The sequence below is a fragment of the Podarcis raffonei genome, chromosome 2 (genome assembly GCF_027172205.1).
Source record: "Podarcis raffonei isolate rPodRaf1 chromosome 2, rPodRaf1.pri, whole genome shotgun sequence".
In the NCBI taxonomy this organism is placed as follows: Eukaryota; Metazoa; Chordata; class Lepidosauria; order Squamata; family Lacertidae; genus Podarcis; species Podarcis raffonei.
In genome coordinates, this window is record NC_070603.1 from 7,735,171 (window position 1) to 7,878,856 (window position 143,686).

Below are 143,686 nucleotides of genomic sequence, written 5' to 3' on the forward strand. Positions count from 1 at the left end.
AATTGACTTCCCTCCACTCCCCCCCCCCCGCCCGGTTCCATTATTTTATACTTGTTCATGCACGTCCATATGATCTTATATTCTTAATAATCCAATTTTAAAACCTTATTCCTATTGTTACTAATGACATCCAGAAGTTCAACTAATGTAGAAACCTATACACAAAGCTTACATAATATCCATTCAACATTTCTCCTTTAAAAAAAAATCAATGTCCTTTTTCTTTCTTGGATTTCAAATTATTTAATATGTCCTGCATAGTTCAGTATTTTGTTTTGCCAATCTTCTTCTTCTTCTTCTTCTTCTTTGCTGGTGACTTTTTTTGTTCTGGAGAGATGGTCTGGTTTTGGCCTGGCATCCATTCTCAAATACAGGAGCCAAGTCTTTTGCTCTATAAGGCCGTCAAATCCTGTACCTCTCAATATCAAAACTTCAATTTTTTTAAACAACAGTCATTTTCCACATTCTCTTCAGGTCTTTATATGTCTTTTCCCAGGCCTTTTTAATAATTTTGCATTGCCACCACATATAATAACCTCTAATCGTTTTTGCCCTCCCTTCCTGTTTCTTCTCTAACACAGCCAGAGCCTCCCAAATCATTTCACACGAGGTAACCTTTTTATCTGTCAAAGCCCCCCAAATCATTTCACACGAGGTAACCTTTTTATCTGTCAAAGCCCCCCAAATCATTTCACATAAGATACCATTTTTGTCTTGAATCACTCTTTCTTTAATTCCATCCAAGGATCGTGCCTTAAATGTCTACAGCTCCCGTCGAGCATTAGACACAGTTGCAGTGTGGATTCACCGAAGGACCTAGTAAAATTAGCAAAGTTCCTTCGACAACAGGTGCCTGAAGTCTGTCGCACCTGCAATCCAAAACACACTTCTTCTTCAAAGAAACTAAAATGGGTCACCCATCAGTGCTACCCCGATCTGATGTTGATAAATAAGGAGGCAGGCATGAGTAGAGCTTGGTAGACACCCTCAGGGACCAGCTTCCCTTCTCTCTATGTGTGAGAAGTGCCAGCTTGAATAGTCTGGTCAGCTTGAATAGTCTGAGATTTGTCTATTTTTTACTACACAAGTACCTACACACAAGCACACACATCAGAGTGAGGGCCTGTTTAGTCATATGACTCTAAAAGGCCTCTCAAAACATTATATTGCCAATCAGAAGGTTGGCAGTTCGAATCCCCACGACAGAGTGAGCTCCCGTTGCTCAGTCCCTGCTCCTGCCAACCTAGCAGTTCGTCAAAGTGCAAGTAGATAAATAGGTACTGCTCTGGCAGGAAGGTAAACGGCGTTTCCGTGCAGTGCTCTGGTTCGCCAGAAGCGGCTTAGTCATGCTGGCCACATGACCCGGAAGCTGTCTGTGGACAAACACCGGCTCCCTCGGCCAGTAAAGCGAGATGAGCACCGCAACCCCAGAGTCGCCCGTGACTGGACTTAACGGTCAGGGGTCCCTTTACCTTTACTGCTTATTTTAAAGGGGTTGCAATTGTAGGTTTCAAATCCTTAGTTCCACGTGCTCCATTTCTGCCTTAAACACATCATCATCATCACCATCATCATCATAATATTTTATTTATATCCCGCCCTCCCCAGCCGAAGCCGGGCTCAGAGCGGCTAACAACAATAAAAGTAACACAGCATTCTAAAATCAATTCATTCTAAAATTAATTCAGAAACAAATTAATGGCAACCATTGGGCTAGAGTTCTATGAGGATTACCAAAGGAGGGGGTCAGACTGTGCCTTGGCCACACCTCGAGAGGTGGGATATAAATGTTTTAGTCAGTAAACAAAAGGGATATCTTTACTTAAAACTCATGATGTGAAAACCAAAATTAAGATCAAGCCAAGCCACATGACGCAGCAGAACCCAGCCCAGAGGGAGGAAATGGGTGGAGAATCTCTCACAAACACTGATCCTCTTCAAAGATTGTGGTCTGGAAGATTTGCAATGACAGCTGGGTCACCAGTCTAGACGGGGAACCAGTCACAAAGACATAGAAGGAACTGGATGGTGATGGTGGAAAATGTTCTCTTTGCTTGTCTTCTCCTGCTCTGGAAGGTAGGACTCAAACCAATGGCTTCAAGCTACACGAAAGGACATTCCGACTCAACACTTGGAAAAACTTTCTGACAGCAAGAGCTGTTTGGCAGAGGAACAGACACCCACGAGAGGTGGTGGATTCTCCTTCCTTGGGTTTTTTTTATTAGTTTTTATTTCCAAAACCGAAAAAAGAAAAATTACAAACATCAAATTCAACATCCATATTCATTTTCTAACTTAAACCTATTACATAATTAACTACCGTAAATTAAAATATACCTAATTACTCTAAATTTCTCTTTGCTGTATACAAATACAACACAGTTAGAAATTTTATATTAAAGCTTTTATATTATAAATAATATTTCAAATTCCCCTATACCCCCCCCGTTCCCCTTCACCCATGTGTGATCTTATTTTATTTTATTTTTACTTCTTCCGTCTTGTTGTGTTGTTATAATTTAATCATTGTTCAGCTGATTCTTTTATTATTTCTTTGTTACCCCTGCACGTTTTACACTTTATCTATTAATATTCCAGTTCCAGAACCATATTTTTTTCATATACTGTATTCCTTCACTCCCTCCCACTCTTTAATTATTCTCTGATTTGAATGGCCTCTAATAGTTGCCGTCATTTTTGCCATTTCCACAAACTCACAGAGATTACTTTGCCATTCTAATAATGATGGTATTTTCTCCCCCTTGGGGGCTTTTAAGCAGAGGTTGGATGGACATCTGTCATGGATGCTTTAGCTGAGATTCCTGCATTGCAAGGGGTTGGACTAGATGACCCTTGGATCCCTTCCAGCTCTAAGATCCTATGATCCTATTACTCTATGCTTGCAGAAGGCGCTCTATATTCTCACACTTTCCCTTCACTCCAGGAACAGCTTCTTCTTGTCTACAAACATCCACACCAGCAGGTCCGGTACTTAAGAGGTCTCTAATGCCATTCACAGGGACGCAGGTGGCGCTGTGGGTTAAACCACAGAGCCTAGGACTTGCTGATCAGAAGGTCAGTGGTTCGAATCCCCGCGACAGGGTGAGCTCCCGTTGCTCTGTCCCTGCTCCTGCCAACCTAGCAGTTTGAAAGCACGTCAAAGTGCAAGTAGATAAATAGGTACCGCTCCAGCGAGAAGGTAAACGGCATTTCCGTGCACTGCTCTGGTTCGCCAGAAGTGGCTTAGTCATGCTGGCCACATGACCTGGAAGCTGTACGCCGGCTCCTTTGATAAATAAAGCGAGATGAGCGCCACAACCCAAGTCGGTCACGACTGGACCTAATGGTCAGGGGTCCTTTACCTTTAATGCAATTCACATTTGCACAGAAGGGGAATATGCCATTTCAGGGCCGGGCCCATATGACTGTTATATGCAAAGCTGGTTTCCCCCAACGCTTACGATTCCATATCTGATTCACAGTCAGTCAGCCTCTGCAGAGCTTTTTACAGCAACCCAACGAATTATTCTTAGACACTGAGAAGCAATAATAAGTGGCTAGGCAACTATTTCTGTTTGGCTGCCTCGGGGCTGGTGATCATCCATTCACCCTTTTCCAGAGTCAGTTTGAGCTGCCTAAGGATAGGTACCAGGATACAGAGTTGGCGTTTGTTCTGTCATTTCCTGGTCTCACCATTTAGTGGTTCAACACAGTGCCTCAAACCTTTGTGTCTGCAGCTATGCAAATCTGCACAGACACTTCTTGAAAACTCAAAACGGTTTTTTTAAAAATGGTTTTGATCTGACGTTTTTAGCAGTGTACAGTTCTGAAAAGGTTGTGGTGAAGTCTAACTGGCTGCAAGCATGCTTCTCTTTTATCTCCACTGTCTCCTTTCTCGGTTTTGGTTCCTCTCCCATCTCAGTGCATCACGTGGAGTGCTCACAATTTGAATCATGTGTCTGGCTAAGCTGTGTTAGATCATTGCAGGAACCACAAACCCTCTTGTTGGAGTTTTGAAACAAAACAGCTTTTGGGGGGGGGGGAGACTGTAAGCTTTCATGGATTAGGGCCCATTTCATCAGGTGTGTTATCTATCATTTGACCACGAGGACTATCTAGTCCAGCCCCCTGAAATGCAGGAATCTTTTGCCCTACGCAGGGTTCAAACCCACGACTGTGAGTCTCATGCTCTACGAGATCCCAACTAAAGAAGAATGGCAACTTAAAGAAGATGGAATATGCACAGCTTGCAGACCTAACATACAGAATTAGAGAACAAGAACAACATACATTTAAAGAAGACTGGAAAATGTTTATTGAATATATGGGGGGGTTGTGTACACATGAAAACGTAGGCAGCATTAAGATAAATTCAACAGTGCAAACAAGTTTTGTAGGACGTAATAATGGAACACTGAATGGTTTCCTTTATGTAAAATATGCACGGATTTATGATATGCAAAATGGACCATGGAAAGAGAAGAAGGGAAGTCACTGACATTTTTTTTAAAAAATCATTTTTATTGATTTTCCAATAAAAGCAGCCAATCAACATATCCACATCATAATCCAATTAAAAACAAGAAATTAAAATTAAAAAAGACCAAATTGTAATCCAAATTGTATTTATTAATTTTTCGGGGTTCCCCATGGTCTGGACCTCTGAAGCGTATCTCCAAATCTTCGTCGTTGACATTTTAGGGTTGTTTAAATGAATATTCTAAAGTGTAAAACAAAAAATTATATATAGACACAGTGTTTTTTTCTTAGGGGGACACAGGGGTAAGCACACCCCTAAACATTTTGTGAATCTAAGTTTGGCCTCATTGAGGGGCAATATTTCAATATGAGGAGGAAAGTGAGAGTGCCCCTAAATATTTTTTTATATATAAAGAGTCCCATGCTCTACCGATGATGGAGCCTGCTTAACCCTGGAGGGCCGCCTCCAGTTCACTCAGCAATGAAGCGGGACCCGAAGTGTGCCCAATGCCTGCTGCTTCCTGCCTTGCCAGGGGTTGGACTAGATGACCCCTGCGGCTCCCTCCCAACTTGGCGCTTCCGGGCGCTAGGACCCAACGTGCGAGGCGCCTGGCTGGGGCGCGCCGGCCCTAGGACCCAGCGGCGCCGCTCCGAGATACACCTGTGCCTGCCTGGGGCGGCGGAGTTTCCCGCTGGCTCGCCCGGGGTCGGCGGCAGGTGAGAAGTCCGGCGGGCGGGACCCGCCTCCTCCGGGCTCCACCTGCGCCAGAGCGGAGGCTGCCCAGCAGTCGCGGCCAGAGAGCGCGCCGAGGTGGTCCCGGGCGAGGTGAGTGCAGCCTCTCCGCCTTTGTGCTTCGGACTCCGCGAATCGGGGCGCGGACCCACTTCTTCTGGGACTGGGGAGCCGCTGGGCTGGGCTCCTTCCTTGGCCGGGGGGCAGGCGCGCGTCCCTCCCCATCCTTGGTGGCTTTCCCCTTTGAGGAGGAAGCGCATTTGGGGACAGAGTCCTGTGGGGTGGATGCTGAAGGTGTGGGGGGCTTCCCCCTGGAGTTGGGGTGAATTCGTGGCTGCGCGGGGATGCTTTCACCTGTGGTACCCCCCCCCAAAAAAAGTGTCCTTTGCTTCAACTGGTGATACAAATATACATGAGAAGGCTTTAATATTTTTCCTCTTTTTGAAAATCTCGTTTTAACTCCTGGCGATCCAAATAGAGAGGAGGGGGCTGTGTTAGTCCCGCTAAACTATTGCCTAAGGAAAGAGGTCGGGGGAGGGTGTGGTTGGGTTGCGTTGGAGGCGAGTTGAGAGATGGGACCAGGCTACTTCAGATATCCTCTTTCTGCGGCTGCTGCTTCCTCCTGTCTGTCTTCTCCCTCCCATCCCTCCCTCAAACTATCCTGAACAAATGGAAAGCGGGTTTTGCCACTGGGAGTAAATCACCTTACTACCCATTCACTTGTCAGTTCCTTCCAGCCCTTTCCACTGAAGGTCATGTGGGGTCGAATATTGCGCGCGGACTGACTTGAAGGAGGGGTGGCTTCTTATTGTGACACAGTCATCGCACTCGGGTCTCTGGTTCACAGGTCCGACAGGTTTTGAACCAATACCGAAACCTGCAAAACTTGCTTGATCGGGGCAGAGAGCGGGGATTGCTTCTGCGGGTGTGGGTGTGAGTGTGCTCCACAGGAAGCGGCACTTTTCTCAAATCTCCTTCGACTCTGCCTAAAAGCAGACTCTGGTTTGCGTCTCTGTGATTTTGAAATGCTGCGCCTATCCTGCATTAACATCATTCACAAGTGGACCCAAATAACCCCCTGTGAGGTTCAAGTGCTCATTTGGCATTGCAAATTTAGGCATGACAGCTTCTTGGAGTGTGTGGGCTTTGGGAAGGCTTGCAAGGTGCCCTTTATGTTGCAGTGATGATCCCCATTCCATTGCATGCAACTTTATAGACCAGGAGTAGCCAAAGCCGTTCATTTCCACTGTTGTTGTTGTTTAGTCGTGTCTGACTCTTTGTGACCCCATGGACCAGAGCATGCCAGGCACTCCTGTCTTCCACTGCCTCCCGCAGTTTGGTCAAGCTCATGCTGGTAGCCTCCAGAACACTGTCCAAACATCTCATCCTCTGCCGTCCCCTTCTCCTTGTGCCCTCCATCTTTCTCAACGTCAGGGTCTTTCCCAGGGAGTCTTCTCTTCTCATGAGGTGGCCAAAGTATTGGAGCCTCAGCTTCAGGATCTGGCCTTCCAGTGAGCACTCAGGGCTGATTTCCTTCAGAATGGAGAGGTTTGATCTTCTTGCAGTCCATGGGACTCTCAAGAGTCTCCTCTAGCACCAGAATTCAAAAGCATCAATTCTTTGGCGATCAGCCTTCTTTATGGTTGTTGGACTCCAACTCCCATCATCCTTGGCTATTGGCCCTGCTGGCTGATGCAGCTGATTGGAATTGGAGATGCAGCAATGCTCTAAACTCCACCTGCACTTGTTGTTGTTGTAGTTGTTGTAACTCCTATTACTAAAGAGAGAACGGGAAAAAGCAAATCTCAGAATGGACCTTCTCCAGAGGTGGTGGACTCTCCTTCCTTGGAGGTTTTCAAGCAGAGGTTTTTAAGAACATCTGTTTTGGATGCTTTAGTTGAGACTTCTGCATGAATCATAGAATCATAGAGTTGGAAGAGACCACAAGGGCCATCGAGTCCAACCCCCTGCCAAGCAGGAAATACCATCAGAGCACTCCTGACATATGGTTGTCAAGCCTCTGCTTAAAGACCTCCAAAGAAGGAGACTCCACCACACTCCTTGGCAGCAAATTCCACTGTCGAACAGCTCTTACTGTCAGGAAGTTCTTCCTAATGTTTAGGTGGATCCTAATGTTCTTGTAGTTTGGATCCATTGCTCCGTGTCCGCTTCTCTGGAGCAGCAGAAAACAACCTTTCTCCCTCCTCTATGTGACATCCTTTTATATATTTGAACATGGCTATCATATCACCCCTTAACCTCCTCTTCTCCAGGCTAAACATGCCCAGCTCCCTTAGTCGTTCCTCATAAGGCATCGTTTCCAGGCCTTTGACCATTTTGGTTGCCCTCCTCTGGACACATTCCAGTTTGTCAGTGTCCTTCTTGAACTGTGGTGCCCAGAACTGGACACAGTACTCCAGGTGAGGTCTGACCAGAGCAGAATACAGTGGCACTATTACTTCCCTTGATCTAGATGCTATACTCCTATTGATGCAGCCCAGAATTGCATTGGCTTTTTTAGCTGCCGCGTCACACTGTTGGCTCATGTCAAGTTTGCATGGCAGGAAGTTCGACTGGTTTACTCTTGTGGTCCCTTCCAATTCTGTGGTTCTAACTGTAGTGAAAAGAGTATGTTCAACAATGTATGTAGTAAGGGAGGTTGTATTATCCAGTACTGCAAGTGGGGCGTGAGAGATGTTTGTTGGAGACTGCCTAGTCCTTGGGTAGGCAAACTGGGGCTGGATCCAGCCCAATCGCCTTCTAAATCTGGCCCATGGATGGTCCGGGAATCAGTGTGTTTTTACATGCATAGAATGTGTCCTTTTATTTAAAATGCATCTCTGGGTTATTTATGGGGCCTGCCTGGTGTTTTTACATGAGTAGAATGTGTGCTTTTATTAAAATGCATCTCTGGGTTATTTGTGGGGCATAGGAATTTGTTCATATATTTTTTTCAAAATATGGTCCAGCCCCCCACAAGGTCTCAGGGACAGTGGACTGGCCCCATGCTGAAAAAGTTTGCTGACCCCTGAGAGTGGGTTGATAATGTAGGCAACAGTTTAATCAGGGACATCAGTGTCCACAGCTTAGACTTTCAGTACAGTTTAGTTGCTTTGGACAATTTAGCACAAATGTCTAGGGAAGTTATTATATCCATCTGAAAGATTGGATTGGCAGACACCACAATCCCACAACCACCAAACAACAAAAATAAAACTACAATTAGGGAATGATTAGTTGCTGCAGTCATGCCACTGATGTTTCTCTTTTGAGATGCGACTTGCCCAGTCCACCCAAACCCCTGTCACAAGTTGGGACCATTTGCAATCCCACTTCCCCCCCACCCTGTGAAAACTATGCCCATGTCAAGAGAATGATTCAACATGTGCTCAGATCGTGGGTCATTTTTTGCCTGCAACACAGGGCAGCACTCACAAGATGGCAAAAGTGACAGTGATTACACTCATCTTCTGATGAGGAAAAAAATCTCGGTTGTCCAATCTTTCTGCAGACAACTTGATGTGCAAATTTGGCGCCTATGCATGTATGAACTACAACTCCCATCAGCTTCAGTCACTATGGACCAAAGTCAAAACAAAATTTTTTTTTCCTTCCAGTAGCACCTTAAAGACCAACTAAGTTAGTTCTTGGTATGAGCTTTCGTGTGCATGCACACTTCTTCAGGTATCTGAAGAAGTGTGCATGCACACGAAAGCTCATACCAAGAACTAACTTAGTTGGTCTTTAAGGTGCTACTAAAGGTATCTGAAGAAGTGTGCATGCACATGAAAGCTCATACCAAGAACTAACTTAGTTGGTCTTTAAGGTGCTACTAAAGGTATCTGAAGAAGTGTGCATGCACATGAAAGCTCATACCAAGAACTAACTTAGTTGGTCTTTAAGGTGCTACTAAAGGTATCTGAAGAAGTGTGCATGCACACGAAAGCTCATACCAAGAACTAACTTAGTTGGTCTTTAAGGTGCTACTAAAGGTATCTGAAGAAGTGTGCATGCACATGAAAGCTCATACCAAGAACTAACTTAGTTGGTCTTTAAGGTGCTACTAAAGGTATCTGAAGAAGTGTGCATGCACACGAAAGCTCATACCAAGAACTAACTTAGTTGGTCTTTAAGGTGCTACTGGAAGGAAAAAAAATTTTTGTTTTGACTATGGCAGACCAACACGGCTACCTTTCTGTATATGGACCAAAGATTAAAGATGATGGGAGTTGTAGTCCCATGACCTGTGGAGGGCCACAGCCTATACTTGACTTTCTTTTTTTAAAAAAGTGCAAACAAAAATTGCTTAGGGGGACAATGGCACCACAATATGTCTTCAGTAAGCAGTGCATTGCAAAGCTGCATTCATTTTCATTTCCTCCCCCTTCCTCCTCCTCCTCAACTTTGCCTAAAGGTAGGTGAGTTGCTGCCACTCAACTGAGCATTAGATGTTTTCCCTTCCAGCCAGCCTCATCTCAAGCTTTTTTTCTGGAAACGCTGAGTATCACTACCTCCATCGCTCTGTAAGAACCAATGGGCTTCCATCGTTCCATCAGATTTATTTACGTGTATGCAGATGTTGGTGGCGCTGTGGGTTAAACCACAGAGCCTAGGACTTGCCGATCAGAAGGTCGGCGGTTCGAATCCTCGCTACGTGGCTGAGCTCCCGTTGCTCTGTCCCTGCTCCTGCCAACCTAGCAGTTCGAAAGCACGTCAAAGTGCAAGTAGATAAATAGGTACCTCTCTGGCAGGAAGGTAAATGGTGTTTCCGTGCGCTGCTCTGGTTCGCCAGAAGCGGCTTAGTCATGCCTGCCGCATGACCCAGAAGCTGTATGCTGGCTCCCTCGGCCAATAAAGCGAGATGAGCGCCGCAACCCCAGAGTCGGCCACGACTGGACCTAATGTTCAGGGGTCCCTTTACCTTTATGCAGATGTTACAGGTGGATGGGGCGGGAAGAGAAGTCTGTGGGTAATAGGATGTGCAGCTACTGCAAATGAAAAGCAGTTGATCAAAACTCATTGTTACACTGTTGTCTGGAGGTCAACATAAGGTTGTGGGGCAAGACTTCAGGGCAGTCCTCCAGAGCCCCACTCTGGGTAAGAGGGCTCCAAATGTTGGAGGATTATCACAATTTGAAGTAATGCACATTGCCATCTAAGGTGCTCACCCAGCCACGCATCAACACCGTTCATTCCAGAGTCTAGAATAGCAAAACTGAATAGCAAAACTGTATGTGTTACAGGGGCTTGGGGGGGGAGTCAAACTTACATTTCCAGAAATGCTGCAATTCCTCAATGAGCAGATGAAACTCCAGACTTCTACACTGTACTTGGGGGAAAGATCCATTGAGTTCAATGGGACTTGCTTCTGAGTAAATGTACATAGGATCAGGCTCCACACTGATTTTTTTTAATGCAGCAGTGATCTTGTCGAAGGCCAGTGGACACCTTTTATACAGGTGGTGAAGTTGTTGTGAGAGTAAACCATTTTTTAAAAAAAGGATTACCTCGTGCTCTTTTCCCTCAGATGGAGAGAAAGTGGGGGATTTAGAGTACAATCCTGTGCCCATCTGCTCTGTGGTAAATGCTGTCCGATGGAGTTTATTCTCAGGAAAGTGCCTATAAAGATTGCATCTTTAAAGTCTAGTTCAAATGAAGGGTTAACCTCTGTGCCAGCTAGACAGCCCTGCATGGAAAGGTTAGCAGCTGCTTGAAAGATAACAGCCTTTCTTGCCACAGAGTTAACTGATGCAAGACTAAACTTGCTAGATCGCTTACCTTTTCTTTAAAAAAATATATTGGCTGATAGTGAGCAGTAACTCAAGGGGACAGCAGTGTGAACACCAAGGAACATTTGAAAGCACCATCACCTGCGGGCTTTGATCAAAACCTTGGTTTTCATCTTAAATATAAATATGTATGATTTCAAGTGGGGACTATTAGGGGGGGGTCAGAATCCCCGCGACGAGGTGAGCTCCTGTTGTTCAGTCCCAGCTCCTGTCCACCTAGCAGTTTGAAAGCATATCAAAGTGCAAGTAGATAAATAGGTACCACTCCGGCGGGAAGGCAAACGGTGTTTCCGTGCGCTGCTCTGGTTTGCCAGAAGCGGCTTAGTCATGCTGGCCACATGACCCGGAAGCTGTACACCAGCTCCCTCGGCCAATAAAGCGAGATGAGTGCTGCAACCCCAGAATCATCCGCGACTGGACCCTAATGGTCAGGGGTCCCTTTACCTTTACCTTTACTCTTTTTAAAAACAAAGTAAAGGGGTTGAGGAGGATTAACAGTGCAGATACACAGAAGACGCTTTCCAGGTGCCCCTTTTATTGCACATTCCTGAAGATTTGTGCTCATGACGGTGCCAGGGCAGTTTCACCCAGTCCCACCCATGTGCAATATTATTTGCACCTGCAAAAGTTTTGAGGGCAATCCTGCTACCTCATTTCCAATCAGTGGATGTCTGGTAACTTCCTGCTCCAGCTCCGTAAACTTTTTATACCACAAGCGTTCCAGGGTGATGGTGGAAGTGCCCTGCTTTTGTGGCACTGGTGCCTCTCCAGAAAACAATAATGCACCAGCTCTGGGGAAGCATTTCAGAACAACTTATAAAGCAGAATAAAGCTCCATTAATGTACATACCAAGAACATGTTGCAGAGAATGGCAGACAAGGAGATTTCTTTATCCTCTTCCCTTGTCATAGTAACTCTGAGGGCTGAACTGAGTTGTGGGTGGTAGTATTACCGTATATTGCTGCTCCAGATGCTCTGTTTATTGAGCACTCATCCTGATTTGCTTTCGGAAAGCTTACACAGAGTTTATATCTGAACTTTATTGAGCATTCACTTTCATTCATTTGCTGGGCAATTATATGACAACGATCATTAATTTTGATTTACTTTGCATTGTGTTTACACATTGTACCCTGACTGTTCGCTCCACACTTTTAAAAATGCATTTTCCCATTGCTTTCCTAATCCCAACCACAAAAAGTCTGTTTCTTCCCCACCCCCCAAGTGGATTAGTTGCCCTATGGTGACAGTGTGCTTTAATTCACTTCAATTGTGCAAACCTAAATTTCCCAGAATGCGCTTGAATTCCTCCCACAAAATACTGACAGTCTGGATGGAGGCGGAACCTGCCCCTCACCTCATCCTCTCCCACTGGAGTAAACTGGATGAATTGCGTCTTCTAGCATTCCATCAGAATGGCTTCTTTGTCTGAGACATGGGCTGTTAATGTGCTCTGTCATATTTTGCAAGGCCTATTTCACAAGTAGCAAACCTAAGCCTACAATTATATCATCTGTTAATGATGGAGTGCTTTGAAGTGAAAGTAGCTTGCAGCCAAGTGTTTTGGCCCCAGGAACAATTTTCTCCTGGCATCCTGAATGCGTTTCAAAGAGGAGCGCCTGATTACTTTATAGATTTCAGATTCCTGAGAGGCATGATTCTTGTGAGCCAGTGTGATGTAACTGGCAGTGGTTATCCAGATTTCCTACGGTCAAGGAAACTTGTTTATGTCAATTTGACCGCTGTATTGCTGCGTTTTGTAGAAGATTCTGGGATGTGCTCTGTTCACAAGAGTGCTAGGCATTCTGACCAGTGGCAGAGGAACCCTCTCTGGCACCCGGGGCGGGGTAGCTCATATGTGGGGGAGGCCATATGGACTGCGCATGTGTGGCAACCATACAGGATGCCGTACATGCGCACTCTGTATGGTCTGCCGCTGTGCGTGGCGACCATATGGGCTGCCGTTCGCGCGGCGTCCATATGGACAGCACATGTGTGGCATCCCATATGGATTGCGCGTGCCCTCGGCCGCTCTACAGCTAGGGGAAGGCAAGGGCCATCTTGCTACCCCCCCCCCCCCAGAGTGGCACCCAGGGCGGCCCGCCCCTTCCGCTCCCCAATTTGTACACCCCTGATCCTGACTATGTCTCACTGTCAACCCAAATGCAATGAGAGTGCCTTAGAATGTATCGGGCATGTCACTGCAGCTGGCAATGCTTGTCTACAGTTATGGATCTTTATGAGTCACAGGGTTCCTATGAATGCAGTCCTATAACAATTTGTATAGGAGTAGAGACATACCCTGCAAGTCTCCCAGAAAAAAAAGGACACCCTGTTTTTTATCATGAGAGAATGGCGGCCATTTTTGTTGCTCTGATATCGCGTGAATTCACAGCACGATTCCCTCCCCCCAAAAAAAGATCTTGCACAGTGCCCAGCAACGCGAAATCATGTGAGATCATGGCAACCAAAATGGCTGCTGTGCTCTGGCGATAAAAACAGGAGGTGTCACCCCAGATTTTGACTTTAAAGTGTTGGCAGGTCTGTGGAGAGTTTGTGCATGTTTACTCAGAAGTAAGACCCAGTATGTTCAATGGGAATAGTTCCAGGTAAGCGTGCATATTTAGGATTGCAGGTAGAGGCAAAAGTGGGAGGAAAAAACCCTAGAACACTTGTGGTATGAAAAATTACTGGATTTTACCAGGAAGCTAGAGGCCATGCACCTATGGCATATATCTGCCGCAAAACATTTGTAGGAGCAAGTAGTAGTGAAAGTAGGAACACGTATAACTGCCCTGATAGTATCATGAGCACAAATCATGATGAATGCTTAATAGAAAGGGCAACTGGAGGAGACTGTGCTTTTTTCCCATCCTTTTCTCTTTCTGCCACGAGCCACAGTTTGCAGCATGCGTTCTCTTCCCAGAACCCAGTTTCCCCCAAAGAGTTGGCACATCTAGAGGGAAAGGCATCTGTAGTGCTTGCAGCCAAAGGATTACAAGTGCGCCTTGATTTCTCAAAACGATACTCTGGGTGTGCTGTACTTGGAGACTTTATCTTAAAGCTGATATCTGCTGTGCCATTGCAGAAGCATAGTGGCAGCCTCAGGTCTTGGCTGGCTACGCAGCAGGTGGATTTCTTGGTTTTTACACTGAGTTAAAATCCAGAATGCAATTGGACAGTGTTGGCTTCTGAAATTCTCAGATTTCATCTTTTTTTTTAAAAAAAAAAAGATGTTTATTAAAGTTTTCAATTTTTTATGCAAACAAAAAAACAAACAAAAAAGTTAAAAAAAACATATAGTTCATAATACATACTTTTCAATAACATATTTCTCTGACCTCCTCATACCTCCCCTTCTTGTATTCCAATTCAAATTATTTGTTCAGCAAATCCTTAACTTAAAGCATTACAGCTTATAATATCACCTTGTTTTCTATCCAATCCTTTTTTTTCATATTCCTTTATATCATTACAGCTAGAAACCACTCAATTTCAATCCAGCATCATTCAACATTCCTTAATTTTACAATATTTCTGTAAGTAGTCCTTAAATTTTTTCCAATCTTCTTCTGCCGACTCTTCTCCCTGGTCACGGATTCTGCCAGTCATTTCTGCCAATCCCATACAGTCAATCAGTTTCATCTGCCATTCTTCCAGAGTGGGTAAATCTTGCGTCTTCCAATACTTTGCGATGAGTATTCTTGCTGCTGTTGTGGCATACATAAAAAATGTTCTATCCTTCTTTGACACCAATTGGCCGACCATGCCCAGGAGAAAGGCCTCTGGTTTCTTCAAGAAGGTATATTTAAATACCTTTTTCAACTCATTGTATATCATTTCCCAGAAAGCCTTAATCCTAGGGCACGTCCACCAAAGGTGAAAGAATGTACCTTCATTTTCTTTACATTTCCAACATTTGTTATCGGGCAAATGATAGATTTTTGCAAGCTTGACTGGGGTCATGTACCACCTGTATATCATTTTCATAATATTCTCTCTTAAGGCATTACATGCCGTAAATTTAATCCCGGTGGTCCACAACTGTTCCCAGTCAGCAAACATAATATTATGTCCAACGTCTTGTGCCCATTTAATCATTACAGATTTAACCGTCTCATCCTGAGTATTCCATTTCAGCAGCAAGTTATACATTTTTGACAAAGTCTTAGTTTTGGGTTCTAACAATTCTGTTTCCAATTTAGATTTTTCCACCTGGAAACCAACTTTCTTATCCGAATTGTAAACCTCCATTATCTGATAATAATGAAGCCAATCTCACACTTTATCTTTTAATTTCTCAAAACTCTGCAATTTCAGTCTGTCCCCTTCTTGCTCCAAAATTTCCCAATATTTTGGCCATTTGGCCTCCATGTTAAGTTTTCTCTGAGCCTTAGCCTCCATTGGTGACAACCACCTTGGAGTTTTATTTTCCAATAGATCCTTATATCTAATCCAAACATTAAACAGTGCTCTCCTGACAATATGGTTTTTGAAAGCTTTGTGTGCTTTAACCTTGTCGTACCACAAATATGCATGCCACCCAAATACATTGTTAAAACCTTCAAGATCCAAAATGTCTGTATTCTCAAGAAGCAGCCAGTCTTTCAACCAGCAGAATGCTGCTGATTCATAATAAAGTTTGAAGTCGGGCAGGGCAAATCCACCTCTTTCCTTTACATCAGTTAATATCTTAAATTTTATTCTAGGCTTCTTGCCCTGCCAGACAAATTTAGAAATGTCTTTCTGCCACTTCTTGAAACAGTCCATTTTGTCCAAAATTTGCAATGTTTGAAACAAAAACAACATTCTAGGCAATACATTCATCTTTATAGCTGCAATTCGACCCAGCAAGGAAAGCTTCAAGTTTGACCAAATTTCTAAATCTTTTTTCACTTCAGCCCAACATTTTTCATAATTATCTTTAAACAAATTCCCATTTTTAGTTGTCATATTAATCCCCAGGTATTTCACTTTCTTAACCACAGTCAGTCCTGTTTCATTCTGAAACTTCTCCCTTTCAATTGGTGTTAAATTTTTCTCAAGAACCTTGGTTTTTAGCTTGTTCAATTTAAACCCTGCCACCTGACCAAATTCTTGAATTAATTCTAAAACTCTTTTAGTACTAGATTCTGGCTCCTGTAGTGTCAAAACTAGATCATCTGCAAATGCTCTCAATTTATACTGTTTAGCGCCGACCTGTATACCTTTAACCATCCGGTCCCTTCTAATCATATTCAGCAAAACCTTCAGGACCGATATAAAGAGCAAGGGGGAAATTGGGCATCCCTGTCGTGTCCCTTTTTCTATCTTGAATTGTTCTGTAACCACATTATTTACAATTAATTTGGCCTTTTGTTCTGAATATATTGCACCTATACCATTCTCAAAACCATGGCCTACCCCCATACCCTGTAGGTTCTTTTTCATAAAACTCCAAGAAATATTGTCAAAGGCTTTCTCCGCATCCACAAATATCAAAACTGCTTTAGTATTTATGTTCACTTCTAGCTTTTCCAAGATGTCAATTATATTCCTCAAGTTGTCAGAAAGATGTCTTCCCGGAAGAAAGCCCGCTTGGTCCTTATGAATCTCCTCAATCAGTACTTTTTTCAGTCTCTTAGCCAAAATATCAGCAAAGATTTTGTAATCCACATTTAATAAGGATATGGGACGGTAGTTCCTAAGTTGAGTCTTTTCAGTCTCTGTTTTTGGTATTAGTGTAATATAAGCTTCTTTCCACGATTCTGGTGCCCTTTTCCCTTCCAAAATTTCCTCAGATTTCATCTTTTAGGCAAATAAGCCCTTTTGCCTTCACGCTCGAAAGGAACTTGACAGATGCGGCTACAATTGTGCCTCTCTTCACTCCATGTACACACATGGATGCCACTCCCCAGGGCCTTTATTATTATTTTTACTCCCAGTGTTTTCTTGGTGACAGAAAGATGCTCTTGAATACCAGAGAAGGCTCAATGGAGCAGTTAATAAGGGTGTAAGTAGAGGCACAGGTGATCGGTGATCAGGAGCTCCTCCCTGGTTTTTTGTGCCTGATTAGGAGCGAGTTATTAAGCCACCCTCCCCACAGCCATTTCCCAATATAAATCTCACACCCTTACTGGCAGACATCCCCAAACTCAGCCCACAAGCTGTTTTGGGACTACAACTCCGATCATCCTTAGCTGACAGGAACAGTGGTCCAGGACAATGGGAATTGTAGTCCCAAAACAGCTGGAGGGCCGAGTTTGGGGGTGCCTGCCCCATGGCAAGAAGGCTGATGGAAGCCAGCTGAGGAACCTTCAGTGCTTATTCCAGAGCATGTTGATGGCATTCCAGCTTTGGAAAAGGCTTCCAATTTTGCTCATTGTATGGAAATTTCGTGGACTTTCCTTCCTATCAATTGCTCATTCAGGAGATGCCAGCGGCTATGATTGCAAGATTAGGGCGGGAATAGAGGCAGCTTCTAGGCAGGATTCTAGGTACAGTGGTACCTCGGGTTACAGATGCTTCAGGTTATAGACTCCCTTACCCAGAAATAGTACCTCGGGTTAAGAACTTTGCTTCAGGATGAGAACAGAAATCGTGCGGCGGCAGCACAGCAGCAGTGGGAGGCCCCATTAGCTAAAGTGGTACCTCTGGTTAAGAACAGTTTCAGGTTAAGAACGGACTTCCAGAACGAATTAAGTTCTTAACCCCAGGTAAGAACCACACCACACCACACCAGCCAGTGTGGTGTAGTGGTTAAGAGCAGTAATCTCATAATCTGGGGAACCGGGTTCGCGTCTCCACTCCTCCACATGCAGCTGCTGGGTGACCTTGGGCCAGTCACACTTCTTTGAAGTCTCTCAGCCCCACTCACCTCACAGAGTATTTGTTGTGGGGGAGGGAGGGAAAGGAGAATGTTAGCCGCTTTGAGACTCCTTCGGGTAGTGATAAAGCGGGATATCAAATCCAAACTCTCTTAGGTAAGGGGACGACAGAGGACGAGATGGTTGGACAGTGTTCTTGAAGCTACCAGCATGAGTTTGACCAAACTGCGGGAGGCAGTGGAAGACAGGAGTGCCTGGCGTGCTCTGGTCCATGGGTCACGAAGAGTCGGACACGACTAAACAACTAAACAACAACAACTGTATTGTAATCCAGGCCATAATCCAGATTCCTATGGTTATCTCAGGTGTTGGGGAGCTGGACTCAACTCCTATCAGTCTCAGCAAGCATCGCCAGGGATGGTGCAAGTTTTAGTTCAGCAACATCTGCAGGGCCACAGGTTCCCCACACCTGGGTTATCTCCACGTTGCTGGTGGGATATCTGAAGCCTGGTGCTCTCCCTTCATGCAAGTTTGCTTTGGTGATGGTGTTCTTTTCCATACAACGTGTTTGGCATCAAAATGCCAGTCAGACCCCCGCCTTGACTCGCTGGATTAGTCCTTCCAGGGACAATCCGATAAATATATATATATTTCACAAAACCTGTTACAGTGGTACTTCAGGTTAAGTACTTAATTCGTTCCGGAGGTCCGTACTTAACCTGAAACTGTTCTTAACCTGAAGCACCACTTTAGCTAATGGGGCCTCCTGCTGCCGCTGTGCCGCCAGAGCACGATTTCTGTTCTCATCCTGAAGCAAAGTGCTTAACCTGAAGCACTATTTCTGGGTTAGCGGAGTCTGTAACCTGAAGCGTATGTAACCTGAAGCGTATGTAACCTGAGGTACCACTGGACTGATTTCCTGTCTGCAAATTAAGCCCCCTCCTGGAAGCACCTTGAGAGAGAAGCAACTTGCCTGAGATCAGATTGTGGCTGAGTGACATTTGAACTCCCTGCTTCAGTTAAAAGCAAGCAGTTTAGTGGGTTTAATCTGTTGTGTGGCTTGGTCCCAACTTGTTTAAGCAACTGCTGCTTCCACCATCTACTTCAGCTGGTAGTATATTATGAATGGTCACATGGTAGTGTTGCCTCCTCAAGTCTGTAAATCACTTTCTGTTTCCTAGAGCCTTTTGGCACCTGCAGAAGTGGCTGGTACTGAATGTGAGGGAAGTGGCTGCTCTTGCACAGTTTTCTGTTTCTCAGGTAGCGGCTGCCATGATTTATAGGCTCCAGTGGCAAATGATCTGTTTGCTGTAGCAACCAGTACTGTTTTACAAGTACTACGCCTGGCTTCCTTTATAATATTTATTTATTTGTCACTTTAGTCATAAAAATGACTCAAAGAGACTTACAAAGACAGTACAGTGGTACCTCAGGTTACATACGCTTCAGGTTACAGACTCCGCTAACCCAGAAATAGTGCTTCAGGTTAAGAATTTTGCTTCAGGATGAGAACAGAAATCGTGCTCTGGCAGTGTGGCAGCAGCAGGAGGCCCCATTAGCTAAAGTGGTGCTTCAGGTTAAGAACAGTTTCAGGTTAAGTACGGACCTCCGGAACGAATTAAGTACTTAACCTGAGGTACCACAGTAAAGGGAAAGGGACCTCTGACCATTAGGTTGAGTCGCGGACGACTCTGGGGTTGCGGCGCTCATCTCGCTTTACTGGCCGAGGGAGCCGGCGTACAGGTCGTGTGGCCAGCATGACTACGCCGCTTCTGGTGAACCAGAGCAGCACATGGAAACACCGTTTACCTTCCCGCCAGAGCAGTACCTATTTATCTACTTGCACTTTGACATGCTTTCAAACTGCTAGGTGGGCAGGAGCAGGGACCAAGCAACGGGAGCTCACCCCGTCGCAGGGGATTCGAACCACTGACCTTCTGATCGGTAAGCCCTAGGCTCTGTGGTTTAACCCACAGAGCCACCCGCGTCCCACAAACACAGTAGAAATACTAAAAACCAATATAGCAGAAGTATTGAAATACTGTTTCAAATATTTCAAAATGTATTGCTTGTTGATACACACACAGAGAGAGAGGGAGGGAAGGAGGGAGGGAGGGAGAAAGAGATGCACAAATTGCCAAGACCAGAAACAGAGCATCAGAATCGATGCATACAAAGTTTGCTGTCATAACTGGCTAGTTATAAACATCCCCTCTCAAAATCTGTACACCATACATTAACATGCATTGTCTTCAGCCTATTTGACAAATTGGGCAGTCTTTTATGATGTGTAATAATCCATGACGCGGGTGGCGCTTTGGGTAAAAGCCTCAGCGCCTAGGGCTTGCCGATCGAAAGGTCAGCGGTTCGAATCCCCGCGGCGGGGTGCGCTCCCGTTGCTCGGTCCCAGCGCCTGCCAACCTAGCAGTTCGAAAGCACCCCCGGGTGCAAGTAGATAAATAGGGACCGCTTACTGGCGGGAAGGTAAACGGTGTTTCCGTGTGCTGTGCTGGCTCGCCAGATGCAGCTTTGTCACGCTGGCCACGTGACCCGGAAGTGTCTCCGGACAGCGCTGGCCCCCGGCCTCTTGAGTGAGATGGGCGCACAACCCTAGAGTCTGTCAAGACTGGCCCGTACGGGCAGGGGTACCTTTACCTTTACATTTTTAATAATCCATGCCAGCCAATAAAAATGAAGTTAGGTTTAAAGGAGAGTTATTACTGATTCCCATCATTAGGAGCTCAAGAAACTGAGCTTCAGGGCTTATTTTATTGGATAAGAAGTGTGTGTGTACACACAGTTGATTTTCAGCTGTGACGCTGCCCCTGGCTTGCCCCTGAATGGAGAGACTGGGAGGAGGAGGAGGAGGAGGAGTGGGGTGTAAGAACCTCTAGTTTTTGCATGGCTGGAATGTAGCCAACTGCACAATGGTAAGAGTCATAGACGTTGCTGGGCACATTTCTGCCTCTGGCCCTGCCCATCATCAGCATGCAGCACCCAGAACATTGCCTGCCAGGGAATATAGCCATTGGGCTGAAAACTATTCTCCGCCCCTGGTTACAAATGCAACACCCCTCTAAACAGGTGCAGCCCTTAATGCTATCGGTGCGTATATGTGAGCCAAGGTGTTTTCCTTTTTCTCTTTGTTCACCTTTGTATGAAATAAAAGTAAACACACATGGAAAACCTGGTGTGGTTCCTTTCTGCTTATCCTCATATGACTTGCTTCCTCTGCTCCACTGCGGCCAGCTTAGCCAGCCTTTGCTTGAAATGATGATTCAAGGCAATACTTTATTCTTTCTTCTCTAAAGTGTAATCCTTGGATGGTCTGATAATTGGAAATATGACCTATTACTGGAAATATGACCTGATAACTGGAAATATAGCTATTTTTGGAACCTGAACGCCCGACGAGGATTCCACGGCTTCCGATTGGCTGCAGGAACAAAGGCGTAAATAAAAAGAGACGAGCAGCTTAAAAGCTGAAACAACTTTGAAACCACTGAGCAGATGCCTCGTAGCAGCACAGCCCTGACTTGGCTTCCTCCTGATTTCTCTGATCACCTCCTTATCTCAAAGGAGCTGTGTGGTTTTCTGCTACAAGTTTGCGTGTTTGCACTTGTCCGATTTCCATGCTAGGAGCCATGGCAGCAGGAAGACAGTCTCCAGACCAAACCAACTTAAAAGGCGGCACTTCCTTTTGTGAGGCTTTGGGGCTATTGTATTACAACCGCCTGCCCTGGCCGCAGTGCCGCTCCTGCCAATTCATGTGGTCCAGGAGCAAGTGGAATGGAAAAATACACCTTTGCTTGCTTCAGTGAGCCTGCCCAAGGTTGAAGATCAGCATTAGAAGTCCTCTTCTTTTGTCTGCTGGTAAGACCTGTTAGATTGCTGGATGCCAAAGGCAGGGTCTTTTTTGATGTGGCCCCACATCTTTGGAATTTCATCCCTGGAGAAATATGCATGGCTCTGTCATTAGTGTGTGTGTGTGTGTGTGTGTGTGTGTGTGTGTGTGTATACTCCAAAGACTTTAAAAAAAACAAAAAACCTTCAAACCATGTTTGTGTTGATTTGTGTTTGGGGAGCTTTCCAAACTTTTCATGTTGGTGACACACTTTTTGGATGGCCATCATTTCGCGGCACAGTAAATCAGTTTTTCTAGCAAACCAGAGGTTAAACTAACCCCTTTCCATCCCCGGGAAGAGAGCAGGGAGCTTTCACACGGCACACCTACACACTGCAGCCGACACACTATTTTATTTTATTTTTTGTGAGGGCGATGTGAGGGCGATCTGGCTGCGACATCTGTCACCCCATTGATCGCCAGGGTTGATTCGGCTGATCTGGCTGGCTAGGCGTGTGTCCCCTTCCTCCCTCACCGCTCCATGTGCGTCCCTCCCGAAGCTGCGCGCTCGGTGGAAGAGGACGACCATCCCAGATAGAAGGAGTGTACCGTTCTTCGGTCAAGGGTATACGATAGCTGCGCTCCCCTGCTAGAACCTCCATGCAGCCGACACACTAACCTGTCACAACACACAGTTTGGAAAGCTCTGTTTTAACTGTTGCAGTTTGTGAATTGAGGGATGTGATGTTTTTTATTATTTGTGTGTTGAAATATTTGCAAGGGCAGTGTGACCTGAGAGTTGGGTTGAAATGTTTTTCAATACAAAGATGTGTAATTGGCAGGTATGGAATGTTGCTCTGTATGAATCAGCCTGCTGTCTATTCACCATAGCACTGCCACATATGAAGAAAGCCATGTGGAATAGAGGAGGGGGAGAATTTCAATTCAGTTTGCATTTAAAGGCAAACTTACCAAATTAGAACTCTCCAAAGAAAAAGAAGAAAACCCGCACATGGCTAGCCTTCAAAATTCACACTTTTCTGAATTCTGCAGTGTGGCTCTTCAGCCAAGTAAGGTGTAAGAAAGGTAAAGGTACCCCTGCCCGTACGGGCCAGTCTTGCCAGACTCTAGGGTTGTGCGCCCATCTCACTCTATAGGCCGGGGGGCCAGCGCTGTCCGCAGACACTTCCGGGTCACGTGGCCAGCGTGACAAAGCTGCATCTGGCGAGCCAGCGCAGCACACGGAACGCCGTTTACCTTCCCGCTAGTAAGCGGTCCCTATTTATCTACTTGCACCCGGGGGTGCTTTCGAACTGCTAGGTTGGCAGGTGCTGGGACCGAGCAACGGGAGCGCACCCCGCCGCGGGGATTCGAACCGCCGACCTTTCGATCGGCAAGTCCTAGGCGCTGAGGCTTTAACCCACAGCGCTACCCGCGTCCCTTAAGTAAGGGGTACACAAATGCAAATAATGAGATAAAGTTTGCATAAATGTGCATTTGTTAGTGAAATGAACATGCAAAGTACGGTACACTCTATTAGGGGAAATCGCATTGTAAAAATGTGTATACTTGTATATTTGATCACATAGATCCTCTGACAGGGGACATTAGGTGGTTCCCCACACCCCAGAGGTTCAGTTAGCCTTCCCTACAGATGAAACCTTTATTATGGCAGGCCCTGATCTGTGGAATCCCTTGCCAGTCTTTGTTGAAATGTCTCTTTAAAAATGCACTTTTTAAATAGGCTTTTACAGCATGATTACTCTTCTCTTTAACCAACCAGTAATCTATTGATGTTTTATTGATGTTTCTAATCATGTATTACAGATATTGATTGATTGATTCTGATTGATTCTGATTGATTGATGGTATCTGAAGAAGTGTGCGTGCACATGGAAGCTTATACCCAGAACAAACTTAGTTGCTCTCTAAGGTGCTACTGGACAATTTTTTTATTTTATTTTTTATTATACTTGTGTTGGTCATCACCTTGGTGTATGGAATTGAGGGTTGTAAATAAGTAAATATGAGGCAAAACTGCATGCAAACATAGGAGCGCTAAAATGCTGGTGAATTTTCATGGGGACTTTTAAAAAAATTAAAGAAAATGCAAACTGGTGTGGAGAATGGAACTGAAGATGGGGAAAAGGAGAAACAGGGAGAAACCAAAATGGACAGATGTGTTCATCCCTCGTCTTGAAAGCTCCTAAAAATCAGACTGTCCTAACCTGGGCTGCTCTGTGTATCAAACTGCTTCTCAGACTGAGTCTCGTTATTGTGCCTGCAACTTCTCTCAACAAGAGAGCAGGCTCAAAGGCGGTGTGCCATGTCAAAAGGTTCCTGCAGACAAGGGGTTGCTTGGTAAAACAAATTAGGTTGGCCCCAGCGAGAGAACTGAGCTCCGCACACATTGTACAGGCAGAAAGCCAGGGGCAGGAAAACGGACGGTGCCTTTGCTCCTTAACCTTGAACAGCTTTGATAAGGGTGGCCAGACTTCTTGGGGCACAATATAGCCATTCATCTGCACAAGCCCCACCAAACTGAATGGGAACATCGTTCTTTCTGGTGGGTTTTTGCCTTTGTCCTTGCAATTCTGTGTGCATGGGAATTTGCAGGAACGTTTTCCAGCCTTCACACATGTGGATGAACAGCACAGAAAAACCCTTGTCATGCCAAGAGGTTTTTCTGTTCCCCTCTCCCATTAGGGCAGGCACCCCCCAACTCAGCCCTCCAGATGTTTTGGGACTACAACTCCCATCGTCACTAGCTAACAGGACCAGTGGCCAGGGATGATGGGAGTTGTAGTCCCAAAACATCTGGAGGGCCGAGTTTGGGGGTGCCTGCATTAGGGTCATTTGCCCACCAGGCCTATGGGGGAATTCCATTCTCCTCCTCAGCTGTGCCCTGAAGGTGTACCAAAAGATTAAATATGTGCTGGAACCTGCCTTGGGCTAACCAGGTCCACAAAGACCACAGTCCTGGGTCATCTTTAACATGCATTCTGCATGTGCCCACATCCCTTTCTGCACAGAAGCAGGACCTGAGTCTGTTGTTTGCTGAACGGAAACAGAGATTGTCCTTCATCCTTGAAAGTCCTAGAAAGAAAGAAAGAAAGAAAGAAAGAAAGAAAGAAAGAAAGAAATCACTTGAGTCCCAGACACACCTTGAGACTGCGGGGGTTAAGTAACCAGTCATCTTGTGGCTGAGTGCTCTTTTACCTTCATCAAACAGGAAATATTTCGCTCTCTCTTTCCTATGCAGGACAATGGAGAGGGCCCAGGCAGGCCCAAGATATTTCGCTGCCTGAAGGCGAACGGCAAATGTCATCCCTTCCCAAGTTGAGAAACACAGTATCCAAGGCTGGCCAAGTTATTTTGGCCTCTCAGACACAGGGGGAAATACCCCTCAATATAATAGTAAATTAATTGCTATAATAGTAAATTTAGACTGTAGGGTTTGTTGTGACGTGGGGTTTGTGATTTCAGCTCTCTTGACATAATATGCTGGAGACAGTTCTGTAGTAACACTTCTTTATTAAAGCAAACAAGACTGAGAACTGAGGAGGGGAGAGCTACATTTATAGGGACAGGGAACTAGCTAGAAAGGATACATTTTGGAGGGAACAATATCAGGCAATCACAGTCCTGCCTTTTGGAGGAAACCAATAAGACAGAGGATCCAAATACAGCAGCTTAAATGAACCAATAGTAGCTGTACCCTCTGGAACCAAAAGGCAGTTACTTTACCCTAATGCAAATACAGACAATAATAATACAGATATAAAATCCTTTGGCTCAATACACAACAGGGTTTACTGTGCTTTCACAACATCCAGAACTCAGCTGCCTTGCCCCACCTGAGGGGTTGCCAACCTTTTTAGGACCCCTGGACCCATTTGCAAATCAGAGAAAGTGTCTCAACTGATTCTCTCTGCTACAAAAGGATTTGACCTCAGGAGATCTAAAAAAAAGAAAATTATTTGTGGTGGGACGCCTTCATAAGTGGGGAAATTAGTTTGTGGTGCTGCTTTTTAAATTATAGGAAAGTGGTCCAGGCAGCCGGTCAACCAGGGGGTTGTCTTCTGTAAAACAGGACACGTCACTTTACCAAAGTATGCAAAATGCTGTAATTTTTGCACAACTGTGCAAATATGTTTGTAGGGAGGGAAAGACTTCCTGGCCACAATGCAGAAGCAGTGTTTGCTTTTTGTCAGTGGTGTTCCTGATTCTGCTGAAAATAAAAGTAAACTTGAAGGGTGAACACGGCGGTGATCGCTGCCTCCCAGAGTCTTAGCCAATAGTTTCAAGTACAGTGGTACCTCAGGTTACATATGCTTCAGGGTACATATGCTTCAGGTTACAGACTCTGCTAACCCAGAAATAGTGCTTCAGGTTAAGAACTTTGCTTCAGGATGAGAACAGAAATCGTGCTCCAGCGGCGCGGCAACAGCAGGAGTCCCCATTAGCTAAAGTGTCCTTCATCCTTGAAAGTCCTTGGAAGGTTAAGAACAGTTTCAGGTTAAGTACGGACCTCCAGAACGAATTAAGTACTTAACCAGAGGTACCACTGTACTGGTGGTATTTGAAGGGTGAAGACAGAGCCCTTTGTCACCCAAGTAAATTTTCTTAATTTAGAAGAACACATGCTTGCCTGAACTATCATGCCTTTGTAATAATTTCCCAGGCTTCTGGATTTAAGAACGCTCTGGCGACATGCGTCAGTATCAGATGTTACATTTATATATTGCACACAGATGCAGATATGCTGGTACAATGCTGTTTAATTCAAAGGGTTTAGGAAGCGCTGGGCAAGGAAATGGCACGAATCAATTCCAGGCTGTAAAATCTGCCTCCTCTTGCCGCTTTGCCTTCAGGATGAAATCAATGACTCGAGTCTGAAAAGTGTAAGTGATGTAATTCTGTTTCAATTGGGAAGGGAAAAGTCGGCAGCCCTCTGCCCAGCAGGGGATTTTATTTTTAAAATGCAGCTTACAAACCCGTGCGAGGATCATTCTTTACAGTGTATTTCCTAACCCCCACCCCCACCACACCCCCAATCCAAGAAGAGAAAAGGACATCCTGTTTGCAGTAGGTGTGGTAGGTAATTCCAGCTTAACCCAATGTTAATGCTTGGATAAAGAGAGATTTGGTGTTGCTTAGATAAAGAGAGCTGTGTGCCAAGGGAAAAGGAAGACGGATTCCGGGTCCTCTCCCCTCTTCCCCATTTTTGTACCTTGCTGCAACATGCAGACTCTGGGAAGTAGTCCTCCATTGTGCTCATTCAACAGCAAACAATGTTATCTGGTCTGGGAAGTAAGGTAAAGGTACCCCTACCCGTACGGGCCAGTCTTGACAGACTCTGGGGTTGTGCGCCCATCTCACTTAAGAGGCCAGGGGCCAGCGCTGTCCGGAGACACTTCCGGGTCACGTGGCCAGCGTGACAAGCTGCATCTGGTGAGCCAGCACAGCACACGGAAACGCCGTTTACCTTCCCGCTAGTAAGCGGTCCCTATTTATCTACTTGCACCTGGGGGTGCTTTCGAACTGCTATGTTGGCAGGCGCTGGGACCGAGCGACGGAAGCGCACCCTGTCGCGGGGATTCAAACCGCCGACCTTTCGATCGGCAAGCCCTAGGCGCTGAGGCTTTTACCCACAGCGCCACCCGCGTCCGGTCTGGGAAGTATTTCCCTATAATTCTTCTGGGCTTCTCTTAACACTCCATCCTCCATAACAACAAGGGGATCGGTGCTGGAGGGGAATGTTCCAGTTCTCATATTGCATACCCTCCAACATGGCACAGAGCAGGGTTGCCATACGTCCAGGAAAACCCAGACATGTCCTCTTTTTGGGGGGGGGTAACATAATCATCCGGGTGGATTTTTACACTTTAAAGAAAATGTCCGGGTTTTGGGGGGCTCAGGCTGCTTTGCATGCCAGCCTGAGTTGAGGAAAGGGGCATGGTAGCAGTGGCCCTGCAGGCTCTGGCTGGCAGCAGCTCGGGCTGTCCTCTTTTTTGCTCTTCAAGATATGGCAACCCTAGCATAGGAGGCAACTCCCAGGGGCTCGCCCGGTAAAATATTTGCGGGGGCTGGGCCTCCCCAAAGTTGGTGGGCATTGCCATTCTAATGGTGCGCATGCACTGTGTGGTGTGATTGATTATGTGGGGCTGGGCTTACCTGGCCTCCCCCAATATTTTATTCAAGTTGGCACCCCTGGCGCAGAGGATAATTGGTACTAGCTTCTTCATTTCTGATCCTTTGCATCCTTTCTTCTAATTTAACTCTGTACAGATAATCAGGAACCAAACAAATCAAAAGTTTACACAAGAGTGGGAATGTATTTAAAAAAAACATTGTTCCCATCTAAAATCTTTAGTATGCCTGGATTAATTTTTGCAAAGTACTTGATGGATAATTAAGGTATTGAATATAGTATAGATGATGGTTAAGGCAATAAAGGACGCAGGAAAAAGGAAAAAGAGAGAAAGGAAAAAGGAAAGGGAGAACCGCAATGAGGTAGACGGAAGTTCCTGAAGACATATGGTATTGAAACTTTTCCAGTGACTATGGGTTTATTCATGATCTCTTTTTTTGACGTATTTTGTGTATCTTGTGTTGTATGGAAGATGAATGGAATACTTGTAATTAATTAAAAAAAAACCTCTGTACACATCTGAGTGAGAAACTTTCTCCTTTTTTCTTTCTTTCTAAATTCCTGAAAAAGGAGATTCTCAAAATCCAAGTATTTCCTAGGGAATCATGCAAATTTGTTTCAAAGGTCTCACCTCTGTGTGCCAGTCCTGGATTTTACCAGTCTGTGTGGTTGGCTCTCTTGCTTGAGGGTTTCACCTCTTTGATTCCAGAAAGGATTCATAGTTCTAGCAGAACAATCAGGGGTTAGAAACTCCCTTTTCTTAGAACTGTGCCTTTCTTTAAAAAAATTTAAAAAAAAATAAAAATTCACCACCCACCCATCTGGCACTGCTATGGTTTGCTGAATGTTTAAAGAATATCATGAGACTTCCTTATTTACTGTAGCTTTGTGAGTTTGTTCTTCTTGTCTATAATCTGCACGTTGGTGGGTAGGGGCTAATTTTAAGAGTCAGCAAAGACCTAGTTCTGAACTTGCAGGGCTCAGTGCTAGAACAGGTTGCAACTCCCATCACCCCTGACGTTTGGCTATGCTGGAGGGCACCTATCTGTCCTGGGCTTAAGCAGTGAAGCTGGTGCCTCTGAGCATGTTGAGAGGGCACTGAGAATGCTTGGGTTGTTGGCAAACTTGAGTCCCGCCACCTCTCTTGAAAATCTAAGTGGTTGATCCTGGGCTAAAGGGCTGCATTACTTCCCCAGCGACTCGCACTTCCATGGGTAGGAGCATTTTTTGGGGAAACTGCACATTCCCCATCTGGCTTCAGTATGAATGGCCTTCAAACCCAAGGCCAGTTTCTGAGAGTGACAAGGGCCCCAGTATCCCCAGAGGGCCCACCGGAGTGGCATAGCATGGGGGGCACAGAGGCAGTTGCCTGGGGCACACAATTTCAACACCCGGCGCTGCCTCAATAGAGCTGTGTGCTTCCATCATGCTTCCTGTGAACCAGGAAATGACCTCTCCAGACAACAGAATGCCTCTTCTTTTCTTACCTCTGTGGCTGCAATCTCCTGAGCAATGTGGACATAATTAGCCAGTTGAATGTGCATACGTATCCCATCCGTTTCCTTCCCACCCTGCCTTCCACGCAGCCCCGGGCACTGGAAACCCATGCTACGCCACTGGCCCAACATCTACATATCTGCCACTATCACTGAGAATTCTCACTGCATGTCCTGTCTCATTGCCTTGCCCAGTGGGGTACTCCCTCCCCAAATCTTAGATCCAACAGCAATGCTTGTTGAAACTAAATACAGTCATACCTCGGGTTGAAGTAGCTTCAGGTTAAGCATTTTTGGGTTGCGCTCCGCGGCGACCCGGAAGTAACGGAATGCGTTACTTCCGGGTTTCGCTGCTCGCGCATGCGCAGTTGCTCAAAATGACGTCACCCGCATGCGCGGAAGTGGCGAATCATGACCCACGCATGCACAGACGCGGGTTGCGTTCACTTCAGGATGCGAACGGGGCTCCGGAACGGATCCCGTTCACAGCCAGAGGTACCACTGTAATGTGCTTTGTACAGAGGTCGCCCGCTAGTCTGTAGGGCCTGTTGGCTGGTGGCGGCTTTTCCCAGCCCTCCAACCCAAGGTCTTTTCCATGACAGGTTCAGGGGTCAAACCTGGAGCTGTGCAGGGCATGTACCCCATCACTGAGGTGCAGACTTGGAAGTGGGCATGTGTAAATTTTTTAAATTTTCCAATTTTTTATACAAACAAAGAAAAACAAACAAAGAGATTTAAAAAATAACACATATAGTTCATAAAGCATACTTTTCAATAACAAATTTCTCTGACCTCCTCATACCTCCCCTTCTTGTATTCCATTTAAAAATTATTTATTCAGCAAATCCTTAACTTAAAGCATTACAGCTTATAATATCCCCTTATTTTCAAAACCCTTTTTTCCCCCATCCATGTTCCTTTATATCATTACAGCTAGAAACCACTCAATTTCAATCCAACACCATTCAACTTTCCTTAATTTTACAATATTTCTGTAAATAATCCTTAAATTTTTTCCAATCTTCTTCTGCCGACTCTTCTCCCTGGTCACGGATTCTGCTCGTCATTTCTGCCAGTCCCATACAGTCAATCAATTTCATCTGCCATTCTTCCAGAGTGGGTAGATCTTGCGTCTTCCAATACTTTGCAATGAGTATTCTTGCTGCTGTTGTAGCATACATGAAAAAAGTTCTGTCCTTCTTTGGCACCACTTGGCCGGCCATGCCCAAGAGAAAGGCCTCTGGTTGGAAGTGGGCATGTGTAAGCTGGTTAAGGTCCCAGGTGCCATATGCCCTGTTTTAAGTGGCTCTGAGATTTAGAAAGAAATAATGGGATATCATTCAAGCTCTACTGGCTTGGTGCAAAGTAAGTGCAGGCCTGGTGTCACCATGTGATAGTTATTTCTTAGTAAACCTTGGTTACTGGTAACTATGATGTTGATCCTCTCCGGCTCTGGTGGGCATCCTAGGTGGTGGAACATGAAAGGCTGAACTCCTATAAATTAAACACCAGCATTTCCAGCAGGCTGCTCCATCAGCCCTTCATCATCTGCATGTAAACAAAAAACAGTGAATTCTGAGCTTGGAGGGAAGCATGTTCTGGGTTGCCTCTCCTCTGCCTCTTTTCACCCAGATCTATCCTCCTCCTGCAGCCTGATCCTGTGTTCGTGTTTACGCAGGAGGAGGCCTACTAGATGGAACAGGACTTTGCCCCCAATAAAGTGTGTGCAGGACTGCAGTCTCAGGAAATGAAAGTCGGAAGAGGAAACCCCAGGAGCGGTGAAGTCTGTCAGATACAGTGCTGGAATGCTGAAAAGTCACAACTATAGAAACACATTGTTGCTATACAGCTACGTAGAAATCCCAGATTCTTTCAGGGACATTTAAAAGTCACATGCACAAACATAGTGTTTCCATGGCTTTGCGACAAATAAGCACATTGGTATATCAGTCTGCAGGTTAACTGTCTGAAGACATCACTAATAGGGCTGTAGCTCTCTGTCTCCCCCTTCAATTACTCCTCAATTTAAGCAAGGGTGCCTTAGTTTACTAAACCAGACATTGTGGCTTAGAGTTGCTTGCGAATGTGGGCACTGCTTATGAACACAGTACAGTGGTACCTCGGGTTAAGTACTTAATTCGTTCTGGAGGTCCGTTCTTAACCTGAAACTGTACTTAACCTGAAGCACCACTTTAGCTAATGGGGTCTCCCACTGCCGCTCTGCCGCCGGAGCCCGATTTCTGTTCTCATCCTGAAGCAAAGTTCTTAACCTGAAGCACTATTTCTGGGTTAGCGGAGTCTGTAACCTGAAGCATATATAACCTGAAGCGTATGTAACCTGAGGTACCACTGTACAGACGTACCTCAGAAGTCGAACGGAATCTGTTTCGGAAGTCTGTTCCACTTCTGAAAAGTTTGGAAACCAAGGGATGGCTTCCGATTGGTTCCCGATTGCACAGGCATGCCGGAAACAATAGCAGAAGCCACACCGGACGTTCAGCTTCCAAAAAAAGTTTGAAAACCAGAACACTCACTCCCAGTTTTCGATTGTCCGGGAGCCAAAACGTTTGACTCCCAAGGCATTCGGGAGCACAGGTATGACTGTATACAGTAATCAAAAAAGTTTCTATTAGAGGAAAATGGAAAGGGATGCTATCAAAAATTATTGTAAATTTGTCGGTGATCAATAAATGCAAAAGCTATGATGTTTAGGTAGCTTTCCACAGGAGTTCCAAACTAGAGCTAAACTCCCATAAATGTCCCTGGGTTGCAAGCAATATCAACATATTCTACTACTCTGGGGCAACACTAGGGTTCACCTGCAATAGAGTGTGCTTGTGTGTACGGATAGAGCACAGTTACACAGGGGCTGGTGATACTGTTCCTGAACGCTAGTACTTTCATCTGCTTAAGTACCAGGCACAGGAATGGTTTGTCGTGCATGTACATCCCTGACTTTGGCCCAAAGCTCTGAATGATCTTTCCAGCTTCTTGGGACTCAGCTACATTAATAAAAAAAAGGGCGCCTTGCATTATAAACATGCAACACTAGATGGCTCTGAAGAGCAAACAAAAAATTATTTATGATTTTACATAGCATTTCCCCCCCTTTGTTCTAACCATTTAATTTATGACTTATTTATAGCGGTTTTTTCCTGTGTGTAGATCCGCCCCTGATCTGCAGCCTCCTCTCCACTGCTGCGGGTTATGTCTTTGTCAATGCATGTCTTCTGCTAGTATTAGGAGTTTGTGGGTCTGGCTCATCTTGACCCCAGGAGCCTGCCGGGCAGATAGTGGCCTTCTGCCCTCCAGCCTTTCCCCTTCCCTTTTTCTTTTATTTGATTTACTATTTTGAACTGCGTGGGTCAGTGGCTGTGCATGGCGCAGTGAAGAGGCTAATGCCAGGGAACAATGTGGTGCAAAATATATAATGAAGCTTCTCATGGGTTGCCAACATGGTGCCTGCGGGCACACATACGCCCCCCAGGACCTTCCCTGGTGCCCAGAACGTCCCATCCCCCTTCTCCTTCCTCTGCTGAAAGAAGCCTTACTTAACCATTAGTAGACTTTTTTTTAGCCTGATTCCATGACGGGGGTGATTACCAAGGGTGGGTAGTGGGAAGTTGCAGTGTACATCTGGTGCCCACAATAGTTTTCTGGTTTGCACATGTGCCCACCACTCCAACACATGTGGTGCCCCCTGCAATATCTCCTCTTCTTTTTCTCCCCTTCGCTTAGGTGGGGTCTGGGGTTGGGACACAAAGCCATTGCCCCAAGGTTGATGGGCATCCTTGTGTGTTTCTCAGGTTTGCAAGAAGATGGTGAGGCTCCACAGGTCAGCCAGAGCCTTGGAGAGCTTGTGCCTTTGACGGAGGAGAGACCGCTCTCTGCGCCATGGCCCACCTGACGCGGCTGCTCCGGCGGCACTACGGCCCACTGAAGCTGGCTTTGGTGGCTGTCGTCTTTGTCATCTTCCTCTTCATCATGCAGAGAGATGTGAGCAGCGGGGAACAAAGGGAGGAGCCCTGGCTGAAGAACATTGTGGACAGGAAGGATCAGATGATCGACATCATGATGGGGGCGGTCAACAATATCCGGGACTCCATGCCCAAGCTGCAGATCCGGGCTCCGGTTCAGCAGGAGGCCCTTGAGCAAGACAGCAAGTCCTGCCTGCCCGGCTACTACACGCCCGCAGAACTGAAGCCCTTCATGGAGCGCCCTCCGCAGGACCCCAACAGCCCGGGGGCCGATGGCAAAGCTTTCAAGAAGGACCAGTGGACGCAAGAAGAGACGAACGAGAAAGAGCGGGGCTACGAAAAGCACTGCTTCAACACCTACGCCAGTGACCGGATTTCCCTCCAGAGGGCTCTAGGACCAGACACAAGGCCTCCTGAGTAAGAACGTCATCTTTGTCCACTCAGTATAGAACAGGCATAGGCAAACTCTGGCCCTCCAGAGGTTTTGAGACTACAATTCCCATCATCCCTGGCCACTGGTCCTGTTAGCTAGGGATGGTGGAAATTGTAGTTCCAAAACATTTGGAGGGCCAGAGTTTGCCTATGCCTGATATAGAATAATAATAATAATAATAAATTATTATTATTTATACCCCACCCATCTGGCTGGGTTTCCCCAGTCACTCTGGGTGGCTCCCAACAGAATATTAAAAACACGATAAAACATCAAATATTAAAATTTCCCTAAACAGGGCTGCCTTCAGATGTCTTCTAAAAGTCAGATAGTTGTTTATTTCCATGACATCTGATGAGAGGGTGTTCCACAGGGTGGGCACCACTACCAAGAAGGCCCTCGGCCTGGTTCCCTGTAACTTGGCTTCTTGCAGTGAGGGAACTGCCAGAAGGTCCTCGGCGCTGGACCTCAGTGTCCAGGCTGAACGATGGGGGTGGAGACGCTCCTTCAAGTATATGGGACCGAGGCCGTTTAGAGATTTAAAGGTCAGCACCAACACTTTGAATTGTGCTCAGAAAAGTACTGGGAGCCAATGTAGGCCTTTCAAAACCAGTGTTATATGGTCTCGGCGGCCGCTCCCATTCACCAGTCTAGCTGCCACATTCTGGATTAGTTGTAGTTTCCGGGTCACCTTCAAAGGTAGCCCCACATAGAGCGCATTGCAGTAGTTCAAGCGGGAGATAACTAGAGCATGCACCACTCTGGTGAGACAGTCTGCAGGCAGATATGGTTGGGTGGATACCGGCAACCCTTAACTAAGTGGGTAACTGAGCATTATGGACATACAGTCTCATGGAGAGCCAGCCGTATTCAGTGGGAGTGGGGAGCCTTTGTCAGCCGAGGGCCACTTTCTCTTCTATGCAACCTTCCGAGGGCCACATGCCAAGGAAGAGCAAAAGTGGGAGGAGCAATATTTTACCTGTGTGCAATAGGCTAGTTCCTACACAAACTCTCTACTCTCCATCCAGGCAAGCAAGAGGAATTATTAGTGTTCGCAATCCGGTCAGGCAAAAACACTTGAGGCTGCAAAGCAAGACCAGTGCAGGGTGTAGCCTGGGGAGAGTTAAAAGTCCAGCAGACTTTGCATCTCTGGAAGTTGCTTGGGCTGAACACTGTTGCTTTGAAGTTGTCTGGAATTTCCCGAGATTATTGGGGACTCAAATATTAGTCCCCTGTGTCCAAATTTATCCTCTGGCCTCTTGCACGCCATCCAACTTGGCATAGTCTTGATACATGTCATCTAACAGAAGTTGTCTTATCCTCGTATATGTGCACCCTGGTGCAGAATTTACCCTGGCAGAAGTAGAAGAGAGTTAAATTGGTCTTGGGGCAATTGTGAGTAGTGTTAGGAAATCATTTCAATATTTGATATAACATTTGTTACAAGACTTCATTCCTGAGTTGGCATGCAGCGGCATCTAGCATGTGATTGTGATGGCATAACTGATAAACAGTGGTACATTTTTTTAAAAAAAATTAAGGAATTTATAGGCCATCTTTTAGGGCAAGGACTCTAACAAGGCCAATAAAATGCAGTAGGAAGAATCGAAATGGCAAACGCCATAAACACGTAACATCAAGATATCTTTAAAAATAATAAAATATATAGCCACTAGGATGACCATGGCAGCAAAGATGACATTTGTTGTTTAGTCGTTTAGTCGTGTCCGGCTCTTCGTGACCCCATGGACCAGAGCACGCCAGGCATTCCTGTCTTCTACTGCCTCCCGCAGTTTGGTCAAACTCATGCTGGTAGCTTCTAGACCACCGCCCAACCATCTCGTCCTCTGTCGTCCCCTTCTCCTTGTGCCCTCCATCTTTCCCAACATCAGGGTCTTTTCCAGGGAGTCTTCTCTTCTCATGAGGTAGCCAAAGTCTTGGAGCCTCAGCTTCAGGATCTGTCCTTCCAGTGAGCACTCAGGGCTGATTTCCTTCAGAATGGATAGGTTTGATCTTCTTGCAGTCCATGGGACTCTCAAGAGTCTCCTCCAGCACATAATTCAAAAGCATCAATTCTTCGGTGATCAGCCTTCTTTATGGTCCAGCTCTCACTTCCATAAGCCGAAAGATGACATTAGACCAGTTTAATACCATTAAAACCAGCTGGACGTGTAGCTTGCTTACTTCAGGGAGCACTTTCCATATTGTCTTCTTTGCCAAAGAATTCTTACATGCACCTTATGCAACCTTTGCAAATTTGCCGGGTATGCATACCATGTTGTTTTGCTTCATCTCCACCCACCGTGAGCGAATAATGTGTTCTGTAAAACACCCAATGTTGCCCTTTATCTATATGTTGCAGAGAAGGATCCATTGTGATAGGGAGAGTATATTCCAGGAAGATTGTCTCCTGTTGATGATCTTTCCATTGAGAAACTCCAAGGATCCAGGGTTCCTTAGCACAGCCTTTGACAGCCAGGTGTCCTCTGCCTTTCGTGGACTACAACTCCCATCATCCTTGACCATTGGCCATGCTGGCTGGGGCTGATGTGTGCATCAGGTTGGCAAAGATTGCCTTGAAGATTGTTCATTGGCATATTTTGAAGACAGTGGGAAGAATTCAACATCAAGCTATTATGATAATTTATGCTTGCCTAACAGGATGATCTCACTTCTGCTCTCCCTGTGTGCTGTTCTGGGGTTCCTCCTGACACCCCCCTCAAGCCTATTGGGGAGGGAGGAGAGCGCAGAAAACCCCATTGCACTAGATGGAGTCCTTGCGCTGGTTCCCACTAGCACAACCATTTTGTGGAATTTGGATCAATATGTAATTAATTAGTATAAAAGTATCAGTACAGTAGAATGGCTAGAACATTGAACTAGGACCAGTGGTAAAGGTAAAGGGACCCCTGACCATTAGGTCCAGTCGTGACCGACTCTGGGGTTACGGCACTCATCTCGCTTTATTGGCCGAGGGAGCTGGCATACAGCTTCCGGGTCATGTGGCCAGCATGACTAAGCCGCTTCTGGTGAACCAGAGCAGCATACGGAAATGCCATTTACCTTCCCGCTGGAGCGGTACCTATTTATCTACTTGCACTTTGACGTGCTTTCGAACTGCTAGGTAGGCAGGAGCAGGGACCGGGCAACAGGAGCTCACCCCGTCGCAGGGATTCGAACCGCTGACCTTCTGATCGGCAAGTCCTAGGCTCTGTGGTTTAACCCACAGAGCCACCCGCGTCCCACCCGGACCAGTGGTAGATGTGGGTTTAAACCCCCACTCAGCCATAAAGTTCGCTGGGTGACCTTGAGCCAGTCACACACTTTCTTAGCGTGGAAGGGGCTATAACTAAGAACATTGCTTCCAGCTCCTTGGAATACAAGTTCTTTGCATTATTATTATTATTATTATTATTATTATTAGGGTTTCGTATTTGAAGCATATAAAAACAACTAAGAGATTCCAACATGTCTGAAGCTTTCCAATTGTGAGGATATTATTTTTTAACATCTCATTGAAATTGTGAATGTGGAGTTCAAAATTCTCATTTAGAAGTTGTTTGGTTAGTGTTTGGGTTTCGTTTGTTTGTGCTGAGTTTTAAGTATTTTGCAAACGTTCATTTTGGCTCTAATTAAAAGACCATTCAAAATTTGTGAACTGTTGACCACCTGGCAATACTGGTTGAACTGTTCTGATGAAAATAACTCTGTAGCTACTACTTTGGACCATTTGAGGTCTGTGATGGGGGGGTTGCTATCAAGAAGGTCTCCCCATATCCAGCTGCCTGCACAGATTCCTGGGCGCTGTCTACTGAAGAAGTGGCTATCGGCAGGCAGCTAGGGACAGGAGGTGCATTTCCTTCTGCCAAAATCCCCTCTGCTAAGAGCTGAAATCTTGCTGGTTCTCATCCGTGGTGAAGAGAAAGGCCTGAGGTGCGTTTCTCCCTTTTTCATTATCCACGGCTACCCATTCTTCCCCTGCTTTCCCCTACCTTCTACGCCCCACTAGCGTCCCATTTATCAAGCAGCAAGCGTTTACAATTGCAACCCTCTCTTCTCCCCCCCCCCACCAGCCCAAGTTCAAAAACTTTTTCATTCCCTCCGTTGCCCGCCCTTGGTTTTGTTCCGTTCCTTCCCACTTCTAACAGTTTCGGCGCCCCTTTCCATTTCTCCTTCTTCACTTTGCTTGCCAAGTGGAACAGACACAGCTTACAGTACAGCAGGGGGGCAAAGAAGGAGTCAAACGTGACCCCTTCTTCCCCCGCCTCCCCTGTGGTCTGAGGCTACTGCTGCTTCTCATAGAGGGGGAGATAAGTCAGTCAAGGCCTTGCAGTGGGTGGGAAGAAGTGAGCCAACAAAGGCGACCCGAATAATGGCTCCAAAAAAAAAAACCTAGGCTGAAGGGGGAGCGATTGCAGACAGTCTCTCTCCTCTCCTTACCTCCCGCCCTCCCAGCGACCGATTATTTCTGCCTAGCAGGTGTAGATGTCACAATGGAAGAATGCCCTGTTCTATGCAGGGAGTTGCAAGAATGTTATTCAGTCAACCAAAGAGGCATAAACCAATTTAAATTAAAGTGCAAAGCCCTCCCAGAACCAAAACCATAAATCGGGAGAGCCGGGGAAATTGGCTCAGATGGAGGGAGCTCATGAATGAAACTTTTATTGTTGAGCACTTGGGGGGGCAGGGGGAGAGGCAGAAGAAAAACCTGATCTACCATGTGGAACGTATTCCCCCTTTTGATGTGGACCAGAAGTATGCGGCGTGTAAGGGACTCGTCTGCCTTCCTGCTGGAAAATTCAGAGAGAAGGGTATGGGCATTGAAATCAAAAGAGACTGATGGGAAGGGGAGCAAGTTGTAGAAATTATTTAAAGCCTTGGACTCTCTTTTTTTCCTCCCCTTGTGTTTTCACCAAGAAATGCTTCGTGATGCATGTCCTGGAAATGTTACATATAGAATCAGAGAATTGTAGAATTGAGAGGTACTCCAAAGGTCATCTCGTCCAACCCACTGCAATGCAGGAATATCAACTAAACCATCCATGATTTATGGCCTTCCAACCTCTGCTTAAAAACCTCCAAGGAAGGAGAGTACTCAACCTCCCTTGGGAGACTGTTCTACTGTCTCTCTTCAAATATCTCAAGGGCTGTCATATGGAAGCGGAGACAAGCTTTTCTCCTCCTGCTCCGGAGGCTAGGACCCTAACCAAGGGCTTCAAGTTACAAGGAAGAAGATTCCGACAAAACATCAGGAAAAACTTTCTGACAGTAAGAGTTGATAGACATAGGGACGCGGGTGGCGCTGTGGGTTAAACCACAGGGCCTAGGACTTGCCGATCACAAGGTCGGCAGTTCGAATCCCCGTGACGGGGTGAGCTCCTGTTGTCCAGTCCCTGCTCCTGCCAACCTAGCAGTTTGAAAGCACGTCAAAGTGCAAGTAGATAAATAGGTACCGCTCTGGCGGGAAGGTAAACGGCGTTTCTGTGCACTGCTCTGGTTCGCCAGAAGCCGCTTAGTCATGCTGGCCACATGACCCAGAAGCTGTACACCGGTTCCCTTGGCCAATAAAGCAAGATGAGCACCGCAACCCCAGAGTCGGTCACGACTAGACCTAATGGTCAGGGGTCCCCTTTACCTTTACCTTTACCTAGAATGGTCTCCCTCAGGAGGTTATGGGCTCTCCTTCCTTGGAGGTTTTTATGATTCTGTGATCAAAAGTTCTACCTGCTTAAAACTCCCATAAATAGTTATGGTCTCAGCAGGGTTGGCCCAAGACATTTTGCTGCCTGAGGCAAAAGACAAGATGTGTCTCCCCAACACCATCATCTCATGTGCAGAAGCTGAGAAGACTGCCAATTGAATCCTTCTTCAAGACTGGCAGTGAGGTAGCAGCATTCACACATACAGTGGTACCTCTGGTTACGTATTTAATTCATTCCGGAGGTCCGTTCTTAACCTGAAACTGTTCTTAACCTGAAGCACCACTTTAGCTAACGGGGCCTCCCGCTGCTGCCATGCCGCCACCGCGCGATTTCTGTTCTCATCCTGAAGCAAAGTTCTTAACCCAAGGTATTATTTCTGGGTTAGCGGAGTCTGGAACCTGAAGCGTATGTAACCTGAAGCGTATGTAACCCGAGGTACCACTGTATAAGCAGAGCTCAGGGTGATCCCTCTAGCATTTGGGGGGGTTGATACTCAGTGGCAGTACACATTACTCTGGTCTATTCTGTGGGGGGGAATAGCCAAATGGTTGGTTGCTGATGCCCCCCTCCCAATATCTGCTACCCGAGGCCATTGCTTCACTCTGCCTCATGGTAGAGCCGGCCCTGGTTTTTAGCAGCATATAGACCAATCTCTATCTGGTTTAAAGAGAAGCTTTTATGATTCACTACAGGAATGGGGAAGATGTAGCTCTTTGGGTGATTCCCAAACAGTCATTCTTGACTGTTGGACCTACTGGCTGAGGCTGATGGGAGTTGTAGTCCAACTGGAGGGCCACATGTTGCCCCATCTCTGCTCTAGTAACTAGAGGGGGGACAGAGCAACCCTTCCTTCATCTCATGCACACCACGGATTTGATGTTCCTTTTGTAGGTGCATCGACCAAAAGTTCAAACGCTGCCCGCCCCTCCCGACCACCTCCGTTGTCATCGTCTTCCATAACGAGGCCTGGTCAACCTTGCTTCGCACTGTGTTCAGCGTCCTGTACTCCTCCCCAGCTATATTGCTAAAGGAAATCATTCTTGTGGACGATGCCAGTACGGATGGTAAGTACAGTCTCTTGGGAGCTGGAGGCAGGTGGGCTTCACCCTGAAAGGCAGAACAAACCTCTTGCTTTTGCATAAGGGCTCTAGGGATGAGGGAGACATTTGACTTGATTTGAAGGTGAACCTACCTAAGCCACACTTTCTGGAACAATATGCAAACTGAAACACAGCCCTCCTCCAAAATTCACACTTCCCTGGATTTTGCAATGCAGTCATTCCACCAAGTAACACCCACAAAAATGCATTATATTAGGGCAAAGTATGCATATATAGGGACGTGGGTGGTGCTGTGGGTTAAACCACTGAGTCCAGGACTTGCCGATCAGAAGGTCAGCGGTTCAAATCCCCGCGACGGGGTGAGCTCTCGTTGCTCGGTCCCTGCTCCTGCCAACCTAGCAGTTCGAAAGCATGTCAAAGTGCAAGTAGATAAATAGGTACCGCTCCGGCGGGAAGGTAAACGGCGTTTCCATGCGCTGCTCTGGTTCGCCAGAAGCTGCTTAGTCATGCTGGCCACATGACTGTACGCTGTACGCTGGCTCCCTCGGCAAATAAAGCGAGATGAGCTCCGCAACCCCAGAGTCAGCCATGACTGGACCTAATGGTCAGGGGTCCCCTTTACCTTTACCTATGCACATATAAATGTATATATTAATGAAAGTAACATGCAAATGTGCAGTATGGGGAAATTGCTTTGCAAAAAAGTATGAGGAGAAATTCCAAATAAAATGCTGACAATTTTTCATGAGGACTTTTTGGGTTTTAAAAAAATCGCTGTGGAAATGTGGAGAGCTGAATATTTACCCAATTGTTCTTTATTTTGAAATATTTATCCATTGTGATTATTGGTGCTGTTTCTGCAGCTGCTTTCATTCTTCTTTAAGGAAAACCCCTGCCAGTTTTGTGCCAGCAGAGGTGAGATTCAGAGCTCAACCTAACTAGTAGTCCTGAAAGAGAACTTGCCAGAGAGGAAATATACAAGTAAATCTGGTAGTGGTCAGATCCTGGTGTAGTTGGGTTTCCCTGGGAAGTGAATAACTTTTAGGTTCTGCCTTTTGTAGCTTTCCTTTCCTAGTGCGTTGCTGTTAGAATGCACCCTTCAACTTGATTCACGTTGTGGCAGGTTGTTGATGGTTTTGCTTTTGTTCTGTTTATAATGGGGGAGTGTTTTAATCCTGCTACAGTCGTACCTTGGATCTCAAACACCTTGGTTACCGAACAAATCGGCTCCTGAACGATCGAAACCCGGAAGTGAGTGTTCCAGTTTTTGAACAATTTTCGGAAACCGAACATCTGGCGTGGCTTCCAGGGCTTCCAGTTGGCTGCTGGAGTTTCCTGCAGCCAATCAGAAGCTGTGCTTTGGTTTCCGAATGTTTTGGAAGTCGAATGGACTTCCGGAATAGATTCCGTTCGAATTCCAAAGTACGACTGTATTTGACCATTTCTGCCATTTGACTGGAGACACATTTCCCCATGATCTGTAGATGTGACAGGCCATATTTAGCTCCCTTCTGGGAATAAATTGCTCACTTGGGCAAGTTTAGTAAACACAAGCTGCCATTTAGTAATCTAAATTGGTTGTGCCCGAGGTTAGGATAATGACACAGTTCAACATCAGGACTTCCCAGGGGTGGAGCAGGGAGATGAAGAGTATCTGCTGTGCTGAATCTCAGCTACTCAGGTTCTCAGAAGGCTGCTGAACTCATCAAGGAGGGTTTGTGAGTTATTTTTAACATATCAGCTAGTCTAATGTAGATAGTTATTTAATCCCTGATTTGCTTGCACAAAGCTTACGCGGGGGTTAGATTCTTTCCAAACTTTATTGAACATTTGTTCTGATTTGTTTGCAGAGCATTCATACGTCAAGGAATATTTGTTTTCTGTTCACACTGATTTGCTTGTGGGATGTTTGATATGTTTTACCACTCATCTCTTCATCTCACACTTCTCCGTGCATTCCCCGTTACTTTCCTAACTGCAAAAGTCCCCATTTGTACTGGATTTCATAGAATCATAGAATCATAGAGTTGGAATAGACCACAAGGGCCATCGAGTCCAACCCCCTGCCAAGCAGGAAACACCATCAGAGCACTCCTGACATATGGTTTTGTTGCGCTGGGGTAATGACAGAGCCCTTTAATCCACTTTAGCTGCTCAAATCTAAAGTACTAGTTTATGCTTGAGTCCCTCCTGCAAAATAATGACAGACTGAAGGCAGCAAATCTTTAATCTCTGTCCATCTCTTATGCTTGGAATTCTACTCCCCTAATACCTGCTTAGCTCTTCCTTCCTTCCTTCCTTCCTTCCTTCCTTCCTTCCTTCTTTTAGAAAATGCCATCACTTCTGTTTGGGCCTTTGAGCAGGTATACAGTGCATTCACCATCTCCAAAGCAAATGTTCTGCTGGGAGTGTTGCTTAATTTCCATCTGAGCATGGCTTCTGGGAAGGTTAAGAATGCATGCAAGTATTGGCCAGCATGGTATTCCTGGGCACAGAAATGATAGGTGTTTGGCCCTAAATCTCTGTAGTCAGTGGGAAGAACTGGGGAGAAAAACTAAATGCCTGTTCAGCATGTCATACTGTTGTTGGTGCAAGACTTCTGTTGCCTTCTGAATCTTGTGCTGCACTAAATTAGGTGACCCAGAGTATCAGAACTGTATGCTTAACACTTGCACACATCAAATAGTTTCCACTTCCTTGTGGGTTTTGTTCTGTTGTGTTTTGGGTTTTTCCTGGTTCTTCCATCCAAAACATTTGGATGCTACATCTAGTCCAGGGGTAACCAAAATTGTCCCCTCCAGATATTGTGGACTACAACTTCCGTCTTCCCTGACCGTTGATTATGCTGGCTGAGGCTGATGGAAGTTGTTTATTGAGTATCACCAAGTGCTTGGTGCACTTCCAGACTGTTGCTATTTTCAGGTGAGACTCAACCACATAACTGGCCAATTCAGGTTGCGCAACTATAATTGACTGGTAGGTCTTGCACAACAAACCCGTTCCTCAAAAGATCAGCCTTTCTGTGCTCAGAAAAGTGATGGGGAAATGCAGTAGGAAACAGGTTGGGACACTTAATTTGATTTAATGTCATCTAGCCTCCCTGCAAACAAAGCAGAATGAATGTTCAATAAATAGGTCATCTGGAAGCACCTTTAGCTGTTGTTTGGAGGGAGGGGAGGAGTGTGTGTGTGTGTGTGTGTGTGAGAGAGAGAGAGAGAGAGAGAGAAAGAGAGAGAGAGAGAGAGAGAGAGAGTTACTGCAACAGGCTAGCACAGCTACGTTTTATATGGCGGTTGCCTCCATTTCACAGCCGTTGTTTTTCTTGGTACTGCGCTGCCTGTTCCTGCGGATGCTGTTTCAAGCGGTCTCTTCCGTGCAGCTGCTTTTCAAGTTTGTCTCAAAACCCGATGCGGCAGAAGAGCAAAAGCAGGCCGTGTCTCACCACAGTGACTTGAACCGCTTCCTGCCATGCGCCACACCTGGTAGTGAGCTAAGTGCCCAGAGAAGGACTAGGCCTGGATTCTAAGGGATGCCTTCTAAACAACCCTCTCAAAGTTTACACCGGGGATAGTTACAAACACAAAAATACTGCAAATACGTTGAAAACAAGACTTAAAACCCTCCCCTAACACTCCATACATCCCTGTACAAAGGGCCTGCAAGACAGAGCTGTTCCACCTGGCCTTTGGTTTGGACTCAGTCTGACCCTTATGTTTCCCTCCCCTTATGGTCTTGATTTATCAGCTATTTTAAAATGAGGCTGCATTTTAAATTGCATTTTAACCTGCATTTTAAATTGGGGTTTCCCCCCTCTCTTTTTCCCCTATTATGTTTTTACTGTGATTTTATTGGTGTTAGCCACTCTGAGCCCGGCTTTGGCCAGGGAGGGCAGGGTATAAATATAATTTATTTATTTTAGAGCCAGTGTGGTGTAGTGGTTAAGAGCGGTGGACTCGTAATCTGGTGAACCGGGTTCACTTCCCCGCTCCTCCACATGCAGCTGCTGGGTGACCTTGGGCTAGTCACACTTCTCTGAAGTCTCTCAGCCTCACTCACCTCACAGAGTGTTTGTTGTGGGGGAGGAAGGGAAAGGAGGTTGTGAGCCGCTTTGAGACTCCTTAGGGTAGTGATAAAGCGGGATATCAAATCCAAACTCCTGTTAGAATTGACATCCATTGCTCCAGATGCTTTTGCCCTTGGTGCCCTGCGCCCAGAAGGAAATGTGCCCCCCCAAACTGCTGAAGTTTCTCCACTCCTGCCCTCCCCATTCCTCTCACCATCCTCTTCCTCTCTTCTCCTTGCCCTGCTTATTGCAGTCCGAATCCATGACCACTTATTAGTTTTTAATATGTTGTGAAGGGGGGAAAGAGGATATGTTCAGCAGCTTTTTTACAAAAAGGTTTTAAAATTGTGCTCGGAACGAATCTCACCTTTTGCATCATTCCTTTTCCACGCAGTTGCCAGGCGTTTGAGCGCTGTGCCCCTCTAACACTTGATACCTTCTGTTCCAGACTACTTGAAAGACGAGTTGGACAGCTATGTGAAGCAACTGCAGATAGTGAAGGTCGTCCGGCAGCTGGAAAGGAAGGGCTTGATCACTGCCCGGTTGCTGGGGGCCAGCGTTGCCACAGGAGACGTGCTCACCTTCCTAGATGCTCACTGTAAGTCGAAACTCTCTCCGCTGGCGAGCTCAGTCCTCGATTTGGGGCTTCTAGAGGCAAAATATTGCCAAGGCTGGCAACTCTGTCTTGCTTCGCAAAGCCAGCACACAGACAGTGCTGTGCACATGGTTTGATTGCTGTACCGTTGAGGCTAGTTTGCAAACTACTGCTAAGGGCAGCATCCGATTGTGAGCTGCATGTGTGATTGAGCTGAGGCAGATCAAACATCACAGATATGAGTCTGGCCATTGCCTCGGGTGCTGCGCTTCTCAACCTGAGCTGCTACACAAGGTCAGTTGTCGGTGATCAACTGCAGAAGAACAACGTGGTTTCTTTGTACGTGTGCATCAATGTGGTTGGCAGCTGAAAGTGTGGGCAGACTCGGCTCAGCAGGACTGTGCGTTAGGAGATGATGTGAGGCTCAAAGGGCTCGCTCACACATACATGGCATCAACTGGCTGATCCAAAGGTAGAGAAATCAAGAGACTTACATGCATGTGTGAATGTACTCTTTTATTGGGCGTGAGAGTGAGGAATCCTGATTTGGTAATGTTCTGCTCATGGAAGGCACAATAGGATACAGCCCCGTGCTGTGCGTTATGAAAATGGCATGCATGTTTGGGTTCTCTCTTTCTCATCATCATCAATCTTTATTACGGTCCAGAAACCCAACAAATTATTACAAAGCAATACACAGTTCATACAGCCTACCTCCAGGTTAAACAAGCATTTTGTTTAGAATATAGGGATCATTTGTTCTTGCAACCACCAATAAAAACTTTGCCACTGCTAATGTTCTAGCATTTGCCCGGTCTTCCAGTAGGAACCTGACATAGTGAGCCTCTGATTTTCCCAGGAAAGGTACCAGAAAGGGTAGTATCAGTTCAGCCCTGGCTTGCTCATATTTTGCACAATGCAGCAAAATATGTTTTATGGAATCAATGTCTTGAGCACACGAGCAAAGTCTGTCCTGGTAGGGAACTCCTCTCAACCTGCCATCCAACACTGCAGAAGGATTGACTTCCAAGATGGCGCCGTTAGTGGTAGCATTGACTTGAGCTCCGCATCAGCTGATGCGGTTTTTATTATTTTTATCAGTCTTTTATTAGCTTTTATCAGCCGCAGTATTTTATCTCTATCATTTGGCAGCTATTATATTCACAAAAGCTTGAGTTAAGGGCTTGAGTTAAAAGTCTTAGAGAAAGTCTTAGAAAGTCTCTTTCTTTCTATTCGCACAAAGTGTGCCTTTCTTTGGGACGCAATTTATTTGTGCATGCCCTGGCTATTGCATCAATAGCAGAATAGTGTATTTTTGAAGGAGGCTAAAAAGTAAAAGCCAAAAGGAAGGAGATTTATCCTCCCCACAGTGCATAGCAACAGAGCTATGGTGGAACAAATGGGGGCACCCAGTGTGGGGCATGTCATAGTTCCAGACCCTTTCTGGCTGGGCTGAATTTTGTTGAAGAAACTCAAGGAAGCCTCCACGCAGATACAGCAGGATGGCCTCATGGTGTTATGGTCTCACAATGGACTACAACTCCCATCATCCCTAGCCATTGTCTGTGTTGGCTGGGGCTGATGGGAGTTGGAGTTGAACAACCTCCAGAGGGTCACATGTTTCACCCAAACATGTATTTGGGGACCCATTTCTTTTTCTTTCTTTCTTTTACTATAGATTTAATGGTGATAATGCTCCTGTTGAGACCCACCTTGGATCAGGCTGTAACTCACCAGTGGGTCCCAACCCGCTAGTAGAAAACTAGTGCTTTAGTGTATTGCATTGCGATGTTTTCTCGATGTTACCACCGGAGGCCAGTGTGCATTTTCACAGTGGCTCTGCACAATATTTTTGGACCCTGAAATGATAATTCCAGAATGTAAATCAGTTCCAGGCTATAACATTACAAGTATGAAGAGTCAGGGAGAGGCCTGATATAAACAGTTGTTTGGAGTTTTCCAGTTCTGGGCATCTATAATAGTGTAGTAGACTGCTAGGCAGCAGACATTTTAATAAAAATTGCTTCTGCATGATAAGGTGATCAGGAGCTGCCATTTTCTCCTTGGGGGACAAGGAGAAGGAGGACGAGAGAAGTGGCTGTTACAATGTCAAGAAGATGAGGTTCACGGAAAGGAATTGCGAAAGGATTTGCAAGGCTGAAATGACCCGGGAAAACCAAAGCTTGCGTAGAGACAACATCAGATGATGCCATCCATTTCTTCTTCTCTCTTCTTAGGTGAATGTTTCCATGGCTGGTTGGAGCCACTCTTATCGCGCATTGCTGAGGAACCCACCGCTGTGGTCAGTCCAGATATCACCACCATTGACTTGAACACTTTTGAGTTTTCCAAGCCAATTCAGTATGGGAAGCAGCACAGCCGGGGCAACTTTGACTGGAGCCTGACTTTTGGATGGGAGTCCATCCCTCAGCATGAGAAGCAGAGAAGGAAAGATGAGACTTATCCCATCAAGTAGGTCCATGATGAAAGCTCCTTTTTGATAGACCTTTTGATGCCACTCACTGTTAAGTAAACCTCTGCGGATCACAGTGTAATCTGCACCAAAACCTACACACTAACCGCATAGACCTGATAAAATTTAGTAATGTTTGTTTGGCTTCATTTGTTGGATCAATTAAAAGGTGTTTTTTTTTAAATTTTTCCAAATGCCTCAATCAGACAGGAATGCAACTGATGTTGTGGTGGTTTAAGGCACTCACAAAAACTGCAGATGGGAGGTGTCATCTTAGAAGAGTCATAAAGTGGAAAGGGAGAGGAAAGCCTCTCCTAAAACGGTACCTTTGCGCTGTTTGTGATGATGGGTAGAATAACGTAGCAGCATCCTTCTTGCTTCATTTTAGTTGTGTGAGAGCTAGCAACAGAGTTTTCCAGGCACCTGCTGTTTGGTGCTGTAATCCCACCAACTCTCTCTCTCTCTCTCTCTCTCTCTCTCTCTCTCTCTCTCTGTTTTTCTTTCTTTCTCTTTCCACTGTTGGCTGTGCTGTAGGAGATAGGGAGAGTATGGCCTGAGAAGTACACCAGTTGTAGTGGGTTGGTTGGACCTATTCTCCCACAAAACCCCAACTACAAAATAACAGCTAAATGATACAACACTGTAGCACTGTGAGGTTTGAGGTAATAACCGAATGTCAGAATTCAAAACTTCAAAGGTGTGTTTTTTCTTTCCTTCGGAACTAGTTTTATTCGCAGGCATTTTATTTTTCAAACAATGGTTTGATGGTGATTTGGAAAAGCCACTTTTTTCCAGTTGGTTTTTCAATAAGCCAGCTACCGTGGGATAAAAAAGTTTAGGGCAATCGGCGGTGGAATTGAGCCAAAAGAAAACCAGCAATCACAGGCAGAATCAGGAGCTTCTTAGTCCTTCTTGTCCCTCCATGTATTCCAACCTATAAGTGACCTTGCAAACAAAATAGCAAAGGAATTCTGGTATGCAGAAGTGGAGTGGCTTTGAGAACAATTCGGAACATGATAAATGGGTGTGTAAGTGAAAGGCTGGCTGAAGGAAATGTGGGGAAAACCTCTTGCACAGATATGCAGGTTTATACCCAGTAATTCTTCTAGTGGCTGAGGCAACCTTTGGTGTAAATGACCCCTGAGATCTGGGTCAGCCGTGTTTGCACATCACTCTTAATTTTTCCAAGCACCTTATGATGAAACCTTTGTCTGGCTTGGATGCCTGCAGTTTAGTGTGGGAACAGATGCCACTGAAAAGCAATGTGTTTGAGGATATAAAGATGAAATCATTTCTTTCTGTGCAGTGCATAGTTGTCAACCGTCCCTTATTTGGCGGGAAAGTCCCTTATCCTCGCTCCGTGTCCCGCTGCTGTCCCTTATTGATGATGTCCCTTAAATTTCCCGGGTTTCAAAGGAAACAGCTCCTCTCCCTCCCTCCCTGCTGGCCAGGGAGGAGGGAGGCTCCAACTGTGTTGCTTGGCTGTGTTGCTCACCCAATAAGGAGTCTAAGAACAACTGGGGGGTGGAGCTTGCATGCCTTGTGCCGATCAAATCAGCCGCGTTGCTTGGGGACTCGCCTTTGCTCAGCGCTTCCCAGCGGAGAGGTGACGGTGGTTTTCCTTGCTGCATCCCCTTTGCTGGGTTGCTGCGCTGTGGGAACCACTGCTTGAGGCTTCATTTGGCTGCTGGTTGACTAAAATCCCTTATTTTGGCTGCTGATCCCTTATTTTCGAGGCTGCTAGTCCCTTATTTTCAAATCTGTAAGTTGACAGCTATGGAGCAGTGGGCCCATTCATACACACAAGTCATCCTTTGATACTGCAGTCATCTAGAGATGGATTTGCATGTGGGTGCCAGGCTTGAGATGCTGGGATGAGGAACCATGGACTTCATCTCCCATCATCCCTGACTATTGGCCAAGCCAGCTGGAGCTGCTGGGAGCTGAAGTCCAACAATATAACTTTATGTTGTAGATCCCCACTTAGCGTACCACCACCCCCGCTAGAAAAATATAAATTAATGTGATCTACCTCCTGGCGCTTCCTTGGGATATAAGGATTATAAACCACTTGGTATACTCGGAAGTTCTTTATGAGACACAATGCCAGGACTCCCCCTCCCCTTCCCCCCTTTTGGCGGCACAAAAGCCAGGATAATGAAGGCCGTGACATGAAAGAGCCAAGGTTTATTCCTTTCTCTTTTCAAAGCCTGCCAGCCTCTTGTCTGTTTTGGCAGTGGGCAGCTGCAGAGTCATTAAGGTAACCAGTATCCCAACCTCTTAAAGCTCGAAATGACCTTGAATTCATCAAGTGGAAGACATTTAATACCGGCCCTCCGGCCCTCGCCATTGCACCAGCGAGACAAAACCCCTGTTCCTTTTGGCCTCAAGTACAGCTCCTCTTTGTGCAGAGGTCAGACGGGAGGCTGTTCTGCCCCCAATGAAAGGGGCTCAGGGACTCCTTTTTGTTGCTGCTGCATATTCTGAGAGGGAGAGAGGCTGGCAGCTTGGCTTGTCAGCAGCTCTTAATCTGCGCTGCTCGCCTTGGTAAGAACAGAGCTGTGTTTCAGGAGGGGGGGGGGACCTTGTTGAAGCAAGTTTTCGACTCCGGTCTCCATTTCTCTCTTTTTTAAAAAGAAAGAAAGAAATGCCTCTTGCGAAAGGAGCAGGGCAGACTGAAAAGCTTCGTCCCCAAGTGCTCTCAAATTTGGCTTGGCAATATGCATTTATCGTAATGATACCTGAGGCTGAATGAAGGGCTTGTCTGCCTCCCAAAGGCTCTGCCTTAAAGTTCCTAGTGACTGAGCGCCATCCTAAGCACTGGGGCTGTTCCTGCTGCTTCTGATGTGATCAGCCAAGGCCTGCCTCACATTCTCTTCCTTAGCTCTCCCTCTCCTTCAACACATCTGGGCTTGGTTGCTGCTGGTTTTCTCAAGACTAAAAGGGTAAAGGGACCCCTGAACATAAGGTCCAGTCGTGACCGACTCTGGGGTTGCGGCGCCCATCTCGCTTTATTGGCCGAGGGAGCCGGCGTACAGCTTCCAGGTCATGACGCCAGCAGGACCAAGCCGCTTCTGGCAAACAAGAGCAGCGCACAGAAGCGCCGTTTCCCTTCCCGCCGGAGCGGTACCTATTTATCTACTTGCACTTTGACGTGCTTTCGAACTGCTAGGTTGGTAGGAGCTGGGACCGAGCAACGGGAGTTCACCCCGTTGCGGGGATTTGAACCGCCGACCTTCTGATCGGCAAGTCCTAGGATCTGTGGTTTAACCCACATCGCCACCCGCGTCCATTTCTCAAGAGTAGACTTATTGAAATGAAGGGACCTAAGCCAGCTATGCCCATTAATTGCAGTGAGTCTGCTCTGAGCATGGCTGAAATTGGATACAACGCCATGTCTTGGGCGCTATGCACTTTTGGAAGCAAAATAAGCGTATGAAAGTTTATGCTCTTCATAGTTTCAGTTTGAATGAAAAGTTTGGAATTTCTAGGGTGGGTGGGTATGGGTGCGCATATGTGCGGCATACCAGTCAGCTTCTACTGTTTAAAACCTTTAAATCCTCAAATCTTATTTTTTCAATTATTTGCATTTTCAAAAATGGGAACAGAGAGCATATTTAACCCCCTCCCCTCCCCCCTTCCCCTGTCCCACTTACAACTTTGTACCAAATACAGTAAATAAAGCTCATACCAATAACTAACTTAGTTGGTCTCTAAGCTTCTACTGGAAGGATTATTTTTTTTAATTTGTTTCAGCATATATACATATTTCAGCATATATACATATACCATATGATTTCTCTTCCACACTTTTCCTGGTTCCTTTGCTTTTCCACTACTCTGCGTAATCCACAACTTTTTAATCACCCAATTTGTTCTCTATTAAATACCCTATCTATTTCAACTCGGCTAGATTTACTCGAGACCTACTAAGCTATGTATTTGTTTATACTGATTCCTACAATATTCAATCAACTTGTCCACTCCTCACATCTATTTGACAGCAGGACTCCAAGTAAAATAGCATATGACAAAATAGCATACAACAAAAATATATTGGTTTTTAAAAGTTTGGAAGGTAGTGGTGACTGGAAAAGTTGCACGAAAAGTGCAGGGTTTTTTAAATGATTCTTCAAGGACCATGTTGGAAAATAACCCTACACACTTTGCATGCTCTCCAGCCATGATTTTGTACCCAGTAATTCCTGAAGAACATTTTGGGCATCTAGATGGATTGCACTTCCTTGAGATTTACAGCAGCAGCTGTGATGGAAGCAATAGATGGGCAATGGTGTCAACTGTCCCTTCTTCTAGGCCCTTGATGTTCTCTTAGTCCTATTGACCCTTGTTCTCGCATTCTTCTTGTTCTGTTTTATTTAATACATGTTTATTCTTCCTGTTGCATAGCTTAGAACCTGGTTTTAATACTTGCGAAATACAGTTCCAAGGATCAGATCAGCGGTCTGTAAGAGCATCAGTTGTGGGAGTAGTTAGATTTTGGGACGGCAGACTACTGGGACCTTGATATAAGCAATCATAAGCAAATGCACCTCTCAAACACATACAAAATCCATATGCATAAATTTCTTTTTAAAAAACCTAATTCAACAGAACAGCAAAAAGAAGCATCAACAGATCACTCCTCAGAAAGCTAGCCTAAATGAATGCCCCTTGCAGAATTGCCTGAATCGTCTCTCAGAGCCTCAGGGATATTGCAAGAAAAGCCTTGGCTCCTCGCCACAGATCTGATCTCCTGTAATGATGGTATTCTGGGGTGGGCAGAACCTGCTTGCCTGAAATTGATGCATGCAGCTCCCAGATGGTGTAAGGAACAAGTCTATATACCCTAAAGATCAAACTAGGAATTTCAGAGAGGATCTTGAGCACTGATTGATGCTGCAGTTTCCCTTTCGCTAAGTATCTCTCTTGCTGGAATTTGAATAACATCCTCACAATTCTCCCTTTTTGCAGGACTCCCACATTTGCCGGCGGACTCTTTGCCATTTCCAAGTCCTATTTTGAGCACATCGGCTCTTACGATGATCAGATGGAAATCTGGGGTGGGGAAAACGTGGAGATGTCCTTTCGGGTAAGAATGACAGGTACAATATCCTAATTGTAGTACAGCTATGGCTGGCCCGGCATATTTTCCAACTATACCAAATTTGCAGCACAGGGATGCATTCATTCATCAATCAATCAATCAATCAACCAACCAATCAATCAATCAATCACCAGCTCTCCAACAAGGCAATCCCAGGGAGAGGATGAGAAACAACATTCCATCGTTTGCTTTGTAATGTGTTGCCATTAAGGTTGGGTTGTCTTGCTGCTTTAAAGGGGGAAAAAATCAAAACTAAAGGATTGTGACGTGAGCAAGCCTAGCCTCCCCTGGGCTCACTCCCCTCCCCTGGAGTGTCTTTTTTCAGGTTTCAATTAACCATAATTTAACATTGCGCCCAAACCCTAAACCTGTGGTTGATGATACCTGTGTTTTGTTGAAACAAGCCAGCTTCATAAACCACAGTTTCAAAGTTGGCTTGTTTCAAATAAACCATAGTTAAGATTAATCATTGTTTGTCAGATTTGGATGGCACAGGGAAGGTGTAGTTAACCAAAACTGGAAGCAAAATCTTCCAGACTCTTCCTCCATGGAGAAAAAGGGGTGGGGAAGAGAGGGTCGTTCCTGTTGCGATAAAACATGCATCCTGCATAAATAGCAGTTCTAACCATGTATATACCTTCAATTTCTATTGATAAAGGATATGTTCGAGCAGCACTGTGGTTCTGAATTTGCTCACAGCAAGTGTGACAACTACACATTATTGAAAGAGTTATGCTACCTTAGAATTACTAGGGAAATGTAAGAAAATCTGGGATAAATTTACAGATTAGATATGGGTATATAAAGTAAAGGAAATAACTGAAATACTTTTAAAGGAGGAGAAGTGTGTTTTCTTTCATTATTGCAATGAAAAGCTTTAGTGGATCACGTGTGTGCTCTTTATGGTGGTTTTACGAGCATAAATGTTAATTTTCAAAAGGGCCCTGTCTGAAAAGCAGCTTTTGAAGGCTAAAAGCTGTTTGGAGTGCCACCCTGTGGCTGCAAGGAAAATCAGGAGTGGGTATAGAAGTTTCTTAGAGAGCCAGGGATCTCCTGTCCAGGACTGCCAATGCACACCCATAGAAATGCCTGGTCGTGCCTTCAGTGGTATACTCAGGTCTATAATGTGCCCAAAGCCAACTAGCAGAAGGGAGCAAGTAGCTGCAACATGTTCTGTTGCAGCGACATTAAGCATGGTTGCAGCTGCTTATATCAACCTAGTGATGTTCACCCACCCCTGGTTGCTAGCTAGACAAATCTCAAAGTGGCAAAGTCCAGATTACCTCTAAGTAGGTCCCAAGGTAGGGCCTAGTTTCATCCGTACCAGAGTGGAATGTGTGCTTTGGGGTATAAGGAATCCTTGGGTTGGTGAAGAGGCCCTTTAGCTCCTCACTGGGGTCACCAGCTCTGGGTGTGGGGCCTAGGCTCCTTTGAAGGGGCCGATGGGGAAGAGGATGATCTCGAGATTTCTGCTCCTCAGACTCTGGTGCTGTTGGAGCTCTCTGAATCTTGCTGACAGGACCTTTCTGTACCTGAATCGCAGCATTCATGGTCGTGACGCAAGGGAAGATGATATGTGAAACGCATAATTTGTGTTTCAATTTGCTAATTTGTTTTTTGTATAATTTTTATTTTTTCTATTTTGCATTTTAGAATATTCATTTGAACAACCTTAAAATATCAATGACTTCCCTTCTTCTCCTTCCATTGTTCAATTTGCATGCCATAGATCCCTGCATATTTTACATAAACTAAACCATTCAGTATCCCATTATTACATCCATCAAAACTTATTTGCACTGTTGAATATATCTTAATGCTGCCAGCATTTTCAAATGTACACAACTTTCACTCATATATTCAGTAAACATTTCCCAATCTTCTTTAAATGTATATTCTTCTTGTGCTCTTATTCTGTAACTTAAGTCTGCCAGCTGCGTGTATTCCATCAGTTTAAGTTGCCATTCTTCTTTAGTTGGGACCTCACTCGTTTTCCAATTTAGGGCCAACAAAACACGGGCAGAAGTAGTGGCACACATAAATAGCCTTTTTGAGGGAATGTTCAGGGGTGCAGGAGAGGATATATTGTGAGATTATATCCTGATCCAACTTGTGCTAACAAGTTCCCAAAATATCAGCAGAGTTTATAGACATTTCCCTTTAAGTTCGCAACGGTAACGTGTGCACAGGTTCGCTAGAACCTCTATAATAATTACTCTGGTAATTTCCCCTTTGTTCCCTCTTAAAATACAAGACACAACACAGTCTTTATAAAAGTATAAAAGAGTTTACTCACGTTCTGTTCACAATATGATCCCAGAAGGCACACAGGCTTAAAAAGGTAAAATACATTTAGAATCTATCTTGTAGCAAGATGGTCCTTATCTCCTCTCTTGGCTGGGAGCCAAGAGAGCATCCTTAGATGTTTCCTCATGGAAGGAAGATGGCAGAGAGAGAGGGTGGCTGCCTGCCCTGTGCTTTTGTCATTACCTGCACAGGTGAGGCCACACCCACCTCTGGTCACATGCGGAGGAAGTCCGTCCCCAGGAAGTTTACCTGCTTGCTGGACAGACATCCCTCCCCATGTTCTAACATGTACACTCTAGGAATGTTGTCATTGACTGCTCCTGTGTTCACATCCCACATACCCCTTCTCAGGCAATACAACATATACAAAACATAAACAACTTTATTCAACCACCCAGAGTCCCAGCTTGACACGTAGATTCTGGAAACTCTCTCTTGGTAGGGGTTTCGTCAGGATGTCAGCAGTCATCTCTTGGGTGCTGCAGTAGGATAGCTCCACAAGTCCATCCTGGATCATCTGGCGTATGTAGTGGTATTTAACCCCAATGTGTTTTGTTCTGGCCAGGAACTTCTCACTCTGCGTCAGCTTCAGGCAACTTTGATTGTCCTCCAGCAAGCTGACAGGCCCTTTCCTCACCAACCCAAAGTCCTTTATGAGTTGATCAAGCCAGGCAATCTCTCTGCAGGCTTCTGTTGCTGCAACGTATTCTGATTCTGTGGAAGATAATGCTACACAGCTCTGTTTATAACTGCCCCATGAAATAGGTCCATCACCAAACATGAAAACATGACCACTTGTTGATTTATAATCAGCATTATCCCCAGCCCAATCCGCATCAGTATACCCAACCAACTTAGGGTCTCTGACGGCTGGTAACCTTAATTTACAATTCATGGTACCCTTCAAATATCGCACCACCCTCTTTACACCTGCCCAATCATGCTCAGTGGGAGAATTCACTTTTCTGCTAAGAATCCCCACGGCATTAGCTAAGTCAGGTCTACATGTGGTAACTAAATACAAAAGTTTACCAATCGCCGACCTGTAGTCATTGTTGTCTGGCAACTGCTTCGAATCCTGCTGATTCTTCAGGAAGTCAGTAGCCATCGGTGTAGCAACTTGATGTGCGTCTTGCATCTGCATGTGCTCAATCAGCTCATGGATCTTCTGTCTTTGGCTGAGAAGAAATGATCCGTCCTCTTCTCTTTCCACCTGGATTCCGAGGTAGTACTGGACATCTCCTAGCTCCTTGACCTCCACCTCTTTGCTAAGGTGTTTTACTATCTGTGTATAGTCTTTCTCACTTGCTGTGGCAATAATCAGGTCATCAACAAATGCTAGGATATATGAGAATTGTCCATTATTTGACTTACTGTACAAGCACTTGTCAGCGTCGCCTTGCTTGTACCCAAGTTGCGTCAGCATTTTATGCAACTTCTGGTTCCAGGCTCTGGCAGCCTGTTTAAGTCCATAAAGTCCTTTCTGGAGTTTGCACACTAAATGTGCCTCATGTGGTTTTACAAAACCTTTGGGCTGTTTCATGTAAATTTCTTCAGAAATCTGCCCATGTAGAAAAGCGGTAGCAATGTCTATGTGTTTCACCCTCATTTTCTTGGAGGCCGCAATGCTTAAAAGCATTCTTACGCTGCTGTACCTCACCGTTGGTGCAAAAACTTCATCATAATCTTCACCAAAACGCTGTGAAAATCCCTGTGCTACAAGTCTAGCTTTGTAGCGCTGCACTTCTCCTTCTGACCCCTTCTTAACCTTGAAAACCCATTTACTGCCAATAGCCTTCTTACCGGGAGGCAGCTCAGTGAGTGTCCAGGTCTTGTTCTGATGCAGTGCATCCATCTCCTCCTGCGCGGCCTTCCTCCAGAGACTGGCTTCAGCAGCTGGCATCTCCTGTATTTCTTCCCAAGTGGAAGGTTCCTGCGGAAACACCGACCCTGCAAAGTAGGACAGTCGTAACGGTGGGACACCTTTGTTGGTTCTGGATGAGATCCTGACCTCTGGTTGTGTGACCGCATCAGCTTCCTCATCCTCCTCCAACGCAGGCATGTCCCCATCTGAGTCCTCATCTTCGTCTCTGGTGCCGCCAGGGTTCTGGTCCTCTGCGTCTTCTGGTGTGTTGCCTGTAGGGGGCGCTGTAACACTCGAAGGCAGATTATTACTTTGTGGGGTCTCAAAAGGGAAATATATGAACTCTTGAGTCCTTTCTGACTCATCTGAAGAATCCACAACAGTGTTCTTAGTGTCTACTTTTCCATATTCATCAAAATAAACCGCATGGTATGCATTTGTCTTACCAGTTTGTAAGTCCATAATTCTGTATCCTTTGCCTCCAGAGGCGTATCCCACCAGGATACCTGCTTTTGCCCTGGAGTCAAGCTTGTGTCTGTGTTCCTTGGGCACGTGGAAGTAACACGGACTTCCAAACACACGTATGTGCGACAGATTGGGAGCTTTCCCATGCCAAAGTTCAAATGGTGTGCGCTCTGCACCATTAGTTGGCAGTCTATTCTGCAAATAGACCGACGTGTATACTCCTTCGGCCCACAGCTTCTGTGGCAAACATGCATCCTTTAGCATGCACCTTGTCATGTCCATAATGGATCTAAACTTTCTCTCAGCTATGGCATTCTGCTGTGGTGTGTAAGGAATTGTGGTTACGTGTGCAATTCCTTCCTTGGCGAGGAGAGCCTGCATTTCATTTGAGCAGTACTCACCTCCATTGTCGCTCATTAACACAGCTGGAGCTCTTTGGAATTTGTTCTTGACCATGGCAATGTATTCCTGGAGCTTGTCCACTGTCTCACTCTTCTCTTTGAGGAAATATACAACACAAAATCTTGAAAAGTCATCCAGAAATATTAAAATATATCTATTCTTTCCCAGTGAGGGAACATTCATGGGTCCACATATGTCAGTGTGCACTATGTCAAGCACTTTGTTGCTTCTTTGTTCTGCACAACGTGGAAATGAAGGTTTTACAGCCTTCTCAGTAATACAGCTTATGCACTTTGTTGGAGCTTTGTTGCTCTGCTTTACCTGCAAACCTCTTACAAGATCTCTTTTCTGTAGATCCAGAATGACGCTGGTGTCTCTGTGTCCAAGCCTTCTGTGCCATAGGTCCAGATCTGCTTCATCCTTCTGGCTGGAATGTGCCACTTTTGCAGACTGGTTCTCTGAAAGATCAAGCTCATATACACCATTGATTAGCTTTGCTTGAGCAAACACTTTGCCATTTCTAGTCACTTTACATTCTCCATTTCCAAATGTGATCTGGAAACCTTTCTTGTCCAAAGTGGACACGCTGATTAAATTGCAGCTCAGCTCTGGAACATACAAAACTCTAGAGATTGTGTTCTCAATGCATTCATTGTTTATAATGCATTTCAGACTCATGGAACCTGCACCTTTTGCTTTAACAATGTTGCCATCTGCAATCTCAATTTCAGATCCTTCTTCATCCTCTATCTCATTAAAATAGTCCCTTTTATGACAAAAATGGGAGGATGCACCTGAATCCATAATCCATTTATTACGTTTATTTACACGATTCTGGACAGCTAAATTCCTTTCTTGCAGTAGCCATGTGCATTCACATTTCCCCTTCTTTTCCCCTTTTGGCTGAAAGGGGTGGGGTTTCTTTGCTTTAGGAGCCCTGCAGTTCTTTGCAATGTGTCCTTCTTTGTTACAATTGAAACAAATCACTTTCTTAGGCATCTCTTTGGACTTTGTAAATTGCCTAGATGCATAACTACTGTCCTTGCTTCTAGCATTTCTCACTGGAGATTCAGCTCTATCTCTGCATTCTTCTTTTAAATAACCAATCAAGTCTTTAAAAGTCAGACCTTGTCTATGTTCCATCAAACTTACAAATGCGCTAAAGCGTGGTCCAAGTGATGATAACAAAAATGCTATCTTTGTATCTTCATCAAAAGCTTTGGGAGTCAGATCAATTCTTTGAATAATCTCAGTAAACTTGTTGATGTGCTCTGTGAATTCCTCTTTTGAATTCATCCTCAATCTGGTTAATTTACACACCAAGTTTCTGAAGCAGTTTATGCTAGATTCTCCATACACTCGCTCAATATCTCTTAAGATTTGAGATGCATCATCTGTACTATTTATTAATGATAGCTGCTCATCACGAAGTCCACTCAAAATTATGTGTCTAGCTTCGCTGTTCATGCGTTTCCAAGCACTTATCTTGGCTAAATCCTCCTCAGACGATCCCGTAGGCTGAGGCTCTAAAGCTTCCAAAATGTGCTTATAATCTAAACATGCTATCAAGCGCTGCTTCCAGTGTATGAAATTGTATTCATTCAGCACAGGCATTCCTAGCTTTGCATCACTATCAAAAGCTGCTCTAGCCATCTTAAAATCCAAAAAATTGAAAATTCTTCAAAATTTCAAAATTTCTCAAAATTTTAAAATCAAAATCTCAAAAATCTAAAATACAAAACAGTTCTTCACTGCCTTGGGTCACTGTGAACTCTGAGGGAAGGGGGGGGGTGCTTAATCCCCACTGCACAATGGAACAAAGGACCATGTGCTTACCAGGAAGTTAACTCAGAAAAATACTACTCAACTTAAAATCACAATCCAATGCAATCCTTCAAAAATACGCAGAAATGTGCAATACTGGGGCCCAATAACCCTTTGAGGGAATGTTCAGGGGTGCAGGAGAGGATATATTGTGAGATTATATCCTGATCCAACTTGTGCTAACAAGTTCCCAAAATATCAGCAGAGTTTATAGACATTTCCCTTTAAGTTCGCAACGGTAACGTGTGCACAGGTTCGCTAGAACCTCTATAATAATTACTCTGGTAATTTCCCCTTTGTTCCCTCTTAAAATACAAGACACAACACAGTCTTTATAAAAGTATAAAAGAGTTTACTCACGTTCTGTTCACAATATGATCCCAGAAGGCACACAGGCTTAAAAAGGTAAAATACATTTAGAATCTATCTTGTAGCAAGATGGTCCTTATCTCCTCTCTTGGCTGGGAGCCAAGAGAGCATCCTTAGATGTTTCCTCATGGAAGGAAGATGGCAGAGAGAGAGGGTGGCTGCCTGCCCTGTGCTTTTGTCATTACCTGCACAGGTGAGGCCACACCCACCTCTGGTCACATGCGGAGGAAGTCCGTCCCCAGGAAGTTTACCTGCTTGCTGGACAGACATCCCTCCCCATGTTCTAACATGTACACTCTAGGAATGTTGTCATTGACTGCTCCTGTGTTCACATCCCACACTTTTTTGACACCTGGGAATTTCCATCTGAATTATCCCCAACAAAAAGGATTTCTGTGTTGTTGTTTTTAAACACTTTTTCAATTCATTACAAATTATTTCCCAATACTCTTTTACCCTTTTACAAGTCCACCACATATGACAGAACAAATGATAGCTCGCTTTTTAAAGTTGTGATGAGGAACCTGTGGACCTCCAGATATTTAACTCTGATTCCCATCACTCCTGACCATTTGGGACTCACACAAAAGTTGGTGGACTCCCCTTCTTTAGAGGACTTTGAGCAGAGGTTGGATAGCCATCTGTCATGTTGAGATTCCTTCAATGCATGGGGTTGGAGTAGATGACCCCGGGGTCCCTTCCAACTCCACAATTCAATGATTTGATGACTAGCGGGAGTTGACCAGTGTCCGGAAGGCTACTGGTTCCCCATTACTGTGCTGGGATACTGCCAGGGAGATAAAGTCCATCTGAGCCCCCAAGCTCGGTGCCGGACGATCCATCGACCTCCCGTAGTCACGCAGTACCAGCAATTTAGCGACACTAAGCCTCAGGCTTAGTGCACACTCTAACAGCAGAATTCACACAGCAAAAGTTGCACAGCATGAGAGCAGAACAGCATATTTACAGGGTTTATTCAGCGTAGGTCAAAACATGAGAAGACATGACCGACTGCTCCGACTGCTCAGGCAAAACAGCAGAAAACGAAAGGAACAGACAACATAAACATCCTGTGAGACAGGAAACGCGCAGGCTGTTATACAAACATCCTGCTCCCTTTTAAGGTGGAACGGAAATATCCTAACATCCTCCCCCTTTCCGTGTAACCTGTAGTACCTGTGGTTCAACCCAATTGCAACCATTGTACATAAACCTTAAGTTGTTCTCTGTTAACAACCTTAGACAATAGATCAGCAGGAATTTCATTTCCTGGCATGTAGGACACCTGAATGAGTCCTTTCTGAATACACTCTCTTGCACGATGTAGCTTAATCTGCAAGTACTTGGTCCTTTGCTTGCAACTCTCCGAGTTCAGCAAAGCCAAACAAGATCTATTGTCTTGATACACTTGTATAGGACATTTCACAGAAACCCCAATGTCCTTAAACAGTTGCACCAACCATTCACAATCCATGAGTGAAAATGACAGAGCATTGAGTTCTGCTTCACAGGAACTTAGGCTGTCGTCTGCTTTTTGCACAACCAGTCAAACAGACAGTGGTTGTACATGTAGCATACTCCAGAAGTGCTTGTACCATCCGTGGTGTCACTTCCAAAACTTGCATCTGCAAAGATTTCAAGACCTCCAGTCTTCTGACTGGTGAACCTCAGCCTGTAGTGCAAAGTCCCTTTCAAATACCGGGCTATGCGCTTCAGAGCTTTCCAATCCTGAACAGTAGGATTGTTAGCATGTCTGCTAAGCAGGTTAGTGCTTACAGCAATGTCAGGTCTTGAACATCTAGCAATGAAATTCAACTTGCCTAGAATGCATCAGTATAGCGTTGTGTCAGAAAACGCTTCAGCAGTACTGTCTACCTGGTAACCTGTCACCATCGGTGTGTCTGCTGGGTTTGCATCAACCAAATTCAACCTGGTTAATACATCAGCAATTTTCTGTGTTTGGTGTACCAGAAAATTACCTGCTTGGTCCCTCTCCACCTGCAGAGAAAGATAGTTGGATACCTCACCAAGATCCTTCATGTCAAAGTGCTCCTTCAGCTGAGCTAGGGTGCTTTGGTAAAAAGCCTGATTCTTCCAAAACATCAGAAGATCATCAACAAAACATAAACAATACAGTTTGTTTTGCCCCTCCTCCTTGACAAACACACACGGATCAGCTTTGCCCTGGTGAAAACCTAGAGAAAGCAACGTTTCAGTGAGTTTTGTGTTCCAACACCTGGCACTGTGCTTGAGACCATATAAGGATTTCCGCAGTTTACAGACCATTCCCTTCTGTATCTGCATCCCGTCAGGTGGAAGCATGTACAGCTCCTCCCCCAAAATCCCGTACAAAAAAGCTGTATTTATGTCATGATGGGAAACATGCAGTTTCTCCTCCGCAGCGATCTTGAGCATCAGCCGAATGCTCTCATATTTGACCGTGGGTGAGTAGGTCTCGTGGTAATCCTGCCCTGGTACCTGTGAAAAACCTCTGGCAACCAATCTGGCTTTGTGTCTGACAACCTTGCCATTCTGGTCTGTCTTGGCCTTGAAGACCCATTTGCTGCCAACCAGTCTCATCCCTGGGACTACCGGTACCAGCTCCCAAGTTTGGTTCCTGTTCAAGGAATCAACTTCAGCCTTCATGGCATTAAGCCAAGGCTCAGCATCTTTAGAGGTTAACTCCTGGACCTCTTTGAAGCTTGAAGGTTCCCACACCTTCTCTGAGCTACTAAGAACAGCAGTTGCCGTCTTAGCAAACTCATCAGCAAATCTCTTCGGAGGTTTGCCTTTGGTCGCCCTTTCAGACCTGCGAACCAGACGCAAGTCTTCTGGACTCATCTCCTCCTTCTTAGGAGAAAAGTGACCAATGGTGAACAGTGGTTCTTCCAGTTCATTGTCAGACTCATCAGATGGTCTGACTGAGGCCTTTGCGCTCTTGTAGTCTGCTGTGTCATCACTGTCACTGACAGCAGCAGCAGCGCCGCCCACTGAACTGGAATCCGAACTCTGATCATCATCATCATCATCCTCAGTTTCCTCAGCTTTCTCAGCATGATCTGCTTTCTTCACATCACCTTCATCCTCCTCTGGGTAACTCTGGAAAATTCCCACATTTTCCCCCCACTTAGGATTGTACTCAACACTCCTTGTGAACTTTATGGATTTTGAGTTAGTCATCCATACCCTGTATGCACCTTTTTCGTACCCCATGAACAAACCATGTGCCCCACGCTTCCCAAGCTTGTTGCTTTGTGGGGTGTGTACCCACATGTCAGAACCAAAGATTCTCATGTGCTTGACATTAGGTTTCTTACCAAACATTTTCTCATAGCGAGTGCAGCCAATAGGTGATGACAGTCTCCTGTTAAAAGAATAAACAAAATTTGCCAAAGCCTCCCCCCAAAACTTCTCAGGGAGATTGGCATCATGCAACAAGGTTTTTATTCCTTGCAGCAACGTTTGATTTGCTCTCTCCGCAAGCCCATTCATCCATGGCGATCTAGGCGTTGACAAGTCATGCTGGATTCCCTTCTCAGTCAGGAAAGCTTCAAACTGCTGAGAAGTGAACTCCCCGCCCCGATCAGTAAACAGACAGCCAATACGTTTACCATGAGCATTCTCCAACCAAGCACAGAATGCCTTGAACCTAGGAAATGCTTGCGATTTCTGCTCGAGCATAAACACATGAATGTACCTGGAAAAAGAATCAATTAGAACCATGAAGTACCTTGCTCCTCCCAAAGAGGGCGCTAGAGGCCCAACCAGGTCTGCATGCACTAGCTGGTAGGGTTTGGAAGCCTGCCTGCTAGACTCCTTGCCTTTTGGAGCAACCTTCACCTTGTTCTCTGCACAAGATACACATTTCATGTGAAATTTACAGGGTTTGATGTCCAAACCTTCAACCAACCCAGGCATCTTGGCTAGCGCTTGCCAAGATAAGTGACAAAATCTTCTATGTGCATCATGAATACATCCTGCATGAAGAACCTTGTTAGTTTGTGCAACACAACAAGTATCAGCATTAGATATAACAGCATTGTCATCATAAGTTAGACAGAACAAACCATCCATCAACTTTGCATGCAAAATGTCCTCTTTGCCTTTTCTGATGACACAGACAGTCCTCTTGAAGGAAACCTCAAAACCACGCCCATTTAGCTGTAGGACACTAAGCAAATTGTCCGCAGCTCCTGGAACAAAAAGTACATCTCTGATGGTAGTATGCAGACTTGCAAGTTTCACAGTCCCAACTCCTGCAGCTTGCAAAGTCCTTCCATCAGCCAGGTGGATCTCTCCATCTTGAGGTGTGAAGGAGATGAACAGATGGCGGTCTTTGGTGAGATGGCGCGTGCACCCTGAATCCACTATAAACCTGGCCTTTCCCTTCGAAGCAGATTTGCTGGCAAACAAAACCTTGTTTTCCACCAGCGTGGGCTTTTGCAGCTTGCCCCCCTGCTCCTGGCCATCAGACGTGCCTTTAGCCTTTGGTGAAGCTGTGCCAGCGAACAAAGCCTTGTTTTCCACTGGCGTGGGCTTTTGCAACTTGCCCCCCCCCCGCTCCTGGCCATCTGCAGGCCTTATTCTTTGTTTACATCTGGCCTTCCGGCCTCTGCATAGGCTCTGACCTTGGTTCTCACGAGAAACAGAGCTCTCAGCTGCTGACTCCTTGGCTCCCCCTGGAGGCTGGAATGCTGCCTGGGATGACGTGGCAGTCTGCTCCCCCTGCAGCTTGCAATCGGTGCCCTCAGCATCCCTGCATTCACTAGCATTCTGGGAAACAGCCAGGACCTCCGATGCATCCAAACCCTGGGCTGGGGTGATTGGCAGGTGGGCCTTCTTCAAAGCATCCCACATGTCACGTGCCATGAGATTTCCAGCAAGCGTCTTTATTTCCTCCAGAGAGACGGATAAGACTATTATATCAACGGCCCTCGAATGCTGGGCCTCCCATTTCTCTGTCCAAGGAACTGGAGTGGCTTCAAACACAGTATGCCAGACTCCAAACTGACGCAGCAAACTCTCACACCATTTTGCCCAGGTCTGATAATTGTGCCGATTTAACTTTGGGCACTCAGTGGCCTCCGAAGCTTGGAAAACATCCATTCCAGCTTTTTGCTTTAGCCGTGAGCCTTTATGCCTTCAAAAATGGCTTATCTCGGCAGCTCATAAATCACAATGCCTCTGGCTCGGCTCCCAGGCCAAATAGTCTTTGCCGGACATCAAAGACGTATTCCGCGGCAAACAGAAAAGCCTCTGCTTTCGCTTTTCTAACATACCTTTCAGCAGTCTGTCGCTGTCTTACTCTCCTGCAAGTGCCGTGAATCTGGGCCCGAAACCTGTTGTTGGGATACTGCCAGGGAGATAAAGTCCATCTGAGCCCCCAAGCTCGGTGCCGGACGATCCATCGACCTCCCGTAGTCACGCAGTACCAGCAATTTAGCGACACTAAGCCTCAGGCTTAGTGCACACTCTAACAGCAGAATTCACACAGCAAAAGTTGCACAGCATGAGAGCAGAACAGCATATTTACAGGGTTTATTCAGCGTAGGTCAGAACATGAGAAGACATGACCGTCTGCTCCGACTGCTCAGGCAAAACAGCAGAAAACGAAAGGAACAGACAACATAAACATCCTGTGAGACAGGAAACGCGCAGGCTGTTATACAAACATCCTGCTCCCTTTTAAGGTGGAACGGAAATATCCTAACATACTGCTCTAAACAACAGCAGCTTTGGTGCCTGGACTTTCAAGCATGGTACAGAGCGAGAGAGGCAGTGTCAAACATTTTCTCCATGCCACCGTTCCAAAGCTGCTATTTCAGTGTAGACAATACTAAAGTAGATGGACCAGTGCCATATAAGGCAGCTTCCTAATGATTGTGATGCTGATTCTCTGCCTTAAAGAAGAGAGAGGCATAAAAGATAGCCACACATTTCACACCTTGGCCCAGGCAGGCTCAAATTAAGGGTTTCTGTTGGGATGGGGGGGCATATCTTTTCTGCAGGTTTGGCAGTGTGGGGGCCAGCTGGAGATCATCCCCTGCTCCGTGGTTGGCCATGTGTTCCGTTCCAAGAGTCCCCACACCTTCCCCAAAGGAACTCAAGTCATCTCCAGGAACCAGGTGCGTCTGGCGGAAGTCTGGATGGACGACTACAAGGAGATCTTCTACAGAAGGAACCAGCAGGCCTCCCAGATGGCTAGAGAGGTATGTAAGCCAACTTCCCCTAAAGGTTGCTCTGAAGGATCAGGAGTGCCCGCCCCTTGTTTTCAAGCATGTATTTAGAGCAGCCTTCCTCGGTTTTTGGACTGCAAGTTCCATCAGCCCCAGCTAGCAGAGTCTATGATCAGGGTTGATGGGAGCTGGAGTCCAAACATCTTGAGGACAACAGTTTGGGGAGGTCTGATTCAGAGTTGTGCATAGCGTCTTCTCATTTCTGTATGTAGAGCTGATTCAGCTGTAGGGAGCCTCACCAAGGCAGGAAAAAGCACTGTACAGTGGACTCTCGGGTTGCGAACGTGATCCATGCAGGAAGCACGTTCGCAACCCACAGCGCCACATCTGCACACGCGCGAGTTGCGATTCAGCACTTCTGCACATGCGCAAAGCGCGATTTAGCGCATGTGCAAGCACTGAAACCCAGAAGTAGCCTGTTCCAGTACTTTCGGGTGCATGGTGCGCAACCCGAAATTGTGCAACCTAAAGCGTCTGTAACCCAAGGTATGTCTGTATGGGCATTTCATAGAAGCATAGAATTGTAGAGGTGGAAGGGACCCCAAGAGCCATCTAGTCCAACCCCCTGCAATACAGAAACCTCGGCTAAAGCATCCATGACAGATGGCCATCCAACCTTTGCTTAAAAAACCTCCAAGGAAGGAGAGTCCAACCTCTCAAGGAAGACCGTTCCACTGTTTCAGCGGTTGGGTGATGGAGAGTTGCCCCTCTCTCACCTCTGGAGTGCCCAGCCATAGGTTGGGGAGCAGGGAGAGATCTGCTGGGGCCTTGCCAGGTCGTGGCAGTTGGAGGCAACTTACCCTCAAGAACCTCCAGAAGTCTAGAAAGGAGAGTAGCGTGGAGCCCTTCTAAGCCTTTGCAGACTAAGCCCAGGGTTGAGGCCTGCCTTGGATTTAAGCTCACATCCTGGGCTGTCTTACCCATAGGTGCTAGGGGTGCGGGGCACCCAGGCGCTGGGCTCTTGGGCACCAGGCCGAGAGTCCAGGGGCTGAGAGTTGAGTCCAGGGAAGAGCCTGCCCATCGGTCAGAGCTCCGCGGTGGGCTCTTCTCCTGCGGCCAGCTCTGCGCTGCGAGTTCGGAGGAGACCGAACCAGCAAGACGCTGAAGCGGCCAGCCAGCTCCGTCCTCCTGCATGCCTGGGACTGGGCAACTGGGGGGGCGCTGGGCGGATCTTTCCACCCCAGCACCACATATGCTTAAGACAGCCCTTCTCGCATCTTAAGCCATGGGTAGGCAAGCTAAGGTCCAGGGGCCGGATGCGGCCCAATCGCCTTCTAAATCCGTCCCACGTACAGTCCAGGAATCAGCGTGTTTTTACATGAGTAGAATGTGTGCTTTTATGTATTTAAAATGCATCTCTGGGTTATTTGTGGGACATAGGAATTCGTTCATTTCCCCCAAAAAAATATAGTCCGGCCCCCCACAAGGTCCGAAGGACAGTGGACCGGCCCCCTGCTGAAAAAGTTTGCTGACTGCTGTCTTAAGCAAATAAAAAAATAAAGTAAGGAATTGTTTGTTTTCATAATTCATTTAGAGATTTGGTGGGTTCTATACAGGAAGGAGGGTGGGCAGTGATAGTGTCTCCTTTTTATGAACTGATACTTTAAAAACAAACAAACCATGCTGTGCCTTTTCAGAAAACATATGGAGACCTCGCTGAGAGGCTTGAGCTGAAGGAGCGGTTACATTGCAAGAACTTCACCTGGTACCTACAAACCATTTATCCCGAGATCTTCATCCCAGACCTTACACCGGCGTTTTACGGAGCTGTAAGTATGGGTTTGGGGTGTTCATTGCATGAGAGAGTTCTTTCTGGGTCACAGCAAAGGAGCATCTAGCCTTGCCTTCTACATCCAACCGCGTTCCGCCAGATGCCTCAGGAAGAAACACCCCAAATTTTCCACTTGGCCCTTTCTTGGTTCATAATATATTCTGCAGTGAGGACTGGCTCAGAATGCCAATATCTGGTCCAGATTCGGATTGAGAATATATGTAGGGGGAAGTGGGGCAGATTGATACAGAAAAATTCAATCTCATATTTTATGTAACAAAAATGAGTCAAATAATTTTTTTTTTTTGCTTGATGCATGGCATAACTAATCAATGTTATAATAGCAATCAAAAGAACCATTAAAATTAGAAGATAATGAGAATATAATGACTTCAGTAAAAAAAAATGGGTTTGTATCATTCTGCCCCACCGATGGGGCACTTTGATACAAAGCATAAATTGTATGAGAATAGTAATTATTTGCAAAAATTTAATGAAAAAACATTTTTTATTGTGAGAGATCATAATCAGCCTTACAATTTGCTACTTAAAATTTAAATTACGTAGAAGAAGAAGAAGAAGAAGAAGAGTTTGGATTTGATATCCCGCTTTATCACTACCTGAAGGAGTCTCAAAGCGGCTAACATTCTCCTTTCCCTTCCTCCCCCACAACAAACACTCTGTGAGGTGAGTGGGGCTGAGAGACTTCAAAGAAATGTGACTAGCCCAAGGTCACCCAGCAGCTGCATGTGGAGGAGCGGAGACGCGAACCCGGTTCACCAGATTACGAATCTACCGCTCTTAACCACTACACCACACTGGCTCTCGTATCAAAACTAACAGTGTTTCACACACATCATAGACTTTATGGCAGGTTTTCTTAACAAAACATCAAAACTTATATTAATCTCTTCTCAAACAGCTATCCATTAAAAAAAAAAACTTTGGAAAAACTTTAAAAGTATAAGAACTCACATTAGGTAGTCCAAAAAATAGTAATTTAAACAAAATGCTTATAAAAAAATATGATAATTACTTAACGTTTAGCTTCTATTGCACTTTATCTACGTAAGTCAATAGAAAAAGTATAAAGAGATGATGTTTGACAAACATACAAAATCCTGTTCTTTTCCTGAGATATGACACTTGATAATCGGTCAAATTATATTTAGAAATGACTTTGGCCACGTAGTAAACAACCGTTTTTTTCTTTTAAAATTTAATGAGTTTAGAGATTTCATGCAAACTTGTATATTGGGGCACTATTGTACACTAGTGGGGCACTTTTATATGTATCAATGTCTTGGTGTATCAAAGTGCCCCAATGGACATTTTTTTATAAAAAAAACACCAAACCTAACAATTATTAATAAAACCATTGAACTTATTTAAAAATCACGTGTAATCCTGACTACTGAGTGCAATAACTTACCTTTGGGTATTTTAAAATCGTAACTAAACGACATAAAACAGCGTTGGAACACTTTTACATTTCACGTAATTTTTTAGTTGGCCGTGCTAAAAACATACCTACTCTTGTCAAACGCCAACGGCTAACTGGCGGGCGGCACAGTCCCAACTGTTGTACTCACACATGTATAGACACATTTTAGTGATGTCGCAATACAAATAACATTTCTCGATATTGAAATATTGTTGGTGCATCAATGTGCCCCGCTTCCCCCTATGTTCCAAATCCAGGTGGTAGGCCTGTAAAACCTACATGTATAAACATTTAAAATTGCTTGTGTATTTCCAATCTTCCATCCCACTCCAATGTGACTAAGAGTGAAACTCCGGGAATAGGTTTGATTCTCCACCAAGTGAAAATGATGCATGTCGACTCATATCTTTTGTCCCGTGCTTTCCAAGCACAACACCATGCTTTAAAGCTGAAGCACAACAAAGGGCACTTCAGGTTTCCCCCAGATTGCCATTTGCTCCGATTCAGCAGGTTTTGGGGGGAAGTGCCAAGGCAGGAGGGGGGACCAATTGGACACAGAGCTTTAAAGAAGGGACCTATGCAGTAGAAAAGGATCTGGATGAGTCTTTTATTACCTGCCCTTTGGCTTTGCTACATAAAGCAAACCCTTCATTAACCAGCCTTCAAAAGCTTTAATTTTTGCTTTGTCAGTCTGTACTTCTCAGCATAAGGGACGCAGGTGGCACTGTGGGTTAAACCACAGAGCCTAGGACTTGCCGATCAGAAGCTCGGCGGTTCGAATCCCCACGACGGGGTGAGCTCCCGTGGCCCGGTCCCTGCTCCTGCTCACCTAGCAGTTCGAAAGCACGTCAAAGTGCAAGTAGATAAATAGGTACCGCTCTGGCGGGAAGGTAAACGGCGTTTCCGTGCGCTGCTCTCGTTCGCCAGAAGCGGCTTAGTCATGCTGGCCACATGACCCGGAAGGTATATGCTGGCTTCCTCAGCCAATAAAGCAAGATGAGCGCCGCAACCCTAGGGTTGTCCGCGACTGGACCTAATGGTCAGGGGTCCTTTACCTTTACTTTACCATGGCAGGAGGGGGGACCACTTGGACACAGCTTTAAAGCAGAGACCTATGCAGCAGGAAAGGGAAATCTGGATGCGTCTTTTATTCACTGCCCTTTGGTTTTGCTACATTAACCCTGCATTAACCAGCCTTCAAAAGCTTTAATTTTTGCTTTGTCAATCTGTACTTCTCAGCTTATGAACTCAACTCCTTCCTTCCTTCCCTCTAGCAGCGGAGCATATGCCCGCCCTGCCTAGGGTGGGCGCGCTCCCAAGGGGTGCGTGGTGCGGAGGGTGCACTGCAGCTGGGGACAGAGCGAGCCACCCGTGGCGAACATTCGCCGCGCCACCTGCCCGTAACTCCCAAGCCTCCCCCAAGCTGTCAAAATGAAGGGGGAAGGGGGAAACGGCGCCGGCAAAGCGGCGCAGCTCCCCCTCCTGCCTCAATGGCTCGGGGTAAGCTTGGGAGTAACGGGGAGGTGGCGTGCCAAATGCCACCCCCCTCAGTGAGGGCACCCGGGGCGGTCCACCCCCACCACCTCCCTTCCTAAGCCCCTGCTTTTCTCCCTCCCTCCCTCCATCATTTCTACTAAGGAACCAGTCTAATGGCCTTCACTGTCTTCAGAACTTAGAATATTCTGATTTGAAACCTAGTGGGAAGGTTTTTGAAAAAGGGTGTATATATTGCAAAGGAGTGGTGCAGTTTTTGTTTCTTGAGCAGGAACTAGGTATGCTAGTAGCTAGAAATGGAAGATAAGTTAGATATAGTTGCTTTGAGAGAGGTGGGAGGTTAGTTGGGCTGAAGGGGGGGAATTCGGGACTGCACACTGCATACAGAAAGCACCTAGGTACTGCTTCTGGCTGTAGATGGACCCCTGACAGTGTTGGGTTGTTTTCAGATTAGAAATGAGGGCGCCAAACGCTGCCTGGATGTTGGAGAGAACAACCATGGAGGGAAGCCGCTCATCATGTACCCCTGCCATGGGATGGGAGGCAATCAGGTATGGAATTCGTGAGAAAAGTCCGGTCTTAGGGTGGAATCCAGTAAAACACTCCCATTTGTGCAATGAAACTTCCACTCCTTCTCCTCTCTTCTCATGCCCTTTCCCAACCCTTCTGGGGAACTGGAAAAAACCTCAGAACAGGTTTAGTAGAACACAGGGAAAGATGGAGATGGAGGGGATGTTCCACTGCGTAGCCAAAAGTCCTTGTGCGAATGGAACTGCTTCATTGGACAGCACCCCATGTCTCTTCTCATGTCTGAGATTTCAGGCGCTGCAGTCTGGAAGTTTTGTGCTGCCCTAATTTCAGGCAAACAGGTGCTTCTGTAGAGATTATTCTGCACTGTCTGAACTACTTGCAACTTTCCTAGTATAAGAGCATACCCACATTTTCCCCCTAGGTTTCCATTTTAAAACAGGGAAAAAAGAACACTGCATTAATCAAAATACACCTTCTACAGTCATACCTTGGCTCTTGAATGCTTAGTAGCTGAACAAATCGGCTCCTGAACGTTGCAAACCCAGAAGCAGGTGTGCTGGTTTGCGAATGTTTTTCGGAAGCCAAATTTCCAACGCGGCTCCCATGGCTTTTGATTGAGTTCAGGAAGTTCCTGCAGTCAATTGGAGCCCGGCCTTGGTTTTCGAATGGTTCCGGGTGTCGAACGGATTAAGCTCGACAACCAAGGTACAACTGTATAGACTTGTTCCCCAAAACAGTTGAGAAGAGTTTTACAAATCTGGAAAGGGATTGCCTGCCCCTTTGTTTTGGATCCATGTTTTCTGGAAGTGTAAAAATAAACCGCTCTACCCCAGAACAAAGCAAATGCCTGACTCCTCTCAATTGCTTTCTGATGAGGAAGGCCTCTTAGCAACTCCCCGGTGGCTGTTCTTTTGTGTGTCGTTCTCAGTACTTTGAATACACATCCCAGCGAGACCTGCGGCACAACATCGGCAAGCAGCTCTGCCTCCGTTCCAAGATGGGACCCGTGGAACTGGGAGACTGTCACTATACAGGGAAGCACTCCCGGGTGCCGGAAAATGAAGAATGGGAACTGACTAATGTGAGTGCTTTAAGTTATAAATATACTGTAGGTAGATTTCAGAGTGGCGTGCTTTTCTCTTGCTCTCGGAACCCCAGTTTTTGCCCCCCATCAGTCGTCCACTGCTTACCAGACAGACCTTCCTTGCTGCTATGGCTACAGCCTGGCCTGGCCTGGCCAAAGTACATAATGGGCAGTTCTATTCTGCCATTTTTTCTGGAGAGCAAGGAGTTCCTTCTGAGAGCAGCCAGTGAGTGTGGGCTTGGGGTGTGCTGTAATGAGAAGTTGCAGCAGCCACCACAAAGGAGAATCTGACGATCCCTCTTGGCATTGTGGGAGCCATTCGCCCCCACTACTTTGAAGGGGAAGCAGGGAAGAGAGAGAACTCCATTTTCACAATGCTATTTGTTTGCTGGGTTGTTCCATATTTCTCTAGCACAGGCATAGGCAAACTTGGCCCTCCAGATGTTTTGGGGACTACAATTCCCATCATCCCTGACCACTGGTCCTGTTAGCTAGGGATGATGGGAGTCCCAAAACATCTGGAGGGCCGAGTTTGCCTATGCCTGCTCTAGCACCTGGTTTGGTGATGGTCTCAAAAAAAAAGTCATTCTAAAAATTCATGGAGGGGCAAGTCTCTCAATGACTAACTAGTATTTATTTATTCCATTTATATCCTGTCCTTCCTCCCCAGAGAGCCCACGAGAGCCAAATGAGCTTAGCTAAATAAGCACGGATGCTTAATAACCTGTCTGAAAATGGTTGATGCCAAAGACAGGGTTTTAATCTCTCTTTAAACAATAGGGCTGTGATGAAAAACACTGGAATTAAAATATTTCTGGCTTTTGTTTCTTGGAGGGGGCTAGTGAGTCTACAGGACCCCAACAGGGTAATTTTGTTTGTGGGGTGGCCATATTCACAGTATTTTGGCAGCGGCGAGTTATGCTGACCACGGTGCTAAGGATTAGGAGAAACTTTTCAAAAAATAAAAAATAAACTTCCAGAATTGGGGAAAATGTCAAATGAGCCACAATTCTTCCCCACCAACATGCTTCTGGGATATTCTGCTCTTCAGGAGTGTGCAGGAAGCTGTAGCCACTCTCTGACCACCCAGAAGAACTCCTGCCTTGTCCCCTGGCTGCTGCTATCCATGGTAGCAGCAATAAGAGTTAACATTTTCCTTGTTAATGCTCATTTGCAACAAACAACAACAACAAAACCTGACTTGAGTGGCGGATATTTTCCCCAACTTCAGTCAGGAGGGGATGCTTTTGCTATGGTAAGTGCACCCCCCCCTTATTTCAGAAACACTGCAAATATTTTCCCTCCACCACACCCAAAACCAATTAACTTTGTCCCCAGCAAATACCAGGCAAATTTCAAGAGGGGCTGCTCCAAAGAATTGCATATTCCTAGAGTGCTGGACTTCCTTGGAAGCCTTGTGAGCTATAGGTAAAAAGGTAAAGGGACCCCTAACTGTTAAGTCCAGTCATGGACGACTCTGGGGTTGCGGCGCTCATCTCGCTTTATTGGCCAAGGGAGCCAGCATACAGCTTCCGGGTCATGTGGCCAGCATGACTAAGCCGCTTCTGGCGAACCAGAGCAGCGCACGGAAACGCCGTTTACCTTCCCGCTGGAGTGGTACCTATTTATCTACTTGCACTTTGATGTGCTTTCGAACTGCTAGGTTGGCAGGAGCAGGGACCGAGCAACGAGAGCTCACCCCGTCGCGGGGATTCGAACTGCCGACCTTCTGATCGGCAAGCCCTAGGCTCTGTGGTTTAACCCACCTTGAGCTATAGGTACAGAGGTATAATATCCATATATCACACTCTGTGAGGATACAGGGAAAATCTATCAGCTTTGTGTTCTCCTTTTCTAATTGCTCATAGGAATCTATCCTACTTCTCTTAGGGATAGAATACTGGGCTTGGATGGACTTTGGAGTGATCTAAGGCAATGCTCTTCAATTTCTTCTTTTTTTAGGATCACCTCCTTAAAAATGTGGCATCTAACAAATGTCTGTCTGCAAGGGGAGAGCATCCTTCCATGGCTTCCTGCAACTCTGCAGATCCCCATCAGCTTTGGTACTTCAGCTAAGCGATCCTGGCCAAGACCACATAGCCTGTTGCCAAGGTCCTCTGGTGAAAGTTTCTGTTCTCTTAACTCCACTACCAAGAAGACAGAGGACAAGTTCAGAGAAAGAAGGGAACCCAGTCAAATATGCTGCGCAATCACACTTGACTTACAAAACACTTTTGTGCCTTTGTGGGATGGGATGGTCAAAGAGGACACAGCAAACCTTGGTGTATCTTTAGTTCTTTTTAATTAAGTAAAATTCCAAGCTGGTGAGTTTGCCCTTTAGAGTACCATAAGTATTGTTAATCAAAGCTCCATATTGTGAGACGGACAACAACGGTGGTTTTATTTTGCAGTAGATTTAAGGGGGGGGGGGCGTTGATTTTTTTCCCTCTTAACTTTTGTATGCTGTGAGCAGCGTAGGAAGTAGCAACCTGCGGAGGTGCAGAGCCTGTCCTAAGAAATAGTTTACCTGTGGGATAGTTTAGAAAATAACTGATGCCAAAGATAAGAATGACTTTAAACTCTGTTACATAGGAAAAGCGTCTTCTGGCCACACAGAGACTGTGGAAGGAGCAACTGCATTGCAAAGACTTGGGGGGACCTTTCTAATAGTTTCTCAGCTGTGTTGTTGTTGTTTCCAAAGATCTTGCACACAGATGCTGATGGGCAGTGCAGAAACTCTTGTCCCCCCAAGTTTCAGTAGGTTAGGACTGCATTTTACAATAGTGGAACACTGGAGTGTGGTATTGTTTTGTGGCTGAAATCTTCACCTCTTTGCACAGCCTGTTGCCAGTGCCTTACCTCGTCAGGCCTCTCACCATCGTTCTGCAAATAAGTCCCTTTCTCTCTTTTTTAAAAGCATCCTCAAGGCAGCTTTATCCCTTTACCAAAGAAAAAGGGACTTTGGAGGGGAGATGTACTCCCTGGACCTCAAACAAAGGAAGGGTAGCATTTTTGCTAGGCCCTTCCTTACGACTCCCAATGTCAGGGACCTGGTGTGCCTTTCTGATCGCTGCAATCCAGACCTACAGAGGCCTTTGACATGAACTTGACCCCCCACACACACCTGTTTGTGTGTAGTCTGCATGGTTTAACAACTTCCTGCACTAGGAGAAAGTACTACTTGCCTTTCCATCTGGATCCTCTCATGACCTTGATTGTACACTGTGATGCCTTAGAGCAAGGAAAGCTGCTAATGTGCCTATATTTTTTAAGACCAGCTGGAGAAGCTGCTTGCTTTGAGGAACAGATGCTGCTGAAGCCTGCAGAATCGCCTTTGTGGATGGGATTGTAGAGACTACTCAACAGGGAATGAGTGTGTGCGTGCCTGTCTTTACAAAAACACCTGCTGAAGTAAATTAGTACATGATATACTGCTAGTTTCAGTTGCCTGATGGAGCAAATCTCTGTTTTCCTCATTTGTTTTGTATGCTGTTAAGACAAATAGCTTATTTGTTTTGGGGATGTCACTGGAGGTGAGGATTTTAATTTTTTTCCCAAATGCAAGCCCAAGATGCTGTTCAGCCACAAAGCTTCGTCGTGACTTCACAATGAGCCTCTTCTTACCCACAGCTTGATTAGCTATTGCACTGTCCATTGAATGCAAAGTGTAGAGGTGAATTTGAAGGAAAATGTACCTCCAGAACATCCTAAGAATTGGGTGTTTTTGAGCACACTACACTTTAAAAGCCGTTTGTTTATGGGGTTTTTTGAAGAAAGACCAAAGGTGCTGACTGTTTCCCTAGAATTTGAATGCAGAAGGTGACATTGGTTTTCCCATTGTGTTCATTTCCAGGAAGGCTTTAGCTGAAAGGCAAAGACCTGCCTTGGGTAAATTTCCAACTGGAAATAATAAAACTTAAAATTCTATTTTACAAGAGAACCTTGTCTGACTTTGCTTACTTTCAAATTGCTCTTGAACAGTGTGTGTGTGTGTGAGAGAGAGAGAGAGAGAGAGAGTGAGTGTTAAATAGCAGGCTAATGTTGGAAGCTGCTTTTGAAAAAAATAGTAGCTTCAAGTCTTCCCTTTGATCAGTCTTCATGTTTTAAGTATATTCTGTATAAATATGTTGGACTCCTAAATTTATATATATATATATATATATATATATATAGGCTGGGTATATCAGACCCCATGGAAGTAGAGTGTTGCTCCCTTACTGCCACACAATGAACTTTTTAATTGCTTCTGAGTATTTCGTATCTTGAGTCAAACATTGGAGGATATTTATACATAAGCCATTGGGGTCTGTGGAGAGATTCCAAATTGGCAACCATTTTCCTGCCCTTTTATCTCCAGAACCATTAATTTTCATGCGGTTGTCAGTGACCACAACATTTATCAGCAAAAGGGCACAGAACAATATATGTGTGGGACGTATCTCCGTACATCCAAATAGGAACAGCAGCAATGAAGCTGCAGAGTAAGTGTTGTTCTGGAAATACTGCCCAGTCACATAATTTTGCACCTCTAAACAACAGAGTTCACATAATGTCTGGGATCCATAAAGCTGGTTTAGGCACACCCAAGAGTTTGGGCAGGCCCTGGGGATTTCAAATTTATTTTTTTATTTATTGGAACAGCAAGCTGAAATGGTTCTGAAATGTCTGCTTTCTGAAAGATCCTTCGTTTCCAAAACCAATTAGCCATATGGTGTGTCTTTCTGAACTGCCCATGAGGGATTGGTAGCAAGTAGGATCAGATTAGTGATGTATGGAAGTGAGAGCTGGACCATAAAGAATCGCCGAAGAATTGATGCTTTTGAATTATGGTGCTGGAGGAGACTCTTGAGAGTCCCATGGACTGCAAGAAGATCAAACCTCTCCATTCTGAAGGAAATCAGCCCTGACTGCTCACTGGAAGGACATACAGTGGTACCTCGGGTTAAGTACTTAATTTGTTCCGGAGGTCCGTTCTTAACCTGAAACTGTTCTTAACCTGAAGCACCACTTTAGCTAATGGGGCCTCCTTCTGCCGCCGCGCCGCCGGACCACGATTTCTGTTCTTATCCTGAAGCAAAGTTCCTAACCTGAAGCACTATTTCTGGGTTAGCGGAGTCTGTAACCTGAAGCGTATGTAACCTGAAGCGTATGTAACCCGAGGTACCACTGTATCCTGAAGCTGAGGCTCCAATACTTTGGCCACCTCATGAGAAGAGAAGACTCCCTGGAAAAGACCCTGATGTTGGGAAAGATGGAGGGCACAAGGAGAAGGGGACAACAGAGGACGAGATGTTTGGACAGTGTTCTCGAAGCTATGAGCATGAGTTTGACCAAACTGCAAGAGGCAGTGGAAGACAGGAGTGCCTGGCATGCTCTGGGGTCACAAAGAGTCGGACACGACTAAACGACTAAACAACAACAAGGACCAGTTTGCATAGGTCTAGGTAGACATATTGCTCAGACAACAGCCCCATGCAGAACATGAGAAGAACCTTCTAGATCAGGCCAGGGGCACATTCAGCCCAGCATCCTGTTTTCACAGTGGCCAAGCAGATGCCTAAGCAAAATCTATCTGCAGTTTCCAGCTGGCATTCAGAGGCATTACTGCCTCGACTAGTAGCCATTGATAGCTCTCTCCATGAATTTTTCATCTGGGGGGACCTCAGATTGGGGAATGACTGCAGTGGGCACTAGCAGATGATGCATGAGGAAAGAGACATGGGACAGTCATGAGCAGTCCACAACATCTCAATAAAGTCGTACCTTGGAAGTCAAATGGAATCCAGAAATCCATTCGACTTCCAAAACATTCGGAAACCAAAGCACAGCTTCTGATTGGCTGCAGGAGCTTCCTGCAATTGGAAGCCCCGTCAGACGTTTGGCTTCCAAAAATAGTTCGCAAACCGGAACAACCACTTCCAGGTTTGCGGCGTTCGGGAGCCAAAATGTTCAAGAACTAAGCTGTTCAAAAACCAAGGTACGACTGTACTAGTTTTTAGTGTTGTCTTTGCTCCAATCTGATACGTGTTTTGGACAGTAGTTTGTCTGTTTGTCCATTTGGACACCTCTCAAGCTATCGTGACCAATTCTTTTCATGATGGTTCCTGAGATAAAGGAGCAGGTTTTTGTCTATGTTTACATACAATTGGGTGCCATTTTGAATCAGGATGGCAGACTGAGCCTTTCAAAACTGCACTGATTTCTCTTTTTTTTAATATATAAAATTTTTATTAGTTTTTCAACATATATTATAAGACATTACAAACAACAATACACAAACAAACAAACATATAAACATGTATAATTTCATAGATTTTTTTCCTTATACCCAATTTCAACGACTTCTCCATGCCTCCCTTTTCTGCATCCCTGTTTTAAACTTTTTCAGCAACCCCTGATCTAAATTACTTGTAATTCCCTTTCTTCAACCTTTTTTTTCACTTATCCAATCATTTATCGCTGCAAATCTGCTATGCTTTACCCATGACATTTTAACACTCACTGATTTTACAACAATTTTTAAGATAAAATTTAAATTTCTTCCAGTCTTCTTCCACCGTCTCTTTCCCTTGGTCACGGATTCTGCCCGTCATCTCCACCAGTCCCATATAGTCAATCACCTTCGTCTGCCACTCTTCCAGCGTGGGTAGTTCTTGTGTCTTCCAATACTTTGCTAAAAGAACTCTTGCTGCTGTTGTAGCATACATAAAAAACGTCCTATCTTTCTTTAACACCAATTGGCCTACCATGCCCAGTAGAAAAGCCTCTGGTTTCTTATGAAAGGTACACTTAAGCACCTTCTTAATTTCATTATAGATCATTTCCCAGAAGGCCTTAATCCTTGGGCACGTCCACCAAAGGTGATAGAAAGTACCTTCAGATTCATTACACTTCCAACATTTATTATTGGGCAAATGGTAGATTTTTGCAAGCTTGACTGGGGTCATGTACCACCTATAAATCATTTTCATAATATTCTCTCTTAGGGCATTACATGCCGTAAACTTCATTCCGGTGGTCCATAACTGTTCCCAGTCAGCAAACATAATGTCATGTCCGATATCCTGTGCCCATTTAATCATAGCTGATTTAACCGTTTCATCCTGTGTATTCCATTTCAACAGCAAGTTGTACATTCTTGACAGATTCTTAGTATTGGGTTCTAACAATTCTGTTTCTAACTTTGACTTTTCCACCTGGAAGCCAATTTTCCTGTCCTGTTTAAATACTTCATTTATCTGGTAATAATGAAGCCAGTCCCTTACTTTAAACTTCAATTTCTCATAGCTCTGTAATTTCACATTTCCACCTTCTTGTTCTATAATTTCCCAATATTTTGGCCATTTAGATTCCATATTAAGTTTTTTCACTTCCTTAGCCTCCATTGGTGACAACCACCTAGGGGTTTTATTTTCCAACAGATCTTTATACCGAATCCAAACATTATATAGTGCTTTCCTAACAATATGGTTTTTAAAACCTTTGTGAATTTTTACCTTGTCATACCATATATATGCATGCCAACCAAACCTATTATTGAACCCTTCCAAATCCAAAATGTCTGTGTTCTCAAGAAGTAGCCAGTCTTTTAGCCAGCAGAAAGCCGCTGCTTCATAGTACAATTTTAAGTCCGGCAGGGCAAACCCCCCTCTTTCTTTTAAAACTGCACTGATTTCTCCCTCCCCTCCGATTCCCAAGCTACACCAGCTACGAGGCTGCTAGTGGCTTTGTAAAAATATGTACAGAGGGTTATGAAGTCCAAGAGAACCTGGGGGGAAAAACCTGTGCACATCTCTTGCAGACAACAGCAAAAAATTGCTTTTCTTTACTTAGCTTCTGGTTACATGTGTATGGCTTTTGATCATGTTAGGAATTATGGTTACTCACCTCTGTTCCCTCTGAAGCAGCATGAAGTATAGTTAAAAATAAATGGGTCGTTCCTCTTTTCTGCACTGTCTTGGAAGAAAGCTCTGTTGTCCCTTCTTTTCTCATTTCTCCACCTGATGTCATGCCCCTTGGCAGCTGTGACATTGGCACTGCTTCATCTCTCTCAAAGTGCAAGGGCAGATCTACACACAGGGGGGCAGGAAACATTATAATAAGCCAGAAATTAAATTGTTATATCAAAAAAAAAGCGCTATGTAAAATAGCAAATAAATTTTTTTTTGCTCTCCAGCGCCATCTGGTGTTGCATGTTTACAACACATTCAAGGCGCTGTTTTTTTTACTAATGTAGCTGAGTCCCAAGTCTCAACAGGCTATGTGCAGCTTGGTGCTTTAACTCCATCTGGTCAGATCCTGCCCATCACTGGCAGGGGAAGGACCCAGAGTGACAGGTGCTGCTACTATAGCTCCTACAACGTACTAGGGCCTGGTTTCAAGACTGCGCCTCTGGCCAATCTTAGCTCAAACTTTAGAATGTGCTCACTAGTCCCTCTGAAGCCCCAGCTAAGGTGGCCGCCATTGTACAATAAATCCAAAGTCACAACAATTTGCTATGAATTAAGGAGGGCTGAAACTGGTGGATTCTAACCTACCCAAAAGCTTGCCTGAAGAAAGCAACAAGAGGAAGGACTTGTAAGGCTTCAGGCAAGAGATGTGAGGACTTCTAGAGCCCAACTGCCTCCTTCCCAAAGCTTCTGCCCCCACCCAGGAGCCCCTGTCCAGTGGCTGGGAGAAACTGGGGGGCTTCAGGATCAAGGCGGAAGCTTGCTGTTTCATTTTGCTTTGTCACGAAGTCCATCTGCACTACAAACTTTGCTAAGTTTAACTGCCATGGCTTACCACCCCTCCACCACCCCAGTAACTGTTACGATTTGTCTTTTTTATTTAAAAAAATATATATTCAGTTTTACAATATACATTAGAATTTAAACAATAATCATAAACATATAGGATTCCCTCCCCTACTCCATGGTTTCCATTGTCAAACGTTTCTACTGCATTTTATAATTGCTCCATTTTTCTTAAAAATCCTTTTTTACCTTAGTTTTTCATACATTACAAGTGTTGCTATAATCCTGCCAAAGTTTTTGGTTGTTTTCAGTGTTCTCTTAGATAACTTATAAATTTTCTTCATTCCTTGTTGGTGTTGGTGTTAAAGTTTCTACCTTCTTAGTTTCTGATTTTCCCGGTCATTTTCACCATTTTAGCTTGGTCCATCATCATTATCATGATTTGTCTTTTTTAAAAATAAAAAAGGGTGCCCAGCATTCTTCACAAAATGCAGATATTCTAGTGGCAATCTATCAACTTATATGAGGAGGAGGAGGTAAAGATCTTGAGCCCCTGAATACAACTCACAGGTCAAGGTGTGGACTACCATAAAACACAACTTTCATCTGCAGAGATGTTCAACTTGTTTGCTGCTGTACAACCTCAAGCCTTTGTCTGCTCCCACAGCTACAGTTCCTTTTACCCCAACCCTGGGTGTTGGTGGGTTCTTGGTTTTTGGCGGCTTCTTCTTCTTCTTCTTCTTCTTCTTCTTCTTCTTTAATAGTGTTTGACTTCATAAGAATTTTTTTTTCCTGTAAGTTCTTCTTTCAGGTAACTTCCTCAAACCAAACTAAATTTGTACCGGAGGTTAATGCCATCTCCCAGCAAGTTCCGATGGTGGAAAACTGCAACCTCACAGAAAAATAAGACTGTATATTGGACTAGTTTGTTCCTCCTTTATTTTGTAGAACAGTGGTACCTCGGGTTAAGAACTTAATTCGTTCCGGAGGTCCATTCTTAACCTGAAACTGTTCTTAACCTGAAGCACCACTTTAGCTAATGGGGCCTCCTGCTGCCGCTGCGCCGCCGGAGCACGATTTCTGTTCTCATCCTGAAGCAAAGTTCTTAACCCGAGGTACTATTTCTGGGTTAGCGGAGTCTGTAACCTGAAGCGTCTGTAACCTGAGGTACCACTGTAGTTGATTCTATACAGCAGTTGATTGTACATAGACTCTAAAATCAAAATATCAGTAATATAGGGAAATTGCAAAATGACCATATCTGAACAAGTCATCAACAGCTTTCTGTTTTTGGGGTGGTACCTAGAGCTGTCTATGCATGAGTGGAACAGACTTCTGCTTGCACAGTGGGACTTCACCTTCCTTTCCTTTCCCTGCAGCACCCCCATACCAGCAAAATCTTTTCCAAAGAGTTAGGAGGGACCCTCCTCTAGAGTACATTGGGGGGGCAAGGCAGGGGGGAGGGGGAAAAGGTGAAGTCCCATTGCATGAGCAGAAGTCTGCTTGTGAAATGTTGGGTTCTACCCAATATGGTTTGTCTTGCAATTCCCCCTCCCTACATACTGGAAGTTTCTGAGCAACCTTATTATCAGTAATCTCTTTTATTACAATACACATAAAGCAAAAAGCACACAAAATATGCAAAGCTATTTCCCAACCCAAATTCATAAAGGCATCAAAATTATATTGATGCATATGTGTGTATTATATGCATTAATATAATTTTGATGCCTTTATGCATTTTGACTGATTATTAAAAATACTATAAAATTCCAAGAACAATTTTTGTGGGGGTTTTTAACATCTTTATTCCATTCCTCCTTCAAAGGCCTCCCCTAATTTATCCTCACCTGTGAGAAAGGTTTAGGCCATGGGTAGGCAAACTAAGGCCCAGGGACCGGATCCAGCCCAATCGCCTTCTCAATCCGGCCCGTGAACGGTCCGGGAATCAGCATGTTGTTACATGAGTAGAATGTGTCCTTTTATTTAAAATGCATCTGTGGGTTATTTGTGGGGCATAGCAATTTGTTCATTTTTTTCTTCAAAATATAGTCCGGCCCCCCACATGGTCTGAGGGACAGTGGACTGGCCCCCTGCTGAAAATGTTTGCTGACCCCTGGTTTAGGCTGTGAGGTTGTGACTGACCCCAGGTTACACAAAAAGCTTCCTGGCTGAGTGGGAATTTGAACACGAGTCTCACCATTCCTCATAGCTGTCAACTTACATATTTGAAAATAAGGGACCAACAGCCTCGAAAATAAGGAATCAGCAGCCAAAATAAGGGATTTTCAGAGCACAGGGAGGTTCAACTTCTGAGCCCCTTGGAGCCAAAGGCAGGAAGCCCAGCCAGCAGCCAAACGAAGCCTCAAGCAGTGGTTCCCACAGCGCAGCAACCCAGCAAAGGGGATGCAGCAAGGAAAACCACCATCACCTCTCCGCTGGGAAGTGCTGAGCAAAGGCGAGTCCCCAAGCAACGCAGCCGATTTGATCGGCACAAGGCATGCAAGCTCCACCCCCCAGTCGTTCTTAGACTCCTTATTGGGTGAGCAACGCAGCCAAGCAACACAGTTGGAGCCTCCCTCCTCCCTGGCCGGCAGGGAGGGAGGGAGAGGAGCTGCTTCCTTTGAAACCCGGGAAATTTAAGGGACATCATCAGTGAAGGCAGTGAAGGTCCTATGTGAGTGCCTGGAGGCAGTTGGAGGATGGATGGCGGCTAATGGATTGAAGTTGAATCCTGACAAGACAGAAGTACTGTTTTTGGGGGACAGGGGTCGGGCGGGTGTGGAGGACTCCCTGGTCCTGAATAGGGTAACTGTGCCCCTGAAGGACCAGGTGCGCAGCCTGGGAGTCATTTTGGATTCACAGCTGTCCATGGAGGCGCAGGTCAATTCTGTATCCAGGGCAGCTGTCTACCAACTCCACCTGGTACGCAGGCTGAGATCCTACCTGCCCGCAGACTGTCTCGCCAGAGTGGTGCATGCTCTAGTTATCTCCCGCTTGGACTACTGCAATGCGCTCTACGTGGGGCTACCTTTGAAGGTGACTCGGAAACTACAACTAATCCAGAATGCGGCAGCTAGACTGGTGACTGGGGGCGGCCGCCGAGACCACATAACACCGGTCTTGAAAGACCTACATTGGCTCCCATTACGTTTCCGAGCAGAATTCAAAGTGTTGGTGTTGACCTTTAAAGCCCTAAACGGCCTTGGCCCAGTATACCTGAAGGAGTGTCTCCACCCCCATCGTTCTGCCCGGACGCTGAGGTCCAGCGCCGAGGGCCTTCTGGCGGTTCCCTCATTGCGAGAAGCAAAGCTACAGGGAACCAGGCAGAGGGCCTTCTCGGTAGTGGTGCCCGCCCTGTGGAACGCCCTCCCATCAGATGTCAAAGCGATAAATAACTACCTGACATTCAGAAGACATCTTAAGGCAGCCCTGTTCAGGGAAGTTTTTAATCTGTGATATTTTACTGTATTTTTGGTTTCTATGGAAGCCGCCCAGAGTGGCTGGGGAAACCCAGCCAGATGGGCGGGGTACAAATAATAAATTATTATTATTATTATTATTATTATTATTATTATTATTAGGGACAGCAGCAGGACACGGCGCTAGGATTAGGGACTTTCCCGCCAAATAAGGGACGGTTGACAGCTATGCCATTCTTAATCCAACGCATTATAACCACTAATTTAAAGGTAAAGGTACCCCTGCCCGTACGGGCCAGTCTTGCCAGACTCTAGGGTTATGCGCCCATCTCACTCAAGAGGCCAGGGGCCAGTGCTGTCCGAAGACACTTCCGGGTCACGTGGCCAGTGTGACATCGCTGCTCTGGCGAGCCAGAGCCGCACACGGAAACGCCGTTTACCTTCCCGCTTGTAAGCGGTCCCTATTTATCTACTTGCACCCGGGGGTGCTTTCGAACTGCTAGGTTGGCAGGCGCTGGGACCGAACGACGGGAGCGCACCCTGCCGCGGGGATTCGAACCGCCGACTTTTCGATCGGCAAGTCCTAGGCGCTGAGGCTTTTACCCACAGCGCCACCCGTGTCCCTAACCACTAATTTACCCTGCCTCTATTGTTCAAATATTCAGCAAATCAACCATCTAAGTCAAACCACTATTTCCATTACTTTTGGTGGACAATTCCCCAAACCCTCAACATTCCGATTCTCTTCTCCCTACATTTTAGAAATGAGTTTATTAAAATAACTACATGGCCAGTGTCCTCCCAAAATTGAGCAATTGAGATTCTATTGGCTATTAACTCTGCTGCTTTGTGCCAAGAACCTCCAAAATTCTACCACCAGAAAGGTGAAATAATTCCTGTTTCTGCTGCTCCTAATATTTGACTCCAAACATCCAGGTTGAACGTAAACAAGCACACAAGCAATATCTGATTTCTGTCGACATCAGCACAGTTGCTACTAAAAACTTTCATTTTTAAGAGAGCTTTTCCCCTGAAGGGTGAGTTGCCCATTTTCTACTGTACACTACATGGAATTTAGGTTCCTTCTGATAATCTATTTATTGAGCATTCATCCGGATTTGCATGCACAAATCTTATACAGGCATTAGGTTATAGATGCTCTTTACTAAACTTTTGTTCTGACCTGCTACATGAAAAGGAGCTGTTATGTACTGAGTTGAATAGGATCCAAAATGTAGCAGTCTGATTGGTCCTAGAACAATGCAGCAGTATGATTGGTCTGCAGGAGCCACCCAATCCAGCTCCAGATGGAAGTGAATCCACAACCTGATTGGCCTACAGGAGAATTCCGGAATTAGCCAATCACGTGCAGCCCATTGTGTAAATAATGTATATAAAGCAGATACTTTGAGGGGACTTTCATTCCTCCTCACCACTATGAGCTGAATAATGAGCATGAAATCCACTCTCGACTCTGAGTATATTTCAGGAGCCTTCATCCTATATTCCCCCAGATCTGCTTGCTTGGTGTTTTATACATCTTCCCATTAATCGTTTGTTCATTCCACACTTTCCAGTGTTCTGAGCCCACTAATCCACTTTAATTGTGCAAACTTAAATTTCCCAGGATGTGCTTCCACAGAATGCTGACAATCTAGAGGCACCCTTGATATAATTTGATGTTGTTTAGAACATTATTATTTTTAGATAGTCGTGTATACATTCTTTCTACTATGATATTAAAAAATTATTGTGTGAGAGAGATCTATCCCATACCACTTGAAACATTTTTGGAAATAAATAAATAAAGCAAACAAGCACTGAGAGACATTTCTGGACACAAAGCCTTATCTAGAATTTGCCCTTTTTGGCCTAATCTAGCAAGTCATTTTTCTTCCACCTTATTTTCCAGCATTTGTACCTAGGTCTTCACTGCAAGGCCACAAGGCAGATTGCAACATATCGCACAATAATAAAACGTGTTTCAATCAGCACTTCATCCATTTCAAAATACTTCACATATCTGAGAGTCAAACAGCCATTAGAACACTCGCTTTGCAGAAGAAGAGGATGTGAGTGTACCTCACAGTCTCAGAATTGCAAAATAACTTTGAAACAGATGAAATGCCGATTTTAACAAGTTGCTGCTGTTCTGTGCTGCTGTGAAGAAAGCCTCGCTTACCCAGCATTCAGCTGGGGAGACACACACGCCCCAAAACTGATGGTTAAACGGATGCCAAGCCTGGTGACAGCTGACACCCCTTTCTTAAACTTCCTTCCACGGAAGTTAAAAAAAAGAAGAAGAAAGAATTAAACCACAACTGGGTGCTGAAAAAAGAATCTGCACAACTAGACGCAGCCATGGCAGAGGGCAAGACTGGAGGCGCTGGGTTGTTTGCGAAGCGGGTCCAAAAGCAATTCAGCCGAGCCCAAGAGAAGGTACCGTGACAGAGAGGTTTCTTTTACTTTAGTAATGCTTTGGGAGGGGCGCATAGATGGCCTGCTCTTTCACTTCTCCAAAAATGTATCTCAGAAAGCAGAGATTAGACAAAATTGGGAGGAAGGGGAGGGGGGTTCCTTGCCTCTTGTCCAGATTGTTTCAGTCCAGTTTTGAATGTCATACATCAGGGTGGGGTACCTGTGTGGCCATTCAGATGTTGCCAGACTCCAGCTCCCATCATTCCAGATCACTGGCCAAACTGGCTGTGAGTTTGTTTCAGACATTGTTGGGCTCCCTACAATGTTCTCCTCCCCTGCCTTATATGTTAGTCTGTGTTGCAATAAGGTACGCAAAACTGTTTTAATGTAAATTAGGTGTCTTCACACACACATATACAGTATTACCTCAGGTTACATACGCTTCAGGTTACAAACACTTCAGGTTACAGACTCCGCTAACCCAGAAATAGTGCTTCACCTTAAGAACTTTGCTTCTGGATGAGAACAGAAATCACGCGGCGGCAGCGGGAGGCCCCATTAGCTAAAGTGGTGCTTCAGGTTAAGAACAGTTTCAGGTTAAGTACGGACCTCCGGAACGAATTAAGTACTTAACCTGAGGTACCACTGTACTTTAACTCAGGGGTCAGCAAGGTTTACCTCACCTGAGCCTGTTCACTCCAGTGGAGTTCCCTCTGTGGGCCGGATCACACGCGTCTGCGATTTCCTGCGTCTGTGCAGACACAATTTCCAGCGCCGTGGAAGCGAGTCCCCATGCTGCGCTGCGCCAGTTTAGCGCAGCACGCAGGGACTCGCCGAGCAGGCGGCTCGGTTCAGGGGTGGCTCGGGGGCCGGTTAAACAACCCCATGGGCCACTGTTGTCTTAGGTTGCCAACCCCTGCTTTAACCAGTCTTTTGTCCCCTCTGTCGAAAGGATATAAACAGTGCTTTTTTATTTAAAAAAAAAAATAGTGTTTTGGGATACTCTCATTTCCCTACTCATATTGAAATACTGCCCCTCAATGAGGCCAAACTTTGATTCACAAAATGTTTAGGGGTATGCGTACCCCCTGCATACCCCCAGAAAAAAAGCACTGGATATAAATATCTGATAAAGATGGGTTTTTCCTCCAGTCATTCATTGTACAAATAACTGTATGAAATGGTGAGCCCAATGTAATGGTTTGTCATTTTGCTTGAACCACCATTCCTATGTTATATAGTCGCCGTTACAAACATTAGACTCTTTCGTATAGTTATAGCTGAGCAGCTGTTGCCTCAATTCTGTGAGAAGGGACAGAATTCTGTCGTGTGTTGGCTTGCCATAAGTCAGGATAATTCCTAACATGTCCTGGTTTTCGGATGTAAAAATGGTGTCGTGGGGAAATTTTGCTGAATGTCCCAGATGCATGGCAACACGATGGAGAAAGCAGGGGAAACAGCTGCATTTTGCATTTCCTAAATAAATAAGCAGCTCAACTATTTTGGGGGATTTTACTTTCTGAAACATGGCAACCCTAGTTGTGTGCCCAAGAACTTTAGGTATGAGGCAGGTCAAGTGTTTGCTCATTGGCACAAACATTGGACAGGGAGAAATCTTAGGGGAGGGGTGTTGAGTCGCTTACAGAAAGTCATATTTTCAAAGAAAGAACCTTTGTGTTAAGCGTGGCTCTCTTCCTTTTCAAAGGCCTCAAAACATGTAACACATAGTGTTGGGGATCCCCTCCTATACACCCCTGGTTCGATTTTATCTGACACCTGCCAGCCATGCCAAATTTCATCAAGCACAGTAAAGTGTTCTACTCAGAAGGACATTTCTTACGTAGGACATTTTCTACATAGCTCTCTCCTTTGTCTGCTTCCTCACCTAACTTGCCTTCTGCCGGTGGTGTCTAGGAGACGGTGGCTGAGTAGTCAGAACAGCCATTATTTGGTTTAAATGACCTGGTCATGTCATTACTAAGGTTTAACCTGAATGCAAGAGACATGAGATTACACGAAAGATTAAATTTAGATCCTCAATCTCTAATACCAAGCTGAACCTAAAAACCCATCCCCCAAGTGTGGATCCTTATTAGGGATGGGGTAGAAAAATCGGTGTGGTTGAATTTTAATGTGAGTGTACCTAATTCTCACTTTCCAGAACAATTTGCAGACTGAAACACAGCTGCTCTTCAAAGTTTGCAGTTCTCCAGCTTTTGTGATGCAGTTCTCCAACCAAATAATGCATATTACCAAAATGTGTGCCTATAGAATGCATTATATTAGGGGACGTTGCTTTCAAAAAATGTGTCTATCATGCTAAAATGCACATATGGGGGGATTTCACTAACTGCACAAACTAATGCAGAAATGCAGAGAATTCAATGTAAGACTGGAACAAGAAAAACGGAGAGGAACCAAAATACACAGATTTTCCCACCCCGGATCATAATATAGGCAAGGCGGCACCATCTCTGCACAGGAGAGAGGCGGCAGCAGTCTCAGGTTTGCAGAAGTACAAATGTTCTGGAAAAACCCTCTAGGGGAGGGGCGAACCCTCAAAACAGCCCAATGAAAACTGAGTATGTTCAGTAAGCACAGAATGCTAGTTGACTGTAGAGAAGGAGCAATCAGAAACTGGCTGGGTTTGGAAGGGAGTTATCTGGGAAAGGGACGTGGCTGGCGAAATTCAGGTCAGGAGCACTCTCTGCACTGCAGCATTTTGTTGCAGGTCTCCCTTGCAGGATGCACTAAGGGTGAACTGGTGTAATATGGAACAGGGTTCACAATTATCAAATAAATCAATCTTTATTACGATCCAGAGACCCAACAAATTGTTATAAAGCAATGCACAATTCAGACAGCCTACCTCCAGGTTAAACAAGCATTTTGTTCAAAAGATAGGGATCATTGGTTCTTTCAACCACCGATAAAAACTTTGCCACTGCTAATCTTCTAGCGTTTGTCCAGTCTTCCAATAGGAACCTGACATAGTGAGCCTCTGATTTTCCCGGGAAAGGTACCAGCAAGGATAATATCAGTTCAGCCCTGGCTTGCTCATATTTTGCACAGTGCAGCAAAATATGTTTTATGGAATCGATGTCTTGAGCACACGAGCAAAGTCTGTCCTGGTAGGGAACTCCTCTCCACCTGCCATCCAACACTGCAGAAGGAAAGACGTTTAGTCTGGCTTTGGTGAAAAGCCTTCGATAGTTTGGTACTGTCAGGTTTTTAATGTAAGATGTTAACTTAAAGACATGCCCATATTGAACTCCTACTGCCAGCAGACTACAGACTGCGTGTGATCGAGATCGCAAGTCTCTGTGTGCATTATCCCATAATCGTTGCTTTAACGTCTTTAGGGCGCCTTCATAACCCAGGTAATAAAGTTGGGGGGGGTGACAGAACAATAGAGGTGGCTTTTCTAGCCATGGTTTTCTGCCATTTGCTGACGAACTCCTCATTGGTCAGGTGTTGGTACAAACCCTTCCCTAGATCAAGCACTGAAATCCTGAGCCAATGTTTCAGGGCAGCCCACCACGCTTTAGTTGAAATTGGGCATTCACCAGCTTCTAACAGAAGTATGGAGCTGGGGACACAGTTGGGTATTCACAATTAATTCTCAGGCTGTGTTCCAGACTTGGAAATTTAAGTGACAGGCATGCACATCGTAGCTGGCTTAGCTGCACCTTGCCCTCACTCTGGGAGGCTTCACACTGACTGACTGCCTTTTAAATATTATTTTTAGAAGTGCAGCATTGAACATTCGTGTTTTTCTCCATGTATTAGTCATGTGCCAGACCAGTGGAGTTCCCTAGAGCCCTGTCCTCTTGTCTGTTTACTTACTGCCACTTAATGGATCCAAGAGGAAATGCTGTGCTAGGGTTCAACCAGGAATACAACCGGGGTGATGGCCTCCCAAAATCTGCCTTCTGAGTTGTAGAGTGGTTAGCTGGGTTTGCCCTTAAATCTAGCCTTGCCTCCCCGTCGTTCACATCGTTGCACTATTTTTAAAAGGAAGGTTCCTTTCAAAAACGAACAAGATGATTTGGCCATTTGGCATTTGATCATAATGCCCTGCCATCCTGCGAGAAGACAAGTTATGGCTAAATTATGGGGGAACTGGTCTTTCCCTCTCCCCGGGGTCACGAGGGGAGCTAAGAACAAAATTACAGTCAGAAGAGATCTTAGAGGTCATTCAGCCCAGGCCCCTGCTCAGTACAGAATATGCAATGCATTATGCAACTACTATGCCACATCCCTGACAGATGGCCACCCAACCTTAGCAAAATCATCTCCAGCAAAGAGGGGAGGACCCGCCACTTCCAGTGGCAATCTGTTCCACTGTCAAATGGCTCATATCATTAGGAAGTTTCTCCTAAAGTTTCTCTCCCTTGTACCTACGGGACCACCTCTCCCGGTATGCCCCACGGAGAGCCTCAAGGTCCATAAATAGCAACACCCTAGAGGTCCCAGGCCCTAAGGAAGTTAGATTAGCTTCAACCAGAGCCAGGGCCTTTTCAACACTGGCCCCGGCCTGGTGGAACACTCTGCCTCATGAGACCAGGGCCCTGCATGATCTGATTTCTTTCCGCAGGGCCTGTAAGACAGAGTTGATTCCCTCCCCCTCTTTCTTTTTTCTTTTTCCTTTCTCCTCCTGTGATGAGGCTGCATTTTAATATTTTAATGTTTCTATATTTTAATGTTGTATTTTAATCTTGTTTTTAAGTTGTATTCATTCAACTTGTTTTTATTATTGCTTGTTAGCCGCCCGGAGCCCAGCCTCGGCTGGGGAGGGCGGGGTATAAATTAAAATTATTATTAGTAGTAGTAGTAGTATTATTAGTTAAAGCCTCAACAAAGCTACTGTAGAATCCTTTGCAGGAAGCCACAAAGAGTCATGCACCCAAATGGCATAGCCTGCAAGTGCAACAAAGTTTGCTACTTGGACTGGGAAACAAATAACCGTGGATCTCATAACCGTTGGCAGACATTTCATTGGCTGCCTGAGGGATTTGTTGCTTTCTCAGCCAGTGTGATTCTAGCATTGTTCTACACCTACAGAGTTGTGGGAAACAGCAGATAAGCTACTTGTTTTGTTCTCATCCACAAAACCAGGTGACAGTTCTGTTAGCGTGCTAAAAAGTATTGCCTGCCCTACAGAGCATTTGCAGATTAGGTTTGTCGGGTTGCTGTCATTGCAGAGACCCACGCTGTCATTGCAATTTCCGCTAAAGCATATGCAGCAGCTTCTCTGAATTCTATCCCTGGTACTTCTGAGCATGCCTTACTTCTGATACTATGAGACATACCTGGAACTCCGCTTGGGACGGCTGGTGGGAAAGAGGCAGGCCAAAGTATGGCGGAGCCAACTTGGCCGGCAGACTGTGGGTGCCCTGCATGCGCCCTCCATGCCACACCATCATGACGTCACTTCACGTCATGATGTCATAACGGTACAGCAAGGTGTTTGTATGTTCCCACGCTGCCGTGCCACCAAGGCCTGCACCTCTGCCACAGGGCTTCTGTTGGGGCCTGCTGTGGCCACAAACACAACAGGAAATCTCATGCCTTGTGAGCATGCAGAAACACATGTTCAGCCACTGCTGGAAACAGAATTCTATACCTGTTGTGTTGTTGTTTAGTCGTTTAGTCGTGCCCGACTCTTCGTGACCCCCTGGACCAGAGCACACCAGGCACTCCTGTCTTCCACTGCCTCCCGCAGTTTGGTCAAACTCATGCTGGTAGCTTCGAGAACCCTGTCCAACCATCTCGCCCTTGTCGTCCCCTTCTCATTGGGCCCTCCATCTTTCCCAACATACCTAATGGGACCTTTTTCAGCTCCAGAAAGGCAGTTCATGTGTTCTTTTGTGGCTAACCTGCTATATCGCCAAGTCCAAAGAGAACCATAGTGAACTGACCTAGACCCTGTGGTCATTATCTGAGACCCTTCCTCACGTACCCTCTCCACCAGAGGTCCAGAATGTGGCAACATGAGAACGGGCCATTTCAGTGGTGGCTCCTCATTAATGGAATGTTTTCCCCAGGGAAGCTTGCCTAGTGCCATTGTAACATATCTTCAGGAGCCAGGCAAAAACATTCCTTTTTAACCAGGCATTTGGCTTCTAATTATGGCCTTTTAGAGTGGGTGGGGAGTTTTAATGCCCCCCCCCCGTTTTTAGTAAGTCGTTTTGAGTTGCCATGCCAAAAAAAAGGCTAATAATAACAATAATAATAAATACACTTTATGTGGGTGGGGCTAAACCGGTTGGTTTCCTTTAACCCTCCCAGTAACCAGTCTGTTGGTCCTGATAAATGCTGAAGGAAATCCTCATAGGAAGATGTGTACATGTGTGTGTTTTTGTTTGGTTTCTGTGTAATCATAAGTGAAAATACCAGATGGAAGCAGGGAGGGGAAGGAAACCGCAAAAAGGGGGATGTTTCTGAAGGCAGGGAGTGTCACACTCTAGCTCTGGGTGCCTGGAGAGGCTGTTGTTGACATGGTGGAAGACAGCACGTTCCTTCTTTGATATAGTAACTTTAACTGATGACAGTGTCAGGCCCACCCCACCCCCAGCAACATTCACTCCTGCAAAAAGGAAGTGCTAGCTAAGCCAACAAGTTCGTTGTGGGGTTGTTATGGCTTGCACAATTATTTTAAGTTGGGAGATTCGTAGGAACATCATCTCAGTACTGTCAGGGGAGCGGAACTGGGTGTGTGAAAATTAGCTTCCTTTCCTCACACGCGTACACTTCACAAGTCCCCAGTTAGGTGCAGGAATGGGGACAGTCTCCTTGTTCCCTGGTCTCCAAACCCAGCTTGTCTCTGGAAATGCACAGCTCTACAATCTATTGTATTACACCAACTGCAGACCCAAGAGCAGAAGAGAAGCCTGATGTACCAAGCCAGTTTGGCATCCTGTTCTCACTGTGACTGACCAGATGCCTTTGAGAAACCCACAAGCACAACCCGAGCACTGCCCATACCTCTGGTTTACAGCAACTGGTCTTCAGAAGCACACTGCCTCTGACTGTAACAGTAGCATGATTCTGGCTAATAACCACTGACAGCCTTCTGAAAAGCCACACACTCTCCCAGGCGATCTCTCTCAGAGGTTTCCTGTAGGCACAGGAGACACAATTGAACCCTGCAGGACCCCATAGACCAGGGGTCAGCAAATTTTTTCAGCAGGGGGCCGGTCTACTGTCCCTCAGACCTTGTGGAGGGCCGGACTATATTTTGAAAAAAATATATAAATGAATTCCTATGCCCCACAAATAACCCAGAGGTGCAATTTAAATAAAAGGACATGTTCCACTCATGTAAAAACACCAGGCAGGCCCCACAAATAACCCAGAGACGCATTTTAAATAAAAGGACACATTCTACTCATGTAAAAACATGCTGATTCCTGGACCGTCTGTGGGCCGGATTTAGAAGGCGATTGGGCTGGATCTGGCCCCCGGGCCTTAGGTTGCCTACCCATGCCATAGACCATGGGTCGGCAAATTAAGGCTCACAGACCGGATCCGGCCCAATTGCCATCTCAGTCTGGCCCATGGACGGTCCGGGAATCGCCGCGTGGATCTCCAGCGCGTGGATCGCCAGCGTGCACATTCTCTCTCTCCCCCTCACACGGTGGCGGCGGCGCCTCCTCCCTCCCTCCTCCTGGCTTCTTCCCGCCCTGCCTAGAGGAGGAAGGGGGCTGGGCTTTGTTGGTGCCAGCCCCTCTCTGGAGCCCTTTCGCACGCCGCTCATCGTCCCTCGTTCATTTTTTTCTTCAAAATATAGTCCATCCCCCCACAAGGTCTGAGGGACAGTGGACCGGCCCCCTGCTGAAAAAGTTTGAGGACCCCTGCCATAGACCAAAGGGATGAGCACAAGCGCCATCTTCCGAGGCCTCACTGCAACTTGAAAACTTGAGCCATTGCAAAACAACCCCCATCATAGCAAGGACGCCCAGAAGGATACTACACTAGTGGCCAAAATTGTGGAAACCTTTTGGAAAAAGTGTATTTCTGAGGTTTGATGGCTCATAACACCTGATTGGCTCTCTAGACACTCATGCTCATTGGTTACATTCAAATGAAGGCAAGCTCGGCATATCAACCTAAGCAAGTTGCGCTTCCTTTTTCTGGTTATTTGGCTATAACTTTTGATAGAATACAGATAATTGAACAAACTTTGTTGCATTACATTCTTCATTAAATTATATTTCATAGATAGATATATTTTTTCGTATTACTCCAAATAAAGGTGGTGTTCTGAGCTATCAAACCTCAGAAATACACTTTTTCCAAAAGGTTTCCACAATTTTGGCCACTAGTGTATGATTGAGGGTAATAAAAGTTGCTGACAAGGTGAAGGCCTGTTTCCAGGCAGCAGCTTCGCCAAAGAACATTTGTCCTGCAGTGCTTTAAAAAGGTGCTTGATAAGGTCCCTCAAGAAAGGGGTATGCAGGAAAACGGGTTGCCGATGGGCACATTTGCAAAATAGTTATGGGCACCCCATCCCCATGATGCGGTGGGGACGCGGGTGGCGCTGTGGGTTAAACCACGGAGCCTAGGACTTGCCAATCAGAAGGTCGGCGGTTTGAATCCCCGCGACGGGGTGAGCTCCCGTTGCTCGGTCCCTGCTCCTGTCAACCTAGCAGTTCAAAAGCACGTCAAAGTGCAAGTAGATAAATAGGTACCGCTCCAGCGGTAAGGTAAACGGCATTTTCGTGCGCTGCTCTGGTTCGCCAGAAGCAGCTTAATCATGCTGGCCACATTACCCGGAAGATGTGCACCGGTTCCCTCGGCCAATAAAGCGAGATGAGCGCTGCAACCCCAGAATTGGCCACAACTGGACCTAATGGTCAGGGGTCCCTTTACCTTTACATGGGCACCACACACATGACCTGCTATTCTATTGGTTACGGTAGTGTTTTTTCAGATTTAATTTCAGCAGTGGGAGGGACTGACCCTCCAGGTGTTGGGGACATCCTCTGTGGATACAGGTGAGCTCCACCTGAAGCAGGAAGAACATGCATAAAGCAGCCTCAGGTTACTGATCCTTCTAATTCAGTAGTACTGACAACCAACAAGCAACAGCTCTGCAAGGTTTCAAGACGGGGGCGGGGCTCTTCCTCTACCTGAAACTGCTAGTGTTTGAATCTGGGATCGTCTGTGTGGAAAGTCACCAACATGTCACCAACATGGATGGTCCCAGCAGTTGATGGCCTACCATTTGGAACAAGCAAATATTAGCACTAACCCTTGCTGAAAATAAAGTGGTACCTCGGGTTACATACGCTTCAAGTTACAGACTCCGCAAACCCAGAAATATTACCTCAGGTTAAGAACTTTGCTTCAGGATGAGAACAGAAATCATGCAGCGGCGGCGCAGCAGCAGCAGGAGACCCCATTAGCTAAAGTGGTGCTTCAGGTTAAGAACAGTTTCAGGTTAAGAACGGACCTCCGGAACGAATTAAGTACTTAACCCGAGGTACCACTGTAGTTTCTTTTCATTTTACCCAGACAGAAGCCTTACTGAGCAACACTCCTTGATATAACCCACAGGCTATTTATTTTATTAAGCATATTTTAAAATATTGCTGTTTATTTTGCTTCCATTTGATTCCATAACCATTGGGAGAGATGACTGACTGAAGATCACCACTGTGGGAAACAGAACGTCCATGGAGCATTTATTTAAAAATCAGTCTTGCGCCTTAACTGCTCAAGTAAAGTTACATGCTTTGCTATGTAATGTTATACAATCTTTCTTTATTTCCCTGTCGCTGTAGGTTTTGCAGAAACTGGGGAAAACGGTGGAAACAAAAGATGAGCAGTTTGAACAGGGCGCATACAATTTCCAACAGCAACAGGTTGTATTGCACATGAGAGAATGAGCTGTTCCCTGCTTTCTGGAAACTTTGGGGGTAGTGGGGAATGTAATATTTTTAGGATTGTTCCATATTCTCCTAGCATCTCTAGTGTAGCTGAATCTGGAGTTGATCTGACCCATGTTTTATAGGCCCTCTGGTTAGGCAAACCATGAAAGATTCTGGCAAGCCTCAGTCTACAGACTTGTTTGGCCCTAAATTTGCTCTAATAAAGCATACTCTGCTTAGGCCACTTCTCCGCATTCCCGCGGGTTTTGGGTGGAAACAGAGAATAAGGAAAAAGAATGGATTACAGTGGTACCTTAGTTCTCAAACGCCTTGGTTCTCAAACAACTTGGAACCCAAACACTGCAAACCCGGAAGTGTTCCAGTTTGTGAACTTTTTCAGAAGCCGAACGTGCTCCGTTTTGAGTGTTATGCTTCCGATTTGAATGTTACGCTGAGGTCTGTCTGTTTTTGCTATTTATTTTGCATTTTTGTTTTTGTGGCTCTTTTTTGTTTTGTTTTTGTGACTGTGTGGAACCCAGTTCAGCTACTGACTGATTGATTGTGTGACTGCAGTACATTGTTTATTGCTTTCATTTTATGCATCAGTGGTCTCGTTAGATAGTAAAATTCATGTTAAATGGCTGTTTTAGGGGGTGTTTTTAAAAGTCTGGAACGGATTAATCCATTTTGCATTACTTTAATGGGAAAGTGTGCCTTGGTTTCGGAATGCTTTGGTTTTGGAACGGACTTCCAGAACGGATTAAGTTTGAGAACCAAGGTACTACTGTACTGAAATATACAGGGCACAGTCTCCTGAAGATTGGTGTCTATAGATGGAGCATGAAGCTAGTTATGAAGTTCTGGGTTTCTTAAAAGATACTGAAGAAGGGGAAATAAGCATTATATTGAGAAAGAACCATTGTGAGGAGACACACACGTACACACAGTCAATCTTGCCCCAACAGTAGGTGTGATGTTTATGAAGACCCTAAAGGTGATGGAGCACCTTGGTAATTTTGGACAGTGGACTTACTAGTGTTACAGGATTCCACTGTTTAGATGGCAATATGTGTTACTACTGGTGCACTTGGGTGGTTTTTAGTCTCTGGGCGTAACACTGTTATGGCGGTGGTGGTCGGCTGTCATTCGATGGTGTTCCTTCGCTTACTTAAAAATGTGATAAAGTAACCCTGCTGCCTTTGGAGACCCTTCTATCCATTTTGCTGAATGGGGGCTCTGGACTCAGGCCCTGAAGTCCTGCCTTTATGGTACCACTCCCATAAATCCACAGGCTTCTACCTTTAGTTACAGTATTTTTTGCTCTATAAGACTCACTTTTTCCCTCCTAAAAAGTAAGGGGAAATGTGTGTGCGTCTTATGGAGCGAATGCAGGCTGCGCAGCTATCCCAGAAGCCAGAACAGCAAGAGGGATTCCTGCTTTCACTGTGCAGCGATCCCCCTTGCTGTTCTGGCTTCTGAGATTCAGAATATTTTTTTTCTTGTTTTCCTCCTCCAAAAACTAGGTGCGTCTTGTGGTCTGGTGCGTCTTATAGACCAAAAAATATGGGTTGTTTTTTTTCTCCCCCTCCTTGTGTTTTGTTGTTGTTTAACCATTTAGTCATGTCCGACTCTTCAATGAACTAATAGGAGCATCGTGCAGAAATGTACAGATAACACATCTGACGCAATGACTTCTTGCCTTTTCACTTTATTCTTTTGCCCCCAGGCTGAAGGTCACAAACTCTACAAGGACCTTAAGGTTTTCCTCAGTGCCGTGCAAGGTACAGAAAGCCAAGTCTTAATACCTGTAACGTTTTCAGCCCTCGGCAGTCACCCCTTAAGGCAGTTTCTTCACAGTGCAACTGCATCACAGGATGTTGCCTCTCTGATGAAAGGCCATCAGCTTTGCCAACTTGAGAGAGCGAGATTGTCTGACAAGATATTTTTTTTCAAGCAGATGCTCCACTTACTGTTGGCTCCTCTCCAAACCTATCCATTTTTCCAAAACTGGAAAATTATCCCACCCTTTCATCAAGTGGCTCCTGGCAACATCTCTTGGCCCTTCATCCTTGCACAACAGCCCTGAGAAGTAGATTAGACTGGGAGGTTATGACTGGTAATGCCTAAAACCCTGAAGAGATGTGAGTCAGTGTCTACAGCAGTGGTTTCCAGCCAGTGTACTGTGGCACCCTGGGGTGCCTTGAATGATGGCCAGGGATGCCGCTGGCAACACTGGCCTCTGTCTCTTTTCCCTTCCCTCTCTTCTCTGATGCCCTCTCAGGTCTCTGCCTCCCAAAGGCTTTCACGGCTGTTTGTTGCAGCAGCCCTGGCTACAAGCTCCCCAGGCGAATTGTGCCTCTGGGGCTGACCAGAGGGTTCTGGTTGCCAGGAGCTGAGGCGGCCCTGGAGTAAGCAAGCAAGCGGGCAAAGGAGCCCAACCGGCCAGTCCACCAGCCCTTGCTGTTGGGAATGGACAGACAACTCCCAGGTGCCTGTGGGGCGGTGTGAGGAGTCACCTCTCTTTGGGGCATGGGGGGTGCAGCTCAGAGACCAGGGGCAGCAGCAGCGGCTGCCCAGAGGACTCCCAAAGAGAGGGGAGAGGAGAGGAGGCTGAGGGAACACTCCACAAGGGAGGGTGTTCAAAAAAGGGTGAGAGGCCGCCACCTCTGCAGGCAAGGGGGGACCTAACTGGGCTCCTGAGCCCCCCAGGGGTGCCACAGAAAGAATGTAGAAAGGAGCCGTAAACTCAAAAAGGTTGAAACCTCTACAGTATTAAACTAGATAGATCAATGCTCTGACTCATGATAAGACAACTTCCTATGTCCATTCTACTGCAGCTCTAGTAATTTCCTGCAGCTCTAGTAATTTCCAATTTCAACATAGCAAAATGGGGGTTTGGGGGGGGTGCGCCGAGCCCTGGCGATCACCCCCGAGGCTCTATTGCCTGGACGACACAGAGCTCGCCATCATTAACCTCCGCAGCGAACCGGAAGTCCCTGGTCATCTGCTGATAGAGTTCCTCTCCCACAATTTATGCACATCTTTGCCAGATCATTTTTATTAAAGCTGTGAGTAACGAGACACCTATGAGGCTGAGAAACACCATCGTGCCTTTGTGAAGCCCTTGTCATTCCCTCTCTTTATCACAGCTAGTGGATATTATTTTCACTGTACAAAGCTGTCCAGAAGGAGAGAGGGGGTAGGTGGGTCCAGTAACCTGATTTTAAAACAACCACATGGGGACCTGGAAGAACTGAGCACACAAACGATGTGTGCCGTTGAAGAGCTGTCATGCTTGAAGACTGAATATTTTAAGTAATTCCCGTCAACAGTGGGGATGTTGACTTGGCCAGGGATTGATAATGACGACTGACAGGTAGTCATCAATCTTGCTGTTTGCCCTTTGCAGTGATGCACGAAAGCTCTAAGAAAGTGTCTGAAACTCTGCAGGAAATTTACAGCGAGGAGTGGGATGGGTATGAAAAATTGCAAGCCATCGTGCAGGTGAGTGCGGCACATTTGTTAGTCCCAGTTGTCGGGGACATATTTTACTTCATAATAAAAGTGAGCATTCCTACAACATTACATAAGTGTTGGAATTAATGTCACAACCTTCCTGTAAGATAGAACAGTATTATCATAGAATTGCAGAGTTGGAAGGGACAAGGGTCATCTAGTCCAACTCCCTGCAATGAAGAATATTTTGCCCCATGTGGAACTCAAACCCATGACCCTGATATTAAGAGGCTCAGGCTCTACCTTCCATGTCCAGATGATTGCTGAGACAAGAGCAACTCCTTCAAGGCCACCTAGTGAGCTCATAGCTGAGGTAAAGTTTGAGCCAGGGCTTTCTCCAGTTCACAGCCTTTGCTCCTACATCAGACTCGAGCCTGATTTTCTTAAGCTGTCCACCCTTATTGCAAATGGCAAAGACTGCAGGTATAGCTTCAGATTTGAACTAGTTTATCAATCATTCTCTCTTCCCTGGGAGCCATAGTTCCATAAAGCAGAGTTAGGTAGGGATTCTAAGAGAGGAATATCTGACTATAGTTCCTGAGATTCTTTGTGGGAGACTAGCTAAGAGTGGTTTAGCCCAATATAAGGGCCAAAACAGATGTGATAATCCCACAATTGTTGCTTTGCCTAGGCAGGAAGTAGAGGGGAAATCAGTGCTCTTTCCTTTTCACTAGGGCAAAATAAGGCCCAGTCGCCTTCTAAATCCGGCCCACAGATAGTCCGGGAATCAGCATGTTTTTACAGGAGTAGAATGTGTGCTTTTATTTAAAATGCATCTCTGGTATATTTGTGGGGCCTCCCTGGTGTTTTTACATGAGTAGAATGTGTGCTTTTATTTAAAATGCATCTCCGGGTTATTTGTGGGGCATAGGAATTCGTTCATTATTTTTTAAAAAATATAGTCTGGCCCACCACATGGTCTGAGGGACAGTGGACCAGCTCACGGCTGAAAAAGGTTGCTGACCCCTGGTCTAGACAGATCTTAGCTTCTTTCTTGTGGATTCAGGAGAAACTTTAGAAATATCTGCTGGACTAGTCTTGGGTCTGTACATGACACAATTGCTTAGGATAGCAGCAGCTGGCAAGCAAGATCTTAAAAAGAGGTTATTTGCTCTTGTGTGAGAGAGGCAGAGGATTGTCACAGAGAGTTATCACAGGATATAACAGCAGAGAGTATGCTCTTTTTAAAAAGAGAGTGTTTTTATCTCATGTTTTTATCTCATTTTATCTCATATCTGCAAATATATGCAGACAATCACTAATTGACTAACATACAGTCAATCAACTAATTGTACAAATAGTGAGGACCTCTTCAAACTTCTGGCAGTCCTACTTTAAAGGAACAATTTTGACACAGATCTCCCACATGATGCCTGGCGCCTCTGCCTGTTCTTATGCCTTCTTCTGAATTTATCTGTTTCACACATGCAACTCACTCTTTGATTTCACGGTCACTGAGTAACGAAGGATATATATGTAGAAACAAAGCATTGGTTTCCCTCTCCTGAAATAAGTAAGAGAAAGGCAACAGTGGACAAGCAAATAGATTCACCTAATCCATATAGTTACCTTTTATTTAGAATTTCCCATAATTCCTGCTCACACCAGTATGGCAAGTTTACGTCAAACCTATCTGAAGAAACAAGAAAAGCAATACAGACAAATCCACCAGCAGTTGTTTATCTCCAGCCTCTAGAGAAGGGATGGCACACCTTGAGAAAAAGCCCTTAAAACTTGAGAAAGAAGTGGCTTCAGAAAGGCAAGGGTTGCACGGAACATTCCAGCGCCATTTTTTTAATGTCTGTTTGTCCATTTACCTGCAGAGCAATGACCTTCTGTGGGAAGATTATGAGAAGAAACTGGCAGATCAGGCAGTCAGGACTATGGAGAATTACTTGACGCAGTTCAGTGAAATTAAGGTGTGTATTTCAGGGCTGATTTTGCATCATCCAGTACCCATTTTTACATGTTTCTAGTACTCAAGGAAACATAATGCTACTGGGAGGAAATTTTCTTCCTCCTGATCATCATATAAAATATGTTCACAAGTCAATCTCTTTACGTGTGTGTGTGTGTGTGTGTGTGTGTGTGTGTTGGCCTTTCCCAGGCATTCCCAACCTGCGGCCTTCCAGATGTTTTGGCCTACAACTCCCATGATTCCTAGCTAACAGGACCAGTGTTCAGGGATGATGGGAATTGTAGTCCCAAAACATCTGGAGGGTCGAAGGTTGGGGGTGCCTGGCCTTTCCTATCATTCTTTTAAGCCAGGCATGGCCAAACTTGGCCCTCCAAATGTTTTGGTACTACAATTCCCATCATCCCTGACCACTGGTCCTGTTAGCTAGGGATCATGGGAGTTGTAGTCCCAAAACATCTGGAGGGCCACAGGTTGGGGATGCCTGCACTAAACCATAGTATTTGTGGAAGATGTCACAGTATATGATGAGTATTTGGGGTGTGCGGTCAGAAGATCGTCTTCCAGGGAGATTTGTATCTAGATCTCTGCGATCCAAAACTCTAACTACCCTTATCATCAGTAAAAAAAAAATTATTAAAATGCCTAAAATAGGCTAGTAACTCTACACAACTGAATGTACGTTGGTTCCTGCCTGAAGATTTACAGTGTTAAATACTTTGCAAAAAAATACAGCCTGTAAATTATAATTACTAGAGAGTAAAAACACAGTGTGAAGATTAATAAGCTCAAAAATGTGGCCCACTCTGTAGGCAGGAAATTTTGCAGCCTTCTCTTGGAAGTGTATTTCATAACACCGAGGCCAGAACCAAAAAGGCCCTGCTTCATTCTTTACCTCACAAGTAGAAGGAACCTTCAGCAAGGACTGTTCAGCTGATCTTCAGCGGGAAGCTATGCAAGGAAGCTATCTTAAGCTGTGCAAACGGGTCCTCACCTCGCTCCCCTACTGAATTCTGAATAGTGTCCTTGATGATTTATTGGCCTCAGAGAGGCAGATTTGGTTGAAATGTTCTTGTTATTGCAATAGAAAAAGAAAGTGAGCATTGACTCTAAAAATTCTTTTTTCATTTCAAAGGAGCGAATTGCTAAACGGGGAAGAAAACTAGTGGATTATGACAGCAGCAGGCATCACTTGGAAGCCCTGCAGAATGCCAAGAAGAAAGATGAAGCTAAAATTGCAAAGGTATAAGACTGTCTTGAGAGCCCATCCAAACACTGACCAAGAAGGAGTTTCTTACAACCAGGAATGTAATTCCCATTGTGTCTCTGATTATTGAATTCTTGCTTTTTGGCAAATCCTGCTTTGCTCTACAATATAGGCTGTTGGATCCTTTTCATATCCCATTCAGTCCGCTTACAGCTTACCCCTCTCACAATGAACAGACCACACGATTTAGTAAGTTTAAATGCTTTGCTTACCAACTCCAAAGATCATATCCATGCGTTGTTCCATGCAGAAGCAAGAAGAACACAGGTAGGAAATTCTTGAGTAACAAAATACAGAAAAAATACTTCTGAGTATGCAGTCTGGGCTTGAAGTGATCAAGCTTTCTTTCCTTCCAGGTGAGGGGTGTTACCTAGCTGAATCTAGGAATACAATTCTGTATTCTTAACCCCTTCATGCATTAACTTCATGCTTGCTAGTTATGGTTATTGTTGTTTAGTCGTGTCCAACTCTTCGTGACCCCATGGACCAGAGCACGCCAGGCACTCCTGTCTTCCACTGCCTCCCGCTGTTTGGTCAAACTCATGCTGGTAGCTTTGAGAACACTATCCAACCATCTTGTCCTCCGTTGTCCCCTTCTCCTTGTGCCCTCAGTCTTTACCAACATCAGGGTCTTTTCCAGGGAGTCTTCTCTTCTCATGAGGTGGCCAAAGTATTGGAGCCTCAGCTTCACAATCTGTCCTTCCAGTGAGCATTCAGGGCTGATTTCCTTCAGAATGGATAGGTTTGATCTTCTTGCAGTCCACGGGACTCTCAAGAGTCTCCTCCAGCACCATAATTCAAAAGCATCCATTCTTTGGCGATCAGCCTTCTTTATGGTCCAGCTCTCACTTCCATACATCACTACTGGGAAAACCATAGCTTTAACTATACAGACCTTTGTTGGTAAGGTGATGTCTCTGCTTTTTAAGATGCTGTCTAGGTTTGTCATCGCTTTTCTCCCAAGAAGCAGGAGTCTTTCAATTTTGTGACTGCTGTCACCATCTGCAGTGATCATGGAGCCCAAGAAAGTAAAATCTGTCACTGCCTCCATTTCCCCCCTTCCATTTGCCAGGAGGTGATGGGAGGTGATGATCTTAAGTTTTTTTTTGATGTTGAGCTTCAGACCATATTTTGCACTCTCCTCTTTCACCCTCATTAAAGGGTTCTTTAATTTCTCCTCACTTTCTGCCGTCAAGGTTGTGTCATCTGCATATCTGAGGTTGTTGATATTTCTTCGGGCAGTCTTAATTCTGGCTTGAGATTCATCCAGCCCAGCCTTTCGAAAGTTGAATTCTGCATATAAGTTAAATAAACAGGGAGACAACATACAGCCTTGTCGTACTCCTTTCCCAATTTTTAACCAATCAGTTGTTCTATATCCAGTTCTAACTGTAGCTTCTTGTCCCACATAAAGATCTCTCAGGAGGCAGATGAGGTGATCAGGCACTCCCATTTCTTTAAGAACTTGCCATAGTTTGCTGTGGTCAACACAGTTAAAGGCTTTTGCATAGTCAATGAAGCAGGAATAGATGTTTTTGTGGAACTCTCTAGCTTTCTCCATAATCCAGTGCATGTTTGCAATTTGGTCTCTGGTTCCTTTACCCCTTCGAAATCCAGCTTGCACTTCTGGGAGTTCTCGGTCCACATACTGCTTGAGCCTTCCTTGTAGAATTTTAAGCATAACCTTGCTAGCATGTGAAATGAGTGCAATTGTGCGGTAGTTGGAGCATTCTTTGGCACTGCCCTTCTTTGGGATTGGGATGTAGACTGATCTTCTCCAATCCTCTGGCCACTGCTGAGTTTTCCAAAGTTGCTGGCATATTGAGTGTAGCATCTTAACAGTATCATCTTTTATAATTTTAAATAGTTCAGCTGGAATATCATCACTTCCACTGGCCTTGTTATTAGCAGTGCTTTCTAAGGCCCATTTGACTTCACTCTCCAGGATGTCTGGCTCAAGGTCAGCAACCACACTACCTGGGGTGTACGAGACATCCATATCTTTCTGGTATAATTCCTCTGTGTATTCTTGCCACCTCTTCTTGATGTCTTCTGCTTCTGTTAGGTCCTTACCACTTTTGTCCTTTATCGTGGTAATCTTTGTACAAAAATGTTCCTTTCATATCTCCAGTTTTCTTGAACAGATCTCTGGTTTTTCCCATTCTATTGTTTTCCTCTATTTCTTTGCTTTGCTCGTTTAAGAAGGCTTTCTTGTCTCTCCTTGCTATTTTTCGGAAATCTGCATTCAATTTCCTGTATCTTTCACTATCTCCCTCGTATTTTGCTTGCCTTCTCTCTCCCGCTATTTGTAAGGCCTCGTCGGACAGCCACTTTGCTTTCTTGCATTTCCTTTTCATTGGGATGGTTTTCGTTGCTGCCTCCTGTATAATGTTACAAGCCTCCATCCATAGTTCTTCAGGCACTCTGTCCACCAAATCTAATCCTTAAACCTGTTCCTCACGTCCACTGTGTATTCATAAAGGATTTGATTTAGATTGTATCTTACTGGCCCAGTGGTTTTCCCTACTTTCTTCAATTTCCCACACATTGCTCAGTAGTTAGATGAGGAGTACATCACTTACCAGAAGTACATAATAGATAGGGAGCAAAGATCCTAACCCCTGTTCCTCTGCTTCCTATATACCTATCACACTTTATTTCTTCCTCCCAACCACTGTGATGTCTGTGAAAAGTAGCCACATGTAAGCCATGATCTGCCTATGAGAAAACTAGAATGCTGTTCTTGGGGACAAGCAGAAAAGAAGTGGAGGGGACTGTGGAACTGCTGGCTAATTTTCTCCATCCATTGTCCATCTATTATTGTCTTATCTCTTCTTTAGAGGCTGTTTTCCCATGTGTCATGGGTGGTGCTGATGCTGGGACAATTAGTTGCTCAATGGCAGATGAGCACAGATGAATGACAGGTGGGGGAAGAGGTTCTACAATCCCTCCCTTTCCTCTCTCCTTGTCTTCAGGGTCCTTGGCAGTCGGAGCCTGGTTTACATGTGGCTAACATTTCACATGGGGGGAGGGTTGTAAGCGGGATGTGAGTCTGCAGTCCACTGGCATGTCTACACTGTTAATGCTCTCAATTTCCTGTGCCTCTAATAAACTCTTGGGTCCTGCAGGCCGAAGAAGAGTTCTACAAAGCCCAAGCTGTGTTTGAAGAGCTCAACAAGGAACTAAGAGAAGAGCTGCCGGACCTTTACAACAGGTTAGGCATGGGAACAAAGATCAGGGTGCAAATGGCAGAGAATCTCAAAGCAGAATGTTGAATCTAAGAAGTGTGGTTGTGCTGGTGACTAGGAAATACATGTAGAGTTGATACTTCTTTCATTGCTGAACTCTGGGACTAAGCTTGCTGACAATGAACCCAGGCTGGAAGGTAAAAATGGGGTGAAAGGATATATTAACACCGGGCATAAAATGCAATTTACGGATTGTTTCAACGCAAGTCCAAGGTAAGTTAGAATCATAGAACTGTAGAGTTGGAAGGGACCTTGAGGGTCATGTACTCAAACCCCCTGTAATGCAGGGATCTCAGCTGAAATATCCATGGGGGATGGCCGTCCAATTTCTGCTCAAAACCTCCATCAAAGAAGAGTCCACAACCTCCCCAGGGAGTACGTCCCACTGTCTTAACAGCTCTTGCACTCAGAAAGGCCTTCCTGGTGTTTAGCCGGAATCTCCTTTCTTCTACCTTGAATCCACTGGAAGTTCTGGGTGGGTCTTGACTATCAACGGGCAAATATCAAACAATTGCTTCCCCACAGTTCAGCAGATACCAAGGTATTGGGAATTACTGTGTTCACATGGGTGTTTGCACAATAAAGCTCTCTTCAGGTGCTGTAGGGGTAAAACAAACACGGGGAAGGGGCAGTGGGGACAAATGATGATGATGATGAATTTATTATTTATACCTTGCCCATCTGGCAGGACCTCCCCAGCCACTCTGGGTGGCTCCCAACAGAATATTAAGAACATGATAAAACATCAAACATTAAAAACTTCCATAAACAGGGCTGCCTTCAGATGTCTTCTAAAATCTGATAGTTGTTTATTTCCTTGACATCTGATGGGAGGGTGTTCCACAGGGTGGGCACCACTACCGAGAAGGCCTTTGGTGAGGGAACTACCAGAAGGCCCTCAGAGCTGGACCTCAGTGTCCGGGCAGAACGATGAGGGTGGAGATGCTCCTTCAGGTACACTGGGCCGAGGACATTTAGGGCTTTGAAGGTCAACACCAACACTTTTTCTTCCTTCGTTGCTGTTTCAACTGCATTACAAGTAGCGGAAGTCAAAGGTCTAACGCAGGAGAGCCTTCTGTGCTTCTGGAGGTTCCAGCCCCTGTGCATTCTAGAATTATAGAACCCTGGGAAATCAGGGTTCCGAACAATGCAGGGAGTCTCCATTCATGAGGACAGGAGACTCCTTGCTTCAGACTCTCCTCTTCCACAAGTTGAAGGGTGATAGAAGGGGAGCAGAGCCAGCAAATGTGCCCCCAGCCATGTGTGTAAAGGTAAAGGGTAAAGGAACCCCTGACCATTAGGTCCAGTCGTGGCCAACTCTGGGGTTGCGGCACTCATCTCACTTTATTGTCCAAGGGAGCCGGCGTACAGCTTCCGGGTCATGTGGCCAGCATGACTAAGCCGCTTCTGGTGAACCAGAGCAGCGCACGGAAACACCGTTTACCTTCCAGCCAGAGTGGTACCTATTTATCTACTTGCACTTTGACATGCTTTTGAACTGCTAGGTTGGCAGGAGCTGGGACCGAGCAACCGGAGCTCACCCCGCCGCAGGGATTCGAACCGCGGACCTTCTGATCGGCAAGTCCTAGGCTCTGTGGTTTAACCCACAGTGCCACCCGCGTCCCTTATACACCCATGTGTGTATATAAAATACACCCATGTGTGTATTTTAAGCTAATAGGGTTATGTGTTGTGTGATTTCTGCAGTCAGGGATAGGAACTTGCTCTAGCAGTGTGTCTCTTTGGGGAAAATGTGGAGTATCACTTTCATCGAGTTGTTGATTTAGAAAACCTGCTGATCTTGTTGGCACATCTCCTTTGACTGAGCTACTGTTTCTCAGACGACTTGCTGCTTGGAGTTCTTAATCCGTGTATCCAAACCCTTCCCTTGTCTCTGGCTGCAGTTCCTTAGCCCTACGGCCTGTTGACAACGTCACATAAAGTGCAGTCCAAATACCAAGAGGACAAAGACAAAGGATTAGCCACCTGAAATATATTGTGGACTAGCTTAGCTATGAGATAGGCTGCTTCTCGGACGCAGGTGGCGCTGTGGGTAAAACCTCAGTGCCTAGGACTTGCCGATCGTATGGTCGGCGGTTCGAATCCCCGCAGTGGGGTGAGCTCCCGTCTTTCGGTCCCAGCTCCTGCCAACCTAGCAGTTCAAAAGCACATCAAAGTGCAAGTAGATAAATAGGTACCGCTTTATAGCGGGAAGGTAAACGGTGTTTCCGTGTGCTGCGCTGGTGCTGGCTCACCAGAGCATCTTCATCAAGCTGGCCACGTGACCCAGAAGTGTCTCCGGACAGCGCTGGCCCCCGGCCTCTTAAGTGAGATGGGTGCACAACCCTAGAGTCGGACACGACTGGCCCGTACGGGTAGGGGTACCTTTATTTTTTTAAGCTGCTTCTCAATCAGAGTTCAGAAAAGTTTGGTGACCACAGGATGGCAGCAAAATCCACAGAATTGAATTTTAGCTTTTGTGAAGAAATGATTGTTTAGGATAGGACTGGATGTGTCACCATTAGACCACAGGTTTGTTGCCAAAAATGACAGCCCTTCATCCCGTTTCCCCCTCTTGTCCCTGAAACATTGTGATCCTGAAGGGCATGGTATCATCTTACTGTGTGTTTTGGTGGCCCTTCCCAGTAGAAACCTACATGATGGATTGTCAGTCTAAAGTCTCACATTTTGAGAGGACAGTGTGGTGTAGTGTTTTAAGCATCAGACTTAAATCAGGGAGATAAAGGTTCAAATCTCCACTTAGCAATCACCTAACAATCTCTCAAAGGACCTGTGGATGGCATTTTACCATTGCACTGTGGAGAGTGTATTAACTTATGGTCTGTGTGCGTGGTTTGGGAGCTGCACGCTCAGGGGGAAAACAATGCTGTCCAGGGTTGTAAAGACTGCAGAGAATAATTGGGTGCACTCATCCCACCTTAGATCAAATCTATGCTGCCAGGTGCCAAAAGAAAGCGGCAGAGATGGCGCAGGATAGTATGCACCCCAAAAATTATCTCTTTCAGCTTCTGCCTTCTGGAAGAAGGTATAGGGTTATAAAGACCAGGACTAGCCGATTGAGAAACAGTTTCTACGCAAATGCAATTCTGGTTCTAAACGCAGCATAAGGGGTCTCTATAGTATAGTGTATTTTAAAATGGGGTTTCAGAGTTTTTAGGGGGTTTTGAATGTTTTATGTGGTTTTGTAGTAGTTTTATGTAGTTTTGTGTAGTTTTTCAATTTCAATGTTCTGCATGGGACAATGACAATAAAGATATCGTATATCGTATATCGCAGCCACAAAGCTAGCTAGGTGGCTATGGACCCAGTCATGAACCTTTCGCCTAGTAAATCCCCATGAGGTTGTTTTAAAGATAATGGAGGTGTGACTTTACAGAGAAACACATGGTAATAGGATGGCCCATCAAGCCATTCACTGGCTAAACACTACAGGATGAAGAGAGGGAACAGACACAATGGCATTTCAGCATTTGGTGTCATCTCTAAGTCTGCTAAGGGACACGGGTGGCGCTGTGGGTTAAACCACTGAGCCTAGGGCTTGCCAATCAGAAGGTCAGCGGTTCGAATCCCCGCGACGGGGTGAGCACCTGTTGCTCGGTCTCTGCTCCTGCCAACCTAGCAGTTCGAAAGCACATCAAAGTGCAAGTAGATAAATAGGTACTGCTCTGGCGGGAAGGTAAACGGTGTTTCCGTGCGCTGCTCTGGTTCACCAGAAGCGGCTTAGTCATGCTGGCCACATGACCCAGAAGCTGTATGCTGGCTCCCTCGGCCAATAAAGCAAGATGAGCGCCGCAACCCCAGAGTCGGTCACGACTGGACCTAATGGTCAGCGGTCCCTTTACCTTTACCTAAGTCTGCTGTTAGGCTGTATCTACACCAGTTTTCTTGTCACATTTTATTATATTTCACTTTATTTCGTTTTCCTGTGCTGCCTTGGAAGTAATTTTTAAAAAACAAAATTTTTATTTCACAAAAAATAAATGCAACCAAAAAATAGCAAATGAATTACAATTAAAGGTAAAGGTAAAGGTACCCCTGCCCGTACGGGCCAGTCTTGACAGACTCTAGGGTTGTGCGCTCATCTCACTCTATAGGCCGGGAGCCAGCGCTGTCCGCAGACACTTCCGGGTCACGTGGCCAGCGTGACGAAGCTACCCTGGCGAGGCAGAGCCGCACACGGAAACGCCGTTTACCTTCCCGCTAGTAAGCGGTCCCTATTTATCTACTTGCACCCGGGGGTGCTTTCGAACTGCTAGGTTGGCAGGCGCTGGGACCGAGCAACGGGAGCGCACCCCGCCGCGGGGATTCGAACCGCCGACCATGCGATCGGCAAATCCTAGAAGCTGATATTAAAGACTTGGGAGTGATTTTCAAGCAATTCCTCTGTATGCCTCTGTGTAGACAAACCAAAATTGTGCACACAGTCTTAGAGAAAGAGGTTGGGTCCTCCTGTGGACCAGGAACTGGATAAGAAACAGGAAGCACAGGAATAAATGGGCCATTCTGTCAATGGAGGGGTGTAGAAAGTGGAGCCCACCCCCACCCCCAGCACCCGTAGGGGACCTGTGCTTTTTAACTTGTTCATTTTGCTGTCTAACTTTCTTTATAGATGTCCAATCGGCTTGCCTTTTTAATGGAAGGCCTACTGCTGGGATTGAGCGGAAGAAGATGAACTAGAAACCGCTCAGAGTTCTACCCCAAAATGAATTTAATTCACATTTAGTTCACCCAACAATTATGGGACCTACTTTCAGGTGTACAGCGATTTTTGAACTAGTTCAGTGAACCGCATGTGGCTGAACTACTTCATTCTGCTCTTCCAGGGTCCCAGAAAACTCAGCATGTGCCATATTACTCTTCTTTATGGTGTGGCCCCAACCCAGTTAACATTTGGGCTTAGTTTTTTATCTTTTTGCTTCTCCAGCCGAATTGGGTGCTATGTGACAATATTCCAGAATATTTCCAACTTGCGAGATGTCTTCTACAAGGAAATGAGCAAGGTAAATGAGCAACATGTGTCATACATGTGTGCCATTTGGACAAATGGGCGCACTGTATCATTGCCTTCTATCTGCCCTCAGCCGGCCTGTTTTTGTACCAGTCCTGGGAGTGGCCCCTAGTCTCAGCGTTGCCCTTGTAGGATGGCGCCAAAACTGCCTTCCACCCCAGCAGTCCCAATGGGAACCAACCAACGATGCACAGAAGTCAGGATTTGAAAGTGGTCACATAATTCCTATTTCATTGTAGTAGCCAGCCGAGTTGCATTCTCTCTCTCTCTCTCTCTCTCTCTCTCTCTCTCTCTCTCTCTTTCTCTCTCTCTCTCTCTCTCTCACACACACACACACACACACAACTTGTTTGCATTCAGCTTTACAAACTTGGCAAAAAAAAATTTGGAAGGGGACAGAAAAGACTTTGACAAACCCACCCGCCATTGCATCCAATGTGTTTTGCCTATACAGTGGTACCCCGCAAGACGAACGCCTCAGAAGACGAAAAACTCGCTAGACAAAAGAGTTTTTCGTTTTCTTAGCCGCTTCGCAAGACGCATTTCCCTATGGGCTTGCTTCGCAAGATGAAAAGAAAACGTCTTGCAAGATTGTTTCCGTTTTCTAAAAACCGCTAAAAACCGCTACAAAACTGTAACTTCGAGGAGCAACTCTTAGCACACGGTGCGGTAGCCTTTTTTGAGGTTTTTGAAGCACCTTGTTGCCTTTTGCAGCTTTTAAAAAACTGCGTCGGAAGCCGCGCTTCGCAAGACGAAAAAACCGCAAGACGAAAAAACTCGCAGAACGAATTAATTTTGTCTTGCGGGGCACCACTGTACACAATTTTGTCTTTAGGAGCCATCCCTGAAATGTGATCCCTGCTTAACTTGAGGCTTACTGTATTATTATTATTATTATTATTATTATTATTATTACTACTACTACTACTATTTATTAAATTTGTATACTACCCTTTATCCATAGATCTCAGAGCAGTTAACAACATAAAATACAAGATAAAAAAGACAAAATACATAATAATAACAAGAATAACGCCCCCCCCCCCCACACACACACATTTTATTATTATTATTTACTCATCCGAAACGTGTTTTGGTATTATCCAGCAATCAATTCAGTCCGAGTAAGTCTGCAGAACGGGACTGGAGTGCCAGAACTCTTAGTATTAGAAAGTAAGAATGATGATTGGAACAGACATCATTCTTCCTTTCTAATATTGTTAAAGTGCCTCCAGGGCAGGGAACTGCTGTTTATTTTTAAATCTCAAAGATAAATGAAAGGGCAGCTGTCAGCTGATGTACCCCGAGGAAAGTTCCAAGAGGAAGGGGATATAAAGCAGGCAGTGACAACATTAAGTCCTACACAGCTTGGAGCCAGGGTACCTAAGAGAATGACTCCTCCTGTATAGATTTGTCTGGTTGTTGAAATCTGGCAAGGAGGCTGTTCTGGGTCTGCCACCTCTATCAGAAGCTCCAGAGCCTTCTTGGTGGTGGCATCCCAGTGGTCCATTTCCCTCCCCTCTGAGATATGGCTGCGGGCTACCTGTCTGTGTTCCCAGCTGGAAAAGTGTGTCTCCACCCAGGCCTTTGCTAGATATTCATGTCGTTTTATTTTATTTTTGTCTGGTTGCCATATATCTGCCATGTTTTATGAGTGGCTGTAATAGGAGATGGATTTCTGTTTTAATTATAGCCCGCTCTGGAACTGCATTGCAGTGAAAAGTGTCTGAGAAACATTTTAAATAAACCAATAAGCTTGAAACACTCATTGACTTGAAGCAGTCAGTCAGGATTAATTATTTTACGTGAATAAGTGAATAGCAGTAATTTCTTAATTACTGGGTAATGATATTTGCTTTTCTTGTTGCTGCTGCTTGTAGCTAAACCATGACCTGTATGATGTGATGAGCACATTGGAAAAGCAGCACTCCAATAAAGTCTTCATTATTAAAGGAGTGTCAAGGTAAGTGATTTCCTCTTTCCTGTGGGCATGGAGGAGTTTGGGAATTAGCAGCCATGTGGACAACTAGCAACTCCTCTCCACTTTGGATCCCAGGAGATCTGGTTTGTTTGTCAGTCAGTTAATTAAAAGATTTATAACCCATCTTTTAATAACAGGGCTTCTCAAGGCAGGGAGCTGTTTTAGAACAAAATACCGCATTTTTCGCTCTATAGGACGCACCCGACCATAGGACGCATCTTGTTTTAGAGGGGGAGAACAAGAAAAAAAATTCTCCCCCTCTCTGCGCAGCGTCCCTTCAGCAAAGCAGCAGGAGAAATGGAAGCTGCACGTTCAGGGTGCGTTTTGTGCGTTCAAGGTGCATTCACCCGAAGCCTCAGGAGCGCGGTGGGAGTTCCCGCTGCACTCTGGAGCCTTTGGGTTCCTTTTGACCTGCTCTTTGGGGCTGGCGGGGGAAAGCACTGGTTTCCCCCACCGCCAGCCCCAAAGACCAGGTCGGGGAGCAGCGCAAAGGCTGCGCGCAGCCTTCCCGCTGCCCCCTGAGCTTGTGGGGCTGGCGGTGCGGGGAAGCGCTGCTTTCCCCCACCGCCAGCCTCAAAGATCCCTGAAGCCTTCGGATGCACAGGGCGAGTTCCCGCTGCGCTCCAAAGGCTTCAGGTTCCTTTTGCTGAACCCGAAGCCTGCAGAGCACAGCAGGAACTCGCGCCGCGCTCCGAAGGCTTCAGGCGGCCATCCCTGAAGCCTGGAGAGCGAGAGGGGTCGGTGCGCACCCACCCCTCTCAGTCTCCAGGCGTCAGCGAAAGCAACGCGAAGCCTCCAGAGCGTGGAGGGAGCGCTCTCTCTGCGCTTCAGAGGCTTCGCGTTGCTATCGCTGAAGCCAAGGAGCCTGCATTTGCTCCATAGGACGCACATACATTTCCCCTTGATTTTTGGAGGGGGAAAAAGTGCGTCCTAAAGAGTGAAAAATACGGCACATGTGGAAACTTTGAAAGGGGAAATGTGAACAGCCACTAAACATCAGTCAGAGTAGAAACAAAAAACCTTTCCAGAGGAGCATGTTAGCTTCAGAAAGATTGACCGAGTAGCCACATAGCTTACAATTCATTTAATTGGGCCAAGATTACAACACTGAATCTCAGCAGCCACCTGATTCCATAGCTTTGGGACTGCCACAGAAAAGCGCCATCTTGACTAACGGAGGGTAGAATAACCAGTGGGTTTTATATACTGAATCTTAAGAGCAGGGAGGCACTTATAGGAAAAGATGCTCTCTCAGTTAAATCCATGACAGCCTCTGATTTGTAATCATTTGTCAAGTCTTGGCTAAGGTCAGAGATGGATTGCAGTTGGGGGGGTCACAAGCAGATCAAGGTCTAAGGCATGGGTAGGCAAACTAAGGCCCGGGGGCCGGATCTGGTCCAATCGCCTTCTAAATCTGGCCCACGGACAGTCCGGGAATCAGCGTGTTTTTACATGAGTTGAATGTGTCCTTTTATTTAAAATACATCTCTGGGTTATTTGAGGGGCATAGGAATTTGTTCATTCCGCCCCCCCCAAAAAAATATATAGTCCAGCCCCCCACAAGGTCTGAGGGACAGTGGACTGACCCCCTGCTGAAAAAGTTTGCTGACCCCTGGTCTAAAGGGCCTGAGGCAGATTACATGCTCCAAGATGGGTCAGTGGTCAGTTTCTGGAGCAAGCAGACAAGAGATGGAGCAGGAGGTGATGCTAAGGGAAGCCGTGGGAGTCTTGCGCATTAAGATTGGGTTTTCTGTCAAATCTGGAAGTTGTTGAGCTTTTTTGGGCAATGCCGGAAGTGCAGATTTTGGAGAAATTCCTTTAAAATACAGTGGTACCTTGGGTTAAGTACTTAATTCGTTCCGGAGGTCCGTTCTTAACCTGAAACTGTTCTTAACCTGAAGCACCACTTTAGCTAATGGGGCCTCCTTCTGCCGCCACGCCACCGGAGCACGATTTCTGTTCTCATCCTGAAGCAAAGTTCTTAACCAGAGGTACTATTTCTGGGTTTCTGTAACCTGAAGCATATGAAGCGTATGTAACCCAAGGTACCACTGTAGCTCAATACATGGAGAGGTTTACTTTCACTATAGAGGCTGAATAAAGCTGCACGTTCAAACTTTGTAACGCAACTTATGCTTCTTGTTATGCAGTAACAGAGCATCGTTGGTCATCTCGTCTCCAGTAAGTCCCACCAGCCCATCTGCCATACCTACAAGGAACAGCATAAGTGAGATGCCCACGTCTCCTCCTGCCATTTCCTCAAATCACGAAAGAGAATCTGCTTCGGCAACCAAAGCAGCATCTGCACCTGGTGGGGCCAGCAAGGCAGAAGAAGAGACAGCTCCACCTTTGGCTACGGATGCGGCCAAGCCAGACTCTCCAACTGCTAGTGAAGCCAAAGAGGACAGCCAAACAGTAGAGAGAACCCCCAGCATTCCCATAGGCACCCCCCAGGAAGTTGAGGAGGCTGCAAATGATATAGCAGCAGGAATTGTATCAGAGGCAGTGCTGCAAGCTGCTGGCAAAAGCCCAAATGTTCCCAAAGATTCTGGAGAGACCTCCCAGCCTCCTTTGAGGAGTGACTTTGAAGCCAGTGATACTTGTGAGAAAGATGAGGCTTCCTCGTTGCAGCCAAGGGTTGAGGTCTTGTCCCTACCTCCCCAAAACCCTCAGGATGAAGCTCAGACTGGGGGAGCAGACCATCAGGAGAATAACGTGCCACTCAGGGAGAGTTCAGTTCATCCTGAAGACAATCCTCAAGATCCTTCATCTGAAGCTGAAGAAGCCCAAGAAGGTGCACCAAGTACCACCAATGACTGCCTTTCCCCTGCTTTACCAAAAGAAGGGGCCGCTCAGCAGCAGCCAGGGGAACCTGGGGATGCTGAAGATGACGTCAACAGTGAGGGAAGCATTGAAGAAATAGATGTCTCCCCAAAGGCCACCAATGCTCAGGTAAAAGGAATGGTTCTGCATGACCAACCCGTCCCACTAGGTAACTGCACGCTGTGTAGATAGCATTAAGGGAGCTTTAGTCTTCTCATTAAGGAGCAAAATGATGGGAAAGTGCCTCTTTTGTGGCTTTGTATGTTAGCAAGGGACGCGGGTGGCGCTGTGGGTAAAAGCCTCAGCGCCTAGGGCTTGCCGATCGAAAGGTCGGTGGTTCGAATCCCCGCGGCGGGGTGCACTCCCGTTGCTCGGTCCCAGCGCCTGCCAACCTAGCAGTTTGAAAGCACCCCCGGGTGCAAGTAGATAAATAGGGACCGCTTACCAGCGGGAAGGTAAACGGCGTTCCGTGTGCTGCGCTGGCTCGCCAGATGCAGCTTTGTCACGCTGGCCACGTGACCCGGAAGTGTCTGCGGACAGCGCTGGCCCCCGGCCTATAGAGTGAGATGGGCGCACAACCCCAGAGTCTGTCAAGACTGGCCCGTACGGGCAGGGGTACCTTTACCTTTACCTTTATGTTAGCATGAAGGGATGCGGGTGGCGCTGTGGGTAAAACCTCAGTGCCTAGGACTTGCTGATTGCAAGGTCGGCAGTTCGAATCCCCGTGGCGGGGTGCGCTCCTGCTGCTCGGTCCCAGCGCCTGCCCACCTGGCAGTTCAAAAGCACCCCTAAGTGCAAGTAGATAAATAGGTACCGCTTTATAGCGGGAAGGTAAATGGCGTTTCCGTGTGCTGCGCTGGCCACGTGACCCGGAAGTGTCTCCGGACAGCGCTGGCTCCCAGCCTCTTGAGCAAGATGAGCGCGCAACCCTAGAGTCGGACACGACTGGCCCGTATGGGCAGGGGTACCTTTACCTTTACCTATGTTACCATGAAAAATTCAGTGTGTGGAGAGGCATGTTGAGATGGACACAGAGGAAATGGAGGGAAACTCAGCTCAGTAGGAAGCCTGGGTTACTGTGGTTGTTGATGGCACCTGTCTGGGGAGACAATGAAGGAGCACACCTTTGGGGTTGAGGTCAAGCTGTTGGAAGGTTGCAGCGCCTGCTGTGGCTGTAGAGACCGATGCAGGAGAGGCATGTTTTGTTACAGCTGGGGCAGATGAAGGCGTCCAGTTGTGCTACTGCAGATGCACCATGGCGTTTCTTCTCTCTGTGCTCCTCCCAGCGGTCATTCCTCCTCTGGTCCCTGCTGTGGATACATGACTTGACTGCCTGTAACCAGGCACTGTGTTGTGATTATTTTAGTAGTAGCTTTTGTCATTATTATTCATTGTTGTTATTTAGCACAAATTTGGAGAGAAATTAATAAAAGCAAAAGGACAGGACGCTGCCCCAAGGATCCTGCAATCAGAATTACCTTGTGTTATTTCTCAGAATGAAAACATTGAGAGATGAGCTCCTACACTTTCCAGGCTACAAAAGAATGAGATGGGAAGGTGGGAGAATTGCTTCAAGCTGTATCTTCCAAGATGGCTTTGCATAGTCCAAATCTACCTTATGCATCATTCTCTGTGAGCTAACAATGTGAGGAATAGCTTGTTATAATACGATTATGTGTCTACCTGGTGGCTCTTGTAGTATGTCTTCCTAATTGGTGGTAGAGGCATACAGTATGAAATCAATACTGAAACCAACAAGAGAGGTGTGCAATTTAGGAACAGAAACAGTGGGGAGGAAGACAGTGATTGTATGCAGGGCAGTATAACAACTGTACTGTTAGATCAATCTCAAGGCCAGCACTGACAATTCAGACATTTCTGGGATCTTATTATGAGCAGGCAATGAAGGAAACAGCCCGGCCCTCTAACAGAGATTTGCCTTTCCCACTTATTTGGTTATTTCTCCCTTAGAGCAAGGCCCTTCTTCCAGTGCAAAATTGCCTCAGCAGCTACAAAAGCTGCTCAGCTGCAAAAGTTTTCCCCAAAAACAGAGCCTCTCATTTGGGAGATTTAATTGGGGAGGCATCACACATGCCAGACATGAAGAGTACCAATCCTGTCTGACAGGAAAAACCAGTGCAGACTCCAAAAACCAGCACCATTTTAGGGCTGCTAATTCACTGGAAACCTCTGTGTGAGGTGTTCCCAGAGACTGTTGACTGAAGGCAGATTTGTGCCTGATTTGTCCTGTGGCAAAGTAGCAGCAACCATAAGTAGAATAATATAATAATAATAATAATAATAATAATAATAATAATAATAATAATAATAATAATATCTTTATTGTCATTGCCCCCTCTCAGGGACAACGAAATTACTCGACTGCTCCATAAAAACACTAATTAAAACAATACAGTATAGTACAGCAAGGAAGATTAGATGACTTTCAAAGTCCAGGCTTCCCATTCAGGGCTGAGATCGCTCTGGAGAAGAAGCTGTTCTTAAGACGGCTCGTTCTTGTCTTCATCGTCCTGTATCTCCGTCCCGACGGCAGGAGCTCGAAGAGACAGTGACCAGGATGCGATGGATCTTTTACTATGTCCAGTGCCTTCCTATGGCACCTTGTGGCATAAATCTGCTCTAAGGTGGAAAGTGGGCAGCCAACAATGCTCTCTGCTGCCTTAACAACTCTGCACAACCCCATCCTGTCCTGGGTAGTACAGCTTCCGTACCACACACATAAGCCATAAGTGAGCACGCTCTACTTTATCACTACCCTAAGGAGTCTCAAAGGGACACGGGTGGCGCTGTGGGTTAAACCACAGAGGCTAGGACTTGCCGATCAGAAGGTCGCGGTTTGAATCCCCGCGATGGGGTGAGCTCCTGTTGCTCGGTCCCTGCTCTTGCCAACCTAGCAGTTCGAAAGCACATCAAAGTGCAAGTAGATAAATAGGTACCACTCCAGCGGGAAGGTAAACGGCATTTCCGTGCGCTGCTCTGGTTCGCCAGAAGCGGCTTAGCCATGCTGGCCACATGACCTGGAAGCTGTACGCCGGCTCCCTCGGCCAATAAAGCGATATGAGCGGCACAACCCCAGAGTCGGCCATGACTGGACCTAATGGTCAGGGGTCCCTTTACCAAATGAGAGCCAGTGTGGTGTAGTGGTTAGGAGCAGTGGACTCGTAATCTGGGGAACCGGGTTCTCGTCTCCGCTCCTCCACATGCAGCTGCTGGGTGACCTTGGGCCAGTCACACTTCTTTGAAGTCTCTCAGCCCCACTCACCTCACAGAGTGTTTGTTGTGGGGGAGGAAGGGAAAGGAGAATGTTAGCCGCTTTGAGACTCCTTCGGGTAGTGATAAAGCGGGATATCAAATCCAAACTCTTCTACTCTTCTTCTTCTTTACCTTTAAGGAGTCTCAAAGCGGCTAACATTCTCCTTTCCCTTCCTCCCCCACAACAAACACTCTGTGAGGTGAGTGGGCCTGAGAGACTTCAGAGAAGTGTGACTGGCCCAAGGTCACCCAGCAGCTGTATGTGGAGGAGCGGGGAAGCGAACCCAGTTCACCAGATTACGAGTCCACCACTACACCACACTGGCTCTCTACAGTTCTGCAGTGTTCCCCCCCCCCCCCGCCAATGTTCAAAAATGCTTTGCGTATGTTAGTAACCCTCAGGACACGAACCTGTGGGCTATGTCAGTCTCTTCCTCCCATGTTGCAGATGGAGAGATGGGGACTGAGAGTACAGTGACTTTGCTTCATGCAGCTTTGTGACTGGGCGTAAGTGGGTGCAGAGAATGGCAGCATATTGCAGAAACTGCCCTGGGACAATGCAGTTTCCTTTAAGGAGGACATGTGCATGTTGGTAATCCCTGCAAATCCATCGCTGAAGGAAACGACGCTCCGAAAGGGCTCTTAATTGGCTTCTAACATGCCTGAAAACTCCCCAAGGGACTCTCAAGCAGGGCATTGATGAATGAATTTAAGATTTAAAACATTAATATCCTGCACTCAGGGCAGGTGACAAATAAGTAAAGCAACTGCAATAAAACTGTGGGGTGTGAAACACAGAGCAGTCAAATACAACATTCCGAGAGTGGACATGTTTAGACATGAAGAGGGATGTTTGTCCAGCCAGTAGATAAACTTCCTGTTTCCTCTACATGTGACCAGAGCTGTGCAGGTAACAAAAGCACAGGGCTGGCCGCCACATCTCTCTCTTCTCCATTTTGTTTTTGTCGAAGAAGCATCAGCCTGAGATGCTCAGCCAAGAGAGGACAAAGGAACTACAGTCATACCTTGGGTTGAATGTGCTTCGGGTTGAGCGCATTCAAGTTGCGCTCCACAGCAACCTGGAAGTAACAGAGCGCGTTACTTCTGGGTTTTGCCGCTCGCACATCTGCAGACGCTCAAAATGGTGTCACGCGCATGCGCAGGAGTAGCAAAACGCGACCCGTGCACACACAGACGCGCCGTCACCGGTTACTTTGCGTTCAGGATGCGAACGGGGCTCCAGAACGGATCCCGTTCGCATCCTGAGGTACCACTGTATCACCTTATGTGGTAGATTCCAGGTGTACAGTCATACTTCAGGTTGAAGTTGCTTCAGGTTGAGCGCTTTCGGGTTGCACTCCGTGGCAACCTGGAAGTAACAGAACGCGTTACTTCTGGGTTTCACCACTTGCACATGCGCAGATAGTCAAAATGACGTCACGCGCATGCACGGAAGGGTTGCATTCGCTTCAGGATGCGAACGGGGCTCTGGAATGGATTCCGTTCGTATCCAGAGGTACCACTGTATATATTTTATAACTTAAGTCTGCCTTCTGGGATCCATCTGTGAACAGAATGTGTGAGTAAACTCTTTTATACTTTTATACAAGACTGTGTTGTGTCTATTCTTTTTAGGAGGCAATAAAGGGGAATTACCAGGAAACTTATTTTAGAGGCTTAAGCAAGCCAGGCAAACCTATCCGCTGTGTAAGTTTAAAAACGGGAGTGTTACTCTGCTAGATCATAGAACTTGTTAACGCAAGTTGGAAAGGATATTATTAAACAATATATCCTTTCCTGCCTCCCTGAACATTCCCACGAAAACCCCATAATAGAGGGGTCACAGGGCCCAGACTCGGGACATGGGGAAGGAAGGGCACTTTACTATAGGTCTGGGCAGGGGCAGCACATGTCATTTTGCCACCAGAAGAGAAACTGGAAGGTGGTTCGCTCTGCCCTCACTACTTCCGCCATTGCCAGAACGCCACCAGGAATGTTAAAAGGAAGGGCCAGCTCTGGGTCTGGGGGAACCTAGCCTAGGTGGGGGAGGGAATGAAACTCAATAGCTGATCACCTTCCCCAACCTGGTGCCCTTCAGTTGCTTTGAACTATAAAACCCATTAGCCCCAGCCAACGTAGGCAATGGTCTGGGACAATGGTAACTGTAGCCCAATGACAACGGGGAAGGCTGTTGTAGATCCTGCTTGAGAACATTTATGCAAATCCCAGCCCTCTGTTATCTGGAGGGGACATCCAGATCTTGTAAGGTCTTGTGTCAGGAATAGAATAGTGCTGATGGTTGAGTCTGTAGGCTGGTGCCTGGGGTGGACAGGTGAGTGCACCCTGGGGTGGTGCATGTTCCCAGGGGGTTGGGCCGCACTACACCCCTGCCCACCCTCGGCGGGCACAACACTCCCAAAGAATACACTCACGCTGCCCTGCTAGACTTGTGCTGCTTTGCAATGCAGAAGGGCTGTGTGCAGAGGACACAACAGCAGTGCAGGGTTGGCAGGGTTGAGGAGCAAAATGCGCCCCCCCCCCAAAAAAAATGCCCCTCTGGGCCTCCCCATGTGAGGCCACTGTGTAGGCCGCCATATGTGTGTGTTTTAATGATTTGGTCTCAGGGGCTGTATGCAACAAAAATTGTCTGGAATAAAAAATGTAATACTGAAAAGTACTTGTACTTTAGGGAGTCTCCATAAGAAAGGAATTCCATACTGTGTGTATTCAAACACACTTGCAGCGTCCTCCAGACATTTGTGGTCAAGTTTCAGATCTGGTGCTGTGATTCCATTCAATAAGTGAAAGCCCCTTTTTTGTTTCAGATCATCTCCAGCTTCTTCTCAGATGATAAGAAAGAGAACTATGGCAAGTTGCCCTCGGGCTTCCTTTTCAAGGTAAGGAAAAAGCAATCTACAGGGACACGGGTGGTGCTGTGGGTTAAACCACAGAGCCTAGGACTTGCCGATCAGAAGGTCGGCGGTTCAAATCCCCGCAACAGGGTGAGCTCCTGTCGCTCGGTCCCTGCTCCTGCAAACCTAGCAGTTCGAAAGCACGTCAAAGTGCAAGTAGATAAATAGGTACCGCTCCAGCGGAAAGGTAAACGGCGTTTCCATGCACTGCTCTGGTTCGCCAGAAGCGGCTTAGTCATGCTGGCCACATGACCCGGAAGCTGTACGCCGGCTCCCTCGGCCAATAAAGCGAGATGAGCGCCGCAACCCCAGAGTTGGCCACGACTGGACCTAACGGTCAGGGGTCCCTTTACCCTTTGCCTGATCTACAGGCAGAACCTTTGGCTCTTGAGTAAATGAGTCACAAAAAGTAGGCCTGAGTTAAGGGGGAATAGCATGACTCTTGAGGCTTATAGACACACACACAGACGTGCATGTGTGTGTGTGACCTGCAAGTTGCCCATTCTAGAAATGCATTGCTTCATTGGTCTCATGTTTCCTTTTCCAGGCTCAGGCAGTCCAAGCTCACGCTTCCAAGGATGAGAAGCACCTTCAGTTTGGAGAAGGGGAAATCATGCTAGTGCTGTCAGATAAAGAGGCTGAGGTAACATCAGGGCACTTATTTGGCACTGTTGTTCAAAATGCTAATGGATAACAACACTTGGCCCTGATGTGATACAGGATGCCCTAGGAACCAGAGGGGGCCAACTGTGGCCTCAAAGCTTACATGTGCAAAGCCAATGCTCTTCTCGTGAAGCTCCTCAATAGGATAGGAGAGACCTCAGGCTTGTAGGATCTGCTTCTCCTGCTTTTACTAAAACCCTGAGATCAACAAATTGGAACCTGGAGCAAGAGATATAGAATTAAAGAGAGAATGCTAAGCTCAAGTTGTTGTTCAGGCATCCCCAACCTGTGGCCCTCCAGATGTTTTGGCCTACAACTCCCATGATCCCTAGCTAACAGGACCAGTGGTCAGGGATGATGGGAATTGTAGTCTCAAAACATCCGGAGGGCCAAAGGTTGTTTTTGAGTAGCAAAATGGAATGGAAGTCGCAAAAATCCACTCCTTGTTAACTCCTTCCCCCACCCAATTAAGAAAATCCTTCATTTCAGTATAATCTTCTTGGGGGGTGGGAGTATTATTTTGTTGTTGTCATTGTTCAACCATTGGGAGTCTTAAACCATTACCGATTTCCATCAAATCACCCAGAGAGCTACCAGTAGACCCTGATCTACTTTCTGCCCAGTAGTCCATTAAATAATGGCACTATCCATTTTTAAAGTTGTCGTGTCTGGAAAAGGCAACCTGTTTATTTTTGAGAGAGAGCACCCTTATAGTTGCTCCCCCACCCATGCCCCCACTGGATTCCCTAGGGCCTTGCCCATGACCAACCACATCCTACCTGCGCTTCCCCCCACTGACTTGCCAAGTGCTTTCAGGGTGCAGATTCTGACCCTCCAGTTTGGGACAACTTCCATGCCTAGTCCGTGGAGCTGCACATTAGGTCCATGAAGGAGGCCAGGATTTTTTAAATCAAAGGTTGGCAACCAATTATTATTATTATTATTATTATTATTATTATTATTATTATTATTTACCACTTATACCCCACCCATCTGGCTGGGCCTCTCCAGCCACTCTGGGTGGCTTCCAACAGAATATTAAAATACAATAACCTATTAAACATTAAAAGCTTCCCTAAACAGGGCTGCCTTCAGATGTCTTCTAAAAGTCTGGTACTTGTTTTTCTCTTTGACATCTGGAGGGTGGGTGCCACTACCAAGAAGGCCCTCTGCCTGGTTCCCTGCAACTTCCCTTCTCGCAGTGAGGGAACCGCCAGAAGGCCCTCAGTGCTGGACCTCAGTGTCTGGGCAGAACAATGGGGGTGGAGATGTTCCTTCAGGTATACTGGACCGAGGCCATTCCATTTCACTGCCTGTTTCTCCCCCACCCTGCAACCTTGCTTAAAGGGGTCGTGCCATGGCAACTTCTAGTGAGATCTCTCTGGAAGCCGCCGCTGCAGCCACACAAGCCCAGCAATGGCAGGGGCAGTTGGGCACTTGTGAGCCCTGCAGAATTCCGTCACCCAAGGGATGACCTTGTCTATAATTTATCAAAAGTCGTAGCTCAACACCGTGTCTAGGAAGCAACTGGATCATTGTCTCCCAGGGGCAAAGAAAGAGGTGTTGTGGGGTCAGACACACCTTAGTGTGGAACTGAGGAACTGTGGCTCTTCGTCCCATGCAAGGCTTTGCACATTTGGGGGCAGGGGGGATGGAGGAAAGATACCAGCCCCACAGTCATGCAGACTCTACATCAGAATACACATGTGCACACCCTGTGTTCATAATTTACTTAGTTTATAATGGGCTCCATAACTCAGTTTTCCATGGTGCAGAATTTGGGTTCCATTGGCGTAGAAATGTTGGCACTGATGTTTTTTTAGTGCCAGTCATGATGGGTGAAGCATATTTTGGATTTTTGTGTATGTAAACAATAGAACCTCATTGGGTTTCTGATAGTTATGGGGCATGACCCCGTTGTTTCATAGAAAGCACAGCCTGACTTTGTTGCATTCTCTGCTCTCTGCGTGGAACAGGAACTGCAGGCAGAGCTGCTGCTGCTGCTGCTGCTACTGTGTGTTAAGGCTATTTACATGCGTGTTCCCATACCCACTGTCTTCTATCAATTATTAACTCTCCTTCACACCCTTCTCTCCACACCAACAGCACTGATCATTTGCTTCCTACAAAGGAAGAACATTTAAAGGCAAATCGGCATGCTATGCGTTGCAACTTTAACCATTTGGAAATCCTTTTATACAGAAACAATTGAACATGTATTTATTTCATTTTTCTCCTAGTGTAATATAGCAGCTAAAGGGGCAGCTATGAATCAGGAAGTACACCATTCAAATCTGGCATCAGCCCCATAGGTTGCCTTAGGCAAGCCACCAGCAATTAGTCTTATCTCCATGCGCCTGCCCCCCCCCCCCGCCCTCCTGGATTTCAGCATTGAGTCTTACACAACTTGACTCAGAAGTGAGTCGCATCTGGCATGCTGCCTCTGAACATGAAGGGTCCGCATAGCTTTCAGGGCTGTTAAGGGTAGGTAGGCAAGTCCTCTGTGAATTTGTCTAATCCTAACCCTACACGCTGGCCACGTGACCCGGAATTGCTCACGGCCTCTAGAGCGAGATGAGCACGCAACCCTAGAGTCGGACACGACTGGCCCGTACGGGCAGGGGTACCTTTACCTTTACCTAACCCTACAAGGGACGCGGGTGGCGCTGTGGGTTAAACCACAGAGCCTAGGACTTGCTGATCAGAAGGTCGGCGGTTCGAATCCCCACGACGGGGTGAGCTCCAGTTGCTCAGTCCCTGCTCCTGCCAACCTAGCAGTTCGAAAGCACCTCAAAGTGCAAGTAGATAAATAGGTACTGCTGTGGCAGGAAGGTAAACGGCGTTTCTGTGCGCTGCTCTGGTTCATGCTGGCCACATGACCCGGAAGCTGTACACCGGCTCCCTTGGCCAATAAAGCGAGATGAGCGCCGCAACCCCAGAGTCGGCCACGACTGCACCTAATGACCAAGTTCAGTGGTAAAATCGCAAACCATCACAACAGAATAAAGAAAATGCCAACCATAGACAAAGGATTGTATTCAGAGCAAACCCACTGAAATCACCTAAGGTAGCCTATTAATTTCAATGGGTTTACTCTGAGTAGGGCAACACTGGATTTAGTTAATATCATATCACCTGCTACCTGACCCTTTCTAACTGAAGATGCCAGGGATTGACTCTGGACCTTTCTGCCTTCAAAGCACGTGCTCTATCCCTGAGCTATATTGAAGCTGTAAATAAATAAAGTTGTGGTCCCTCCCTTTTGTTCTTGATTGTGTACATCTCTACTGGTGTTCTAACTGCTGTCAGGAATAATTTTTTCAGATGTCATAAAATGTAGCGGGGGTGGAGGGATGACGACCTTTTCACTTCAGTTGTAAACCTGCTCTCAAAAGTGTATTGAATATCTGAAATTTAGGCTCCTAGACAACTCAAACTGTCACTTCACATTTTTCCAAATTCAAAGCCAATCAAGAACTTAATCTTGCATTTGATGCAAAACATTTCCATCTGCAAGATGCTTTCACACAGCTCTGTGGGGTTTTTTTTACCGTGTAGATGAAATGGAAGTTTGCTTCTATATGCTGCATGTTCAAAATACAAAACTGTGGTTTTTAAATGCTTAAAATTTAAGAATATGGTGGTTTTGAGTTTCACAAGCCATTTTGGGGGGGAAGCTAAAAATGAAGTTCGGTCAACCAACTTCTGAGATATTGTGTGTTTGTGTGCAAATTTATGTATTCTAGGGGCTGATGCCCGTTTGCTTCACTCACCAACCCCACAACCCCTCCTCAAAGCTCCCTCTCTTTCCCTTTGTTGTTGCTGTTGTTTAGTTGTTTAGTCGTGTCCGACTCTTCGTGACCCCCTGGACCAGAGCACGCCAGGCACTTCTGTCTTCCACGGCCTCCCACAGTTTGGTCAAACTCATACTGGTAGCTTCGAGAACACTGTCCCACCATCTCGTCCTCTGTCGTCCCCTTCTCCTTGTGCCCTCCATCTTCCCCAACATCAGGGTCTTTTCCAGGGAGTCTTCTCTTCTCATGAGGTGGCCAAAGTACTGGAGCCTCAGCTTCACAATCTGTCCTTCCAGTGACCACTCAGGGCTGATTTCCTTCAGAATGGAGAGGTTTGATCTTCTTGCAGTCCATGGGACTCTCAAGAGTCTCCTCCAGCACCATAATTCAAAAGCATCAATTCTTCGGCGATCAGCCTTCTTTATGGTCCAGCTCTCACTTCCATACATCACTACTGGGAAAACCATAGCTTTTACTATACGGACCTTTGTTGGCAAGGTGATGTCTCTGCTTTTTAAGATGCTGTCTATGTTTGTCATTGCCCTTCTCCCAAGAAGCAGGCGTCTTTTAATTTCGTGACTGCTGTCACCATCTGCAGTGATCATGGAGCCCAAGAAAGTAAAATCTCTCACTGCCTCCATTTCTTCCCCTTCTATATGCCAGGAGGTGATGGGACCAGTGGCCATTATTACGCCTCACCAAATCCCCTTTGTTCTTTGCTGAACCCCCTTTCTGCTAAGCCCATTCCCTTATTCTTCACCCAATCTCTTCTTCTTGCCTGTATCATCAGGCTCCCCGACTTCCTCAGTCCACTCACTGCTTCAAGGCAAATTCACTCACCTGCTTCAACCCCCACCAAGGCCCAGTTTGCTTGCTTGCCTGCCTGCCTGCTACTTGCTTTCCCTGCTGCCACAAGCCCAGTTCACTCATCTTCTCCCCACGCACTTGCTCTGACGCCTGCCTGCCTCAAATGCTTCCCTCATCCTGGAGCTTGCACAACCGGTCACCAACAGTGTGTGTGTGTGTGTGTGTGTGTTGAGAGAGAGGTGTAATGTGCTTCAAAAACAAATCTATGCATTCAGAAATATTAGATTTTGAAATATTAGATTTTGAAATTCAAATTTGGAGTTTTTATGTGAAGTTCTGAGGCTGGGGGGGAAGTATGCTACTTTTTGCTGTTGTGAATAATAATAATAATAATAATAATAATAATAATAATAATAATAATAATAATTTATTATTTATACCCCGCCCATCTGGCTGGGCCTCCCCAGCCACTCTGGGTGGCTTCCATAGAAACAAAAAATACACTAAAATATCACACGTTAAAAGCTTCCCTGAACAGGGCTGCCTTAAGATGTCTTCTGAATGTCAGGTAGTTATTTATCGCTTTGACATCTGCTGGAAGGGCGTTCCAGAGGGCGGGCGCCACTACCGAGAAGGCCCTCTGCCTGGTTCCCTGTAGCTTTGCTTCTCGCAATGAGGGAACCACCAGAAGGCCCTCGGCGCTGGACCTCAGCGTCCGGGCAGAACGATGGGGGTGGAGACGCTCCTTCAGGTATACTGGACCGAGGCCGTTTAGGGCTTTAAAGGTCAGCACCAACACTTTGAATTGTGCTCGGAAACGTACTGGGAGCCAATGTAGGTCTTTCAAGACCGGTGTTATATGGTCTCGGCGGCCGCCCCCAGTCGCCAGTCTAGCTGCCGCATTCCGGATTAGTTGTAGTTTCCGAGTCACCTTCAAAGGTAGCCCCACGTAGAGCGCATTGCAGTAGTCCAAGCGGGAGATAACCAGAGCATGCACCACTCTGGCGAGACAGTCCGCAGGCAGATAGGGTCTCAGCCTACGTACCAGATGGAGCTGGTAAACAGCTGCCCTGGACACAGATTTGACCTGTACCTCCATGGACAGCTGTGAGTCCAGAATGACTCCCAGGCTGCGCACCTGGTCCTTCAGGGGCACAGTTACCCCATTCAGGACCAGGGAATCCTCCACACCTGCCCGCCTCCTGTCCCCCAAAAACAGTACTTCTGTCTTGTCAGGATTCAACCTCAATCTGTTAGCCACCATCCATCCTCCAACTGCCTCCAGACACTCACACAGGACCTTCACCGCCTTCACTGGTTCTGATTTAAAAGAGAGGTAGAGCTGGGTATCATCTGCATACTGATGAACACCCAGCCCAAACCTCCTGATGATCTCTCCCAGCGGCTGCATGTAAATGTTGAAAAGCATGGGGGAGAGGACAGAACCCTGAGGCACCCCACAAGTGAGAGCCCAGGGGTCTGAACACTCATCCCCCACCACCACTTTCTGAACACGGCCCAGGAGGAAGGAGTGGAACCACTGTATGACAGTGCCCCCAGCTCCCAGCCCCTCAAGACGGTCCAGAAGGATGTTATGGTCGATGGTATCAAACGCCGCTGAGAGATCCAGCAGAACTAGGAAACAGCTCTCACCTTTGTCCCTAGCCCGCCGGAGATCATCAACCAGTGCGACCAAGGCAGTTTCAGTCCCATGATGAGGCCTGAATCCCGACTGGAAGGGATCCAAATGGTCCACTTCTTCCAGGCGTGCCTGGAGTTGTTCAGCAACCACTCGCTCACTCACCTTGCCCAAGAATGGAAGATTTGAGACTGGGTGATAATTGGCAATCGTGGCCGCATCTAAAGATGGTTTTTTAAGAAGCGGTTTAATAACCGCCTCTTTCAGCGGGTCTGGGAAGGCTCCCTCACGAAGGGAAGCATTCACCACCCCACGAAGCCCATCGCCCAGTCCTTCCCGGCTAGCTTTTATAAGCCAGGATGGGCAAGGATCCAGGAGACAGGTGGTTGGCTTCACTCGTCCAAGCAGCCTGTCCACATCCTCGGAGGTAACAGATTGGAATTGATCCCACGCAACTTGACTAGATCATCATCATCATTAAGATGGTGAGCCTTGAATTCTGCTCTGAAAACTACATTGTGTGATATGCTGAATGATTTGTAGCCATGCAATATGATGAGCACATCTGCACATGGTGTCTTCCATGCAGGAGCAATTTAATAAACTTACTGGCTTTTAATAATAATAATAATAATAATAATAATAATAATAATAATAATAATAATTTTTATTTATATCCCCCCTTCCCCAGCTGAAGCCGGGCTCAGGGCGGCTAACAAAAATAAAATAATGCAACATTCTAAAAACATTTCATTATAAAAATTAATTAAAATTAAATTGATGGCAACCATTAAGCAAAAATTCCATGCAGATTGCCAAAGGAGGGAGTCAGGCTGCGCCCTGACCAAAGTCTTGGTGGAACAACTCTGTCTTGCAGGCCCTGCGGAAAGATGTCAAGTCCCGTAGGGCCCTAGTCTCTTGTGGCAGAGCGTTCCACCAGATCGGAGCCGCAGCCGAGAAAGCCCTGGCTCTGGTTGAGGCCAGCCGAACCTCTCTGTGGCCTGGGACCTTCAGGATGTTTTTATTTGAAGACCGTAAGTTCCTCTGTGGGGCATACCAGGACAGGCACATTGCCTATGCTGAGAAGACTCTCTGGGCTGTAGAGATGGGAAAGGTCTTGTTAACCTGACTAAGAGTGTGGGATTTTTCTTTCTTTTTTCTAGGAAAAAGGATTCCTGATGGGTATAAAGGAGAAGGACTGGAAGGAGAACCAGAATATGCTACTGAAAGGAATTTTCCCACAACATCTCGTTAAATCTATCCCTTTGGAATAAACTCAGATCTGGAGCAGAAAGAGGGTGAAGAGAGAACTCAATAAAGAGAAAGCCCTTCTGTCCAAATGCTGATTTGCCAAAACTCCCTGCCAATTGTTCCTTCACCTATGTAGCACCTTGTCAATGTGATAAAAATGTAGATTGCATTATTTCTTGAATCTGTCCTCCTCCTCGTGCAGCCAAATCCATCCCTCTGAGGGTCACTGTTTGGCCCTTCCAGTCCTTTTCAGAAGTGAAAGAGTGGGTTGGAGTTGTGAGAGTCTTTGCCTCTGACCCCATATAGTCTTCTCAAAGGAGTCCCCAGCCAAAGCTACATGATGAAATGTGAATGTTGCCAGATAATGCATTGGCATTGGCATTCAGCTCAAGAGCTTATTACAAATTATTATAATGGGCCCACAACAAATGGGTTGATTCTGCTTGGTAGTAGACACAGAATAGGGATTTATGACATGTCCACTGGATAAATTGACACACAACGTCTGTGTACATTTATGTATTTGCTTTGTGCATACACATGGTAGGAAGTTGCATTTGGCCATAGCTGCTTGGTGTGTAACTGTGCACTTGCCCATATGTTCAACAAAATATACCTGTGTATGTGATTTCACACATGGCCTTCTGCTTACAGGCTCCATGTTAATTCCTTCACCGAAGCGTTTTCTGTGCAGGGGTTTTGTAGCATACGAATCAGCCTCACAGCTTGTTTCAAAGCTTCCTTAACTCATTGAAATGTAATGCTGACCCAAACTAGCTAACTCTCAGAGGACCATATAAATTATATTTGCTTGCTTTGACCCTCTCCCTTCTTTTTAATTTGTAAAACCAACACATTTCAATAAACCGTGTTTTGATTAACCTGGTTGCCCTGTGTGATCTGCCTGTGAGCACAAGGGACAAGGCTGTGGGTCTTGTGTGCTTGCCAGCCTCTCATCAGCATCACAAAGAGTTAATGGGGAGTGAGCGTTCTGATGACTCTGCCCTTTATTATCAATGTAGTGAAACTGGAAAGGTGAGATGGGAAGGGAAACGCCTTAGCCTAGTCACCAGAAAGCCAGCCAGCCAGCCAGCTAAGGGAGGGAGCTGGAGCTGAGAGAGGTACCCACATTAGATGGACCTTGGAGAGATACTTAACCAACAAGAAGTCCAATTATTCTTTGCCCCCATGTCGTCTTATCAGGTAAGAAGAGCGGGGATGCGGAGCCAGTTTCTCACGCTGGAGTTAATGGAGATCTGTCCCTGTTGTCTTGTTGTGTGTGATGCCTGTATCTGGGTTAGAGCCTAAAAGCTCTGATGGGAGCAGTGGCTGTTCCTGTGCAATATTTCCGGGCATGCCTACACTAGATCAGCTCAGATGTATTCCATTGCACAACCAATCCCTGTATTCAGCACCATGCCCTACGTCTGAAAGACATTGGCAGAGACGTTTCTTAAAGGTTCGTGAGGGTTTCTGATGTACTGATAGGCAAGCAGAACATTTTAAAAGCTGGAAAGATGTGTGGTGGTGGTGTTGGAATGCAAGTTATTTCTTCCCCCTTTGCAGTTGCTTCTCTAGGTATGCCATGAAGGGGATTCTTAAAAATAAAAATAAAAACTCATATAGCACAGCCCTTTACCTCTCTGTCTCCCTGGTTCAAATCTGCCACTTGTAGACCAGGGAGAAGAGTTGATGGAAGAGGATTGGAAAAAGTTCAAGGATTATCTACAGAAATATTGTAAAATGTTTGAATGCTAAAATGATGTGGGATGTGAAGGTAACATGGCATTTGGGATATGGTTAAAAGAGCTATGAAAAAAGAATCTTAAAAAAGAGAAGGGGGGTATGACTAGAATAATATTATGTTAAAGTATATAAGGTGGAGTAAAGGACCAAGATAAGGGAAATTAGAGACATAATAAGTAGGAACATATAATTATAAATGAGGTTTGAAAGAGGGTTAGAATTTGCTGAATTTGACGGAATAAAGAGGAATACAAAAAAGGGAGATGTGAGGAGGTCAGGAAAGAGGGATATAGAACCTTGAAACTTAAAAGTGGATTTTTTTTCTTTCTTTTCTTTATTAAGTGTGTACTTTCTGTTTTCTGTTTTGATTTATGTGATTGTTTGATTTCTATGTTTTGTAAAATCCTAATAAACATTTATTTAAAAAAACCAAAAAACAAATCTGCCACTTGTAAATGCAAGCTGCAAGACCTCAGTTAATACTTTGAGAATGAAAGAGAAACATAAAGCCTATAGAATATGAAAAGAGGAAGCTGAGAGTGCATTAAGAATAACACCTTGCATGGCTTTGTTCTGCAAGAGAACTCTTTCACTGAGGATAGCAAAACCGGCGGGGGGGGGGGAGAGAGATGGTGGAAGGCGCTTTGTACATGCCTATTTAGCCTTGGGTATTGTAGGCAATTTTCTCCAGCCCATTCTAAACTGCAAAGGAGCACAGATTCGATTTTCACAGAGCACAAATGCTGTGTGGGCTGGCTGCAGAACTGATACAGTATTTACATTGGAGTTTGGGTTTCAGATATGATTATCTGCACAACTGAATAAAACTGCACTCCCCCTCCAGCTTCCGGAATACAGTGGCCAAACTACAGGTTACATGCAAATGTGTGTAATTAAAGCTTGACATCCCCTTTATTCCTTTTGATTGAAAAGCCACTTTGAGAAAGGAAAGCAGGGATACGTCAAGAGCTAAGCTCCTCTCAGCTCAAAACACGCCTTCCTGAAGCCATTATTTGGGATGGGGTAGATGCTGCTGTTCTCCTGTTATATTCATGCACTCAGCAGTTTACTCCTAATATTTTGTTATAAGATGTCTAGATTTCCTAGCTGACCATTGTGTTCAGGAGGCTGATGAAAGCAAGTGACTTTCACCACCCCAGGCCAGTCCTTTCCCAATCAGATACTCAGCTGGGAGACTTATATACTTCTTAGCTGAGTACAGTGGTACCTCAGGTTAAGTACTTAATTCGTTCCCGAGGTCCATTCTTAACCTGAAACTGTTCTTAACCTGAAGCACCACTTTAGCTAATGGGGCCTCCTGCTGCTGCCGCGCCGCCGGAGCACAATTTCTGTTCTCATCCTGAAGCAAAGTTCTTAACCTGAAGCACTATTTCTGGGTTAGCGGAGTCTGTAACCTGAAGCGTATGTAACCTGAAGCGTATGTAACCTGAGGTACCACTGTATTTGCTTAGGGACAAGATGCAGGAAGCCACTTCTATTATACTGTTGCATGCCACTAGGGTTGCCAAATTCTACACTTCCAACATGGGCTGCCATACGTCTGGATTTCCCCGGACATTAAAGCGATTTCCGCCCAGACACTGTTTCTGACGGCTGAATCCCAGCAAGGTCCTGGAAATTCCTGACTTATGGCAACCCTACACTCCACCCCAGTCTTGTAGCAATGCAAGGTTCCAGGGGTTCCAGACACCTACGCAGGGTTCATGTTTCCTTTTGGGATGAGGCACAGTGGAGACTGTGGAGTCTTTATGATATATGGTTTATTTACACGTATATATATATATAGCCTGAGCCTATGATGGAGAGCCATTCCCACCCCAAAATACTCTTGTTTCTCCCATAGCTGCCGCCTTGGATTCAAACATATGTAAAACATTGCTCTCTGAAATGCTCTCCAGCTTGTTGCTTTACTTCTAGGTCACATCGCAGACCCAAATCTCTACTTTAAACTCTGGCTTTATCTAGAATCTCTTGCTACCACTTGGCAGAGTGGCTTGTAGACATATTTGCATTTAACAACACACACTGAGATTTGTGGTTACGGATTTCTGTTTCCAGAGATTTCTGAGCTAGCCCTGGTGACACATGCCTTATTTATATGCCATTTGAATTACTGTAACATGCTCACCTTTGGTGAAGCCAGGAGAGAGGGCCTTTTTGGTGGCTGCTCCAAGGCTGTGGAACTCCTTTCCACATGAGGCTAGGCTGTCTCCCTCTCTACTTTCTTCTCGCTGGAAGGCAAAAGCATTTTTTGTTCAGACAGGTCCTTAGCCTTCAACTGGCTGTTGTGGCAAGGCGAGTGTTGTACATTTAAATTCTTTAATTTGTTGTGCTTTTAACTGGGTTTAAACGTTTCCAGTGCTGCTTTACTAGGGTTACTTATTTGTTTTTTGTCTTTAATATTTATATAGATTGTGTGTGTTTTAGCTGTATCTCTTTTAATTTATGCTGTGAGGTGCCTTGGTTCTTGTATTGGGAGAAAGGTAGTATGTAAATTAAACAATACATTTGGGGGACATGTGGAGTGCATAATGGCTAAAGTCAGAGTTAGAGGTAAGCATGAAGAAAATGTGTACCTGGTCAAGAAAAATATGTGCAGCTTTGCACAACAGTTGACTCCATTTCTCTCGAGTTGGAGAGGTGCTGCAAAGGTTGTCCGTGGAACTATGGATTCAACATATTCCGAAAACTGACATCACCACATATTATATAAACGGTTCATGTCACTATGACTTCCAAGACAGAAACAATCACACCAGCAGCAGTGGTGGTCCCAAGAGTAGATGACCCCTTTACAGTCATCATTACCACAAATTTCAAGGATGATGAGACCCAAGACATTGTTCCCCTGTTTCCAGGAATGCTGTATAGTGACATCAGTTCTGGGACAGGGAGCAGGATTCGTAGAAGGTGCTCTAAAATTCTATTGGTGGCTTCCTGTACTGAAACAAAAATAAGCACCATATTTAAACAGGTGTTTCTTATTATAATTCACATAAAAAGCAGCTCAGAAATGCTTCTGGGTGGCATTGTAGCTCTTAGAATGTTTTCACACACCCATCTAAAAGCGCCTTTGAGCTCCCTTTGCATTCACTGTGCCATATGTGGTGGTTGTTTTGGTGATTCGTTTCAGTAGGTCTACTCGGGGTTTTTTTTTAATGTCTTCCTGTTTTCCCCCTGCTCCTCATAAACAGGCAAAATGAAAGATATACCAAGTTCTTTATAGTTCAGCAGCTTGTAAGAAAAAAAGTAAAAAGTAAATTCAATTTGTAATTATTGCTTGTCCTCTTTTCTCTTAATCTTAATATGCTCAGCTTTCTTTGTCAAACCCCAATTCTTAGATGTGACTTAAGGCCAATGATGATGTACTACATATTGACGGACGAGGCCCTGATCAGAAACTTCCCGTTGCCTCTTGTGATTTTGTCCCTTCTGAGAAACAACCATTTTTAAAATGGGCACATGCTCCTGAAATATGAACGGTTGTGGAGGGAGGGTGTGTGTGATATTCACTCTCTTTTCCAGTATGAAAACATAGCATCCCTTCCGAAGCTTTGCAGTTCCTTAACTGCAAAAAGCAACCGCGTTGTTAAAACATTAGGAGGAAGGTATAGTCTAACGCGGCACCATCCATGTTCTGGCACATAACCAAGCTGTCGTTTTCTTAAGGTCTCTTACTCTGGAGCTCTTCGGGCTACACTGTGGTGCTCTTGGCAACCCTAATTCCCTGAGCAAGATATATTTAACCAACCCACCCAACTAACTTCCACAAACCCATCTCCCCATCACTGCTCTGGGCCTAAACTGGGAGGTGTGGCCTGTTGTGCGCTGGAAGCACATTGCCATGCCCGCCGAAGACTGTTTTGGACTCTGAAGCTCCCCCAAAGAGAAGGCAGCCAGGTTAAGAGGTGAGAGGGGGGCTCCCAGCCACTGCCCCCCACCTTTCCACTTTCTTCACTAATAACCTCTCTCCCCAGCCCTGTCAAACTGAACCCCTGCACCCTCAAAGCTAGCAGACATCACAGAGGCCTATATGAGCACTACCCTAATTCCCTGCCTAGCTATTTTTCCTTCCTGTCCCTGGGCTTTTCTCTTCTGTTCATTCCCAGTTCTACTCTGCAATTTCCAGATCTTGATTCTAGCATCGTTTTTTGGGCCCACCTGCCCTCCTTCTGAGACGTGGGTGGCGCTGTGGGTTAAACCACAGGGCCTAGGACTTGCCGATCAGAAGGTCAGGGGTTCGAATCCCCGCAACAGGGTGATCTCCCGTTGCTCGGTCCCTGCTCCTGCCAACCTAGCAGTTGGAAAACACGTCAAAGTGCAAGTAGATAAATAGGTACCGCTCCAGCGGGAAGGTAAACGGCGTTTCCGTGCGCTGCTCTGGTTCGCCAGAAGCGGCTTAGTCGTGCTGGCCACATGACCCAGAAGTTGTGCGCCAGCTCCCTCGGCCAATAAAGCGAGATGAGTGCCGCAACCCCAGAGTCGGTCACGACTGGACCCAATGGTCAGGGGTCCTTTACTGCCCTCCTTCTGCCCATCCTATTCACATTTGCTGCCTCCCCCTTCCTTCCCCTTACTGCCTCTGGAATGGATCCATCCTCATCCAAATAGTAAATTTTGCAGCGCTGTATACATTCCTGTTTACTCTGCTCCCACCGCTGCATCGATCCTGTTGTTTCCTGTGAAATTCTGCATTTTGATGAGTAACGCCCCCCCAACCACCCTGCAGTTTTGATCCAAATCGAGAAAATGAATGACCTACCCGTGTTTTACGCCAGTAATGTGTACACATAGGCTTCCTTTCCTTCCGTAGTTCTTTTCCCAGGATCAAAACTACCTCCCTCTGCTCTGGCCAATGTATTATTTATGGGAGAAGCAAGTTTTCTGGAATAGCAAGACCCCTGTGGGAAAGTTTTCTGAACAGAGAAGCAAGTTTCGTAACATTAAGAAAGCTCCTGTAGAAATTTCATTGGAAGAAATCTCGTTGCAGTAATTTATAAGCTAGTGCCGGCACGGGTTATTTTCGTGGGTTGCGCTTGCTGCAGCAAATGTGTGGGGAGAAAAGCTATTGCGAGAGGGGAGAGAGACTGGTCATGTAAGCATCTCCTCCACCTGCCACCCCTTTTCTTCAGTCCCAATGGCTCCCCTAACCACCACCCAAAGGGCTGTTGTTTCATGTCTCTGTGTAATGTGGTTTTGTATTGTTTTTTTGCTATAACTACCAGTGTTGAAGCAATGATTCTTCAACATCAACTTCATTGGACTGGTCATGTTGTTCGGATGCTTGATTATTGTCTTCCAAAGCAACTACTCTATTCCGAACTTAAAAATGGAAAGCGTAATGCTGGTGGTCAACAAAAACAATTTAAAGACTGTCTCAAGGCAAATCTTTAAAAAGTAGTATAAACACTGACAACTGGGAAACACTGGCCTGCGAGCGCTGCAGTTGGAGAACAGCCTTTACCAAAGGTGTCATGGGCTTTGAAGACACTCGAACTCAGAACGCAAAGGAGAAACGTGCTAGGAGAAAGGCATGCTTGGCAAATCCACACCGGGATCAACTCCCGCCCGGGAACCAATGTCCCCACTGTGGAAGGATGTGTGGGTCCAGAATTGGCCTCCACAGTCACTTACGGACTCATTGTTAAAACCGTGTTTATGGAAGACAATCTTACTCGGCTACGAGAGATTGACAAAGAAGAAGAAGAGGGTTACCCCTCTCCTTTGCTCACACCCATTTCCCCCAAGGCTGTGGTGGTGGCTGGGTCTCCCTCCCTGACAAGACTTGAGGTACCATTCCTACTGCCCACCCACCCACGCACCTCCATCCCTTTTGAAGGCTTCTCTGCCTTCAAAGTGTAACGTTGCAGAATTATCGTTTTGCAAACCACTTTCAGGTTTCTTACAATCATTTCATAAATGTTATGGAATGAATGAATGAGCGAATTGTTCCCTGTATTACCAGCGGTCAGGCATAAGTCCCATTGCTTATGTAGCCAGAATGTTACCTCCCATGCGCTAGTAGTGTGCTTCAGGGAACCCCAAGGTTTGCAGCAATGCAAACCCCTAAAGCAGCAAGAATGTTATTTGCCCAAAAATGGAAAGAAGAAGTCCCAACTAAAGAAGAATGGGTACAAAAACTTATGGACAATGCAGAAATGGCCAAACTTACCGGAAAAATAAGAACTCAAGATAACAAACCTTTTATAAAAGAATGGAAATGGTTTGTTGAATATTTGCAAACAAAACGTAAACAGATAAGGACATTGGCAGGATTTTTGTAATAACTTGCAGTTTCATAAGAGTATATATTTAAAGTAGATGAATAAAAGAATAAGTTAACTTAGAATATGCAGGAAATGATAAAAATAAATTTAAGGAACCGCAGAAAGAGGAGGAAGGAAGTTGAGTTTTGAATTGTTAGAATGATGATAACACTATTGAAATGCATATAACTGAAAAACATAATCTATTTTTTTAAAAAAAAGAATAACCCCTAAAGTGTATGTGGCAGGAGGGAGCCACAAACAGCCCAGAGTATCCTATAGGAGGACATGACTAATGGACTGATCAGTGAACAGGAACTCTTCACACTGCAACATTTTGTTGCAGGTCTCACTTGTACATCTGTATTTCCCAGCGCAGCTTTGTTGCCATGCAATATTGCATCATAGCTAGCTTCAGTTTTAATTTCAGTCATTGATACTTCCTCCCTTCCCTTCTTACAAGATTCCCACCATTCATCTTTGGGATTTCAACACTCATGCAAATATTCCTTTCTGATTCAGCTGCGTCGCGCGGTCTCTCGTCGACTTCCTCCTCTTGCCTCTGCTTTTAGCCTGACACCCACTCACTGCCATGTTTTGGATCTTGTTTTCACCAAGAACTCCTCTGTCCTCCAGTTTCACTTCAGAATAAAAAGTGAGTACTACTAAGAAACATCTCAGAAGTCCCGTAAGTCCGGTTGAATTCAATGGGGCTTGCTCCCATGTGATTGGCATAAGAATACAGCCATACTTTTAATTATGAGTGGAGCAAAGAAATACAGACTAAAGGAGGGAAGTGAATGTCATATATAGTGGCTGTGTTTTGGGTCATCGGTAAGGAGAAAACCAGAAAAAGTAGCACAGGTGAAATTAGATTTGGATTTGACTATATTTTTACTAATGTATACTGAAAGAAGTCCCAGTACAGCCAAGGGAATTAGTTTCATATAAGATTTTAGCTGGTAGGTTATGCTGTGCAGAATATTGAGAAAAGGCACAAATCCCAACCATAACAAAACAGGAATTAACAATGTACATATGAATATGCAGCAGTGGCAAAGTGTACGATTTCTACAACAGTGAAAGAAAGAAAGGAGGGGAAAGGTTAACAGATTTGTGCAGAATTAGAAAAGTGTTAAATAGTGTTTTATTTTATTAAAGCTGATTAAAATACATGCTTTGAAAAAGAACGTCTCTCTCTGACTTTTCTGGTCCATTCCCTTCTCTTTCATATTGCCCCGTTGTCCTCACCCTTCCCACATTTTATAATATAAAAATGACTACAATAAAAAAAACCACAACAGTATCTAAGCAAGCTTATGGGGCACTGATTCCAGAGGGCTAGTTTATTAAGTTTATTGCAGCAGAAACAAGTTCTAGCACCTTAAAGACTACTTAATTATTTTTATGCTGCAATTCATGTATCTAATGAAGTGGACTGTAGACTATCAGCGCTTGTGTCACAATAAATGCATTAATTTTCAAAGTGCCACTTAGTTGTTTTAGGACACAAATAATAACAGCGCAATCAAGAGCTGAAAGTTATCTTAAAAGGACTACAAGTTAAGCGTGTTTTATATTTGTCAAGTGCAACTTGAATCTGTGATGTCGGGTGATCTGTGTAATCTAGGAAATGATACATGTTTCTGGCTTAGCCTGCCGCTCTGCTTCCTTCATTTGATAAATGAGCTTTTCCATGATTAAGTGGTGTTTAAACCACATGACAATACTTGGATTATATGGGTCATGCCCCGCTCAAGGTTTGCTCCTCTGCCTCTCTCTTCCCCACTCTCTGCCAACAACCTTGCTTCCTCGTTCAGCGATAACATCTAGACTAGACTATCCATCATGAGATGTCTACAGATACTACTAGATGGGTGTTTATTGTGGCGTCGGTTCTTCTCATGCGTGCAAAGTTTTTTCTTTTGCTTTTGCAGTGTCCTCACAGTGTGGTCTTCAAAATGCCAGCCCGTCTTCCCACCCACCCCATTTAATTTCTATTTTCCCTTTCAGGTGTTGTAAATAAAATCTGCCCTTATTCCCCCATGGGGTACACAAGAGCCCTTATAGAGTCCTTTGTAGGTTCTCCATCGGTAGGAGAAAATAACAGAGGCCAACCAGATAATATTAAGAAGCAAAGCAGCTAGTAAGCCTGATCTTTATTAAAGCTGTTGCAACAGGGTGCTCCCCTCACATGCAGGATAGAGAAGGAGGACACAGAACAAAGGTGTGCCTGCCCTTATATAGACATTTTAAATTGCCCGCCCTGGAGTCCAAGACCACCCCCAGAAACATCATATCTACATCACAGAAAAGGCGGTCTACAACAGAGATCTGAGTGCGTTGTTCATCTCCTGTCTGGCAAGTTACCTGATTGCCCCATCTGATTGCCCTTTCTGGTAGTTGGGCCATTCCTTTGAGATGGTAATCACTTAATTCCTGAGACAATGGGAAGGTTCCCTCACCCCCTCCCTCCTTGCAGAGAAACATTAGGTCAGCTTGGGAGCCAAAATGGTTTCAGGACTGTACTCCCGTGCCGCTTCAGACATGTGGTCTACATATTTATGTACATGTTTTCTTGGTACATTTATGAACATTTATTATATATATAGGGATGCAGGTGGCACTCTGGGTTAAACCACAGAGCCTAGGACTTGCCAATCAGAAGGTCGGCAGTTCGAATCCCTGCGACGGGGTGAACTCCCGTTGCTCGGTCCCTGCTCCTGCCAACCTAGCAGTTCGAAAGCATGTCAAAGTGCAAGTAGATAAATAGGTAGTGCTCTGGCGGGAAGGTAAACAGCGTTTCCGTGCGCTGCTCTGGTTCGCCAGAAGCGGCTTGGTCATGCTGGCCACATGACCCAGAAGCTGTACGCCAGCTCCCTCGGCCAGTAAAGTGAGATGAGCGCCACAACCCCAGAGTCGACCATGACTGGACCTAATGGTCAGGGGTCCCTTTACCTTTATTATATATATAAGACCTTTAAAAAAAATATTACACAGGGGGAAATCCGATTAATTTTTATTTTTTTTAAAATACTGTTGCCAATAACCCCTTTGCAATATTAAGCCCCCGTCTAAAAGCAACCTGCACCTCTCTCCTTTCCCTGCCCCCTTCCTTCCTGCTGCCTCACTTTACAAAATGACAGTCCTGCTGCCTTTGCCCAGCCTTAATTTTCACAAAATGACTAGAAACTGTTGATTAAAACCAGTGGGATAGAAATGTTTTAAACACATAAATATTTACTTAAAGTTTCGTCTCACGGAGTTCTAGGAGACTAGAAAGTGTGATGACGTTTAAATTATCCCTCTGATTTTGAGGAGTAAGATCTTTTTAAAAACTTGCTCATTTCACACCCATACGAGGAGGGGACCTGTAGATTTCTGTTAACAGCGCTATTACAGAACTTTTATTTTCCCCACCCAGCTCTGAAAGATTCTGAAGTTTTAAGAGGGGGGAAAGGTGATGCCATGGCAGCTATTCCAACACCACCATTACCCACAGGTTAGTGCGCTCAAGGGTAAGAGTGTTCTGTTTATTTATTTTTTTCCTTTTCAAAAATAAATAAAAAAGATAGCTCCAGGTGAGAGGGGCACAAGAGATTGAGAGGCCAACAGGGCTGTCTAGAATAGAGCCAGAATTTCACATACCGTATTTTTTGCTCTATAAGACTCACTTTTTCCCTCCTAAAAAGTAAGGGGAAATGTGTGTGCGTCTTATGGAGCGAATGCAGGCTGCGCAGCTATCCCAGAAGCCAGAACAGCAAGAGGGATTGCTGCTTTCACTGCGCAGTGATCCCTCTTGCTGTTCTGGCTTCTGAGATTCAGAATATATTTTTTCTTGTTTTCCTCCTCCAAAAACTAGGTGCGTCTTGTGGTCTGGTGCGTCTTATAGAGCGAAAAATACGGTGCCAATTTCAGCTAACCAGATAAATCTGTAGATTGCTAGTGTATATATTGCTGTTACCTGCTTTGAATAATTCAGATAGGGCAGGGCAGGTATCAATGATTGCTGCTGATCTGCAGTCAGGTAATACAACGCTGAAGGATATTTAAGACACGGGGGGGGGGGGAGAAGAGGATATTCTGGGTAGGGTAGGAAGTGTAGGAAAAACATGTCTCTCTCCCGGGCACTGAGAAACCTGGGCCGGCCTTAAGACCCTTAATGATATAATATCCCTTGATGTCATGCATTCTTTTAAAGAAATTGGCCCCCAAAAGATAGTGACTGAATACTGGCAAGGTTTGGAAATCTTTAGAAATGAGTTGCTGGCAGAACATTTGTTCCCGCTGGCAACTCTGCCGCTGTATATAATGAGATATTCACTGAGAAAGCCTGATTACCTAAGCCTTGAAAACAGTATGAAACAGTACTGCTAGACCTGCTTCTGCCCTTTATAACCTGAGCCAAATGTTGAAGTCTTTAATTGAGCAAGTTTCCCTTTGGCTTCAACAGCTTTTTTTTTTTTTTTTTTACTCCACCAGCATTTTGGCCTCAAGCGCCCGTTATTTCATCAAGACTACTTGGCCACAGTCATTCTAATGAAAGTGGAAGCTTAGAGGTTTTGTGGCTATTATTACATTTAT

At 45.7% G+C, this 143,686-nt stretch overlaps 3 protein-coding genes across 7 annotated transcripts in view; all 3 read left to right on the top strand.

Moving 5' to 3' along the window:
• Window positions 1-5,153: 5,153 nt before the first annotated feature.
• On the top strand, window positions 5,154-74,933 carry GALNT6 (polypeptide N-acetylgalactosaminyltransferase 6). 2 transcript variants are annotated; one of them, XM_053372400.1, is made up of 11 exons: window positions 5,154-5,290; window positions 33,109-33,696; window positions 40,306-40,478; window positions 44,987-45,136; window positions 47,371-47,605; window positions 52,578-52,695; window positions 65,950-66,150; window positions 67,815-67,946; window positions 71,336-71,437; window positions 72,346-72,498; window positions 74,464-74,933. In XM_053372400.1, exons 2-11 carry the CDS (start codon window positions 33,197-33,199, stop codon window positions 74,575-74,577), a joined length of 1,878 nt encoding a protein of 625 aa, XP_053228375.1. In that variant the 5' UTR covers window positions 5,154-5,290; window positions 33,109-33,196; the 3' UTR covers window positions 74,578-74,933. The 2 variants fall into 2 exon arrangements, with proteins under 2 accessions (XP_053228375.1, XP_053228383.1); XM_053372408.1 differs by having other exon boundaries at window positions 5,282-5,305.
• An 11,994-nt stretch (window positions 74,934-86,927) lies between these two features.
• On the top strand, window positions 86,928-131,343 carry BIN2 (bridging integrator 2). Its single transcript, XM_053372421.1, has 13 exons — window positions 86,928-87,097; window positions 96,865-96,945; window positions 98,678-98,732; window positions 100,361-100,455; window positions 102,291-102,386; window positions 103,518-103,625; window positions 106,778-106,863; window positions 111,843-111,918; window positions 113,807-113,889; window positions 116,058-116,859; window positions 122,829-122,900; window positions 123,463-123,558; window positions 130,982-131,343. Exons 1-13 carry the CDS (start codon window positions 87,020-87,022, stop codon window positions 131,090-131,092), a joined length of 1,839 nt encoding a protein of 612 aa, XP_053228396.1. The 5' UTR covers window positions 86,928-87,019; the 3' UTR covers window positions 131,093-131,343.
• A 788-nt stretch (window positions 131,344-132,131) lies between these two features.
• Window positions 132,132-143,686, top strand: part of SMAGP (small cell adhesion glycoprotein) — a 13,691-nt gene continuing 2,136 nt past the window's right edge. Inside the window, exons 1-2 of one of the 4 annotated variants that reach the window (XM_053372456.1) lie at window positions 132,132-132,272; window positions 142,527-142,604. In XM_053372456.1, the coding sequence (XP_053228431.1) occupies window positions 142,571-142,604 (34 nt within the window). In that variant the 5' untranslated portion in view covers window positions 132,132-132,272; window positions 142,527-142,570. Of the gene's footprint in view, window positions 132,273-136,658; window positions 136,749-139,565; window positions 139,758-142,524; window positions 142,605-143,686 lie in introns of those variants that run through there. The other 3 variants (XM_053372482.1, XM_053372463.1, XM_053372474.1) reach the window with 3 other exon arrangements.

Bases quoted from the DNA above. Each gene is read 5' to 3' on its own strand.
- GALNT6 (XM_053372400.1), top strand. From the start codon at position 33,197: ATGGCCCACCTGACGCGGCTGCTCCGGCGGCACTACGGCCCACTGAAG. The intron at 40,479-44,986 runs GTAAGTACAGTC...CTTCTGTTCCAG, and splicing joins GGACGATGCCAGTACGGATG to ACTACTTGAAAGACGAGTTG. The intron at 71,438-72,345 runs GTATGGAATTCG...TGTCGTTCTCAG, and splicing joins ATGGGATGGGAGGCAATCAG to TACTTTGAATACACATCCCA.
- BIN2 (XM_053372421.1), top strand. From the start codon at position 87,020: ATGGCAGAGGGCAAGACTGGAGGCGCTGGGTTGTTTGCGAAGCGGGTC. The intron at 98,733-100,360 runs GTACAGAAAGCC...TGCCCTTTGCAG, and splicing joins TTTCCTCAGTGCCGTGCAAG to TGATGCACGAAAGCTCTAAG. The intron at 122,901-123,462 runs GTAAGGAAAAAG...TTCCTTTTCCAG, and splicing joins CCTCGGGCTTCCTTTTCAAG to GCTCAGGCAGTCCAAGCTCA.